A 125998-nucleotide genomic window follows, 5' to 3' on the forward strand; every position below is an offset into this window, starting at 1 on the left:
TACCTGAATTTTTGAGAGCGCGCTACATCTGCATGGAGACGAAGAGACGTGGGAAAAACGCAGAAGTTGAGGAAGTAGTTAGCAGCTCACTGACTGACTGGAAATGTATTGGATTGAATAGTAAGTAATAGGAGATTTTAATAATTTAGCTATAAAGTAACTTGTTAAAATGTTAACAAAATTGTAGGGCATTTGCTTAAGCATCTGCCATCACGATTGGACCGTTCCACCTGTCGTGTCTACCTACTGACGAGCATTTTGGTGATGAACACGCCAACGAGCAACCATTTTATGAGAATTTGTAAGATTCTTGTTTGCATAAAATAGACGGAGACCAGTCTTATCAATAATAGGTAACAGAATTTATTCTCGGAGCGCGCTGCCACGTTACCACGAGCAACAGTTTATATACAATAACATGACGTCATTTCATTGCTTCTAGAATGAATCTCCTCCTTCCGACCTAAAATTAAGTGAGTTTAAGAGTTCATTCCAACTCACTAACACACTCACAGGTCACACAACATAACTGAATTAACTCTTGACCCCTCACCATTATCGATCACCACTTAGCTGACAGCTCTAATTAACAGAAAAGGAACAAAGGAACTAAGGTCAGAACGTGACAGTACCACCCCCCCCCCCAAAGGTGCGGACTCCGGCCACAAAACCTGAACCTATAGGGGACGGTCTGGGTGGGCGTCTGTCCGCGGTGGCGGTTCTGGCGCGGGACGTGGACCCCACTCCACCATAGTCTTTGTCCGCCTCTCAACCCGCCTCCATTGCCTCTTTAAAGCGGCGATCCTTGCCGCCGACCTCGACTGGGGACCCTAGCAACGGGTCCCGAATGGACGGGCGATTCCATTTTCACCGGACAGGCGGGAGACTCCGGCAGCTCCGGAGTGAAGGGCGATTCCGGCAGCTCCGGAGTGAAGGGCGATTTCGGTAGCACCTGAGTAACGAACGGCTCTGGCAGCTCCTGACTGACAGGCGGCTCTGGCAGCTCCTGACTGACCGGCGGCTCTGGCAGCTCCTGACTGACCGGCGGCTCTGGCGGCTCCTGACTGACCGGCGGCTCTGGCGGCTCCTGACTGACTAGCGACTCTGACAGCTCAGGACAGACGGGCGACTCTGGCAGCTCAGGACAGACGGGCGACTCTGGCAGCTCAGGACAGACTAGAGACTGTGGCAGCTCAGGACAGACGGGAGCACCTGTAGGGAGGAGACGGAGAGACAGCCTGGTGTGGGGGGCTGCCACCGGAGTCCTGGTGTGTGGAGGAGGCACCGGATAGACCTGACCGTGGAGGTGCACTGGAGGTCTCGAGCACAGAGCCTGTACAACCCTACCTGAATGGATGCTCCCCGTAGCCAGGCCAGTGCGGCAAGGTGGAATAGACCGCACTGGGCTGTGCTGGCGAACCCGGGGACACCATGCGCAGGGCTGGTGCCATGTAGCCCGGCCTGAGGAGACACACTGGAGACCAGATGCGCTGAGCCGGCTTCATGGCAGAGCGTACAGGTCGCAGTGGTGGGTAGTATATGGGGCTTTGGTTACAAAACAAATGGCACTGTGATAGAGTGTTGGAGGCTATTTTGTAAATGACACTGCCGAAGTTGAGGATCGGTAGGATGGTCTGTTTTACGAGGGTATGTTTGGCGGCATGAGTGAAGGATGCTTTGTTGCGAAATAGGAAACCGATTCTAGATTTAATTTTGGATTGTAAATGTTTCATGTGAGTCTGACTTTGGGGTAGTAGCTGTTAAGAAATCTTTTGGACCTAGACTTGGCGCTCCGGTACCACTTGCTGTGCGGTAGCAGAGATAACAGTCCGTGACTAGGGTTGGAGTCTTTGGCAATTTTTAGGACCTTTCTCTGACACCGCCTGGTAAAGAGGTCCTGGATGGCAGGAAGCTTGGCCCCAGTGATGTACTGGATCGTGTGGTCGGAGGCCGAGCAGTTGCCATACCACGCTGTGATGCAACCAGTGCAACCATGCTCTCGATGGTGATGCTGTAGAACTTTTTGAGGATCTGAGGACACATGACACATTTTTTCAGTCTCCTGAGGGGAATAGGTTTTGTCATGGCCTCTTTATGACTGTCCTGGTGTGCTTGGACTATGATGTTGCCTGTAATCCATGGCTTCTGGTTGGGGTATGTACGTACAGTCATTTTTGGTACGATATCATCGATGCACTTATTGATGAAACCAGTGACTGATGTGGTGTACTCCTGGAAACCTGGATCATATTCCAGTCTGTGCTAGCAAAACAGTCCTGTAGCTTGGCATCTGCTTCATCTGACCACTTTTTTATTGACAGAGTCCCTGGTGCTTCCTGCTTTAGTTTTTGTTTGTGAACAGGAATCAGAAGGATATCATTATTTTGAGATTTGCCAAATGGAGGGTGAAGGAGAGCTTTGTCTGCGTCTCTGCGTGTGGAGTAAAGGTGGTCTAGAGTTTTTTCCCTCTCTGGTTGCACATTTAACATGCAGGTAGAAATAAGGTAAAACGGATTTGTTTCCCTACATTAAAGTTCCCGGCCATTAGGAGCGCCGCATCTGGATGAGCGTTTTCCTGTTTGGTTATGGCCGTATACAGCTCTTTGAGTGTCGTCTTTGTGCCAGCATCGGTTTGTGGTGGTAAATAGACAGCTACGAAGAATGTAGATGGAAAAACTCTCTTGGTAAATGGAGTCGTCTCCAGCTTATCATGAGATACTCTACCTCAGGCGAAGAAAACTTAGAGACTTCTTAGATATCGTGCACCAGCTGTTGTTTACAAATATACTTAGACCGCCGCCCCTTGTCTTACCATAGGCTACTGTTCTATCCTGCAGATACAGTGTATAACCCGCCAGATGTATGTTATTAATGTCGTCGTTCAGTCACGACTCTGTGAAACATAAGATATTACATATTTTAATGTCCCGTTGGTAGGATATACTGTACGTGCTTCTAGTTCGTCTTTTTTATTATTCAATGATTGTACGTACGTTGGCTAATAGGGCTGATGGTAAAGTCAAATTACCCACTCACCACCGGATCCTAACAAGGCACCCCGACCTTCGTCCTCGATATGTCCGTTTCTTTCTCCTGCGAATGACGGGGATGACGGGGATGAGGGCCTTGTCGGATGTCTGGAGTAAATCGCTCTCGTCCGACTCGTTAAAGTAAAACTCGTCTTTCAATTTGAAGTGAGCAATCGCTGTCCTGATTTCTAGAAGCTCTTTTCGGTCATAAGAGAAGGTGGAAGAAACATTATGTTCAAAATAAGTTACAGATAATGTGGAAAAACACACACAATAGCCCAATTGGTTAGGAGACTGTAAAACAGCAGCCATTCTCTCTGGCGCCATGTCTAACAGTACAAACGTAGTCTGTGCCTACGTTTGTGTTGCTTCACAGTCTCCGCTGTTCCATAAGATGTATTTTTATCTGTTTTCTAAATATAATTTTACTGCTTGCATGAGTTACTTGATGTGGAATAAAGTTCCATGTAGTCATGGTTCTATGTAGTACTGTGCGCCTCCCATAGTCTGTTCTGGACTTGGGGACTGTGAAGAGACCTCTGGTGTCTTGTGGGGTATGCATGAGTGTCCAAGCTGTGTGCCAGTAGTTAAAACAGACAGCCCGGTGCATTCAACATGTCAATACCTCTCACAAATACGAGTAGTGATGAAGTCAATCTCTCCTCCACTTTGAGCCAGGAGAAATTGACATACATATTATTAATGTTAGATCTCTGTGTACATCCAAGAGCCAGCCGTGCTGCCCTGTTCTGGGCCAATGACAATTTTCCCTTTCTGTGTGGTACCTGACCTAGAGCCTGTAGGACCTGCCTTGTTGATAGTGCTGTTAAGAATGCAGAGCAACGGTTTATTATGGACAGACTTCTCCCCATCCTAGCTACTGTTGTATGAATATGTTTTGACCATGACTTAATTTCCACATTATTCCTGTTTGGCCCTGTCCGGGGATATTGTCGGATGAGGCCACTGTGTCTCCCGACCCCTCCTGTCTCAGCCTCCAGTATTTATGCTGCAGTAGTTCATGTGTTGGGGGGCCATGGTCAGTCTGTTATATCTGGAGTATTTCTCTTGTCTTATCCGGTGTCCTGTGTGAATTTAAGTATTTCTCTCTCGCTCTCTCTCTCTCTCTCTATACACTCCTGAGGTGCTGACCTGTTGCACCCTCGACATCCATTGTGATTATTATTATTTGACCCTGCTGGTCACCTATGAACATTTGAAAATCTTGGCCATGTTCTGTTATAATATCCACTCGGCACAGCTAGAAGAGGACTGGCCACCCCTCATAGCCTGGTTTGTCTCTTGGTTTCTTCCCAGGTTCTGGCCTTTCTAGGGAGTTTTTTCTAGCAACTGTGTGTCTACACCAGCATTGTTTGGGGTTTTAGAGATATATTTTTGAGATATCAGCTGACGTAAGAAGGGTTTTATAAATACATTTGATTTGAATGCTGAGCTGGAGTCAATGAACAGCATTCTTACATGGGTCTTGTCCAGATGGGATAAAATTCTGACAAAAAAATAAAAATTCTGAAAACTCTGACAAAATTCTAGAACCGTTTTCCATGAAAGGCAGTACTTTATATTGCCCATGAGATGGGGTAATTGCAACACACACATACAGAAATCGCATTCGAAACAGGAACTTTTTTTGCGTCGAACCCGGAAACGTCGGAGGGACCTATTATAGTGTTGCAAAAGCAGACCAGTCCGTCCGGTCGTCGGAAAAATGTCTGACCAGAAACCAACGTTGGATCCTGAAGTCCCCTTTGCCAAGAGAATAGATCCAAACAAGGAGGATCTTACCAGGGACGAGTTCTACTTTATCAGACAAGTGGAGCTCGCGCAATGGAAGAAGAAATCGCAGCAACTGAGGGGCCGTAATATTGCAACAGGACTTGGTATCGGAGCCATTGTAATGGGAATTTGTATCCTTGCCAAACAGTCACACAAGGTGAACTAGCTAGTTACGTAAGAGATAACGTGCACTATCCGGCATGATATAACAAGCCATGGCAATGTTTTCCATAGTTTAGTCAACCGGACATTCATGTAGGACATTGAAGCTGCAAGTCATTGTAGAAATGTAATGACATGCACGTTGTAATGGTAAAGCGCAGCATGACGTGTTTGCATTGTACTGTAGCAAGCGAGTTAATTGGCCTTAAAACCAGAATTTGGGTTTACAGGAGACGTTGAATATAGCGATTGTCCTTTAAAATCGAATCGCCATATTCAGCGTCTCCTGAATGCCCAGTTTCTGGTTCACTAATTGGCTAACTAGCTACCTAAATAGCTCTGTCACTTTATTGTAGGCTGCTACAGTGAAAGCTGGTGATGAGTGTAAAACATGTCTGCCATAAATGTATGCTGATGTTGAAAACATTCATCTTTGTGCGTATGTACAGTAACTAAGGTCGACTGTAGATCGCTTTTCAGCCAGCACATCCCTTGCCTCAATCTGCACATTTGACTTGACTTCTCCTAGATGCCTACACGTTTTACTCAGTGAAACAGGAGAAGATCATGGATGAGCTGGATGAGGAGGCCAAGATAAGAGGGGCAAAGACAGGCGCCAACTGACATGGCAATCAGAAAACGTAGCTCAGATGGACTGTGTGGTGTGCCAGGTATCCTATCTACTTTACTGGAATGGACGAAGGGACTAATGCAGAAGCTACACCTTATTCCACTGCTAGCCATTGTCAACTTTCAAAGAGGCAGCATTGGACCTGTTTTGCCCAGGATCTGTAGGTTATGTAACTATGTTGCTGACTTAAGGGTCTTCATTGTGATTAAACATGTGTAACAGGGTTATATTGGTGATTCCCCTTGCCACTTTATTGTTAAGCCAATGGGTTTTGGTTTTAGTTTTGTCTTGCCTTCACCTACTCAACATGGCATCTTATTGGCTGGTTTGCGTAGCTTGCTTAAGAGGGGGGATGTTCCAGTTAGAATCGTCCCAGTGAACAACCACCAAACCAGCGGTAAGTTGTTGGTTGCAAAGCACTGCACGTCAAAAGTGATTTTTATACTCTCAAGTGATGATTTAAATGTACAATTTAAATACATTTGTTTGTAAATGTTATTGGAACATCACACATAAGATGCAGTGTTTTTTGTTGCATATTTGTTATGCATTTTGTTGTAGATAATTCCACCTAATACTAGCTAGCAACTTACTGTGTCTGGTGGGGGGGGTTCGTATATTTTGTACAGTGCGTCACGTGCAGAGTTGGATGGTGAGCTGTGCATTGCATGACGTGCAATTTTGTGCTGTTCCTATCAGAATACATCTCCCATGACTGGTGCTACAAGTTGGAGCTTGTGTCGATGATTGATTGTACACAACGCAAGAAGAGTACTGTTACACATGCTTGTCAATAGGAGGAAAGATGACACAAAAGGAAACTGAGACAAAGAAACACAATCAGTTTTAAATATATTTATGTTGATAAAGGACGGAGTTGTAAAAATTGTATTATGTCGTTTTTTTTACAAAACAAAGGACATCTTCATGTAAGGTCAGTGTAATGTTTCCTAGGCTAAATGCCAGACATACAGTTGAAGTCAGAAGTTTACATGCACCTTAGCCAAATACATTTAAACTCAGTTTTAAACTATTCCTGACATTTAATCCTAGTTTTAAACAATTCCTGACATTTAATCCTAGTAATAATTCCCTATTTTAGGTCCGTTAGGATAAATTTATTTTAAGAATGTGAAATGTCAATAATACTGATTTATTTCAGATTTGACTTCTTTCATCACATTCCCAGTGGGTCAGAAGTTTACATATACTCAATTAGTATTTGGGAGCATTGCCTTTAAATTGTTTAACTTCAGCATCTTCACAAGGTCCTTTGCTGTTGTTCTGGGATTGATTTTCACTTTTCGCACCAAAGTACGTTCATCTCTAGGAGACAGAACGTGTCTCCTTCCTGAGCGGTATAACGGCTGTGTGGTCCCATGGTGTTTATACTTGCATACTATTGTTTGTACAGTTGAACATGTTACCTTCAGACGCTTGGAAATTGCTCCCAAGGATGAACAAGACTTGTGGAGGGGCACAATTTTTTTCTGATTTCTTTTGATTTTCCAATGATGCCAAGCAAAGAGGAACTGAGTTTGAAGGTAGGCCTTGAAATACATCCACATGTACACCTCCAATTGACTCAAATGATGTCAATTAGCCTATCAGAAGCTTCTAAAGCCATGACATCATTTTCTGGAATTTTCCAAGCTGCACAGTCAACTTAGTGTATGTAAACTTCTGACTCACTGGAATTGTGATATCATGAATTATAAGTGAAATAATCTGTTTGTAAACAATTGTTGGAAAAATTACTTGTGTAATGCACAAAGTGGATGTCCTAACCCACTTGCCAAAACTATAGTTTGTTAACAAGAAATATGTAGAGTGGTTGAAAAATGAGTTTAAATGACTCCAACCTAAGTGTATGTAAACTTCCAACTTCAACTGTACATCAATAGTGCCACAATAGTACGGAAGCAGAGAGGAGCGCTATCATAATTCCAACTGTTTATTATGTCAAAATATGATTTACAGAGTATGCTGTAGCCACCAAACCTACAGAGTAAAAATATTAAATAAGACATTGCAAGGGGAAGGCACAGATTTGAGCATGGCAGGACAGCAGCTTTGCATATCAAAGCGATACAAACATACACATATATTAAAATATTAGCATTGTAATCACATTTTCTTTAAATATATACACACTTGTGGAAATCTTAGGTGAGTATTATCCTGAGTGGCGCAGCGGTCTAAGGCAGTGCATCTGGGCTAGAGGTGTCACTACAGACCCTGGTTCGATTCCAGACTGTATCACAACCGGACGTGATTGGGAGTCCCAATTGGCCCAGTGTCGTCCGGGTTAGGGTTTGGCCGGAGTAGGTCGTCATTGTATATAAGATTTTGTTCTTAACTGACTTGCCTAGTTAAATTAAATAAAAATAGAATTCAGTGTGCGTATTTAAGGCAATGGCTAAGGGCTCACAGTTCCATCCATTTGTTATGCAGTCATTCTCTCGCCTCCCTACCTGTGCATAGATATAAGTTACTTCATTTAACAAAAAGTGTGAAATTAGTGACTACTAAAATAGAAGTTACTAAAGTGCAGAGGGTGCCTTGTTTATTACACATTGCAGAAATGTTTTATCATTGTTCAATGTTGTGTACAAAACATTAGGAACACCTTTAGGACAGCCCATTTAGTCTACTGGTCAATTGTTTGTTCCATGTCTGATTTGCGCATGTCTCAGTGGACTAATTCATTGAGGAGGCCGTGGTCAAAGAAGGAGCGTGTGGCTAAGATGCAGAAGGCACATCTCTCATTTTTTCATAACTTCATTGTGTTAACTGTTTTCCCTTTGATTGTTGTCTATGATCAATTCCCTGTTACATACAATACCGGTAAAAAGTTTTAGAACACCTACTCATTCAAGGGTTACTCTTTTTACTATTTTCTACATTGTAGAAGACATCAAAACTATGGAATCATGTAGTAACCAAAAAAGTGTTAAACAAATCAAAATGTATCTTATATCTGAGATTCTTCAAAAGCCACCCTTTGCCTTGATGACAACTTTGCACACTCTTAGCGTTCTCTCAACCAGCTTCATGAGGTAATCACTGAATCATCATGCGTTTAAATGAACAGGTGTGCCTTGTTAAAAGTTAATTTGTGGAATGTCTTTCCTTCTTAATGCGTTTGAGCCAATCAGTTGTGTTGTGACAACGTAGGCGGGGTATACAGAAAATAGCCCTATTTGGTAAAAGACCAAGTCCATATTATTGCTAGAACAGCTCAAATAAGCAAAGAGAAACGACAGTCCATCATTACTTTAAGACATGAAGGTCAGTCAATACGGAACATTTCAAGAACTTTTGAAAGTTTCTTCAAGTGCAGTCGCAAAAACCATCAAGCGCTATGATGAAACTGTCTCTCATGAGGACCGCCACAGGACAGGAAGACCCAGAGCTACCTCTGCTGCAGAGGATAAGTTCATTAGAGTTACCAGCTTCAGAAATTGCAGTCCAAATAAATGCTTCACAGAGTTCAAGTAACAGACACAGCTCAACATTAACTGCTCAGAGGAGACTGTGTGAATCAGGCCTTCATGGTCGAATTGCTGCAAAGAAACCACTACTAAAGGACACCAATAATAAGAAGAGACTTGCTTGGGCCAAGAAACACAAGCAATGGACATTAGACCAGTGGAAATTTGTCCTTTGGTCTGGGGTCCAAATTGAATATTTTTGGTTCCAACCGCCGTGTCTTTGTGAGATGAAATGTGGGTGAACAGATGATATCAGCATACAGTGGGGCAAAAAAGTATTTAGTCAGCCACCAATTGTGCAAGTTCTCCCACTTAAAAAGATGAGAGGCCTGTAATTTTCATCATAGGTACACTTCAACTATGAGAGTCAAAATTAGATTTTTTTTCTCCAGAAGATCACATTGTAGGATTTTTAATTAATTTATTTGCAAATGATGATGGAAAATAAGTATTTGGTCAATAACAAACGTTTATCTCAATACTTTGTTATATACCCTTCGCTGGCAATGACAGAGGTCAAACGTTTTCTGTAAGTCTTCACAAGGTTTTGGGTTTGGACATCTTGCATGTCTTGTATGTCTTCCATTTTCTAATAATTGCTCCCACAGTTGATTTCTTCAAACCAAGCTGCTTACCTATTGCAGATTCAGTCTTCCCAGCCTGGTGCAGGTCTACAATTTTGTTTCTGGTGTCCTTAGACAGCTCTTTGGTCTTGGCCATAGTGGAGTTTTGAGTGTGACTGTTTGAGGTTGTGGACAGGTGTCTTTTATTCTGATAACAAGTTCAAACAGGTGCCATTAATACAGGTAACGAGTAACTTAAAGAAGAAGTTACAGGTCTGTGAGAGCCAGAAATCTTGCTTGTTTGTAGGTGACCAAATACTTATTTTCCACCATAATTTGCAAATGAATTCATAAAAAATCCTACAATGTGTTTTTCTGGATTTTTTCTCTCATTTTGTCTGTCATAGTTGAAGTGTACCTATGATGAAAATTACAGGCCTCTCTCATCTTTTTAAGTGGGAGAACTTGCACAATTGGTGGCTGACTAAATACTTTTTTGCCCCACTGTATGTATTTCCCACCGTAAAGCATAGAGAAGGGGGTGGTGTTATGTTGTGGGGTTGCTTTGCTGGTGACACTGTCTGTGATTTATTTAGAATTCAAGGCACACTTAACTAGCATGGCTACCACAGCATTATGCAGCAATTATGCCATCCCATCTGGTTTGAGCTTAGTGGGACTATAATTTTGTTTTTCAACAGGACAATGACCCAACACACCTCCTGGCTGTGTAAGGGCTATTTGACCAAGAAGGAGAGTGATGGAGTGCTGCATCAGATGACCTGGCCTCCACAATCCCCCGACCTCAACCAAATTGAGATGGTTTGAGATGAGTCGGACCGCAGAGTGAAGGAAAAGCAGCCAACAAGTACTCAGCATATGTGGGAACTCCTTCAAGACTGTTGGATAAGCATTCCAGGTGAAGCTGGTTGAGAGAATGCCGAGAGTGTGCAAATCTGTCATCAAGGCAAAGGGTGGCTATTTTGATGTTGAACACTTTTTTGGTTAATACATTATTCCATATGTGTTATTTCATAGTTTTGCCGTCGTCACTATTATTCTACAATGTAGAAAATAGTACAAAATAAATAAAAACCCTTGAATGAGTAGGTGTTCTAAAACTTTTGACCGGTAGTGTATATCACCAGTAATAGGCTACATTTACCATTAATCCCCATCATTTCTAATCTACAATGTTTGTTTGGTTAGGGTCATTTCTGTTAATGCAGTTATTATATTATTACACCAGTATTTTGCGGTTCTAATTGTCGGAGTGGACATGTTGTTTGCAGAGCTCACAACTTATGCTACACTTGTGAGGAACAAGTTTTGGTTAATTTCAATCAATTTATGAGTTTTGTCAATGTATTAATTGTCTTTTCTTTGGAGCGCTCCTGTCAATGTTGAGTAAGGACGTGCACCTAATTACGTATATAGGCCTAGAAGTATATATAGGCTACCTGGCCTGCGTGCAAATGCAGGCCTATAAATGTGCCCATTTGGGGGATGTATGTTCTTGATACACACAGGAAACTGTTGAGTGTGTGCACGCCCAATTTTTCAGTTTTTGATTTGTTAAAAAAGTTTGAAATATCCAATAAATGTCGTTCCACTTCATGATTGTGTCCCACTTGTTGTTGATTCTTCACAAAAAAATACAGTTTTATATCTTTATGTTTGAAGCCTGAAATGTGGCAAAAGGTCGCAAAGTTCAAGGGGGCCAAATACTTTCGCAAGGCACTGTATGTTGGATTATTTTTGTAGAAAATATAATCTCAGTGAAAAGGTCAGGAGAGATTCGTAACAATCATCAACCATAAGTATATATATTTTTTTATCAATGTGGCTGATTTGGCAATACTTTCACTGGATTTGTTTTTTTAAAAGAAGTAGCTGGTTAGTTTGTCTTGGGTATTCCTCATGTATAGAGCTGTATTGTGCCTAGCTTCCTGGAAAGACTGACACCGCAATGATCTCAGTGTTATAGTTCTACCACTAGGTTGTATTCAGCAATAGAAAACTACTGGTCTATAGTGTTGTATTGTATTGATAAATGCTCACTATCATGTATATAAGATACTGCCTAACGTTAGACAACAATGTTCACATCCTTCTACATGTCGACAACAGTTCTCCTTCATAATTCTGTTGAATTAATCAGAAATATTGCTTCACTATTGCACATTGGAAAATCAGCAAAGTACAACAACATATCTGGATTTTCATAGTCCCTCTAGAGGGCAGTAGTGAGTTTACAGTCAGCATCAACATCAACAGATTGCAAACAGACAGTCAAATGTGCAAATTAAAATGTGAATAATCTGAAACAGTCCCAATAAAAACTGTCTGCGACAGTCAGATAAGCAGGATAATATTGATCAACTGCCCCGGACTTGATCCCATGATCCCAATATTGTCGAACAACCCTTATTAATGCTTTGTGGCTTCAAGGCAGGATTATAGCAGATCACTAAGGCTCTACTGTATGTACAACTATCACACATGTTCAACATAGCATACATAGTATGAGGAATGATGGTACACTACCTGGGCTGGTACTGTTGTGAGCCTTTTACACCCATTTTAAACTCACACTGTTCTGGTGGCATCCTACTGAACCATTGTAGTGGCAGGGCTTCTCTCTGGGGTGACTGACAACAGATGACAGAGGTTCCGTTGTCCCTTCATAGCAGAGGGCTCAGTGACCTATGATGAACCCTGTGATCTCTGATGAACCTGTGACCTTTGATTAAACCTGTGACCATTAGCTCAGCAGGGGAGCTTCCTGGTTTCTGGGGGGCCTAGGTTACTCTCTCCTCCAGTGGGGGGCCAGATAAAGGGTTTAGATGTGATGTCACTTCCTTCCTCCAGCAAGATGGACATATGAGGTAGTCCGGACTTATTCTACTGCAAGCATGGCTCAAGATTCTTACTGGTGAGAGAGGAGACAAGGAGATGCAATGATTAGATGTGTAGAGTATTCAGATATAGTGGAGAATCATTCACCTCCTGTCTTCTAGATAAACCTAGATTTTGGACAGCAGGATGAATACAACACATATCCAATACAGTAGCCGTGTCTGAAATCTGGCTTACCTACTACTTACTAAAACTGCAAAATGTATACTAATCACACACTATGTAGAATGTACTATTTAATAAAAATATATTCAGTAAGCAACAAATGTCAACATACTAGACTCACCCATACCGAGAGTGTGTCAGCTAATGCGCAATTGCGTTGTTTCCCGCCATTTGTTCATTTTGGTATAGTCCCTTTATCTGATTATCAGCTGTCGTCAAACACGTTGGTCTGAAAGATGATTCTATTCCTCAGTAGCAGGCAGCGAATTTGTTGTAGATGAAATGAGCCGAAATGAGTATGACATCCTGGCATTTAAAGCATACAATTTTTTTCCCACACACTATAAAACATATTTTTGCATTCCCAATCATCCTACTATTTAGAACGCAAGTAGAAGTATTCGGACCCTGTAAGGACAATGTGTAAACCCACCATTCTACTGATGTCAGATGCAAAAGTCACCCCTTTAGAGGGCTTCTCCAGAGAGCTGCTACTGCTGCTGCCACCCAGAGAGTTCCTCCTAATGATACCTTGGAGGGGGAGCATGTCCAGGCGCTGCAGACTGTTTCTGCGGGAGGAGGAGAGGTAACTCCTTTCCTTAGAGAGGCGGCGCTGGCGACTTGACAGCATGGCGGCAGGACAGACTATCCCCGCAGGGGGAACCTTCCCCATCCTCTCATACAGCTCTTCAATCTCCCTCTTCTGGGTGGCCTGGAGACTCTGCACCTCTGCCAAGTGTCTGACATGAGGGAGAGAGAGAATGAGAGAGCGGGATAAAGATAAACAGTTTAGGACTCTGAGGAGGATTTGTTTAAGTGCTTTGGAATAGTTGACAGTCAAGTTGAGTTCAAAGTAATCAAACTTCGATTAAAACCCAAAATGGGTGAATGACTGAAGAGATGCTGAAGGTGAAACACTCACTTCTCCCTCATCTCCAGTAGCTCCTCCCACATGTCCTCACTCTCTGAGTCGTCACTGCTCAGGTATGTAAAGTTACGGCTGTAGCTCAGCCACATGTGGTTTAGAGCGGAGGTGTAGGTGGGGCTCCCTGCCCCTCCATCCCATAGGCCACGCCCCTCTGATTCCACCGCTATAACGGACAAGCCGCTGTCTGCAGACATACCCATCAGACTGAGGCTGCACATTCTCTTCCTCCTCCTCCTCCTCACTGTCTGCTGCTCTTCCTTTTCCTCCTGCTCCTCCTCATCTTCTTCCTTCTCCTCCTCCTGCTCCTCATCTTCTTCCTCCTCATCTTCTTCCCCCTCTTCCTTCTTCTGCTCCTCCTCATCTTCTTCACCCTGTTCTTCCTCCTCTTCTTGCTGTTGCTCCTTGGTCCCGGCCCACTCTACTTGGATGTCCCGGGCCTCCCCCATAGTGAGGTGTGGGGGGTGGGGAGTGAGGGTGGTGTTCAGGCTGGTCTCTGACTCCCACTGCTCCTGCTCCTCTGTACTGCTCTTAGAGGTGGTGGTGCTGCCCACTGACATGGGCCTGGCGGGGTTAGAGCCCTGTCCACCTGGTTCAGCAGTCACATGGATCTCCATGCTAGGGGAGACCTGAAAACGGCCCACTGTGACAACAGCAGGTGGAGGATCTGTGGGGAGATGGGGGTTTATGATCAATATCAATACAGTGATAATAATTCATTTTCACAATCTGCTGTTTGTGTTTACATTCTGTTCCAGTAGTTGATATTATATTCCACTGATATTGACTCATGTACACTCAAATGAATTACAATGCTTTAGGCCGGGATTCAATCCGATTGCCCCTTTTCGGCTATGCACCGTTTAAAGGCAATGTTTCCGGAGAATTCATGGTAAACTATATGTCAGCTCAATCTGAAATTTCCTTTAAACATCAAGCGTGCAGTTACGTGGCTCTACTGTTGATCAGATAGAACCCTGGTCTTAGTTTGATAACTTTCTGTCAGAAAACCAATCCAACTGCCATATCTACTGCCAACATCTGGCAGTGGTGTAAGAAGTGGGAAGGAATCAGAGTTAGCTGAGGTGTGGAACTAGGTGGCACTCTCCTGGCTTGGAAAAAGCTTTTCTCTGCTGAATACGGCCCTGGGACTTCTCAAACAGAGCCTGTTCTGTCTGTCTGTTGAGCGGGGTGGGTCTTGTTGGGTTGAGTCGCTCGGGGACCAGAGCAGGGCGGAGTGGCGGTGTAAACACAGACAGGTGGGGAGGAAATGGGAGGAGAGGCCTGTAACGAGTGCGGAAGCCTTATAATTGGTCAGTTCTGCTGGACAAATCTTCTAATAGGTCAATACTGGTAGGCAGGGCTATAATCACACCTACGTATTGGTCCCTTATTCAATGATCCCGAGGCACTTCTAGTGCTAATAGGTGATGCTGTTACCAAACACCGATGTGGGCAGGATAAAACAGAACAGGAAACAACGGGAAGGGCAAATTGGCCCAAACACGCTTATTTTTAGATTGCAGGGCAATTCTGAGAATGATTTACTCTGGTTCCTTGAAAGTTTTCCTGAAGGTTTTATTAACGCTCTGAGAATGGAAAATATAGGTTATTTAGAGTTTTTTGAAAAATAACTTCCTTCAAACTTTCACTGAATGTTTCAATATCACTTTTAATAATATTGCTAGCTTATTTTGGGTCAATGTTTTTGAACTCCAAGCACAGATAGGACACATGGAATTGAATTTTCTTAGTCATTAATCATGTGAACACATTTCTTTTTTATTGTGACACAGCATCAGTAGCTAGGTTTCCATCCAATTCGCAACAGATTTTCATGCGAATATTCTAAAATCTAAATGAATAAAATATGTTCATTTTCCCACCAGAGATGTTTTCCATCAAATTGACTGCGGATAAAAGTATGTGCATATGATAACGGAGTCCACATAATAACTTTTGAGGTTAAATTCCTATGTACCGAATACAAATTCCACTTAAATGGGATTCCATTGATTTTTCAACTCTACTGATGGTTTTGACACAAAAAAATGTTGCGTTATATAATATTGTCACGTGCGCTCTAGCCTACAGCTTGCAGATACATAGCCTACATGGCCAAAAGAGCGATAATATTTTAAATTTGTCAAACGGCAGGCAAGCATCGATCATCATGTAACCAGAATAAGACCCTAGATATTTATTGGAAAAAAAGCATCAAGCTCATCACATTGCACTTTCACCACTTTGTGATGTTAATCACAATTTATTTAATCTGTAACCTAATAAACATCATGGTTTTCTGAGTCATTGTGGGAGGACCACACACACCATATCATCACGTAGTTTACTTCGATATGATGGTTAATATCTAAATATTTGCACATAAAGGCGTTTCCACAGTCAACTCGCTCATAATAGATTTTACCGACACAAAAAAATCCCACCATATAGAACAAACTAATGATCTGTCTGCATTTATAAATGGTATGACTTTACTCAAATAAAAATTGTGATGATTCAAACATATAATCTTCTGTCCTCTATCAACCAGGATGGAGCTAGCCATGCCATGTTTTTTTACGCAAACAAAGCTGTTGATTTTAGTCTATTCAAACAGACCCCATTTCAAAGGAAACAAGCACTCATTAAGATCAGGCGTGGCCAATTAGTGGGAGCAGCCAAAATACCTGAACACACTTAAAAATATAGAGGATAGAGAAAGTTTTGTTGCTGCTGAGAACAGAATGTATATGTTTTTAAATAACATTCGTAGAATGTTCTCTAAACCAAGGTTATTATAGTTTTGTGTTTTTATATTTGTTTTTATTTCTATTTGTTTTTCCATTTTTATTTGAAATGTAGTTTAGTTTCAGTTATTTTTCGTTTTTATTCCGTTTTAGTTTGATAGAAACATTTATATTTCATTTTAATGTTATTTAGTTTCAGTTTTAGTGTCAAGGACAAAGTAGCCTATGCCTGGGAGGCTAGCAGCCATGTATGTTCTACTTCTTCTGTTACGTAGTGATAGACTAGTGTTAGCTAGTGATAGGCTGGTGTTAGCTAGTGATAGGCTGGTGTTAGCTAGTGATAGGCTGGTGTTAGCTAGTGATAGGCTAGTGTTAGTTTGTAATAGGCTAGTGTTAGCTAGTGTTAGCTTGTAATAGGATCGTGTTAGCTAGTGATAGGCTGGTGTTAGCTAGTGATAGGCTAGTGTTAGCTTGTAATTAGCTAGTGTTAGCTAGTGTTAGCTTGTAATAGGCTCGTGTTAGCTAGTGATAGGCTAATAATAAGCTAGTGCTAGCTTGTAATTAGCTAGTGATAGCTAGTAATAGGCTAGTGATAGCTAGTGTTAGGCTAGCTAGTAGTCTCTGAAATTACAGACCTAAAGGATTCTCTTGGACATTTAGAAGTGTGTTGCATGAACTTTACAAAAAATATACGTAATCAAAGACTGCAAGTTTCTGCATTTGCTCTTCACCAACTTCAGCCTACAGCCACCGCCTGCATTGTGGGTGGCTCTATTGTCAACCAAGCATTAAGATGTTTTTGTTTGCCTCACGCGAACATGACCAAATATGTGACTGAAACAGGAACCAAATTTGCGATTTTCATGTATACAGTGGACAAATTAATGTGAGGCTCTCAATAACCAATTGATTGTCCTATTTTTTTCATATTGTACTATTTATTTACAGTTTGAATGTGTGATAAATGTTTATTTCGACATTACAAAAAAACCTTGTATAAACGACAGCAACACTGCCATGTTGCACTGAGCCGTGCCTTTGGAAAACCACAACTTTTGGCTGTTGCAGATGCACCTCCCCCGACTTCACTCCTCAACTCACGTCTGCAGTCTATTGCTTTAGCTTTAACACTCAAGAGTCCATTCTTTATCTGAAGCAAGTAAGCAGACATCTCAGAGCATCAGGTAAATCCCTTGCAGTGGTTTTAGTGAACATACTGTAGATGATGCAAACTATCCACTTGTGAAATGCACTAATTAAAAATAACCTCTGCGTTCGTCATCTCGCTAGCTAGATAGCGAGATGCCTTCAGAAAGTATTCATATTTGTATTCCCTTTGTCTTATTCCATTTTTATGTGTTACAGCCTGAATTCAAAATTTATTATTTTCAGTTAACCATCTACACACAATACAATTTTCAGATCTTGCTGTAGATTTACAGTGGGGCAAAAAAGTATTTAGTCAGCCACTAATTGTGCAAGTTCTCCCACTTAAAAAGATGAGAGAGGCCTGTAATTTTCATCATAGGTACACTTCAACTATGACAGACAAAATGAGAAAAAAAATCCAGAAAATCACATTGTAGGATGTTTTATGAATTTATTTGCAAATTATGGTGGAAAATAAGTATTTGGTCAATAACAAATGTTTATCTCAATACTTTGTTATATACCCTTTGTTGGCAATGACAGAGGTTAAACGTTTTCTGTAAGTCTTCACAAGGTTTTCACACACTGTTGCTGGTATTTTGGCCCATTCCTCCATGCAGATCTTCTCTAGAGCAGTGATGTTTTGGGGCTGTTGCTGGGCAACACAGACATTCAACTCCCTCCAAAGATTGTCTATGGGGTTGAGATCTGGAGACTGGCTAGGCCACTCCAAGACCTTGAAATGCTTCTTACGAAGCCACTCCTTCGTTGCCCGGGCGGTGTGTTTGGGATCATTGTCATGCTGAAAGACCCAGCCACGTTTCATTTTCAATGCCCTTGCTGATGGAAGGAGGTTTTCACTCAAAATCTCACAATACATGGCCCCATTCATTCTTTCCTTTACACGGATCAGTCGTCCTGGTCCCTTTGCAGAAAAACAGCCCCAAAGCATGATGTTTCTACCCCCATGCTTCACAGTAGGTATGGTGTATGGTGTTCTTTGGATGCAACTCAGCATTCTTTGTCCTCCAAACACGACAAGTTGAGTTTTTACCAAAAAGTTATATTTTGGTTTAATCTGACCATATGGCATTCTCCCAATCTACTTCTGGATCATCCAAATGCTCTCTAGCAAACTTCAGACGGGCCTGGACATGTACTGGCTTGAGCAGGGGAAACACGTCTGGCACTGCAGGATTTGAGTCCCTGGCGGCGTAGTGTGTTACTGATGATAGGCTTTTTTACTTTGGTCCCAGCTCTCTGCAGGTCATTCACTAGGTCCCCCCGTGTGGTTCTGGGTTCTTGTGTTCATTTTGACCCCACGGGGTGAGATCTTGCGTGGAGCCCCAGATCGAGAGAAATTATCAGTGGTCTTGTATGTCTTCCATTTCCTAATAATTGCTCCCACAGTTGATTTCTTCAAACCAAGCTGCTTACCTATTGCAGATTCAGTCTTCCCAGCCTGGTGCAGGTCTACAATTTTGTTTCTGGTGTCCTTAGACAGCTCATTGGTCTTGGCCATAGTGGAGTTTGGAGTGTGACTGTTTGAGGTTGTGGACAGGTGTCTTTTATACTGATAACAAGTTCAAACAGGTGCCATTAATACAGGTAATGAGTGGAGGACAGAGGAGCCTCTTAAAGAAGAAGTTACAGGTCTGTGAGAGCCAGAAATCTTGCTTGTTTGTAGGTGACCAAATACTTATTTTCCAGCATAATTTGCAAATAAATTCATTAAAAATCCTACTATGTGATTTTCTTGATTTTTTTTCTCATTTTGTCTGTCATAGTTGAAGTGTACCTATGATGAAAATTACAGGCCTCTCTTATCTTTTTAAGTGGGAGAACTTGCACAATTGGTGGTTGACTAAATACTTTTTTGCCCCACTGTATGTAAAAACTTTAACTTGGCCACTCAGGAACAGTCACTTTCTTCTTGGTAAGCAACTCCAGTGTAGATTTGGCCTTGTGTTTTAGGTTATTGTCCTGCTTAAGGATGAATTAATCTCCCAGTGTCTGGTGGAAAGCAGACTGAACCAGATTTTCCTCTGGGATTTTGCCTGTGCTTAGCTACATTCCATAGATTTTTTTACCATGAAAAACTCCCCAGTCCCTTAACGATTACAAGCATACCCATAACATGGTGCAGCCACCATTATGCTTCAAAATATGGAGAGTGGTACTCAGTAATGTGTTGTATTGTACTTGCCCCAAGTATAACACTTCGTGTTCAAGACTAAAAGTGAATCACTTTGCCACGTCTTTTGCAGTATTCATTTAGTGCCTTGTTGTAAACAGGATGCATGTTATTTTTTTTGTACAGGCTTCCTTCTTTTCAGTCCATCATTTAGGTTAATATTGTGGAGTAACTACTATTTTGTTGAGGCATCCTCAGTTTTCTCCTATCACAGCTGTTAAACTCTGTAACTGTTTTAAAGTCACCATTGGCCTCATGGTGAAATCTCTGAGTGGTTTTCTTCCTCTCCGGCAACTAAATTAGGAAGGAGGCCTGTATCTTTGTAGTGACTGGGTGTATTGATACAGCATCCAAAGTGTAATTAATAACCACACTATGCTCAAAGATACATTCAATGTCTGCTTTTTTTTTTTTTACCCATCCACCAATAGGTGGTGCTCTTTGCGAGGCAATTGAAAACATCCCTGGTTTTGTGGTTGAAATTTACTGCTCGACTGAGGGACCTTACAATTATCTGTATGTGTGGGGTACAGAGATGAGGTAGTCATTCAAAAAACATGTTAAACACTATTATTGCACACAGAGTCCATGCAACTTATTATGTGGCTTGCTAAGCACATTTTTACTCTTAAAATTATTTAGGCTTGCCATAACAAAAATACTTATTGACTCAAGACATTTCAGTTTTCATATTTTATTCATCTGTAAAAATTTAGAAAAACATAATTCCACTTTGACATTATGGAGTATTGTGTGTAGGCCAGTGCCCAAAAAATATAAATTCAATCAATTTAAAATTATGACTGTAACACAATAAAATGTGGAAAAGTCTGAAGGCACTGTATGTCTGGCGGGGATGTTGACACTAGGGCAACAAACAGACAGGGCCGTGGTGTCACTGGATAAGGTAGCGATGTGCTTCCCTGTTTCCCGAAGAGATCATTAGAGATAATTTAAAATGGCTTCCACCATTTTAAAGTAGTCAACTGGGTGGGGATTCCGGAGTAATCAGCCAATGATCAGAGTATTGTCTTCTTCTTCAAATTGGATTGCCTATAGTTAGTAAATGGCTTTGAGCTATATTACCGACATCTAGTGACCACACTAAATGATTTGGTTTAAGACTCCAGCACTGCAGGTGGCAGGTAAATCACCAATGTTAGCTTTACACTTTTTTCAAACATCAGACAGCCTCAAAGGCACTGCCCATGCTGTCACAGACAAGGTACTTGTACGGACGAGATGTGTATGCTGGAACAATGAGGAAGTTTGACTAAGTGCAGTGGGCCAGGCTATGGATCGCAATGCTAGAGGCATCACTGATGAGATGGCCGCCTCGCTTCGCGTTCCGAGGAAACTATGCAGTATTTTGTTTTTTTTACGTGTTATTTCTTACATTGTTACCCCAGGAAATCTTAGGTTTTATTACATACAGTCGGGAGGAACTACTGGATATAAGAGCAACATCAACTCACCAACATTACGACCAGGAATACGACTTTCCCGAAGCGGATCCTCTGTTTGGCCCTCCACCCAGGACAATGGATCGGATCCCAGCCGGCGGCCCAAAACAACGGCGCCGCAGAAGGGGCAGACAGAGCGGTCTTCTGGTCAGGCGCTGTAGACGGTCACATCGCGCAACGCTCCCGAGCATACTACTCGCCAATGTCCAGTCTCTTGACAACAAGGTAGACGAAATCCGAGCAAGGGTTGCCTTCCAGAGAGACATCAGAGACTGTAGCGTTCTTTGTTTCACGGAAACATGGCTCACTCGAGACGCGCTATCGTGTCTCGGTACAGCCACCTGGTTTCTTCATGCATCGCGCCGACAGAAACAAGCATCTCTCAGGTAAGAAGAAGGGCGGGGGTGTATGCCTTATGATTAACGAGACGTGGTGTGATCATAAAAACATACAGGAACTCAAGTACTTTTGTTCACCTGACTTAGAATTCCTCACAATCAAATGCCGACCTCATTATCTACCAAGAGAATTCTCTTCGATCGTAATCACAGTCGTGTATATTCCCCCCCAAGCAGACACATCGACGGCCCTGAATGAACTTCATTTGGCTCTATGTAAACTGGAAACCACATATCCTGAGGCTGCATTTATTGTACCTGGGGATTTTAACAAGGCTAATCTGAAAACAAGGCTCCCTAAATTTTATCAGCATATCAATTGCGCAACCCAGGCTGGCAAAACCCTGGACCATTGTTATTCTAAATTCCGCTGAAAGCACGAACCACTGCTTTTAATCAGGGCAAGGTGACCGGAAACATAATCGAATACAAACAGTGTAGCTATTCCCTCCGCAAGGCAATCAAACAAGCTAAGCGTCAGTATAGTGACAAAGTAGAGTCGCAATTCAACGGCTCAAACACAAGAGGTATGTGGCAGGGTCTACAGTCAATCATGGACTACGAAAGAAAAACCAGTCCCGTCGCGGACCACAATGTCTTGTTCCCAGATAAACTAAACAACTTCTTTGCTCGCTTTGAGGACAATACAGTGCCACTGACATGGCCCGCTACCAAAACCTGCGGGCTCTCCTTCACTGCAGCCAACGTGAGTAAAACATTTAAACGTGTCAACCCTCGCAGGGCTGCAGGCCCAGACGGCATCCCTAGCCGCGTCCTCAGAGCATGCGCATACCAGCCGGCTGATGTGTTTACGGACATATTCAATCAATCCTTATCCCAGTCTGCTGTTCCCACATGCTTCAAGAGGGCCACCATTGTTCCTGTTCCCAAGAAAGCTAAGGTAACTGAGCTAAATGACTACCGCCCCGTAGCACTCACTTCCGTCATCATGAAGTGCTTTGAGAGACTAGTTAAGGACCAATTTTCTTACCGCCCCAATAGGTCCACAGACGACGCAATCGCAATCCCACTGCACACTGCCCTAACCCATCTGGACAAGAGGAATACCTATGTAAGAATGCTGTTCATCGACTACAGCTCAGCATTTAACACCATAGTACCCTCCAAACCCGTCATTAAGCTCGAGACCCTGGGTCTCGCCCCGCCCTGTGCAACTGGGTCCTGGACTTCCTGACTGACCTGCCCCCAGCTGGTGAGGGTAGGTAACAACATCTCCACCCCACTGATCCTCAACACTGGGGCCCCACAAGGGTGCGTTCTCAGCCCTCTCCTGTACTCCCTGTTCACCCATGACTGCGTGGCCATGCACGCCTCCAATTCAATCATCAAGTTTGCAGATGACACTACAGTGGTATGCTTGATTACCAACAACGACGAGACGGCCTACAGGGAGGAGGTGAGGGCCCCCGGAGTGTGGTGTCAGGAAAATAACCTCACACTCAATGTCAACAAAACAAAGGAGATGATCATGGACTTCAGGAAACAGCAGAGGGAGCAGCCCCTTATCCACATCGACAGGACAATATTGGAGAGGGTGGAAAGTTTTAAGTTCCTCAGCGTACACATCACGGAAAACTGAAATGGTCCACCCACACAGACAGCATGGTGAAGAACCTCAGGAGGCTGAAGAAATTCGGCTTGTCACCAAAAACACTCACAAACGTTTACTGATGCTCAATCGAGCATCCTGTCGGACTGTATCATCACCTGGTACGGCAACTGCTCCGCCCACAACCGTAAGGCTCTCCAGAGGATAGTGAGGTCTGCACAACGCATCACCGGGGGCAAACTACCTGCCAACCAGGACATCTACACCACCCGATGTCACAGGAAGGACAAAAATATCATCAAGGACAACAACCACCCGAGCCACTGCCTGATCACCCCGCTATCATCCAGAAGACGAGGTCAGTACAGGTGCATCAAAGCGGGGACCAAGAGACTGAAAAACAGCTTCTATCTCAAGGCCGTCAGACTGTTAACCAGCCATCACTAACATTGAGTGGCTGCTGCCAACATACTGACTCAACTCCAGCCACTTTAATAATGTAAAATTTGATGTAATAAATGGATCACTAGCCACTTTAAACAAGGCCACTTTATATAATGTTTACATAGTGTTACGGTGCGTGAATGAGGACCCAAAAGCGAATTAACGTAAACAGAGCTTCTTTAATAACAAAACAAAACGTAGGCTCGGATGGACCGGCAGGTTCCGACAGGACAAGGTTGCAGCAAACATGACGATAGTCTGGTTCAGGCATGAACAACACAAACAAGAATCCGACAAAGACAGGAGCAGAAACAGAGAGAGATATAGAGGACTAATCAGAGGGAAAAAGGGAACAGGTGGGAAAAGGGGTGACGAGGTAGTTAGGAGGAGACAAGGCACAGCTGGGGAAAAGAGGGGGAGAAAAGGTAACCTAACAACGACCAGCAGAGGGAGACAGGGTGAAGGGAAAGGACAGAAACAAGACACAACATGACAGTACATGACAGTACCCCCCCACTCACCGAGCGCCTCCTGGCGCACTCGAGGAGGAAACCTGGCGGCAACGGAGGAAATCATCGATCAGCGCACGGTCCAGCACGTCCCGAGAGGGAACCCAACTCCTCTCCTCAGGACCGTACCCCTCCCAATCTACTAGGTACTGATGACCACGGCCCCGAGGACGCATGTCCAAAATCCTACGGACCCTGTAGATGGGTGCGCCCTCGACAAGGATGGGGGGGGGGGGGGGGGAAGACGAGCGGGGGCGCGAAGAACGGGCTTGATACAGGAGACATGGAAGACCGGGTGGACGCGACGAAGGTATCGCGGAAGAAGAAGTCGAACTGCGACAGGATTAATGACCTGAGAAATACGGAACGGACCAATGAACCGCGGGGTCAACTTGCGAGAAGTGGTCTTAAGGGGAAGGTTCTGAGTGGAGAGCCAAACTCTCTGACCGCGACAATATCTAGGACTCTTAGTTCTACGCTTATTAGCAGCCCTCACAGTCTGCGCCCTATAACGGCAAAGTGCAGACCTGACCCTCTTCCAGGTGCGCTCGCAACGTTGGACAAAAGCCTGAGCGGAGGGGACGCTGGACTCGGCGAACTGAGATGAGAACAGCGGAGGCTGGTACCCGAGGCTACTCTGAAAAGGAGATAGCCCGGTCGCAGACGAAGGAAGCGAGTTGTGGGCGTATTCTGCCCAGGGGAGCTGTTCTGACCAAGACGCAGGGTTGCGAAAAGAAAGACTGCGTAAGATGCGACCAATAGTCTGATTGGCCCGTTCTGCTTGACCGTTAGACTGGGGGTGAAAGCCGGAAGAGAGACTGACGGAAGCCCCAATCAAACGGCAAAACTCCCTCCAAAATTGAGACGTGAATTGCGGACCTCTGTCCGAAACGACGTCTGACGGAAGGCCATGAATTCTGAAAACATTCTCGATGATGATTTGTGCCGTCTCTTTAGCAGAAGGAAGCTTAGCAAGGGGAATAAAATGAGCCGCCTTAGAGAACCTGTCGACAACCGTAAGAATAACAGTCTTCCCCGCTGACGAAGGCAGTCCGGTGACAAAATCTAAGGCGATGTGAGACCACGGTCGAGAGGGAATGGGAAGCGGCCTGAGACGGCCGGCAGGAGGAGAGTTACCGGACTTAGTCTGCGCGCAGACCGAACAAGCAGCCACGAAGCGACGCGTGTCATGCTCCCGGGTGGGCCACCAAAAGCGCTGGCGAATGGAAGCAAGCGTACCCCGAACGCCAGGGTGGCCGGCTAACTTGGCAGAGTGAGCCCACTGAAGAACGGCCAGACGAGTAGGAACGGGAACGAAAAGAAGGTTCCTGGGACAAGCGCGCGGCGACGGAGTTTGAGTGAGTGCTTGCTTTACCTGCCTCTCAATTCCCCAGACAGTCAACCCGACAACACGCCCCTCAGGGAGAATCCCCTCGGGGTCAGTGGAGGCTACTGAAGAACTGAAGAGACGAGATAAAGCATCAGGCTTGGTGTTCTTAGAGCCCGGACGATAAGAAATCACGAACTCGAAACGAGCGAAAAACAGCGCCCAGCGCGCCTGACGCGCATTAAGTCGTTTGGCAGAACGGATGTACTCAAGGTTCCTATGGTCAGTCCAAACGACAAAAGGAACGGTCGCCCCCTCCAACCACTGTCGCCATTCGCCTAGGGCTAAGCGGATGGCGAGCAGTTCGCGGTTTCCCACATCATAGTTACGTTCCGACGGCGACAGGCGATGAGAAAAATACGCGCAAGGGTGGACCTTGTCGTCAGAGAAGGAGCGCTGAGAAAGAATGGCTCCCACGCCCACCTCTGACGCGTCAACCTCGACAATGAACTGTCTAGAGACGTCAGGTGTAACAAGGATAGGTGCGGATGTAAAACGATTCTTGAGGAGATCAAAAGCTCCCTGGGCGGAAACGGACCACTTAAAGCACGTCTTGACAGAAGTAAGGGCTGTGAGAGGGGCTGCCACCTGACCGAAATTACGGATGAAACGACGATAGAAGTTCGCGAAGCCGAGAAAGCGCTGCAACTCGACGCGTGACTTAGGGACGGGCCAATCAATGACAGCTTGGACCTTAGCGGGATCCATCTTAATGCCTTCAGCGGAAATAACAGAACCGAGAAATGTGACGGAGGAGGCATGAAAAGAGCACTTCTCAGCCTTCACAAAAAGACAATTCTCTAAAAGGCGCTGGAGGACACGTCGAACGTGCTGAACATGAATCTGGAGTGACGGTGAAAAAATCAGGATATCGTCAAGGTAAACGAAAACAAAGATGTTCAGCATGTCTCTCAGGACATCATTGACTAATGCCTGAAAGACAGCTGGAGCGTTAGCGAGGCCGAAAGGAAGAACCCGGTATTCAAAGTGCCCTAACGGAGTGTTAAACGCCGTCTTCCACTCGTCCCCCTCCCTGATGCGCACGAGATGGTAAGCGTTACGAAGGTCCAACTTAGTGAAAAACCTGGCTCCCTGCAGGATCTCGAAGGCTGAAGACATAAGAGGAAGCGGATAACGATTCTTCACTGTTATGTCATTCAGCCCTCGATAATCTATGCAGGGGCGCAGGGACCCGTCCTTCTTCTTAACAAAAAAAAACCCCGCTCCGGCGGGAGAGGAGGAGGGGACTATGGTACCGGCGGCAAGAGCTACAGACAAATAATCTTCGAGAGCCTTACGTTCGGGAGCCGACAGAGAGTATAGTCTACCCCGGGGGGGAGTGGTTCCCGGAAGGAGATCAATACTACAATCATACGACCGGTGTGGAGGAAGAGAGGTGGCCCTGGACCGACTGAACACCGTGCGCAGATCGTGATATTCCTCCGGCACCCCTGTCAAATCACCAGGCTCCTCCTGTGAAGAAGAGACAGAGGAAACAGGAGGGATAGCAGACATTAAACATTTCACATGACAAGAGACGTTCCAGGAAAGGATAGAATTACTAGACCAATTAATGGAAGGATTATGACAAACTAGCCAGGGATGGCCCAAAACAACAGGTGTAAAAGGTGAACGAAAAATTAAAAAAGAAATGGTTTCGCTATGATTACCAGAAACAGTGAGGGTTAAAGGTAGCGTCTCACGCTGAATCCTGGGGAGAGGACTACCATCCAGGGCGAACAAGGCCGTGGACTCCCTTAACTGTCTGAGAGGAATGTCATGTTCCCGAGCCCAGGTCTCGTCCATAAAACAGCCCTCCGCCCCAGAGTCTATTAAGGCACTGCAGGAAGCTGACGAACCGGTCCAGCGTAGATGGACCGACAAGGTAGTGCAGGATCTTGAAGGAGAGACAGGAGTAGTAGCGCTCACCAGTAGCCCTCCGCTTACTGATGAGCTCTGGCTTTTACTGGACATGAAGTGACAAAATGACCAGCAGAACCGCAATAGAGACAGAGGCGGTTGGTGATTCTCCGTTCCCTCTCCTTAGTCGAGATGCGGATACCTCCCAGCTGCATAGGCTCAGCACCCGAGCCGGCAGAGGAAGATGGTAGTGATGCGGAGAGGGGGGCAACGGAGAACGCGAGCTCCTTTCCACGAGCTCGGTGACGAAGATCAACCCGTCGCTCAATGCGAATAGCGAGTTCAATCAAGGAATCCACGCTGGAAGGAACCTCCCGGGAGAGGATCTCATCCTTTACCTCTGCGCGGAGACCCTCCAGAAAACGAGCGAGCAAAGCCGGCTCGTTCCAGCCACTGGAGGCAGCAAGAGTGCGAAACTCAATAGAGTAGTCTGTTATGGATCGATTACCCTGACATAGGGAAGACAGGGCCCTGGAAGCCTCCTCCCCAAAAACAGATCGATCAAAAACCCGTATCATCTCCTCCTTAAAGTCCTGATACTGGTTAGTACACTCAGCCCTTGCCTCCCAGATTGCCGTGCCCCACTCACGAGCCCGTCCAGTAAGGAGAGATATGACGTAGGCGACACGAGCAGTGCTCCTGGAGTAAGTGTTGGGCTGGAGAGAAAACACAATATCACACTGGGTGAGGAACGAGCGGCATTCAGTGGGCTCCCCAGAGTAACACGGCGGGTTATTGATTCTGGGCTCCGGAGATTCGAAAGCCCTGGAAGTGGCCGGTGGATCGAGGCGGAGATGGTGAACCTGTTCTGTGAGGTTGGAGACTTGGGTGGCCAGGGTCTCAACGGCATGCCGAGCAGCAGACAATTCCTGCTTGTGTCTGCCTAGCATCGCTCCCTGGATCTCGACGGCTGAGTGGAGAGGATCCGAAGTCGCTGGGTCCATTCTTGGTCGGATTCTTCTGTTACGGTGCGTGAATGAGGACCCAAAAGCGAATTAACGTAAACAGAGCTTCTTTAATAACAAAACAAAACGTAGGCTCGGATGGACCGGCAGGTTCCGACAGGACAAGGTTGCAGCAAACATGACGATAGTCTGGTTCAGGCATGAACAACACAAACAAGAATCCGACAAAGACAGGAGCAGAAACAGAGAGAGATATAGAGGACTAATCAGAGGGAAAAAGGGAACAGGTGGGAAAAGGGGTGACGAGGTAGTTAGGAGGAGACAAGGCACAGCTGGGGAAAAGAGGGGGAGAAAAGGTAACCTAACAACGACCAGCAGAGGGAGACAGGGTGAAGGGAAAGGACAGAAACAAGACACAACATGACAGTACATGACACATAGCCTAAATTACTCATCTCAAATGCATACACTGTGCTCTATACCATCTACTGCATCTTGCCATCTTGATGTAATAAATGTATCACTAGCCACTTTAAACAATGGCACTATATAATGTTTACATACCCTACATTACTCATCTCTATACCATCTACTGCATCTTGCCTATGCCGTTCGGCCATCACTCATTCATATATTTTTATGTACATATTCTTATTCATTCCTTTACACTTGTGTGTGTATAAGGTATTTGTTGTGAAATTATTAGGTTAGATTACTTGTTAGATATTACTGCACGGTCGGAACTAGAAGCACAAGCATTTTGCTACACTCGCAATAACATCTGCTAACCATGTGTATGTGACAAATAACATTTGATTTGATTTGTTTCTTAATGTTTTCTGAACTATTTGAGAACTTTCCAAATATCAAACCAGTTGGAGAACATTCCTACATTACCAACTGTTTTATTAAATGTAACCATGTTTGAACTTTTAGGAAATGTTCTGTTAAAGTAATGAAATACCAAGAAAATTATGTTTTTTTGTCAAGTTCCTTAAATGTACTGAAAATGTTCCAAAGCCAAGCAACTATCCTGCACCATTCCCAGAATGTTGTGGGAAGTTTATGCAAAATAACCATAGGACAACCATGCTCTCACCAAGCTCTAAGAAATATATGGTTCTCAGAACGTTATGTGCTAGCTGGGTAGGCCTTATTTAGAGAGAATAAAACATAAAACACACTTGCATAATAGAGAAATGGCCTCGTTGAGTGTCTGGAGTGTGTGTGTGTGTGTGTGTATGTGTGTGTGTGTGTGTGTGTGTGTGTGTGTGTGTGTGTGTGTGTGTGTGTGTGTGTGTCTGGAATGTTTACTCTGCATTTGTTTAGTGTGCTAACAAGGTCTGCCAGCATCCTCCCCGACCCGTCTCCTACCATCAACAGATCAACAGTAAGCTTAGGTAAGGGCCAGTACAGTAGAACCCAGCTAGAGTAGAGGTAGCGAGGGGAAGTCACTGTGAATTCTACCTGTGTAACTGGGAGATACTCTGGGCTTGGGAGCACTGGCATTCATCTCAGGCACCATTGGTCTGGACATTGGTGTGGTTGAGCTGAATGATGATAACTTGGGAAAAGAGGAAGGAAACATGTAATCAATATTATTAAGAAAATGATTAAGAGAAAGTTACCTATCCCCCCATACATTAGGTCTTTCTCTTTATCATTTTCTTAATCAAATCAAATTTTCTTTGTCACATGCGCCGAATACAACAGGTCAACCTTACAGTGAAATGCTTACTTTACAAGCCCTTAACCGACAATGCAGTTTTAAGAAAAATACCTTAAAAAAATAAAAATAAATAAAAGTAACAAATAACAATGTTGATTACTTTTTTCCAGTGACCAAAAATATTCAGCAAGAATGACATTACTTGTCACTGTCAGACAGTCATGTAAGGTCTAGTTGGTAACTTACTGTGCTCTCCGGGCTGTCTGGGGCCGAGGGGGACAGGTCAGACCCCGACGCAGAGCTGGACACATCAGACTGGTCCTGAGGAACCATGTAGGATCCTTGGGAACTATTCTGTAAATGGCTTAGGCGTTTGGAAGACACTGTTTGCAGTGACATCCCCTGTGTGTTCCTTGGAAGGGTGTTGTAGCCCATCATAGAGGGAGATATGGGGTTATTCTGCCAGCTGGGGTGTCTGTTTTGAGAGTACACAGACCCAGACCCATCCCTCTGCATCTGTGGTGGAGTGTCTGCGCCCTGGTAGACACTGTGCTGTTTTCCTTGACCAGGCATCCCACCCTGAGGATGGGGGACCTCCACTGGAGCTGTCTGGTAGTGGGGGGAGTAGATGGATGGGTAGCCAGACTGGGGGTGGGTTAGCTGGGGGTGGAAGCCTGCTATGGAGGGCATCCCTTGGTTAGCCAGGCTGTTGGCAGGGATGAAGGAGTGGGCCATGCTCATCGCCATGGAGATCACATTGGCCAGGGAGAAGAGGGGCTGTGTGTGGGAAGGCCACATGTCAGAGTGCTGGGGGTGAGCAGAGGGAGACAGAGGATTCTCCTCCCCGCTGTACTCTAAGGGGCTCGGGGCATCAGAGTGGTGGCCCCCGGAGAAGGCTGGGGAGTAAACGGAGGGGAACATGGGGTTGCTGGCAACCCGTGTGAGGGGAGAATGGGCTGGTTTTGGGGAGCCGGGGTTCACTGGATAAGGGAAAGGGAATTGTGTGTGGCCCATGAAGGGGGGCATGTGGTAGTGCTGCTTGGGATGGGGGTGCTGCTGCTTAGGAAGGGAATGGAGGTGCTCTGGGGAGAACATGGAGGCTGGGTGGTGCTGCTGTGGGTGGGGGTGCTGCTGCTGGGGGTGCTCTGGGGAGAACATTGAGGCTGGGTGGTGCTGCTGGGGGTGGGGGTGCTGCTGCTGGGGGCACTCTTGGAAGAACATTGAGGCTGGGTGGTGCTGCTGTGGGTGGGGGTGCTGCTGCTGGGGGTGCTCTGGGGAGAACATGGAGGCTGGGTGGTGCTGCTGGGGGTGGGGGTGCTGCTGCTGGGGCTGGGGGCACTCTTTGGAGAACATTGAGGCTGGGTGGTGCTGCTGGTAGTGAGGAGAACCTGGAAGATAGAAACAGAACAGAACAATTTCTGTTAGTGATTATCAAATTCAACTAACTTTTATTTACTGAGAGGGAACGTTATGTGTGGTGACAGATTGGTAGACACAAAACAACATAACATTACCTAACTCAGAAATACCACAATACCACCAACTCTTGTGCCAACGCCTAGAGAACACCTTAGGTTGTAAAAGAGTGGGATACTGACTGAACGAACACAGAGACTAGTGAATTATATTATTCTTGCTCCATCTCACCCAGATTTTGGATTGTTCCTTCTGCCCTACTGCCAAGTGACATCAGGCATTTGGAACATAAATCCCTCATGTGCGGTGGTTTCCATGGCAAATGGCAGGGTTTTGTCTTAACAAAATCACAGTTTAAGAGAGAGCTTTGATGAGATTGTCATTGCATAACAGGAGCTGATAGCCAGAGTGGTTGGGGCATGTGCAGTTATGTATGCATCCCAAATGGCACCCAAAAGTAGTGCATTGGTCAAAAGTGGTGCATAATGTAGGGAATAGAATGCCATTTGGGACGCAGGCAGATTTATTTTGGATTAGAAATTTAATGCAGCAAGGAAAGACTAGTTTTGACATTTTATGAAAGTCTGAAATTGAAAACATCCCACTGGGCACAGACGTCAATTCAATGTCTATTCCACAGTCCTTAGGGATTAGTGTGGACGCCATTACACTACCCCATCCATTGATTTTAAATTGTATTCAACAATGGCTCTACAGTTATGAACCAACAGGTCTCCTGTCACTGAGGTAATCCAGCCACTAACATGCCAGTCACTGAGTTAATCCAGCCACTAACACGCCAGTCACTGAGGTAATCCAGACATTAACATGTCAGTTACTGAGGTAATCCAGCCACTAACACGCCAGTCACTGAGGTAATCCAGCCACTAACACGCCAGTCACTGAGGTAATCCAGACATTAACATGTCAGTTACTGAGGTAATCCAGCCACTAACACGCCAGTCACTGAGGTAATCCAGCCACTAACACGCCAGTCACTGAGGTAATCCAGCCACTAGCACGCCAGTCACTGAGGTAATCCAGCCACTAACACGCCAGTCACTGAGGTAATCCAGTCACTAACATGCCAGTCACTGAGGTAATCCAGCCACTAACACGCCAGTCACTGAGGTAATCCAGCCACTAACACGCCAGTCACTGAGGTAATCCAGCCACTAACACGCCAGTCACTGAGGTAATCCAGCCACTAACACGCCAGTCACTGAGGTAATCCAGTCACTAACATGCCAGTCACTGAGGTAATCCAGCCACTAACACGCCAGTCACTGAGGTAATCCAGTCACTAACATGCCAGTCACTGAGGTAATCCAGCCACTAACGTAAATTCAGATAGAAATATAGTTTGGGCAACACAGTTCCAGCAGGCATTGTGAAACTAGACTATGCTGTGGTTGTGTCCAGCAGAGTACAGAGAGACAACAGGGGAAGGAGGAAGGGGGGATATACTTCAGATGGCCTCCAAATCTTGTGCGGCGGAAGAGGACGTTGTGTGTTCTTTAATTGACTTTAAATACTTCCATCTCCTCCAGTGGGGGGGGGGATTTCTTGGAAAGAGGGGGAGTGGGATTGTTTGTGTGAGTGTGTATGTATGTGTATGCGTACGTTTGTGTGTGCATGTGTGCTAGAAAACAGAAAACAGGCTGGGAAAGCTTATGCTTCACAGTGACTGCATTCACCTCTCGAAAAGAGGCAACAAGCTTCCTTCAGATGAGGTAATTACCTAAGAGGCCCTGGGACAAGGCTGGCACGGCACCACTGAGGCACAAAACTGGGCTTTGAGGTGCAGGGAAAGTTAGTCGGGACCATTCAAATGTCCTGACAATACTAAGAACGGGGTCTGAGGAGGGAGGGGTTTTACGACGGTGTCGGGCCTGGTTCGTGTTCCACTGCCAAGATGAGGATGCATCCCAAATGGCATGCTATTCCTTTAATAGTGCACTACTTTTGACCATGCCCTATAAGTCATTTAGTCTGCAACAGTCCTCTCTCTGTGGTGAACAGTAAACAATGCTAAGTCTCTTCACATGGGCCTGAGGGGAGGAGGAAGAGAGCTAGGCTGTTACAGTACAGTACCTGGGGCGTTGTGGAAAGACTGGGAGCGTAATAGAGGTCTCCATGTAGGTAAAGTCACGTCTGCTGGGCTGAAGAAGTCTCCTCCATCAGTGGGACGTAAGGGAGAACCATGCACGCCTACACTGGGGTCAGCCATGCTGAAGCCTGGGAGAACAGACAGATACAGACAGTCAGTCTCAGTCATTGAGATGGACTTGCACATTGGCAAGAAAATGCATGTCTATTTACCATACAAACCCTAGTGAACATACAGAAGGTGTAAGGAGGTTGAATATGAATAGAGACCAAGCAGCACAAGATGATACTGAGAAGAACTGAGGTTTCGTTTTCTTACCTGGTAGAGAGGAGGCAGAGTGTGTCCGCTCCACAATGTGACTGTGAAGATTAGGCTGGAAGAGAGGACACAGATATACACAGTGAGTTAGAGATTGTCTGGTAACTATTTTAATACTTTTTAGCCAGTAGTTCTGAAAGTAGCGCTCACGTGCCAAAAGTGGTCCCTGAAAATTGCGTACTACATCACACATGAGCAGATATGTGCACCACATAATTTCTCTCTCTCTCACTCTGCTGTGTGTGCATATTGCTAGGTGTCACTCAAATGGCGAGGGGCTGAAGCTCATTGGCTAGAACTTACATTACTAGGGGACTGGCCCAAGTGGGGGAAAATGTAACGAAAATGGTGCAGCACAGCTTTCAAACGAATTGAGGTAAAACAGTAATTCTGCTCATAGATTATGCATGTATGAACTACACATTGACACATGCAGCCCAAAGCGAGAGGTTTAAAAAATATTTAGTAGTCGCCAAAGTTCCAGAACATTTCTTTAATAAACATAGGACATAAACCCAGTGGGTTTGTTGTGAGAAGTCAGTTGCATTAAGGCAGGGTCATTTTAATGATGAGGCTCATTTGAATAACGACCCAGTAATACAATCATTAACAACTATGTGGTGTTCCCATTACTTTGCTTTGGTTTAAATCTTTTAACCACCATAATCTGAACTAATAACTAACTTTAAACCATCCTAAAAAGGAAACAAACTAACGGTTCCACTAACGGTCTGTAATGTAGGCAAACGTAGCTGCTGCTCATTTTGGTATCTGTACTGATGGCGCAAAAGCCATGACAGGGAGACATAGTGGAGTGGTAACGTGCGTGCAAGCAGTTAATCGCCATTTGGGTACACTGCAGCATCCACCAAGAGGCTCTTGCTGCCAAGGGAATGCCTGACAGCTTGAAAGACATTTTGGACACTACAGTGAAAATGGTTAACTTTGTTAAAGCAAGGCCCTTGAACTCTCGTGTATTTTCTGCACTATGCAATGATATGGGCAGCGACCATGTAACGCTTTTACAACATACAGAAGTGACCTGGTTATCAAGGGGCAAAGTATTGACACGTTGTTTTGAATTGAGAGACAAGCTTAAATTTTCTTTACTGACTATAATTTTCACTTGTCTGACCGCTTACATGATGACGAGTTTCTCACACAACTGGTCTATCTGGGTGATGTTTTTTCTCGCCTGAATGATCTGAATCTAGTATTAAAGGGACTCTCCGCAACTATATTCAATGTGCGGGACAAAATTGAGGCTAAGATTAAGAAGTTGGAGCTCTTCTCTGTCTGCATTAACAAGGACTACACACAGGTCTTTCCATCATTGTATGATTTTTTGTGTGCAAATGAACTCAAGCTTACGGACAATGTCAAATGTGATATAGCGAAGCACATGGGTGAATTTGGTGCACAATTACACAGGTACTTTCCCAAAATCGATGACACAAACAACTGGATTCGTTATTCCTTTCATGCCCTGCCTCCAGTCCACTTACCAATATCTGAACAAGTGAGACTCATCGAAATTGCAACAAGCGGTTCTGTGAAAATTACATTTAATCAGAAGCCACTTCCAGATTTCTGTATTGGGCTGCGCTCAGAGTATCTTGCCTTGGCAAATCGCGCTGTGAAGACACTGATGCCCTTTGCAACCACATACCTATGTGAGAGTGGATTCTCGGCCCTCACTAGCATAACAACTAAATACAAGCAAAGACTGTGTGGAAAATTATTTAAGACAGACTCTCTCCAATACAATCCAACATTGCAGAGTCATGTGCATCCTTTCAAGCACACCCTTCTCATTAAAATAGCCTCCAAAACTCTACTCAGCAAACTGGATGTAGTCTATCACAGTGCCATCCGTTTTGTCACCAAAGCCCCATATACTACCCACCACTGCGACCTGTATGCTCTCGTTGGCTGGCCCTCGCTACATATTCGTCGGCAAACCCACTAGCTCCAGGTCATCTATAAGTCTTTGCTAGGTAAAGCCCCGCCTTATCTCAGCTCACTGTTCACCATAGCAACACCCACCCATAGCATGCGCTCCAGCAGGTATATTTCACTGGCCATACCCAAAGCCAACACCTTCTTTGGCTGCCTTTCCTTCCAGTTCTCTGCTGCCAATGACTGGAACGAATTGCAAAAATCACTGAAGCTGGAGACTTATATCTCCCTCTCTAACTTTAAGCATCAGCTGTCAGAGCAGCTTACCGATCACTGTACCTGTACTGTACCTGTATACAGCCAATCTGTAAATAGCACACCCAACTACCTCATCCCCATATTGTCATTTATCTTCTTGCTCTTTTGCACCCTAGTATCTCTACTCGCATCATCATCTGCACATCTATCACTCCAGTGTTAATGCTAAATTTGAATTATTTTGCCTCCATGGCCTATTTATTTCCTTACCTCCCTAATCTTCTACATTTGCACACACTGTACATAGGTTTTTCTATTGTGTTATTGACTGTACATTTGTTCATGTGTAACTCTGTGTTGTTGTTTTTGTCGCACTGCTTTGCTTTATCTTGGCCAGGTCGCAGTTGCAAATGAGAACTTGATCTCAACTAGCCTACCTGGTTAATTAAACAAAGGTGAAATAATTTTTTAAAATACATTATTAACCTGTGGGGAGTTATTCACAATTTTTGATGAACAAATAAGGTTTTATATGTAAGATGGTTAAATAAAGAACAAAATGATTGATTATTATTATATTATTATTTGTGGCCTGGTCCTATAAGAGCTATTTGTCACAATTTTTTCAATATTTAGGGCTAACTTATTCCTTGCCACCAATTCTGCAGCTCTTTGTTAAGTGGTGCATTCATTTCAGTCGCTGTGGTAGCTGACGTGTCTAGTGTTGAGTCATCCGTATACATACACACTGGCTTTACTCATAGCCAGTGGCATTTCATTAGTAAAAAATGATAGAAGTAATGGGCCTAGAACAGTTACCCTGGCAAATTCCTGATTCTACCTGTATTATGTTGTAGAGGCTTACATTAAAGAACACCCTCTGTGTTCTATTAGACAGGTAACTCATTATCCACAATATAGCAGGGTGTGTAAAGCCATAACACATACATTTTTCCAGCAGCAGACTGATTGATAATGTCAAAAGCCACACTGAAGTCTAACAAAACAGCCCCCACAATCTTTTTATCATCAATTTCTCTCAGCCAATCATCAGTCATTTGTGTAAGTGCTGTGCTTCTGGAATGTCCTTCCCTATAAGCGTGCTGAAAGTCTGTTGTCAATTTGTTTACTGTAAAGCGTTGGTCGGCTAGTTGAGCCAGTAAAGGGGGCTTTACTATTCTTAGATAGGGGAATTACTTTTGCTTCCCTCCAGGCCTGAGGGCACACACTTTCTAGTGGGCTTAAATTGAAAATGTGACAATATCGTCCGCTATTATCCTCATTAATTTTCCATCCAAGTTGTCAGACCCCGGTGGCTTGTCATCGTTGGTAGACCACAATAATTTTTTCACCTCTTCCACACTCTATGTAATTCAAAATGAACGCTTGTCTTTCATAATTTGGTCAGATACACTTGGATATGTAGTGTTAGTGTTTGTTGCTGGCATGTCATGCCTAAATTTGCTAATCTTGCCAGTGAAAAAAGTTATTCAAGTAGTTGGTAATATTAGTGGATTTTGTGATGAATGAGCCATCTGATTCAATAAATGATGGAGCTGAGTTTTTTGCCAAATATTTCATTTATGCCCTTTATCTTTGTTTCATTGTGTAGTTTCTTCTTCTTTTTAATTCAGTTTAGTCAAATGATTTCTCAATTTGCAGTATGTTTGCCAATCGGTTGTGAAGCCAGACTTATATGCCATTCCTTTTGCCTCATCCCTCTCAAACATACATTCTGCTTTTACAGTCGCTTTCTTAATGGGTGCCTGCTTATTATTAACTGGGATAAGCAATTTCATGAATGTGTCAAGTGCAGCGTCTGGTTGCTCCTCATTACACACCACGGACCAACAAATATTTTTTAGGAATCACTACAAAACTTATATACAATATTAGGCCTAAAGCTTGGGACTTTGGTTTTCCTAGATATGGCTACTACATTGTGATCACTACATCCAATGGATTGGGATACCGTTTAAAGCAAATTTCCGCAGCATTAGTAAAGATGTGATCCATATACAGTATGTTGTTGATTTCATTCCTATGCTTGTGTTTGGAACTCCCCGGCTGATAACCTGAACCAGGTTTGAAGCTTTCTCTTGAGTGGGCAGCCTGATGAAAGCCAGTCAATATTTAAATCACCCAGAAAATATACCTCTGTTGATATCACATACATTATCAAGAATTTCACACGTTATCCAGATACTGGCTGTTAGCACTTGGTCTATAGCTGCTTCCCACCATAATGGGCTTTAAGTGAAGCAGATGAATCTGTAACCATATTACTTCAACAGTTTTTAACATGAGATCCTCTCTAAGCTTTACAGGAATGTCGTTCTGAATATAAACGGCAACACCTCCCTCGTTGGCATTTCTGTCTTTTCTGTAGATGTTATAACCATGTATAGCTACCACTGTATCATTAAAGGTATTATCTAAGTGAGTGTCAAAGATTGTCAGAATATGAATGCCATCTGTTACTAGCAAATTATTGATTTCATGAACCTTGTTTCTTAAGCTACATATGTTAACCTGGGCTAATTTAAAAACCTTTCTGGAATACTTGATTGTTTTCATTGCTTTACTGGGAAGCTTAGCAGAGGTAGACATGCCATGTTATTGATGTTAGTGCAGGGTGAGCTCCACACAGTGGACTTCCTACTAGTGCTAACAGTACAACTCTGGTTCATAGGCACATGATTACTGCATAAAATAGCTGTGGGATCAGCAGAGGCATTAAGGGGCAGTAAGAGGGACATAAATTAGGTTACTGACATTGTGTCTTCCAATGCCCCTGAGATAATGTACATTTTCTGAAGCATATGACAACTGCAACAAAATGGTATGGATTAACACCCACAGAGTTGCAATAGTCTCGTAGCCAGTTATGGAGGGCTAAAAGTCTGCTGAACCATTTAATGCCACGATTTAGGGAGGGCAGGGGGACAGATATATTGTGGGGCATTTGTTAGGGGTCAAGTAGTGACACAAACAGTTCTTTACAATCCATCTTCAGCTGTTCTGAGCTGCCCTTCATAATGTCATTGAATCCCACATGAACTATGATAGACTCAATTTCCTGATGCTGGTTTAAAGTGTTTGGGAGCAGCTTATTCATGTCCTGTACCCATGCTGAGACATTTCTCACCATTGAACTCCCCAATACATCAGCCGGAGAAGGGAATGGAGAAATCCACCCATTCTTACCCATCACACAATTCGTTGAACCTTTCACGGGCCCATGAGATGCAGGATAGCGTACGCCCACTGCTCACATTGATAGGTCCAGACATCCCACTGCAAGCAGTGCCCCATCAGATCCATCGAGGGGAAAGGAGCCGAACTCGATGACGAAGCTGCTGCTGGAGTCAACATAATGGAGTCAGCACCACTGTCGCAGACACAGGCAATCCCAGTGATGAGGGCGCCGGTAGATCAGGCACCAATGCAGAGAAGCTATTCCATATGTCAATCTGCTACGAACCTCTCACAGTTACTCCCATCCACTAAGCATCATGCCGCAGCCTTCGGTTTCCACGAATTATGACAGGGAACCAGCTCTTTTTGGAACATCATTCTTTCTGTTCTCCGTCTACTTCACTACAGGATGGAGGAGGATAAGCAGAAAGGGGCGACTTCCTTTGCAGGCATGTTCCAGGAAGCACCTTCCATTCAGATAGGGACAGATGACAAGGCGGGGAAACATCCATCAGACCCGAGCGGTGTCCAGCCATAGGAGTTGAGAACAAGAAAGTTCCAGTTTGTGTTCTCCCTATAAGTTTGCGTAGAATTTAGATTTGTTTGCTAAGCATAGCCAAGTCATTCCTGTAATCCTCCGCTAGCAAACAATTGCTGCATTGGAACTCCGAATTGTCAATATTGTCGTGGACAAGAGAGCAATAAACACAGCTCTACAGAGCTGGGAACATTCATTAGCTACTTCAGGCGAAGCAGGTTCCATTGCAACCTAGCTAGCTAGCTGGCTAGTTGATTGCAGGTGTTGACATAGGTGTCAGAGTTTGTGAGCTGAGTCGGTGACCGCCGACAGCAGCGTGCCTGTAGCTCCACCACGGTGTTAATAATTCCTCAATATGTAACGTTAGCCTTGATTTTTATCCGATTGAGCATCTACCTATGGATGTCATCTCTCGCAACAGACAGGTTCAGTAACACCACAGCAAAAGCAGACAGTGACGTCTGACGCCTCCCCGGGGGGAAACAAATTGTCCAAATAGTCTAGAAACGTATAAGGCCATATGGGGTCTCAGTTAAAGATGTGGTATGGTCAGCAGCCTGTTTTCAATCAGGTCCTGGTCCAGAGCCAGGAAGGTGAGATTTCCAGGACTGCCTGAGGTAATTATGTACCCAGGGGTTAGTATGTGTAGGAAAAGGAGTTACCGGTCCTCCCGACCCACATGAAACAGCACATTGTTCTCCACTATGGACATCCTTAGATCTGTTTACTGGAAGGCACAGCACAGCATACATGTTGTTCTCTGGAGATAAGAACATGTCCTGGCATTACAGAGTATCCTCTCCTGGCTGCCCCTATCTACTTCTGAAATGGCTCCCTATTCCCTATATAGTGCACTACTTTAGACCAGAGCCCTAAACTCAAAGGTAGTGCACTATAAAGGGAATAGGGTGCCATGTGGGATGGAGACCCTTTCTCAGTGAACCACTCTGAACCTAAATAATGGTCTAGTTACTGTATATTATTAGAGCTGGAATGTAATGTACACAAGACAGTGGAGAGGAAAGAGGGAGGCCTCTAGGACATCATAGGATTTATATGAAGGTTCAAGAGCTTTTTAGTACCACCATGTTCTGATTACAGTGTTACTCATATTGCTTTCTCCATAACTCCTAAACCCAGGAATCTTCTTAACTATTAGCTAATGCATTTGAGCCAATCAGTTGTGTTGTGACAAGGTAGGGGACCATACAGAAGATAAAAGACCAAGTCCATATTATGGCAAGAACAGCTCAAATAAGCAAAGAGAAACGACAGTCCATAATTATTTTAAGACATGAAGGTCAGTCAATCTGGAACATTTCAAGAACATTCAACGTTTCTTCAAGTGCAGTCGCAAAAACCATCAAGCGCTATGATGAAAATGGCTCTCATGAGAATGGAAGACCAAGAGTTACCTCTGCTGCAGAAGATAAGTTCATTAGAGTCACCAGTCTTAGAAATTGCAGCCGAAAAAAATGCTTTACAGAGTTCAAGTAACAGGCACATCTCAACATCAACTGTTCAGAGGAGACTGTGTGAATCAGGCCTTCATGGTCGAATTGCTGCAAAGAAATCACAACTAAAGGACACCAATAATAAGAAGAGACTTGCTTGGGCCAAGAAAAATGAGCAATGGACATTAGACCAGTGGAAATTTGTCCTTTGGTCTGAAGTCTAAATTGGAGATTTTTGGTTCCAACCGCCGTGTCTTTGTGAGACGCGGTGTGGGTGAACGGATGATCTCCACTTGTGTATTTCCCACCGTAAAGCATGGAGGAGGAGGAGGAGAAGGTGTTATGGTATGGGTGTGCTTTGCTGGTGACACTGTCTGTGATTTATTTAGAATTCAAGGCACACTTAACCAGCATGGCTACCACAGCATTCTTCAGTGATACGCCATCCCATCTGGTTTGGGCTTAGTGGGACTATCAATTTTTTTTCAACATTACAATGACCCAACACACCCCCAGGAAGTGTAAAAGCTATTTTTACCAAGAAGGAGAGTGATGAAGTGCTGCATCAGATGACCTGGCCTCCACAATCCCCCGACCTCAACCAAATTGAGATGATTTGGGATGAGTCAGACCACAGAGTGAAGGAAAAGCAGCCAACAAGTGCTCAGCATATGTGGGAACTCCTTCAAAACTGTTGGAAAAGCAGTCCAGGTCAAGCTGGTTGAGAGAATGCCAAGAGTGTGCAAAGCTGTCATCAAGGCAAAGGGTGGCTATTTGAAGAATCTCAAATATAAAATATATTTTGATTTGTTTAACACATTGTTGTCTTTGGTTTAGGTGATTTTTGTATTTAGGCAATTCAGTTAAGAACAAATTCTTATTTACAATGACGGCCTACCAAAAGGCAAAAGGCCTCCTGCGGGGACAGGAGCGGGGAATATAAAATTAAAATAAAAGTACAAAACACACACCGGCTCTGATGCTCGTCGGATGTGGCAGGGCTTGAAAACTATTACAGACTACAAAGGGAAACCCATATGCGAGCTGCCCAGTGACACGAGCCAACCAGCCAAGCTTTTATGCTCGCTTCGAGGCAAGCAACACTGAGGCATGCACAAGAGCACCAGCTGTTCTGGATTACTGTGTGATAACGCTCCCGGTAGCGTTACATGTGATGTGAACAAAACCTTTCAACAGGTCAACATTCACAAAGCCGCTGGGCCAAACGGACTACCAGGATGTGTACTCAAAGCATGCGTGGACCAACTGTCAAGTGTCTTCACTGACATTTCAACCTCTCTCTAACCGAGTCTGTAATACCTACATGTTTCAAGCAGACCACCATAGTCTATGGTCCCAAGGAAGCGAAGATAACCCCCCTAAATGATTACCACCTCATAGCACTCACATCGGTAGCCATGAAGTGCTTTGAAAGGCTGGTCATGGCTCACATCAACAGCATCCTCCCGGACACTCTAGACCCACTCCAATTCGCATACCGAATAAACACCTCCCTCTGCAACTGGATCCTGGACTTCCTGACGGGATGCCCCCAGGTGCTAAGAGTAGACAACAACACGTCTGCCACACTGATCCTTAACACTGGGGCCCCTTAGGGGTGTGTACTTAGTCCCCCCCTGTATTCCCTGTTCACCCACGACTGCATGGCCAAACACGACTCCAACACTATCATTACGTCTGCTGACAACACAACAGTGGTAGGCTTGATCACCGACGACGGTGAGACGGCTTATAGAGAGGAGGTCAGAGAACTGTCAGTGGTGCCAGGACAACAACCTCTCCCTCAATGTGAGTGAGCAAAACGAAGGAGCTGATTGTGGACTACAGGAAAAGGCGGGCTGAACAGTGGAGTGGGTCGAGAGTTTCAAGAGAGCATCCTCACCAGTTGCATCACCGCCTGGTATGACAACTTCTCGGCATCTGACCGTAAGGTGCTACAGAGGGTAGTGCGAACGGCCCAGTACATCACTGGGGCCAAGCTTCCTGCCATTCAGGACATATATAATAGGCGGTGTCAGAGGAAAGCCCAGAAAAATGTCAGAGACTCCAGTCACCCAGGTTATGGACTGTTTTCTGCTGCCATCCTGAGCTGGTACTGACCTGTGACGCAGACAATGAGTTGACCCTGTTGTGGAATTGTGGGCATGGCGCTTCATGGCTGCCGTCCACGTGGACCATGTGCTCCTTCATCAGAGTCTCCGCCCTCTTGATGATGTCACCCATGCAGTGGATGAAACCCTCCTTCTCCGATGGCAGAATGAACTCATTGTGTACCTGGAAAATACACACGCCATGAATAAATTAATAACACGTCTGCCTGTTTGCCTGCCTGCCTGCATGCCTGTCTGTGTATGTACACTACCGTTCAAAAGTTTTGGGTCACTTACAAATGTCCTTGTGTTTGTCCATTAAAAGAACATCAAATTGATCAGAAATACAGTGTAGACATTGTTAATGTTGTAAATGACTACTGTAGCTGGAAACGGCAGGTTTCTTTATGGAATATCTACATAGGCGTACAGAGGACCATTCGTTTTATTACTTCTTTAATCAGGACAACAGAGTTCAGCTGTGCTAACATAATTGCAAAAGGGTTTTCTAATGATCAATTAGCCTTTTTAAATGATAAACTTGGATTAGCTAACACAATGTGCTATTGGAACACGGGAGTGATGGTTGCTGATAATGGGCCTCTGTACGCCTATGTAGATATTCCATTAAAAAAACCTGCAGTTTCCAGCTACAATCGTCATTTACAACGTTAACCACGTCTACACTATATTTCTGATACATTTGATGTTATTTTAATGGATGAAAAAATTGCTTTTCTTTCAAAAACAAAGACATTTCTAATTGACCACAAACTTTTGAACGGTAGTGTATGTCTGTCTGCCCTCATTGTCATAACCTCCACACACAGTTTGTTGGAGCAGTCTAGAGCAGCAGTTCCCAACCTTTCCGTTCTGGGGACCACCAAATCACGTCAAAAGCTCAAGGACAACCATTAGTTGCAGATTTGTTTTTTTTACATAAAATATTTGGTCAATTTTAGCAGTGAATGTAACAAATGAAAGGCCTTTTATTATTATTCTATTAAAACAATTTGCATTGTGAACATTTATGTAAAATTGCAAACAATAACATTAATACTCCCAACTGTCATAATTTTTTTTTTTAAACAAAACAATTAAAATAAATAATCACAATAAAAAATTGGACCACCTGCAGTACCCCCGTGGACCACAGATTAAAAACCACTGGTCTAGAGCAGGATTAAGGAGGTTTGCATAATTCTGTGAATTGTGGTTTGATTGGATGGTTGGGTGTGGTGAATGGGCTGGCTCTCCTGCCAGCATGTCTTAATTCAGCTCTTGTAGTGCTGGTGTACTGCACTAATAACCACAGGGGCTTTAATAAGACCTGACTAACTCTGTGCCAAGACTCGACTAAACAAAAGCGCACTGTGTTTCATACAGAGTCAGAATAAACAGAATAATCAGTCAACACAAAGTTCTAGAATGTACCACCAACAGAAGTAGAAAATACCACTACCTCATCTTCGCTACGTGCTTTGTGTATACCTACGCCAGAACCCCCCCAAGTTCGTAATCAAACCTAAATGAGACGTGTGTAAACTAAAATGGCACGGGTGTAAACTGCATGCCTCACATCCCCCTAACTGAGATACATCTATATGACATAGAAACACAGAGAAACGTGTTTAAACTGGAAGTGGGACATAGAGCCTGTGCTGCTGTGTGAGATAGGGGAAGATAGTAGAATCTGCTATTAAGATAAGCTGGTAGTGCTTCATTTCTCTGGAGATTATACTACCCTATAGTGTGTAGTTCTATTATTTGGAGATCAGTGAAGGGCCAATGGTCGAATGAGTAGACTAGGTTTGCGTCCCAAATGGTGTACCCTATTTCCTATTTAGGGCCCTGGTCAAAAGTAGTGAACTACATAGGGAATAGGGAACCCTAGAGGTGACCACTAACCATGACAGCTGCAATGTCCTCTGGGTTGTCTCCATCCAGGTCGAATTTGAAGGTAACCATCTTGTCATTGTGAGTTTGCAGCTGACACTCCACCACCCGGTCGTCTTTGTCAGAGAGCTGCATAGAGACACCATCCATCAGGGTAACTTTGTTTATGTTCTGTAGACTAAAGAAACACTGGGGAAGCAGCAGAACGTCTGTATGTAGAACGTGTGTATGCAGGACGTGTGTATGCAGGATGTACAGTGCCTTGCGAAAGTATTCGGCCCCCTTGAACTTTGCGACCTTTTGCCACATTTCAGGCTTCAAACATAAAGATATAAAACTGTATTTTTTTGTGAAGAATCAACAACAAGTGGGACACAATCATGAAGTGGAACGACATTTATTGGATATTTCAAACTTTTTTAACAAATCAAAAACTGAAAAATTGGGCGTGCAAAATTATTCAGCCCCCTTAAGTTAATACTTTGTAGCGCCACCTTTTGCTGCGATTACAGCTGTAAGTCGCTTAGGGTATGTCTCTATCAGTTTTGCACATCGAGAGACTGACATTTTTTCCCATTCCTCCTTGCAAAACAGCTCGAGCTCAGTGAGGTTGGATGGAGAGCATTTGTGAACAGAAGTTTTCAGTTCTTGGCCATTCTAACACCTGGATATGTTTATTTTTTAACCATTCCATTGTAGATTTTGCTTTATGTTTTTATGTCTTGTTGGAAGACAAATCTCCGTCCCAGTCTCAGGTCTTTTGCAGACTCCATCAGGTTTTCTTCCAGAATGGTCCTGTATTTGGCTCCATCCATCTTCCCATCAATTTTAACCATCTTCCCTGTCCCTGCTGAAGAAAAGCAGGCCCAAACCATGATGCTGCCACCACCATGTTTGACAGTGGGGATGGTGTATTCAGGGTGATGAGATGTGTTGCTTTTACGCCAAACATAACGTTTTGCATTGTTGCCAAAAAGTTCAATTTTGGTTTCATCTGACCAGAGCACCTTCTTCCACATGTTTGGTGTGTCTCCCAGGTGGCTTGTGGCAAACTTTAAACGACACTTTTTATGGATATCTTTAAGAAATGGCTTTCTTCTTACCACTCTTCCATAAAGGCCAGATTTGTGCAATATACGACTGATTGTTGTCCTATGGACAGAGTCTCCCACCTCAGCTGTAGATCTCTGCAGTTCATCCAGAGTGATCATGGGCCTCTTGGCTGCATCTCTGATCAGTCTTCTCCTTGTATGAGCTGAAAGTTTAGAGGGACGGCCAGGTCTTGGTAGATTTGCAGTGGTCTGATACTCCTTCCATTTCAATATTATCGCTTGCACAGTGCTCCTTGGGATGTTTAAAGCTTGGGAAATATTTTTGTATCCAAATCCGGCTTTAAACTTCTTCACAACAGTATCTCGGACCTGCCTGGTGTGTTCCTTGTTCTTCATGATGCTCTCTGCGCTTTTGACGGACCTCTGAGACTATCACAGTGCAGGTGCATTTATACAGAGACTTGATTACACACAGGTGGATTGTATTTATCATCATTAGTCATTTAGGTCAACATTGGATCATTCAGAGATCCTCACTGAACTTCTGGAGAGAGTTTGCTGCACTGAAAGTAAAGGGGCTGAATAATTTTGCACGCCCAATTTTTCAGTTTTTGATTTGTTAAAAAAGTTTGAAATATCCAATAAATGTCGTTCCACTTCATGATTGTGTCCCACTTGTTGTTGATTCTTCACAAAAAATACAGTTTTATATCTTTATGTTTGAAGCCTGAAATGTGGCAAAAGGTCGCAAAGTTTAAGGGGGCCGAATACTTTCGCAAGGCACTGTAGTCATAGTTATAGTTTTGATGTCTTAACTATTATTCTACAATGTAGAAAATAGTAAAAATAAAGAAAAACCCTTGAATGAGTCGGTGTGTCCGAAATTTGGACTGGTACTGTATATATATAAAAAGTGCTGCTGCTAAATTAATATAGGGGAAACTGCAAAGTAGGCATCCCAAATGGTACCCCATTAGCATTATATTCACCCACTCTATAGGGAATGGGTGCTCTTGGGACAGGCCCTAATTGTGGGCTTGACAATCAGTTGTATAGAATAGTCTTGATTGATTAATTCATTTGTTTTACCCCAGTGATGCGCAGTCTTGAACGGGCTCTCCTCTGGAACAGCTTGCCAGCCGTGCGCCTGGCAGCAGTCTTGCCACTCCTCTCTGATAGGCCCTCGTAGCCATCACTCAAACCTGAGGTCACGTCGGAGGCGTAGCTGTGAAGATGATTGGCGTGTTAGTACATTTTCATTACCGCTGTAAAACCACGGGTGCATTTTATGTTGCAGTTATTTATGAGTTAATAACCATGCAATGAGGATGAAATAGAAATAACCACACGTCAAAATAGGAAACAGAGCTAGACCGTTAAACATGCCAAATATACACTCACCGGACAATTTGTAGGTACACCCCCCGTTCACGAAAGTTAATGAATGAATGAATCAATCAAATGTATTTATAAAGCCCTTTTTACATCCGCTGATGTCACAAATCGCTCCTACAAACAGTGAGTCATGTGGTCGTGGCTTGCTATATAAAGCAGGCAGACAGGCATCGAGGCATTTAGTTACTGTTGGATTGAACGTTAGAATGGGCAAAACGAGTGACTAAAGCGACTTTGAGTTAGCTATGATTGTCAGTGCCAGGCACGCCAGATCCAGTATCTCAGAAACAGCCTCCCTCCTGGGCTTTTCAAGCACTACTGTGTGTAGGGTTTACCGAGAATGGTGCTGTCACATCTACTCCCCCTCCTCCCCTCCGGCGTTCGACGTCGCCTGTATACTAACCACCGGTCCTGGGATCCATCGTTACACACACCTGGCATCCATCATTACGCGCACCTGCAGATCATTATGATACTCACTTGGACTCCATTACCGTCCTGATTATCTCCCCTTTATCTGTCACTCCCTTGGGTTCCTTCCGCAGTCGGTATTGCTCCTGTGTTCATGCATTGTCGCCACTGTTATGTTGTCTCGTTTCATGTTTGTTTTTTTCTTAAACGTTTTACCTGCACCTACTTCTCGACTCACAGCATCTCTGTTACAGGTACAACAAAAAACATCCAGTCAGTGGCAGTCCTGTGGGTGAAAACAGCTCATTGATGAGAGAGGTGGAAGGAGAATGGCAAGAATTGTGGAAGCGGGTCACAAACAGGCGGGTCACAAACAGACAAATAACGGCACAGTACGATAGTATCGTGCAGAATGGCATCTTGGAATGCACAACACGTTGATTCTTGTCACAGAATGGATATTGCGGCAGATGACCACACCGGGTTTCACTCCAATAAGCTAAAAAGAAGAAGAAGTGGTTCCAGCAGGCACGTAATCACCAACACTAGACAGTTGAGGAGTGGAAAAACATTTTTTGGAACATGACAGCGAGTTTCCTTGAGTGGCCTGCGCAGTCCCCAGACCTCAACCCAATAGAGCTTCTTTGGGATGAGATGGAACGGGCTGTTCGCAGCATGAATGTACTGCCGCCTAATATGCAGCAACTGCTTGATGCCATCATGTCAGCATGGACCAACATCCCTGTGGAACATTTCTGACACATTGTAGAATGTTCTGGAGTCAAATGGGGGACCGACCCAGTGCTAGATGGGTGTACCTAATAAACTGGCCGGTGAGTGTATATGCCAAATAAAGCCTAATGTGAGGATTATAGTAAACGTTAGTGTGCTGTAATATTGGACACATCTCCGAAAGAAAACAATACAGTCGTAAGAAAGGAACAACAAATCCATGTGTTCTATTCAGCAGTGGAGCATTTATGTAATGAAAACGTGTTACACAGCCTGGGAGAACATGCAGTAAAAAGCTTCATGGTTAGCTAATTGAGTCCCCTGGGTCTCTTAGAACCGTGGTCCCTGATTTATCCCTCCAGCCATCCACTACTCCTCTGAGGCCAGCAAACATTTACAGACAGACGCTCTACTGGTTAGAAGATTCCACTGTGCTTTCTAACCATTCTCTAAAATTTGAATAACTTTTGGGTAACTTCAGTTCACAGCGGATAAAACTTGAACAAGGTATTGCCTAGACAGAATGGGCACCAGATGACAACACACATGTAAAGGACCTCACAATACTTGCTTAGCGAGTACCAGTTCCTCCTGATTTGGTCACACCAAGGATCGAACCCAGGACCTCTGCCTTGCTAGCACACGTGACCTCCTTCCGGAAGTGTCTTACCAGTCGCACAACGCAAAAAGCTTGCTAATCAGCGGTGCAAGTGGGGACACTTCAAGCTGAGGAGTAAGTTTCACACATCCCCATGTGCTACACATGCAGGACCATAGAAACACCCGCACACACACACAGACCAGCCCCACCCCATTCAAGGCTCCCCTACAGAGAAGAAAGCTGTTCTCCTCACATACTGCTTCATGAAAACACAGTTACCAGAAACATCTGATATGAAAGTAAAACAGAAACATCAGAGTCCATTGTGCTTCAATAAATAGACTACAGAGAGGCTGTTGATTCCCTCAGCTGGAGAGAGAGAGGCTGTTGATTCCCTCAGCTGGAGAGAGAGAGGCTGTTGATTCCCTCAGCTGGAGAGAGAGGCTGTTGATTCCCTCAGCTGGAGAGAGAGGCTGTTGATTCCCTCAGCTGGAGAGAGAGAGGCTGTTGATTCCCTCAGCTGGAGAGAGAGAGGCTGTTGATTCCCTCAGCTGGAGAGAGAGAGGCTGTTGATTCCCTCAGCTGGAGAGAGAGGCTGTTGTTTCTATCAGCTGGAGACAGAGAGAGCGAGAGAGGTTGTTGTGTCCCTCCGCGGGAGAGAGGGGTTGTTGTTTCCCTCAGCTGGAGAGAGAGGGGCGTTTGTTTCCCTCAGCTGGAGAGAGAGGGGCTGTCGTTTCCCTCAGCTGGAGAGAGAGGGGCGGTCATTTCCCTCAGCTGGAGAGAGCGGGGCATTCGTTTCCTTCAGCTGAAGAAAGGGGATGGTAGTTTCCCTCAGGTGGAGAGGGGGGGGGGGTCATTTCCCTCCGCTGGAGAGAGCGGGACGTTCGTTTCCTTCAGCCGAAGAAAGAGGGGTGGTCGTTTCCGTCAACTGGAGAGAGGACGGCGGTCGTTTCCCTCAGCTGGAGAAAGAGTGGCTGTCGTTTCCCTCAGCTGGAGAAAGAGGGGCTGTCGTTTCCCTCAGCTGGAGAGAGAGGGGCTGTCGTTTCCCTCAGCTGGAGAAAGAGGGGCTGTCGTTTCCCTCAGCTCGAGAGAGGGGCTGGAGAGAGGATGTCGTTTCCCTCAGCTGGAGAGAGAGAGGCGGTCGTTTCCCTCACCTGGAGAAAGAGGGGCAGTCGTTTCCCTCGGCTGGAGAGAGAGGGGCGGTCGTTTCCCTCGGCTGGAGAGAGAGGGGCGGTTGTTTCCCTCGGCTGGAGAGAGAGGGGCGTTCTTTTCCGTCAACTGGAGAGAGAGGGGCTGTCGTATCCCTCAGCTGGAGAGAGGGGGGCGGTCGGTTCCCTCAGCTGGAGAGAGGGGGGCGTTCGTTTCCTTCAGCTGGAGAGAGAGGGGTGGTCGTTTACCTCAGCTGGAGAGAGACAGAATGTGGTGTCCCTCAGCTGGAGAGAGACAGAATGTTGTTTCCCTCAGATGTGGTGGTCGTTTCCCCCAGATGGAGAGAGAGGAGCGGTTGTTTCCCTCTGCTGGAGAGAGAGGAGCTTTCGTTTCCCTCAGCTGAAGAGAGAGGGGCTGTCGTTTCTCTCAGTTAGAGAGAGACGGGCTGTTGTTTCTATCAGCTGGAGAGAGAGAGCGAGAGAGGGTGTTTTGTCTCTCAGCGGGAGAGAGGTGCTGTTGTTTCCCTCAGCTGGAGAGAGGGGCTGTTGATTCCCTCAGCTAGGGAGAGAGGGGCTTCATTTCCCTCAGCTGGAAAGAGACAGAATTACGTTTCCCTCAGCTGGAGAGAGACAGAATGTTGTTTCCCTCAGCTGGAGCTGGAGAGGGACAGGGTGTTGTTTCCCAGAGCTGGAGAGAGACAGAATGTTGTTTCCCATAGCTGGAGAGAGGGGCTGTCGGATTCCCTCAGCTGGAGAAAGACAGAATGTTGTTTCCCATAGCTGGACACAGGGGCTGTCATTTCCCTCAGCTGGAGAGAGACAGAATGTTGTTTCCCATAGCTGGAGAGAGGGGCTGTCGATTCCCTTAGCTCAAGAGAGAGGCTGGAGAGAGGCTAACGTTTCCCTCAGCTAGAGAGATGTATTGTCGTTTCCCTCAGCTGGAGAGAGAGAGGCGGTCGTTTCCCTCACCTGGAGAGAGGGGCAGTCGTTTCCCTCGGAAGGAGAGAGGGGGCGGTCGTTTCCCTCAGCTGGAGAGAGGGGGGCTGTCGTTTCCCTCAGCTGGAGAGAGACAGGCAGTTGTTTATATCAGTTGGAGAGAGAGAGAGTGAGAGAGAGTGTTGTGTCCCTCAGCGGGAGAGAGGGGTTGCTGTTTCCCTCAGCTGGAGAGAGAGTTGCGTTCGTTTCCCTCAGCTGGAGAGAAAGGCATTCGTTTCCCTCAGCTGGAGAGAGAGGGGCTGTCGTTTCCCTCAGATGGAAAGAGGACGGCGGTAGTTTCCCGACAGCTGGAGAGACAGGGGCTGTTGTTTTCCCTCAGCTGGAGAGAGATAGAATGTGGTGTCCCTCAGCTGGAGAGAGACAGAAGGTCGTTTCCCTCACCTGGAAAGAGGGGTGGTCGTTTCCCTCAGATGGAGAGAGAGGAGCGGTCGTCTCCCTCTGCTGGAGAGAGAGGAGCTTTCGTTTCCCTCAGCTGGAGAGAGACGGGGTGTTGTTTCTATCAGCTGGAGAGAGAGAGCGAGAGAGGGTGCTGTTTCCCTCAGCTGGAGAGAGGGGCTCCATTCCCCTTAGCTGGAGAGAGGGGCTGTCGTTTCTCTCAGATAGAAAGAGACGGACTGTTGTTTCTATTAGCTGGAGAGAGAGTGAGAGAGAGAGGGTGCTGTTTCCCTCAGCTGGAGAGAGGGGCTGTTGTTTCCCTCAGCTAGAGAGAGAGGGTGCTGTTTCCCTCAGCTGGAGAAAGAGGGGCTGTTGTTTCCCTCAGCTGGAGAGAGAGGAGCTGTCGTTTCCCTCAGCTGAAAAGAGAGGTGCTGTCATCTCCCTCAGCTGGAGAGAGAGGGGCTGTTGTTTCCCTCAGCTAGAGAGAAGGGCTGTCGTTTCCCTCAGCTGGGAGAAAGAGGGGCTGTCGTTTCCCTCAGCTAGAGAGAAGGGCTGTCGTTTCCCTCAGCTGGGAGAGAGAGGGGCTGTCGTTTCCCTCAGCTGGGAGAGAGAGGGGCTGTCGTTTCCCTCAGGTGGGAGAGAGAGGGGCTGTCGTTTCCCTCAGGTGGGAGAGAGAGGGGCTGTCGTTTCCCTCAGGTGGGAGAGAGAGGGGCTGTCGTTTCCCTCAGCTAGAGAGAGGGGCTGTTAAGAACCTCAGGTCAGTCTGCTGTTTGGACACAGATGTGTACGGAGGCGTATGAAGCGTAGAGGTTAGATGGTCCAGTAGGAACTTGACAACTGTTGGTCTGTTTATCTCGGGTTCCACTGCTGTTGGAAGCAGATCAGCATTGACTGACCCTGTGCCTCTCAATGTGTGTGTATGCGTGCATGTACGTGCGTGCGCATTTGTGTGTGTGTGTGTGTTGGTATTTGTGTGTCTGGTGGTGATGGGAAAGGCAAGACATGAATTTCTCTTTCTAGCAAAAAATGGACAATAAAGTATCTATTCTAGGGAAGAGGCTGAGGAATGTACCTGTCCACAGGTGAGTTGAAGTCGCTGGTAGAGTGTCCTCCAGAAGGGCCATGCTCCATATTACCCAATACTTCAATACTCTACAAACAGGACAAGGGAGAGGGAACAGTCAGGAAGAGGGAACAGACACATAGTGTATTATGGTAATTCAAAAACACAATTGTATTAATGTACAGTTCAGGTAGAGTTACTCGTCATCATCATAGCTAGCTAGCTATTTGTCCCATGTACACACCGAGGGGAAGCGGAGGGCTGGGATGGAGTGGTGCTGAGGGTGTCTGTTGAGGGCGGTAGTCCCAGTCCCAGTGTTTTGGGTCAGGGTGGGAGGGGTCAGGGTTGACCAGTTGAGGCTGACAGCTATCTCCAGGGGATCCTGGAGGCCAGAGGAGCTGAGATAGCCGTCTGTCTCGCAGTCAGCTGTTACAACAAACACATCTGACATCAGCCATGAGCATGTGACTGACCAGGCATGAGACTGACCAGGCATGAGACATCACACACACGCACACGTGCACACACACGCGCACACGCACACACACACACACACACACACACACACACACACACACACACACACACACACACACACACACACACACACACAAACTGGTGAGGTACACTGTAAGACCATCAGGGACTGAATAATTAAGTTATCCTTCTTTCTTTCAGGGTCTCCCACATGTACATCTAGTCAGGGCCATTCAGCACTACAACAGTTATGAAACCAACAGTTATGAAAGCAATGAGCCCTGGTTAAAAGTAGTGCACTATATAGGGACTAGGGTGCCTTTCGGGACAGAGCCACAGCCTAAATTGGCTAAAGGTTAAGTTAAGTGTTCTCACAGTTGGCCGAGGAGCAGCTGGTGTGGTGGACCTGGAAGTGCTGGTGCTGGTCTGCCTCTGGTTCCTCAGGTTCATGGATGAAGCTGGCGTTGATGCCCGAGTCCAGAGAGCTGTTGACGGGGGACACGGTGGGGGTCAGCGGGTTCGGGGAGGGGTGATCCTGGCTCTGGGCCGGGGTGGGGGCATGGACGCCTATGGGGCTCTGATGGGGCTTTGATGGAGACCTGTTGATTTTCAGGGAGGGTGGCTGCAGTACAGGCTTGGGCTCCTCCTCTTCCTGCTTCTTCTTCTCTGCGAGGCGGCGCAGTTTGTCACGCTGGCGCTTGATGACGTTGATGCGGTCCCGAATGGCCTTGGCCACAAGCTTGAAGTCGGCCTCGCACACGAAGCCCAGCACTACCTGGGAGAAGGTATGTAAGCAGAGTCAGGACTTAATACTGATACAAACAGGGAACACATCACGGTCCATGAACTACCACTGTCTGTGTAAATAATAATGCATAGAGGTCTGATGTACTTCCTGACTGTGCTGTTCTGTACTGTACAGATGTAGGATCTTAATTTGAGCCAGTTTGCTACAGCAGGAAAATAATCCTACAGCAACAGGAAATGTGAATGATTATGTGGATTATAATTCATTTACATATTTGTAGTGGTTGATAAATTTTTGGTAAGGGAAAATCAAGTCTGACATTTCAAAGTGGAAATTACAAACTTCAGAAAGCTTTTTAAGCCTCAAATACACTACAAGTTTGCATTGTCTGCTGCACAGGAAAACTCTCTATGACAACATTGATCAAATTAAGATAGTGCACCTGTACACCCCCGTGGACAGGACGCTAGTCTTGTCATTTGCTGTGTAGATAATCAATATGTATTGAGTGGATGCTGTTTATGTGTGGAGGGGCTGATCTAAGGCCCTATGATATTCTTCAAGAATTAATGTGAAAGATACTGCTGTAAATCATAAAGTGGGCCTTTAAAGGATGGTGTAACATCAAAACCTGTCCCATTCTGAACACAGTGTTCCAGTCTCAGACTGGGTGGGAGGAAAAGGTCTACGTCTCAAATTGCACCCTATTTCTTCTATAGCGCACTACTTTGACCAGGGCCCATAGGGAAAGCCCATAGGGCTCTGGTCAAAGGTACTGTAGGGCACTATATAAGGAATAAGGTAACTTGGGATGTACACAAAGTTGGTGGTTTGCCTCCCTCCTCTCTCTAACCCTACTCTCAACATCTCGTCAGATTACGCTGTTAGATTCCCATAACCCAGACTAAATGTCCTGGATGATAATACATGGGAACTTGATGAAAAGGAAGCAGGCAGGAGGAAGAGGTATGGAATTGTGGCTGGTGGCCAGGCCGGGTCCTTCTCATTAAAAGTGACCTCTGCTAAGAGGGCTGGAGGACACAAAGTCCTACCTCCCAAATGGCAGACTAGTGTGTGGGCCCTGGTCAAAAGTAGTGCACTATAAAGGGAAAAGGGTACAATTTGGGACAACATTTGGGACAACCTAGGAAAGGCTGTTTCATATGGCCTCCTGTTCGTGAGAGCGAGAGACATTATATTATTAAAGCCCTGACCTCTGCTTTCTTATTTTTGCTCTCCTCTCACATTTCTACCACTGATGATTAAACACTGAGCTGTCCCCTTGACATACTGTCTGCAGGCAGGTCCACTTCACTTTATGGGCTAAAGATATGGCAGTGTGTGTCCATGATTGTAATCAAATCGTAGACTATGTGATCTTGGGGTATTCGTTTCTGTGTTTCCTGGTCTGTTGCAAAAGGGATATCTAGATATCCTCAGATCCTCAAAAGGTTCTACAGCTGCACCATCACTGCCTGGTATGGCAACTGCTCGGCCTTCGACCTCAAGGCACTACAGTAGTGCGTACGGCCCAGTATATCACTGGGGCCAAGCTTCCTTCCATCCAGGACCTCTATATCAGGCAGTGTCAGAGGACGGTCCTAAAATTGGCAAAGCCTCCAGCCACTCTAGTCATAGACTGTTCTCTCTGCTAACGCACGGTAAGCAGTACCAGAGCGCCAAGTCGAGGTCCAAAAGGCTTCTTAACAGCTTCTACCCTCAAGCCATAAGACTCCTGAACAGCTAATCAAAGGGCTTCCCATAGACAGGACTGGCAAAAAGTGCTCTTCACTGACGAGTCATGGTTTTGTCTCACCAGGGGTGATGGCCGGATTCGCGTTTATCGTCGAAGGAATGAGTGTTACACCGAGGCCTGTACTCTAGAGTGGGATCGATTTGGAGGTGAAGGGTCCGTCATGGTCTGGGGCGGTGTGTCACAGCGTCATCAGACTGAGCTTGTTGTCATTACAGGCAATCTCAACGCTGTGCATTACAGGGAAGACATCCTCTCCCTCATGTGGTACCCTTCCTGCAGGCTCATCCTGACATGACCCTCCAGCATGACAATGCCACCAGCCATACTGCTCGTTCTGTGCGTGATTTCCTACAAGACAGGAATGTCAGTGTTCTGCCATTGCCAGCCAAGAGCACGGATCTCAATCCCATTGAGCACGTCTGGGACCTGTTGGATCGGAAGGTGAGGGCTTAGGCCATTCCCCCCAGAAATGTCTGGGAACTTGCAGGTGCCTTGGTGGAAGAGTGAGGTAACATCTCACAGCAAGAACTGGCAAATCTGGTGCAGTCCATGAGGAGGAGATGCACTGCCGATACTGACTGTTACTTTTGATTTTGACACCCCCCTCCTCCCTTTGTTCAGGGACACATTATTCCATATATGTTATTCACGTGTCTGGGGAACTTGTTCAGTTTATGTCTCAGTTGTTGAATCTTGTTATGTTCATACAAATATTTACACATGTTATGTTTGCTGAAAATAAACGCAGTTGACAGTGAGAGGACGTTTCTTTTTTTGCTGAGTTTATATATCTATATACTACCGTTCAAAAGTTTGGGGTCACTTAGAAATGTCCTTGTTTTCGAGCCAGTTTGTGCTGTTCTGTGAAGGGAGTAGTACACAGCGTTGTACGAGATCTTCAGTTTCTTGGAAATTTCTCGCATGGAATAGCCTTCATTTCTCAGGACAAGAATAGACTGACGAGTTTCAGAAGAAAGTTATTTGTTTCTGGCCATTTTGAGCCAATAATCGAACCCACAAATGCTTATGCTCCAGATACTCAACTCGTCTAAAGAAGGCCAGTTTTATTGCTTCTTTAATCAGGACAACAGAGTTCAGCTGTGCTAACATAATTGCAAAAGGGTTTTCTAATGATCAATTAGCCTTTTAAAAGTATCAACTTGGATTAGCTAACACAACGTGCCATTGGAACACAGGAGTGATGGTTGCTGATAATGGATCTCTGTACGCCTATGTAGATATTCTATAAAAAATCTGCTGTTTCCAGCAACAATAGTCATTTACAACATTAACAATGTCTACACTGTATTTCTGATCAATTTTATTTTATTTTAATGGACAAAAAATATGCTTTTCTTTCAAAAGCAAGGACATTTCTAAGTGACCACAAACTTTTGAGTGGTAGTATATATATATATATATGTATATATATATATATATATATATAAATATATATATATATATATATATATATATATATATATATATATACACACTTACGTATCCAGAGACACTGTATGTATAACTTATTTTGTTTGTCTCTAAAAATAAGAATGGCTGTGTTTTCACCTGGTGCAACAGTGACACTCCAACAATGTGTAAGCTGAGTCTACTACCTACCTGCATTATAGCTATAGTAATACACCTAGCTGTCTCCACTGGTCTTCAGCTTGACAGCCACAACAGGAAACCTTTCTTATCATTAATGCTACAACTAGAGGACATAAAGATTAAAGAGGACATGATGCAAGGCAAGTGCAAAGGTCAAGACAAGTGTTGTGGAAAGATACCCAGCCTCGGGGGTAGGCCATATGGCTCTCTCACACAGCCTATTACAGTAACAGTTGTTACCACATGAGTATTACCAAAGGGAGTGGATACAGTAAACCAACTAAACTTATACAAATGTCAACTTGACCATTTCATGGCTTTCTTACTGTTTCCAGCTCTGCTGAGAGCTCTGCTCTGAGTAAGATTTTACATACAGTATGGCAAATAAACCTGTAACCTGAAATGTGAGCTGCTTACCATCTCCTGCGCCACCTCCTCTGGCACATCCTTGTAGAGTTCAAACAGGAACTCAATGGCGTTGTTGTCCTTGTACTTCCCATGGAGTTTCTTGGTGTCGTCCATGCGGAGCCACAGCTTCAGGCCTGACTTCACCGTGTTGTCCTCCTCAGCCAACTCAACATGGACGCCGTTGTTCTCCTGGAAGAATGTGTGCTCCAGCAGGTCCTGGATGGTGTACCTGAGGTAAAGGAATATTATACAGTTGAAGTCAGAAGTTTACATACACTTAGGTTGGAGTCATTTAAACTAGTTTTTCAACCACTCCACAAATGTCTTGTTCACAAACTATAGTTTTGGCAAGTTGGTTAGGACATCTACTTTGTGCATGACACAAGTCATTTTTCAAACTATTTCCAAATGCCTGAAGGTACCATGTTCATCTTTACAAACACTAGTACACAAGTATAAACACCATGGGACCACACAGCCGTCATACCGCTCAGGTAGGAGACTAGTTCTGTCTCCTAGAGATGAACGTACTTTGGTGCTAAAAGTGCAAATCAATCCCAGAACAACAGCAAAGGACCTTGTGAAGATCCTGGAGGAAACATGTACAAAAGTATCTATATCCACAGTAAAATGAGTCATATATTGACATAACCTAAAAGGCCGCTCAGCAAGGAAGAAGCCACAGCTCCAAAACGACCATAAAAAAGCCAGACTACGGTTTGTAACTGCACATCGGGACAAAGATCGTACTTTTTGGAGAAATGTCCTCTGGTCTGATGAAACAAAAATAGAACTGTTTGGCCATAATGACCATCGTTATGTTTGGAGGAAAACGAGAGGCTTGCAAGCCGAAGAACACCATCCCAATCATGAAGCATGGGGGTGACAGCATCATGTTGTGGGGGTGCTTTGCTGCAGGAGGGACTGGTGCACTTCACAAAATAAATGGCATCATGAGGAAGGGAAATGATGTGGATATATTGAAGCAACATCTCAAGACATCAGTCAGGAAGTTAAAAGCTTGGTCGCAAATGGATCTTCCAAATGGACATTGACCCCAAGCATACTTCCAAAGTTGTGGGAAAATGGCTTTAGGACAACAAAGTCAAGGTATTAGAGTGGCAATCACAAAACCTTGATCACCTTCAGGTGTGCTTCAACACCTGCATTGCTTGCTGTTTGGGGTTTTAGGCTCGGTTTCTGTACAGCACTTTGAGATATCAGCTGATGTACGAAGGGCTATATAAATAAATTTGATTTGATCTCAATCCTATAGAAAATTTGTGGGCAGAACTGAAGTGTTTGTGAGCAAGGAGGCCAACAAACCAGTAACACCAGCTCTGTCAGGATGAATGAGCCAACATTCACCCAACTTAGAGGTGGGAAGCTTGTGGAAGGCTTTCCAAAACATTTGACCCAAGTTAAACCATTTAAAGGCAATGCTACCAAATACTAATTGAGTGTATGTAAACTTCTGACCCACTGGGAATGTGATGAAAGAAATTAAAGCTGAAATAAATAATTCTCTCTACTACTATCCTGACATTTCACATTCTTAAAATAAAGTGGTGATCCTAACTGACCCAAGACAGGGAATTTTTACTAGGATTAAATGTCAGGAATTGTGAAAAACTGAGTTTAAATGTATTTGGCTAAGGTGTATGTAAACTTCCAACATCAACTGTAGCTATTCAATTCAATCAACTCCTTTTAATTGGACACCTTAATTAAACGCCAAAGGATTTGATATATAATTTACTTAGCATAATGTCTGGAATGTTCATTTCACCCTATGTGTAATATCTCATATGTTTTATGTAATGTAAGAATATTATGAGAAGCCCAATACCTTTCATCTTTGTCCATCCGGATACATCCTTCGATGATCTCTTTGAGCTCTGGGACCTTGACTTTGTAGAAACTGTCTGGCTTCATCCCCTGTAAGGAGAAGTATTCTGGTTAGCATTGCTTATTTACATGCTTGGTTCAAAATAGAAGGCAATGGTAACCTAAGGGAACATAGTAGTACCACAGGGGAATGTACAAATACAAAGAAAAAAGGAATGTCCGCAACTCTGGTACCATGGCCTGACGAAGAAACGTTTTCTCATTTGATGTGTCTGATTAAATCACCATGGAAACAGAATTGTGGACAATACCTTTTTCTTTGATACATTTTTCTGAAGTTGGGTGTGCATATCTTTCTCTTTTTCTGCAGATACAGTCACAGTATGTGCTTCCTCAGATGTTGCCTGAGAAACTTTTTGGGCTCAGACTTTCCTCCCTCCTGATGAGTGTACCTACAGTACTGAACCCACAACAGTCCCTTTCCAGTAGCTGAACCCACAACAGTCCTTTCCAGGAGCTGGATAACCCCCTGAGGCCATGATGTCTGCCACCATGTAGCCTGCCTGCCAGTCTGCCTGCATGGCACTGTGCTCTGCCTTCAGGTAAACACAGAGGGAGGGAGGGGACACTTGGAAACAGAAAAGACCAAAGAGACTGTCTATCTGTTCATGTTAGTGTTGTTGTTTAAAAGGGCAGACCAAAGAGACTGTCTATCTGTTCATGTTAGTGTTGTTGTTTAAAAGGGCAGACCAAAGAGACTGTCTATCTGTTCATGTTAGTGTTGTTGTTTAAAATGGCAGACCAAAGAGACTGTCTATCTGTTCATGTTAGTGTTGTTGTTTAAAAGGGCAGACCAAAGAGACTGTCTATCTGTTCATGTTAGTGTTGTTGTTTAAAAGGGCAGACCAAAGAGACTGTCTATCTGTTCATGTTAGTGTTGTTGTTTAAAAGGGCAGACCAAAGAGACTGTCTATCTGTTCATGTTAGTGTTGTTGTTTAAAGGACAGCATGGCTACAGAAAGAATGCAGACCTCTCTCATCACCCACGCCGGTGCAACTCGGTGAGCAGTGCATTATGGGTTTGCAACTGTTTCAATAATAGAACAGAACAAATCCCCACATGTTTTAAACAGCTAACGTGAACATCACAGCTGTCCTAAACTTACCCCATGTTTATTCAGACATTAAAATAAAAAGGTTTGGTAAATCAAGGTTGTTTGGTTGGTTGGTTGGTTGGTTAACTGGTTTACATTGTTGTAATTGTGCAACAATGTTGACTTGTCATGTTTGGCTTCTGAGTTTAATATTTGCCAAGGGCCAGACACCTGCCTATGTTTCCTTGATAACCTATTTATTCTGAGACAGAGAATCGAACTGTGAGACTATGGATGGCAAGAATGGAGTGTATCTAAGGGTGTGATATTCTAATTTCACACCTTGAAGTATTAACAACATGTCAATGGGTTCTCTGTGTAAATGCATCAGCTACTGTAACACAGTTATTACATTGGAACAGCGTGACAGTGTGTTACATAACGCCAATGCTCTGAATTTCAGTATAATCTGGAGATCATTGTGATTGTAAAGGACTCTTTTTCCACATCCCTTCAACTTCCAAATACTTGATAACAAGTAAGGAACACAAGGGATAGTGCTCTTCAATTGGCCTCCACTAGCATTACAATAACCCTATGGCTTATCTATTTAACAACGGAACAAGCAAGCAAACCAATTGAGTATTCTCTTTCGATCCGACTCTGTTATAATGCACTCTATACTTTCACAGTGGACATGATATCTCTGCCTGTGAATTGAACAGTTTATTATGTTAAAACGTGACATTATATTAAAAACGTGTTCAGACTAGCAGTGGTAATCTGACAGGTAATTGCCCCAGACTCCCCCGAGTAGGTCCTCTTAGTTGTTTATGGAACATTGACTTTATGGATGGTGAGTGGCGACCGATCAGCGACACCTACAGTAACCTGCACTTAGAAAGAGAGAGACGATGTTTGTGCAGAAGGCAGACGTCATTTTCAAAACACATCATTCTACCATCACCTGACCAAACCCACTGTGGCGTCACCACCCTGTATGCTCAAGCCCAAAGCCCAAGAACACAGCTCTCAATGTGGAGGGTCCCTTCATTACTGACTCCCTCTCTGTTTCACGCCTGCTCCCGCTCTTCCCCCCTGGCACTCAAGGGCGCCAGGCTCCCCAGCATTGCGCACTCCTGCCATCATCATTACGCAAACCTGCCTTCCCCCCGTCACACGAATCAGCGATTATTGGACTCACCTGGACTCAATCACCTCTGTCATTACCTTCCCTACATCTGTCTGGTTCCCCACTCTGTTTCCTGCTTCTGCATTGATTGTCATATGTCCTTGTTAACCCATGTGCTGAAGCTGTTCCTGTCCTGTTACCTGTCTGTTCCTCATTAAATGTTCAACTCAAAATCTGGACCCCTACAAATCAGCCGGGCTAGATAATCTGGAACCTCTCTTTCTTTCAAAAATTATCAGCCGAAATTGTTGCAACCCCTATTACTAGCCTGTTCAACCGCTCTGTCGTACCGTCTGAGATCCCCAAAGATTGGAAAGCTGCCGCGGTCATCCCCCTTTTCAAAGGGGGAGACACTCTAGACCCAAACTGCTACAGACCTATATCTATCCTACCCTGCCTTTCTAAGGTCTTCGAAAGCCAAGTTAACAAACAAATCACCGACCATTTTGAATCCCACAGTACCTTCTCTGCTATGCAATCTGTTTTCCGAGCTGGTGCACCTTAACCACGCTCAAGGTCCTAAACGATATCGTAACCTCCATCGATAAGAGACAATACTGTGCAAATGTATTAATTGACCTAGCCTGACCGGGCCGACTGTTTTTCTCTGTATACATCAATGATGTCGCTCTTGCTGCTGGTGATTCTCTGATCAACCTCTATGCAGACAACACCATTCTGTATGCTTCTGGCCCTTTTTTGGAATCTTTGTTAACTAACCTCCAGACGAGCTTAAATGCCATACAACTCTCCTTCCGTGGCCTCCAACTGCTCTTAAATGCAAGTAAAACTAATTGCATGCTCTTCAACCGATCACTGCCCGCACCTGCTCGCCCGTCCAGCATCACTACTCTGGACGGTTCTGACCTAGAATATGTGGACTACAAATACCTAGGTGTCTGGTTAGACTGTAAACTCTCCTTCCAGACTCACATTAAGCATCTCCAATCCAAAATTAAATCTAGAATCGGCTTCCTACTTCGCAACAAAGCATCCTTCACTCATGCTGCCAAACATACCCTCGTAAAACTGACTATCGTACCGATCCTTGACTTCTGTCACGTTCTGACCATAGTTATTTTGTGTTTTCCTTGTTTTAGTGTTGGTCAGGACGTGAGCTGGGTGGGCATTCAATGTTTTGTGTGTCTAGGTGTTTTTTCTGTCTTCGGCCTAGTATGGTTCTCAATCAGAGGCAGGTGTCGTTAGTTGTCTCTGATTGAGAATCATACTTAGGAAGCCTGGGTTTCACTGTGTTTTTGTGGGTGATTATTTTCTGTCTTTGTGTCTATGCATCAGATAGGAATGTTTTTCGGTTTTCACATTTGTTGTTTTGTAATTTGAAGTGTTCAATTTGGGTTTATTATTAAATAAGATGAACACTCACCACTCTGCGCTTTGGTCCTCTCCTTCCCAGGAAGAAAGCCATTACAACTTCGGCGATGTCATTTACAAATTAGTCTCCAACACTCTACTCAGCAAATTGGATGCAGTCTATCACAGTGCCATCCGTTTTGTCACCAAAGCCCCATATACTACCCACCACTGCCACATGTATGCTCTCGTTGGCTGGCCATCGCTTCATATTTGTCGTCAAACCAACTGGCTCCAGGTCATCTATAAGTCTTTGCTAGGTAAAGCCCTGCTTTATCTCAGCTCACTGAGATAAGGCTGAACTCTGAACTCTTTCCCGATGACCTACATACAATGCCTTAAGAAAGTATTAACACCCCTTGACATTTTCCACATTTGGGATTAAAATTAATGTCATTGTCTTTTTCTAACGATCTACACAAAATAGTCTGTAATGTCAAAGTGGAAGACAAAAAGTAGATTTAAGTCGAAACTGTAAGTAGACCTCTCAGGGACATTCAATGTTGTCTTGGTAAGCAACTCCTGTGGAGATTTGTCCTTGTGTTTTAGGTTATTGTCCTTCTGAAAGGTTAATTTGTCTCCCAGTACTTAATTCTATAGCTAGAGGACTCCTGATATCTCCAGCAGTGATAAATATCACTTTTGACTTCTGTTGTTGTCTAATACTGTCTTGCTGCTAACTAGTGCAACCTGTCTTCCCAGGAGCCTACTTGGTGTGTGAACTGCTGACTGCTATTAACTTGCAAATGATTGTTGACACATCAACCAAGATTAAGGGGCAAGGCAATTTGTGACTGTTGTTGTTTTCGTAAACAGTGGCTGTATTAGAGGGGGAGTGTCACTTGTCCACTCAAGCTTAACATTGTTGTCATATATTGCCCACTAGGTTCTCTTAGAGTTTCTCAATGAGCTTGAACCTTGATAAGCTAATTTCCTGATAATGGCTCACCGCTATACGTACTTGACGACTTCACCCTCCCGATGCTTGCCTTCAATTAATTTCTTTCCAACTCTCTCTTTCCCCTCCTTGCCTTTCTTGACCTTACCCTTTCCCAGTCCCCTCCCACTCACAAGGCAGGCAATACGTGTGACCTCATCTTTACTAGAGGCTGTTTGCCTACTAATCTCACTGCAACCCCCTCCAGGTCTCTGATCACTACTTTGTTTTCTGTCTCCCTTTCCTCCAACCCTAACCACTCAGATAGGCATGCACCATCACAACCTTGTCTCTCTCTCTCCCACTACTCTTTCCCTTCTGCTAAATCCTTCTCCCTCCTGTCTCCTGATTCTGCCTCTTCAACACTACTCTCCTCTCTTTTCACATCCTACAACTCCCACTGTCCCCTTTCTTCCCGGCCACCTCGGCCCTCCCCTCCTGCTCCTTGGCTGAGTGACTCATTGCGAGCTTACAGAACAAGGCTGCTGGCAGCAGAGTGAAAATGGAGTAAAACTAAACTTCTGAAGGACCTATCATCTTTCCACTCCCTCCTCTCTAAATCGTGCGACTAGTGAGGTCTGGCCGCCCGACATCCTTCCCGCTTGACCCCATTCCCTCCTCCCTTCTCCAGACCATCTCTGGAGACCTTCTCCCATTCCTCACTTCCCTCATCAACACATCCCTGACCACTGGCTGCGCCCCCCCCCCCCCCCCCCCCCGACTTAAAAATGGCCCGAATCACTCCCCTCCTCAAGAAACCAACTCTCTACTCCTCTGACATCAAACTAAAGACCAGTATCCCCTCTTTATTTTCTTTCCAAAACACTTGAGCGTGCTGTCTCTGACAAACTCTATCACTATCTCTCACAGAACTTTCTTCTTGACCCTTAAAGGATATGTGCTGTTCATGTATTCTCACTACTGGTGTCCCCCAGGGCTCAGTTCTTTGCCCTCTCCTCTACTGTAAATCCACAAAGTCACTCAGCTCCGTCATATCCTTACATGGTCTCTCCTATCATTGCTTTGCAGATGACACTTAACTACTCCCAGTTGACAACTCCAGTGTCCCCCTCCCAAAGTGCAAAGAACCTTTACGTGACCCTGGACAACACCCTGTCATTCTCTGCAAACATCAAAGCAGTGACTCACTCCTGCAGGTTTATGCTCTACAACATCCGTAGAGTACGACCCTACCTCACACAGGAAGCTGTGTTGGTCCTAATCCATCTTCCTTCTGGACTACTGCAACTCGCTGTTGGCTGGCCTCCCCGCTTTTGGCATCAAACCCCTAAAACTTATCCAGAATGCTGCAGCCCACCTGGTGTTCAGACTTCCCAAGTTCTCCCATGTCACCCCACTCCTCCGCACACAATCCACTGGCTTCCAGTCGAAGCTCGCATCCACTACAAGACCCTGGTACTTGCCTACAAAGCAGCAAGAGAAACTACCCCTCCCTACCTAAAGGCTATGCTCAAACCCTCCACCACAACCCAAGCCACCTCTGGTCTCTTGGCCGTCCCACCCCTAAGGGAGGGCAGCTCCCGCTCAGCACAGTCCAAGATTTTCTCTGTCCTGGCACCCCAATGGTGGAAGCAGCTTCCCCCAGAAGCTAGGACAGCAGAGTCCATGTCCATCTTTTTCTGAAAACATCTGAAACCCTACCTCTTCAGAGTATATTCAATAATCCCACAGAATGTCCCCCTCCCCCCAGAAACAAGGAACACGAAAGCCTGTGGTGAAATAATACTTCCACCCCTTTCTAGCTCTGACTTTGATGATAGCTACTTTATTGAGGAACATTTTACTTACTGTGATATGTGGTTGTCCAACCTAGCTATCTTAAAATGAATGCACTAATGGTAGGTAGCTCTGGAAAGAGCATCTGCTAAATTACTCAAATGTTGGAAAGAAGACTGAACCCGTTTTTTTAATTGGGATTTTGCCTGTGCTTAGCTGTATTCCATTTCTTATCATAAACTCCCTAGTCCTTGCCGATGACAAGCATACCCATAACATGGTTACATTTACCGCCATGCTTGAAAATATGAAGAGTGGTACTCAGTGATGTGTTGGATTTGCCCCAAACAAAACACTTTGTATTCAGGACAAAGAGTTCATTTTTTGCAGTGCCTTAAACAGGATGCATGTTTTGGAAAAATGTTATTCTGTACAGGCTTCCTTCTTTTTACTAGCCTTAATGACAGTTTGTGGAGTAACTACAATGTTGCTGGTCCATCCTCAGTTTTTTCAAATCACAACCATTGAGCTCTAACTGCTTTAAAGCTTAATAAATAGCTTCACCATGCTCACATCTACCAATCAGTGCCCTTCTTTATGAGGCATTGAAAAACATCCCTGGTCTTTGTGGTTTAATCTGTGCTTGAAATTCACTACTCGATTGACAGACCTTATAATTATCTGTATGTGTGGGGTACAGAGATGGGGTAGTCATCTCTGAAAAATCCTGTTAAACACAATTATTGAACACAGAATGCAACTTGTTATGTGATTTGTTAAGCACATGTTTACTCCTGAACCTATTTAGGCATCCCTTAACAAAGGGGTTGAATACTTGACTCAAGACATTACAGCTTTTCATGTCCTATTTATTTTAAATATTGTATTATTGTGTGCAGATCAGTGACACAACATCTGAATTTAATCCATTTTAAATTCAGGCTGTAACAGAACAAAATTTAGAAAAGTAAAGGGGTGTGACTGCTTTCTAAAGGCACCATTAGCTGCATCTCTCTGGTAGAAGGGAGAGGTCTTTAAGTACTATTGTATGTTTCATCTGCTATAAAATTACTGATAATATGTTGGAATCAGAGTCAGTTAGAAATGTCTTGACTATGAGCTGCTCTGAAAAGGTAATCTCTCTCACCATGGTAACCAGCAACATGTCATCTGTCTCCCTGGTAACCAGCACCATGTCATCTGTCTCCCTGGTAACCAGCACCATGTCATCTGTCTCCCTGGTAACCAGCACCATGTCATCTGTCTCCCTGGTAACCAGCACCATGTCATCTGTCTCCCTGGTATCCAGCACCATGTCATCTGTCTCCCGGGTAACCAGCACCATGTCATCTGTCTCCCTGGTAACTAGCACCATGTCATCTGTCTCCCTGGTAACCAGCACCATGTCATCTGTCTCCCTGGTAACTAGCACCATGTCATCTGTCTCCCTGGTAACTAGCACCATGTCATCATGGTCTGTAGGAAATGGTATCTTCTAATAAAGCTCATGTTGAGTGTGAGCATCCAGTCAGATCTTTGGAAAGGTAGAAGCGTAGAACGAGCTCAGAATCACTGAGTTAAATATCAGATATTATGAGTCAAAATTGCAGATGAGAATAGAGATGGTGGTAAGGCTACAACATGATAATGCACACAACTTTAAATTAATAAAGCATTTTAAAAATGGTGCTTTCATAAATTGGTGTATGAGGAGAAGTATGATGCAGCTGTGGCCATAGGGGTATGTATCCTGGAGATGGCCACCTCAGTTCCATCTGGAGAGTGGAGTCTAACATCAAGACTTCTTCCAGGGTTAGTGCAATCCAGAATCCTTGGGACGTCCTTACCTTAACGTTAACCCCAACCCTTACCTAACCTTTACCTTAACTTTTAAATATCAACTTCAATGGGGTGACATCAAAGTTGGGACATCCCAAGGAAACCCGTGTAGACTTTTCCCTTTCTCCAGACATCTAGGACATTCATATAGTTATTTTCTCTCTTCCATGGTGCAAGAGGAAGAGAGTGAACAGGTGTGCACAATTACGTTATTGACTAACCCTGCATGGAGAGAGGAGAGTCCCCGTCTATGTAGGACCATGGTCCTGTGTTGCAGGATTGTAGAGCATGGCATTTGCAACACCAGGGTTTTGAGTTTGAGTCCCACTGGGGCCACCCATACCATAAATGTACACTCTTAGGAAAAAAAGGATTGGTTCTACCTGGAACCAAAAACGGTTCTCCTATGGGGAAACCTGAAGAACCCTTTTGGAATCCTTTTTCGGAGAGTATATGCGAAAGTCGCTTTGGATAAAAGGGTCTGCCTAATGGAATATATATTTCCACTCACACTGGTGACTTTGCGGTAGATCTGGGCTGCGTTCTGACACTCGGAGTAGGGGTACTCTGAGGTGGCCATCTCCAGGATACACATCCCAAAGGCATAGACATCCACAGCTTCATCATACTTCTCCTCGTACATCTCTGGAGCCATGAACTCTGGGGTACCTGGAGGAGAGGAGAGAGACAAGTCAACACCAGTCACAAGAAGACACACACACGCACACACACACAGATGTACACACACATCTTCTCTAGGAAAGATACATTTGATTGCACAGGACATGCCTCATAGGGTTGTAATCTGTGGCACAGTGATCTAATAATGATTATATAGTTCGAGCAAAGGCCCTAAACTAGAAAAACCCAAAACATGAAATTAATCCATAAAAATAGATGACTGCAGTTAGTTAATAAACTCTTATACACTCACCAATGACACTTTTAGCAAAGGAGGCACTTTTGAGTGTGGCCAGGCCCAGGTCTCCTATCTTGACGGAGCCGGTGGGGCCGGTGATGAAGATGTTGTCACACTTGAGGTCCCTGTGGATAATGGGAGGGGTGCGGGTATGGAGGAAGTGGAGCCCCTTCAGGATCTGCCGACTCCAACGCTGCAGCAGCTTCAGCTTCATCTCCTTGAACCTCTTCAGGTACCTGCAGTAAACACATGTTATCAGGATGCATTACCAAAAGAGTACAGGCCAGACCAGTACATTCCAAACCAGAGAGGACTGTCAGAAGTTCAGATAGAAAACAAGGATGGATAAAAATTGTTTTCTATCAAGATTCTATAATCACGATAAAATATAGAAAATAATATAGAAAATATTGAAATGGTATTTGTAGAGGAAATAAAACAAATGGGACAAAACAGGCACAACAGTCTCCTCTACTACAACGATGATTGAGGCCAGGTTGGGGCAGGAAAGACAAACTCACGTTTTGAGGGTGCCTGATGTCATGAGCTCGGTTACCAGCAGGATGCACTTGAGGCCCTTGGAGTTGTCCTTCCAGGAGTCGTAGAAGCGGACGATGTTAGGGTGCTGCAGACCCTTCAGCATCTCCACCTCCTCGCTGAACCTCTGCCGCTCTAACTTGGTCAGCTTACGCGTCTGCACATAGCACAACATAGATATATTCTAGAATTATTACATACGACACAGTCAGAACCATCCTAGAATTCCATTTCTATGGGCAGAGCATATTGCCAGGGAACACCCCCCCCCACCCCTCAGGCCTGATTTTATGACTATTGTTTATTATCACACAATACAGAATAAATAAGCTTATCAAGATGTGTGAAAAATATGAAAATGTGTGTGTCCTACAGGGAGAGAACAGACAGAACCACTGACGGAGATGTTTTACTGTACTAATTTGTTTTTTTGTGTGAATAACCACAAGTTGGTTGTCCATCTTGTCACAGTATAATCACAGTGGGTAGGTGGGTCACAGTATAATCACAGTGGGTAGGTGGGTCACAGAATAATCACAGTGGGTAGGTGGGTCACAATCACAGTACAGTGGGTCACAGAATAATCACAGTGGGTAGGTGGGTCACAGAATAATCACAGTGGGTAGGTGGGTCACAGAATAATCACAGTGGGTAGGTGGGTCACAGAATAATCACAGTGGTAGGTGGGTCACAGTATAATCACAGTGGGTAGATGGGTCACAGTATAATCACAGTGGGTAGGTGGGTCACAGTATAATCACAGTGGGTAGGTGGGTCACAGAATAATCACAGGTTGGTTGTCCATCTTGAGAACCACATTCCAGTGTTACATAATCATATTTTTCTTAAAACTTGAACAGTGACTTCTAGACATTTGGAGAGGAGGTTTACGATAGCTGTGAGAAATTTAACCAAATACAGTATAATCACAGTGGGTAGGTGGGTCACAGTATAATCACAGTGGGTAGGTGGGTCACAGTATAATCACATTGGGTAGGTGGGTCACAGTATAATCACAGTGGATAGGTGGGTCACAGTATAATCACAGTGGGTAGGTGGGTGAACAAATCAATTTTTGTGCAGAGGGAGGTATGAATGGCTTGATTCAGTCTCGGGTCTCTGAGTAAAGCTGCCAGGAGGCTGCAGTGGGTGCCTAGCTGGCGGACAACTCTGGAGAGACCTCTAGACTTCTACAACCATGAATCCTGCATTCAGGCGGTTCTGGGAAAAACTTGGAGGGTATGTTTATGTTTACAATTACTTGACCACTATACCTTCCTCCCCTTTAGAGAAGGGGGCTGACACTCACGTTACCAGGCCCTACACCCTATTCCCTTTATAGTGCACTAGTTTTGGTAATTCCCTGGTCAAATGTAGTGCACTAGGGAATAGGGTACCATTTGGGACTTCAAGCCCTATCAAGCATGGGAGGGCCTGTCTCAGGATCTGGACTATCTTAGAAAGCAAGGTACATGAGGGGAGCCCCAACGTCCATCAACTGCCAAACACTAATTAAATAAGAATAAAATAACTTTTGACCAAGGAGTTTGTATGTATACTGTATGTGGAGAATTAGTGTAACAGAGACAGGAGCATGATGTAACTACAGGCGATGCATTCTAGGACTCGTATGTTAAGATTACAGTATTGATGGGAGACTGAGCTTCAGTGTCCTTGAAGGTAAATTCTGAGTAAACATCTAACAATCTAAAAAATATCCCTCTCTGATCTGATTGGGTGCTTCCACTGCCTCTGTTTTCTGACTGACGACCTGACTCACGGTCTGATTGACCTGACTGACGACCTGACTCACGGTCTGATTGACCTGACTGACAACCTGACTGACCTGTTTAACTTGAAGGTCCTCTACAGTACAGCTCAATGTGGTGTGTACGTGCATTTAGCCTCATGGTCAACCAGCCTGCCCTGGAAACCTTGACAGCTCCCTAAACCATTGAGTTTACGAGAGAGCTCACTCACTGTACCACATGACAAGCACAACACATTCAAATACAGAATAAGGAGATTTTGGCAACTTCAGAAGCGTTCCTGGAATATCCCATGTCTTATTCAGGCATTCCTGAACTAAAACAAGAGTAAGCGTAACATTTTCTGCTAGCCTCCAAAGAGGCTCTGTAACATGTGTCTGATTAGGGACTGATTATTATTATTATGTTGACTCATCCAAAACCTGTTTCCTGTAACGGAATTCGTCCTCCTCTGACGAGGAGTATGAGAGATCGGACCAAAAAGCAGCGTGGTAAGTGTCCATAATATATTTTAATGAAATATAACTAGACACAGAAAACAAAAGGAACAAGAGAAATAAATGAAAACCGACACAGTCCAGTGTGGACCAAACACTGACACGGAAAAATAATCACCCACAAAACACAGGTGGGAAAGGCTACCTAAGTATGATTCTCAATCAGAGACAACGAACGACACCTGCCTCTGATTGAGAACCATACTAGGCCAAACACGTAGAAAATAATAACCTAGACAAAAGAACATAGACAACCCACCCCAACTCACGCCCTGACCAACCGAACACAAAGACATAAAAAAAAGAAATAAAGACCTATTGTTCAATTTTGGATTGCATCTGCTTTCCAGATGACATAAACTAAATGGTTGAATTTAACACTGATACAACACAAGTGGCAGACTTAACTTGGTCTGAACATAAAGAGAAACCAACAATAAGTGCTCACACATGAAAGCTGCCAGAGCATAATGTATTACATCCGCTATGACAGGCTCATTGTCCACCCTCCCTCCCAAAAGCCTGGAAGGGGTGAGAGAGCAAAGCCTATGGGTTCATAGTGCCAACCTCGCAGCACACACACACTTACACACACCAACTGATTAATGGACTGCTGAATTTTTATTTTTTTTATGATCTTGTTTTTGTTGGCTATTTTCCATATTATGTATGTCTTTCTCTGATAATCTTCCCAGGAAAGGGCTGAAAATATCCCATTTTAATATTCTGTATGTAGCCTTAGAAATTATTTTGGTGAAATCAATAACTTGCTAACATCAGATAACATTAATATATAATATATAGCTATTTCTGAGACTCACTAAGATAATTAATTTGATGATACAGCAGTAGCAATACAAGGATATAACATCTATAGAAGAAACAGGAATGGTTATGGGGGGGCTATTCAGAACCATATCCTTGTACTGCTTAAAGAAGATATCATTTGAAGTGTTATTCAGGTGTTATGGTTGCAGGTTTACCTGGCACATCTAAAGGCTTTTCCTTTTGGATCTTGCTATAGGCCAACAAGTGCTAACAGTCAGAATCTAAAAAATATCTGTGAAATGCTTGATAGTGTATGTGATGTAAACAGAAAGGTCTACTTTCGTGGGGACCTGAATATTGACTGGTTTTCATCAAGCTGTCCGCTTGAGAGGAAGTTTCTCACTGTAACCAGTGCCTGTAATCTGGTTCAGGTTATTAATCAACCTATCAGGGTGTTTACAAACACTACAGGAACAAGATCATCCACATGTATTGATCACATTTTTACTAATTGTAACATTTACATTGGAAGTCAGGAAGCAAGGTTAGGGAGTGACTTTTAATAGTAAATAACACAAGGACAAAACAGGAAACACAAGTAGCGTACAGACATGAAACAACGGAACAGAAACAATAATGCCTAGAGAAAGAACCAAAGGGAGTGACATATATAGGGAAGGTACTCAGGAAGGTGAAGGTGTCCAGGTGAGTCTGATGAGGCGCTGATGCAAGGAACGATGGTGACAGGTGTGCGTAATAATGAGCAGCCTGATGACCTCGAGTGCCAGAGGGGGAGTACCCCTTCCCTGGCGAGCGGCTCCACCCGCAGGACGCCGGCCAGAAGGACGATCCCAGGGACCAGGAGCAGGCCGATCACTTCTGCTGAGGAGTGGGAACCTGATGAACCGGTTGAAGCACCTTGACGAGCCGGCTGAAGCACGGGGACCTGACGAGCTGGCTGAGGCGCGGGGGCCTGACAAGCCGGCTGAAGAGCAGGGGCCTGGCGAGCCGGCTGAGGTACGGAGAGCCTGAGGAACCAGCTGAGGCATTGGGAGCCTGATGAACCGGCTGAGGCATGGGAGCCTGACGAGCTAGCTGAGGTGTCCTCGGTAGACACGGCAACGGACACTTTACAGGGCAACCGGGTGTTGTAAACCTGACGACCTGGCTGAGACATTGTGTTACATCTGCTCCTGCCACACCCTCTACTTCTCATCCTGTGTCTCCCTAACCTGCCGCCTCTCCTCCAGTGCTCACTCCCTCTTCCTCTCTGTGTGGGTGTGTGTGATTGTGTGGGAGGAGACAGGTGTGCTGGAGGCAGAGCAGATGCCCACCAGCTGCAACCTGTTCCATAATCAAGACCTCAACAAATACTCAGCCCTGCCACTTCCACGCTGCCAGGTCCCTGCTCAGTCAGTCTGCGGTTTTTAGTTGTTTGGTCCTGCTTAGATCCTGTTTTCGTGTTATTCCTGTTTTCCCTTGCTTGACGCTGTTTTCCTCTCCACTACAGTTCTGCCCACTTTGACTTTGGCCCCAGTCCCACGTCTCGTCAGTGGACCCCCCACTCCACTGCGTCCTTAGATTCCTCTCCGGACCTGCTTACCCAGTCCCCAACTCCCCTCGCTCCAGCCTCAGCCTCCGCACCTGGCTTCCTGCATTCCGCCCAAGCTTCACTTGGCCTGCATCCCATCTTCCCCCTGTTTTTCAATTAATACCTTGATTACCTCATCCCAGTCTCCTCGTCTGAGTCTGCTCTTATGTTCACCTGTTCCACTCCGCATGACACGTGGAAACCTGACGAGCCAGCTGAGGCATCCCAGTTGCTCCGGTAGCGACACCCGGATGCTACAGTAACAAAAAACACGCCCTGATGCTCCCATTTGGTGAGGCGTTATTCTGTAAAGTGTACGCTGGGAGTCGGGAAGCAAGTTCAGGGAGTGACTTTTAATAATAAATAACACAAGGACAAAACAAGAGTAGTGTACGGACATGAAACAACGTAACAGAAACAATGACGCCTAGGGAAAGAACCAAAGGGAGTGACATATATAGGGAAGATAATCAGGAAGGTGTCCAGGTGAGTCTGATGAGTCTGATGAGGCGCACGATGTTGACAGGTGTGCGTAATAATGAGCAGCCTGACAACCTCGAGCGCGGGTGGGGGAGTATACATGACTAATACTGTAGAACTTTGTTCTAAAACTGTATCCGTACCCATTGGATGCAATGATCACAATATAGTGGCTACATCCAGAAAAACTGGGCCTAAAATAGTGTATAAGGCATCATACAAAAGATTTTGCTGTGACTGTGGATGTGGTAAAACATATTTGTTGGTCTGATGGAATTAATAAGGAGCATCCAGATGCTGCACTTGATGAATTTATGAAATTGATTCTTCCAATTATTGATGAACATGCACTTGTTAAGAAACTGACTGTTAGAATTGTTAAGGCTTCATGGATTGATGAGGAATTAGCATTAACTGCTTAAATGGAAAGCTACTGAGGATGGTAGTTGACTTTATAGCCCCTCCTATCTGTCATATCTTTAATCTGAGCCGAGAGGAAAGTCTTTGTCCTCAGGCCTGGAGTGAACCCAAAGTCATTCCGCTACCCAAGAGCGGTAAAGCAGCCTTTACTGGTTCTAACAGCAGACCTATCAGCTTGCTGCCAGCTCTTAGCAAACTGTTGGAAAAAATGTGTTTGACCAAATACGATGCTATTTCTCAGTAAACAAATTGACAACAAACTTTCAGCATGCTTATATAAAACAGCACTCAACATGTACTGCACTGACAAAAATGACTGATGATTGGTTAAAATACATTGATAATAAGACGATTGTGGGAGCTGTACTGTTAGATTTCAATGCAGCCTTCAAAATTATTGATCATAACCTGTTGTTGAGAAAACGTATGTTTTATGGCTTTTCAACATCTGCCATATTGTGGATTGAGAGCCATCTATCTAATAGAACTCAAAGGGTTTACCTTAATGGAAGCCTCTCTAATGTCAAACATGTAGGGTGTGGTGTACCGGCAGCTCTTTAGTCCCTCTTGTCTTTTCTATTTTAACCAATGACCTGGCACTGGCATTAAACAAAGCCTGTGTGTCCATGTATGATGATGATTCAACCATATATGTGTTAGCAACCACAGCTAATGAAGTCACTGAAACCCTTAACATGGAGTTGCAGTCTGTTTTGGAATGGGTGGTCAGTAATAAACTGGTCCTGAACATCTCTAAAACTAAGAGCATTGTATTTGGTACAAATCATTCCCTAAGGTCTAGACCTCAGCTGAATCTGGTAATGAATGGTGTGGCTGTTGAACAAGTTGAGGAGACTAAATTAATTGGTGTTACCTTAGATTGCAAACGTTCATGATCAAAACATATAGATTCAATGGTTGTAAAGATGGGGAGAGGTCTGTCCATAATAAAGATATGCTCTGCTCTCACTCCAAAAAGCAAGTCCTGCAGGCTCTAGTTTTCTCTTATCTTGATTATTGTCCAGTCATATTGTCAAGTGCACCGATCTTGACAAACCATTTCTGCATGGACCTTGCACGGGGGGCATTGTCATGCTGAAACAGGAAAGTAACTTCCCCAAACTGTTGCCACAAAGTTGGAAGCACAGAGTCGTCTAGAATGCCATTGTATGCTGTAGCGTTAAGATTTCCCTTCACTGGAAATATTCCTCCTCAACCAAACTTTACAGTTGATACTATGCATTGGGGTAGGCAGCGTGTTCCTGGCATCCGCCAAACCCAGATGGTGAAGCGTGATTCTTCACTCCAGAGAAAGCGTTTCACTGCTCCGGTGATCTTATGATTGTATGCGGCTGCTCGGCCATAGAAACCTATTTCATGAAGCTCAACGAACAGTTATTGTGCTGACGTTGCTTCCAGTGGCAGTTTGGAACTCGGTAGTGAGTGTTGCAACCGAGAACAGAAGATTTTAACATGCTACGCACTTCAGTTCTTGGTGGTCCCGCTCTGTGAGTTTGTGTGGCCTACCACTTCGCAGCTGAGCCGTTGTTGCTTCTAGACGTTTCAACTTTACAAGAACAGCACTGAATCTGCATGGAAAGGCTGCGGGAACTATTATGACCCTGTGCCAACTCCCTCCACAGTTACATAAGTAGTGTTGATGGTTGGACCATTGGTATTAAGAACCTCTTGGTTATCAGCAGCACCCCTATATGACAACTGGGAAATGGATGGACAGCCAACCCAGCACTAAAGGAGGCGTAGACTTTACTTTACAGGTCAGGAACATAACACTGTCCTCATATAACATCCAAAATGCAAGCAGTGATATGTGTGTAAGTGCAGTATATGGAAGACTAGGTTGGGATCGAGAGAGAGAGAGACAGAGAGAGAGAGATGTAAAAATAGAGAGAGAGACAGAGAGAGAGAACATCAGCGCCACAGGTAACTTCCACAAAGCTGTGAACGATCTGAGAGACAAGGCAAGAAGGGCCTTCTATGCCATCAAAAGGAACATAAAATTCAACATACCAATTAGGATCTGGCTAAAAATACTTGAATCAGTTATAGAGCCCATTGCCCTTTATGGTTGTGAGGTCTGGGGTCCGCTCACCAATCAAGATTTCACAAAATGGGACAAACACCAAATTGAGACTCTGCATGCAGAATTCTGGAAAAATATCCTCTGTGTACAATGTAGAACACCAAATAATGCATGCCGATACCCACTAATTATCAAGATCCAGAAAAGAGCCGTTAAATTCTACAACCACCTAAAAGGAAGCGATTCCCAAACCTTCCATAACAAAGCCATCACCTACAGAGAGATAAACCTGGAGAAGAGTCCGCTAAGCAAGCTGGTCCTGGGGCTCTGTTCACAAACACAAACACACCCCACAGAGCCCCAGGACTGCAACACAATTAGACCCAAGCAAATCATGAGAAAACAAAAAGATAATTACTTGACACATTGGAAAGAATTAACAAAAAAACAGAGCAAACTAGAATGCTATTTGGCCCTAAACAGAGAGTACACAGTGGCAGAATACCTGACCACTGTGACTGACCCAGACTTAAGGAAAGCTTTGACTATGTACACACTCAGTAAGCAAAGCCTTGCTATTGAGAATGGCACCGTAGGCAGACATGGCTCTCAAGAGAAGACAGGCTATGTGCACACTGCTCACAAAATGAGGTGGAAACTGAGCTGCACTTTCTAAACTTCTGCCAGCTGTATGACCATATTAGAGACACAAATTTCCCTCAGATTACACAGATCCACAAAGAATGTGAAAACAAATCACATTTTGATAAAACTCCAATATCTATTGGGTGAAATAGCACAATGTGTCATCACAGCAGCAAGATTTGTGACATGTTGCCACGAGAAAAGGTCAACCAGTGAAGAACAAACACCATTGTAAATACAACCTATATTTATTTTCCCTTTTGTACTTCAACTATTTGCACATCATTATGACACTGTATATAGACATAATATAACACCTGAAATGTCTCTATTCCTTTGGAACTTTTGTGAGTGTAATGTTTACTGTTCACTTGTGTTGTTTATTTCACTTTTGTTTATGATCAATTTCACTTGCTTTGACAATGTAAACATATGTTTCCCATGCCAATAAAGCTCTTTGAATTGAATTGAGCGGGGTGGGGGAGACATCATGGCATGTTTGGTCTAGAATGAATGTAGTAGCAGTGCTGTGGCTAACTTAAGCAGTTAAAGCGGTTATCTTGTTTCTCTCCTTCTGTATGTGTCTTTAACCCATCACTACAAGGAGGTCCCACATGCTCTCCAGAGGCTCCTTCAGATAGAGATCTGTGGCACACACATACACTGAGAAACAGACAGACAGTGCATTGTGAGGAACTGAGGTACCAGTGTATACTTTCCAAGGAAAACCTGAGCTGTTCTATGAATGTAGAGGGGGAGAGGGGAGATTCAGCCCACCCTCTCTCTCACCGGGGCTAGCAGTCCGAAAACCTGGCTCCCGCTTTAGTGGCGCCTAAAGCAATTAACTACACAAGCAAAAGACTACCTGGACACAGATTCAAGATTTCTGTCTTCCTGTGCATCCTATTTCACACAAGCCTACTATCTAGCAAAACCTCCAACCAGGCCAAACTTCCAGGTCAATGGCAGCCTAAATAGTTCCGCAAATTTGCGTCCCAAATGGCACCCTATTCCCGATATAGTGAACTAATTTTGACCAGTGCCCAGTGCATCCCAAATGGCACCCCATTCCCTATATATGGTGTCAAAGTTAGTGCACTAAATAGGGAAACGGGTGCCATTTGGGGCGCAGATTTTGCAGAACTATTTAGGCTGCAGTTGACCTGGAAGTTTGGCCTGGTTGGAGGTTTTGCTAGATAGTAGGCTTGTGTGAAATGAAGAACTGCATTTGTGACTGACTGGCCTTGGAACTGAAATAATTGTGTCATAAAACATTGTATCATCTTTTAAAGTCATTCATTTCTCAAAACAATGTCAGCAACTCTTCCCAATCTTCATTTGTGGGGCAAGAGTTGATAAGATGTTTGTCTCATGTAACGCATGCTTCCAAAAAATAGTAAGCACGATTTATTGAACAGGAGTTAGTCATGTCCATCCTGGAACAAGTCAGGATTCTCAGAGATGTGAAAATCATGTACAGGTATCAAGTGTGCGAAGGAACTCTCAAGTCTTCTGTCTCTATATCCTCCTGGGTTAGTTTATAGTAGGGCTGATGTGTCTATATCCTCCTGGATTAGTTTAGAGTGGGGCTGATGTCTCTATATCCTCCTGGGTTAGTTTATAGTAGGGCTGATGTGTCTATATCCTCCTGGATTAGTTTAGATGGGCTGATGTCTCTATATCCTCCTGGGTTAGTTTATAGTAGGGCTGATGTGTCTATATCCTCCTGGATTCGTTTAGAGTGGGGCTGATGTCTCTATATCCTCCTGGGTTAGTTTATAGTAGGGCTGATGTGTCTATATCCTGCTGGATTAGTTTAGACTGAGGCTGATGTCTCTATATCCTCCTGGGTTAGTTTATAGTAGGGCTGATGTGTCTATATCCTCCTGGATTAGTTTAGAGTGGGGCTGATGTGTCTATATCCTCCTGGGTTAGTTTATAGTAGGGCTGATGTGTCTATATCCTCCTGGATTAGCTTATAGCAGGGCTGATGTGTCTATATCCTCCTGGGTTAGTTTAGAGTGGGGCTGATGTGTCTATATCCTCCTGGATTAGTTTATAGTAGGGCTGATGTGTCTATATCCTCCTGGGTTAGTTTAGAGTGGGGCTGATGTGTCTATATCCTCCTGGATTAGTTTAGAGTGGGGCTGATGTCTCTATATCCTCCTGGGTTAGTTTATAGTAGGGCTGATGTGTCTATATCCTTCTGGATTAGTTTAGAGTGGGGCTGATGACTCTATATCCTCCTGGGTTAGTTTATAGTAGGGCTGATGTGTCTATATCCTCCTGGATTAGTTTAGAGTGGGGCTGATGTCTCTATATCCTCCTGGGTTAGTTTATAGTAGGGCTGATGTGTCTATATCCTCCTGGATTAGTTTAGAGTGGGGCTGATGTCTCTATATCCTCCTGGGTTAGTTTATAGTAGGGCTGATGTGTCTATATCCTCCTGGATTAGTTTAGAGTGGGGCTGATGTCTCTATATCCTCCTGGGTTAGTTTAGATTGGGGCTGATGCTGCCCTGATGACCACTCTGACCTGTGAGGTAACTGGGTCTGCGTTACAAATCAAATCAAAAATCTAATCAAATCTAATTTTATTGGTCACACACAAATTTAGAAGATGTTACTGCGGGTGTGTGAATTGCTCGTGTTCCTAGTTCCTACAGTGCTGTAGTAGCTAACAATTCACAACAATACACAAATCTAAAATAATAATGGAATTAAGAAATATATAAATATTAGGACAAGCAATGTCAGAGTGGCTTTTACTAAATGCAGTAGAATAGAATACAGTATATACATATGAGATGAGTAAAGCAGTATGTAAACATTATCTTCTTGCCCCTGCCCGGTAGTTTCTAAGTGCCGTGTTTCCCACTCGCCTAGCGTAGTACTACTGAACAGCTCCCTGACTCACCTATTGCTGTTCTTTGGACCCTATGAACACTCGGCTACACAGCTGATGCCCCCTGGACTGTTTCAATAACACGGTACCTCATTTACCTGTCAGCCCCAGCCTCGAACTCAGGTCCTGCATGTACCTAACTGACCCTCTCTGCCCATTCATCACCATTTACCCGTTGTTTTCTTAGCTCTCCGATCAACACCTGTGACTGCTTTATGCCTCTCTCTAATGTCAATATGCATTGTCTGCTGCTGTCTGGGCTAGTCCTTATTGTTTTATTTCACTGTAGAGCCCTCAGTCCTGCTCACCTTGCATTAGGTAGCTTGTTTGTCCCACACCCCACATATGTGGAGACCTCACCTGGCTTAACGGGTCCCACCAGAGGTGAAACCTCTCTCATCGTCACTCAAGGCCTAGGTTTATCTCAACTGTACTCACATGCCCTTGTCTGTACATTACGCCATGAATCTATTCTACCATGCCCAGAATTCTGCTCCTTTTATTCTCTGTTCCCAACGTACTAGACAACCAGTTCTTATAGCCTTTAGCCATACCCTTATCCTACTCCTCCTCTGTTCTTCTGGTGATGTAGTTAACCCAGGCCCTGTAGACATCAGTACCACACCTATTCCCCAGGAGCTATCATTTGTTGACTTCTGTAACCGTAAAAGCGGGAGGCATCAACTGTGTAGCCGAGTGATCACTGAGGAGGCCGGGTGGTGGGCCTGACTCATAGCTAGCTTTGGGGCTGGGCCACTCGGTGGCAGCTAGCTAGCTGTGATGATCTTTGCTTTATCTTGGCCAGGTCACAGTTGTAAATGAGAACTTGTTCTCAACTAGCCTACCTGGTTAAATAAAAGTGAAATACAATAAACAATAACGACCACCGCTTTGTCTCCAGCCATATCCTTCCCTCCACAGTACACCACACAAACTTATGAAATCTGAAATGAGCCCATACTTGGCAAACACAGGAGGAAAATGTTAGCAAAACATTTTTTTTGACTATTCTTCAAAACACTGTGTATGTGTGCAAGCTAATGTTAGTAACCTATTTCCACTGGCTTGAGAGACCAAATTTCATGAGGCTCCTGTGTCAGAATTCAATAAACAAGTTATGTGTTACGTGAGGTTTCTTACACCTCTGGAGCTACTGCAGGTAAGAAACACAGGTTTAGCTGTTTTTTCAGTGTTTTGGTACATAAATAATAATATTCTGTGTTTTGTGTACTGGAGCAGAAAACGTAACAGGCTGTGATGTTCCTTCACGGTTACATCTTACACCACTCGTTAAGGGCCGGAGAGGAACACAGAGTTCTAAAACTGGAATTTAAGGAGTCTCCTGCATGGTATTGGCCAGGTAACAGTGGGCCTGTCCCAAATGGCACCCTATTCCCTATACAGGGCACTACTATTGACCACAGCCCCATAGGCTCTAAAAGTACTGCACCATGTAGGGAATAGGGTGCCATTTGTGGTGCAGCCTCAGTCTCCTGCATGACACTGCCCAGGTGACTGTGTTTGCCAACAACACTGAGCCATTACTTCCCCAAGTAGTGAGTCCATGTTGTTTTGTCTGGTATAATGAATCCATGCTCTGTTCACATATAATGTGAGCGAGGTACAGTGCATTTGGAAAGTGTTCAAACCACTTGACTTTTTCCACATTTTGTTACATAACAGCCTTATTCTAAAATTGATAAAATATTTGTTTCCCTCATCAATCTACTACACACAATACCCCATAATGACAAGGCAAAAAAAACGTTTTTTTAATTTTTGGCAAATGTATTAAATAGGAAAAACTGAAATATCACATTTACATAATTATTCAGACCCTTTTCTCAGTATTTTGTTAAAGCACCTTTGGCAGCGATTACAGCCTTGAGTCTTCTAGGGTATGACTCTACAAGCTTGGCACACCTGTATTTAGGGAGTTTCTATCATTCTTCTCTGCAGATCCTCTCAAGCTCTGTCAAGTTGGATGGGGAGCGTCAATGCACAGCTATTTCCACAAAATGTGGAAAAAACCAAGAGGTCAGAATACTTCCCAAATGCACTGTATATCCCAGTGATTACAGAGGGCAATAACAGACGCATGAATCCATGCTTTGTTCATATATAATGTGAGCTAGGTATACCCCAGTGTTTACAGTGGGCTGAATAATAGACACATGATACAGCATAGCCCACAAATCAGGCCACTCAGTTGCTTTTCCACGAAACAGTGTGTTGTCTAATGCCCATTAGTAGTTCCCATTAGATTAGCAAGAGGCAATGACATTTCTGTTATAGCAAAACATGAAAGCACACTGTGTGTACACACAGGTGCCCTACTAAGCATGAATGCAATCAGGTTTACATCAAGTAGTACCCTGTAATCAAATCAGAGGAAGCTGGAGGGGGGAGCTATAGGAGGACAGGCTCATTGTAATGGCTGGAATGGAACAGAACAAAGTCAAACATGTGGTTTCCATAAGTTAGATCTGTTTGGTACCATTCCATTTATTCCATTCCTGCAATTACAATGAGCCTCCTATAGCTCCACCCGCCAGCCTCCTCTGAATCAAATATTAGATCAAGCTTTTTCCTGGAATGATCTACTAGGCACTTTCTAAGAACAAGGATGTACAGTGCATTCAGAAAGTATTCAGACCTCTTGATCTTTTCAAAATGTTCTTACGTTGCAGCCTTATTCTAACATGAATTAAATAGTTTTTCCCCTCATTAATCTACACACAATACCCCATAATGAAAAGCAAAAACAGGTTTTTTGATTTTTTTTATCAAATGTATTACAAACGGAAATATTGAATTTACATTCAGTTTAAGTCAGAAGTTTACATACACCTTAGCCAAATACATTTAAACTCGGTTTTTCACAATTCCTAACATTTAATCCAAGTAAAAATTCCCTGTTTTAGTTCAGTTAGGATCACCACTTTTTTTTTAAGAATGTGAAATGTCCGAATAATAGTTGAGAGAGTGATTTATTTCAGCTTTTATTTCTTTCATCACATTCCCAGTGGGTCAGAAGTTTACATACACTCAATTTGTATTTGGTAGCATTGCCTTTAAATTGTTTAACTTGGGTCAAACGTTTCAGGTAGCCTTCCACAAGCTTTCCACAATAAGTTGGGTGAATTTTGGCCCATTCCTCCTGACAGAGCTGGTGTAACTGATTCAGGTTTGTAGGCCTCCTTGCTCGCACGTGCTTTATCAGTTCTGCCCACAAATGTTCTTTAGGATTGAGGTCAGGGCTTTGTGATGGCCACTCCAATACCTTTGCTGTTGTTCTGGGATTGATTTGCACTTTCGCATCAAAGTACGCTCATCTGTAGGAGACAGAACGCGTCTCCTTCCTGAGCGGTATGACGGCTGCGTGGTCCCATGGTGTTTCTCCTTGCGTAATATTGTTTGTACAGGTGAACATGGTACCTTCAGGCGTTTAGAAATTGCTCCCAAGGATGAACCAGACTTGTGGAGGTCTACACATTTGTTTCTGAGGTCTTGGCTGATTTCTTTTGATTTTCCCATGATTTCAAGCAAAGATGCACTGAGTTTTAAGATAGGCCTTGAAATACATCCACAGGTAAACCTCCAATTGACTCAAATGATGTCAATTAGCCTATCAGAAGCTTCTAAAGCCATGACATCATTTTCTGGAATTTTCCAAGCTGTTTAAAGGCACAGTCAACTTTGTGTATGTAAACTTCTGACCCACTGGAATTGTGATACAGTGAATTATAAGTGAAATAATCTGTCTGTAAACAATTGTTGGAAAAATGACTTGTGTCATTCATGAAGTAGATGTCCTAACCGACTTGCCAGAACTATAGTTTGTTAACAATAAATTTGTGGAGTGGTTGAAAAACAAGTTTTAATGACTCCAACCTAAGTGTATGTAAACTTCTGACTTCAACTGTAAGTATTAGGACCCAAAGTTGTTGAAACAACTACAGCGATTACAGCCTTGAGTCTTCTTGGATATGTCTTGCTTGGCACACTTGTATTCGGGGAGTTTATCACGTTCTTCACTCTAGATTCTCTCATGCTCTGTCAGGTTGGATGGGAAGAGTTGCTGACAATGAATGGGCAATATAAACCAAATAATGAACTGATAATTGTGTACGACTTCAAATGAAACAAGCAGAGAGCTATTTTAAGGTCTCTCCAGAGATGTTCGATCGGGTTCAAGTCAGGGCTCTGGCTGGGCCACTCAAGGACATTCAGAGACTTGTCCCAAAGCGACTCCTGCATTGTCTTCCCTGTGTGCTTATGGTCATTGTCCTGTTGGAAGTGAACCTTCGCCCCAGTCTAAGGTCCTGAGAGCTCAGTCCCTGTCACTGATAAACATCCCCATAGCATAATTCTTCCACCACCATGCTTCAGGTGCCAGGTTTCCTCCAGACATGACGCTTGGCATTCAAGACACAGAGTTCAATCTTGGTTTCATCAGACCAGAGAGTCTTGTTTCTCATGGTCTGAGAGTCTTTAGGTGCCTTTTGCTGAGAAGTGGCTTCAATCTGGTCAATCTACCATAAAGGCCTGATTGCTCAGTTTGGCCAGTCTTGGTTGTTCCAAGCCTCTTTCATTTAAGAATGATGGAGGCCACTGTGTTATTGGGGACCTTCAATGATGCAGCAATTTTTTTTATGTAAATATGGTTTTCCTGTTTTACTTTTCTTATAAATGTGCAAAAAACTAAAAACCTGTTTTCACTTCGTCATTATGGGGTATTGTGTGTAGATTGCTAATTTGTTTTATTTAATCAATTTTAGAATAAGGCTGTAACGTAACAAAACGTGGAAAAAGTCGAGGGGTCTGAGTACTTTCCGAAGGCACTGTATGTATGTACAATATTTGTGGGGAGGGACTGAAAAATAGTCAGATTAAGAACAATGGTGTCTGGCATTCTTTAGTGCAGGCAATTCACCTTACTACATGTGGAAATGTCCATATTCCACTGTCAATGAGATGTATTTTTAATTTGTAGAAGTAGAATTTAAACTTCAGAAGCCTTTTAAACCTCAAATACACTACAAGTTTAAAATGTCCTTAATTGAAGGAAAGTTCTCCTGCAAGAAGGTGATCAAACAAAGATCCTACATCTGTGTTTGCATCCCAAATGGCACCCTATTCCCTACATAGTGCACTACTTTTGACCGAGTCCCTTAAAAGTAGTGCACTATCTAGGGAATAGGGTGCCATTTGGAATAAAAACCTATGTGTTCTGTTTACAGAGAGAGGACAACACTGTATTGTGCGGTGCCAACCATGACTACCAGATATACAATAGTTAACGACGTGATAGTATGCAAGAGGTGAGGAGAGCTCTTTATAGTGCCCTTCAAAGCCAAAGGGGATTCAACTCTATCCAATTATGTGTCCAACCAATGAGATAGTGGAAATAACTACCAGCATTGTGTCAGTATCATAATCTCATACTCAGCTAAAGTAAAATTTGACCCTATCCCTTACAAGGCAAAGAAGAAAATAAAACTTTGGAACTTAAGCAGGAAAAATATATTTCACTTCTGAAGAGAACCAACATCTACAGGTTAAACTCAAATAAAGCATACTACTTAATGGCAAATAAACCTGGTAAATATCTCTCAGCTCTCACAAAATGAATGAATGCTAAACCAGTTATCATTTTTAAAGATAAAGATACAAAAGTGGTCATTAGGAACAACAATGAGATTAATTACAATTTTAAAAGCTTCTATGAAAATGTATATGAATCAGAATTAAACAACAGTGGCCCTGATCCCACAGCCTTCTTAGACTCAACAACTCTGAAGCAATTATCAGAAGACAAAAAAGATTCACTAAAAACAGATATTATCTAATATTAGATACTGTTAAAACATTCACATGGAGAAAAGCACCTGGAATGGATGGCTTTCCCATAGAATTCTATTCAACATCTTGGGACAAAGTAGTCCCCCTATTCACTCAATTCAGTACTTTCCAATTCCATGTATAAAATAGTTATATTTCAGTTATATTAAAACCAGGAAAATCTGTAGAGTCCCCTGCTGATTATCGCCCCTTAAGTTTAATACAATGTGATAAAATAATAACAAAGCTTATAAGCAAGAGAATGGCAAAAGTCTTACCAGACCTGATACATATCAATCAAACAGGGTTTATAAAAAATAGACACAAACAATTACAAGAACATGTTTCAGTTTAATGCAATATGCAAAAAAGAATACATACTGTATATAGAGATCAATAATGGCTGTTGACGACAAAAAGGATTTTGACCGTCTTGAATAGCCTTTTCTACTCAAGACTTTGGAAGCATTTAACTTTCCAGGTGAAATAATACATTTAATAAGAATAATGTATAAATGGTCTAAGGCACTGCATTGCAGTGCTAGCTGTGCCACTAGAGATCCTGGTTTGAGTACAGGCTCTGTTGCAGGCGGCCACGACCGGAATACACAGGGGCGGCGCACAATTGGTACAGTTTCGCGAGGTTAGGGGAGGGTTTATCAGGCAGTGATGTTCTTGTCGCATCGCGCTCTAGCGACTCCTGTGGCGGGCCGGGCACAATGCACTCTGACATGGTCGCCTCTTTAGAATGGAATGGCTCCCAAAGTTTTTGTCTTTATTTATTTTCGGTAATACCAATTACTCCATCAAAGACATTCTTTAAAAAAGTATACTCGGTCATCAAATCAAATCAAACTTTTTTGCCACATGCACCGAATACAACAAGTGTAGACTTTACCATGAAATGCTTACTTACAATGTAAATTCTCCGGTGCCGATTTTTATGAATTGTTCAGTAGTCTAATGGCTTGGGGGTAGAAGCTGTTGAGGAGCCTTTGAGTCCTGGACTTGGCGCTCCGGTACCGCTTGCCGTGCAGTAGCAGAGAAAACAGTCTATGACCTGGGTGACTGGAGTCTCTGACAATTTTATGGGCTTTCCTCTGACACCGCCTATTATATACGTCTTGGATTGCAGGATGCTTGGCCCGAGTGATGTATTGGGCCATTCGCACTACCCGCTGTAGCGCCTTGCGGTCAGATGCCGAGCAGTTGCCATACCAAGCGGTGATGCAACTCGTCAGGTTTGCTCTTGATGGTGCAGCTGTAGAACTTTTTGAGGATCTGGGGTCCCATGTCAAATCTTTTCAGTCTCCTGGGGAGGAAAAGGTTTTGTCGTGCCCTCTTCATGACTGTCTTGGTATGTTTGGACCATGATAGTTCGTTGGTGATGTGGACACCAAGGAACTTGAAACTATCGACCCGCTCCACTACAGCCCCGTCGATGTTAATGGGGGCCTGTTCGGCCCGCCTTTTGCTGTAGTCCACGATCAGCTCCTTTGTCTTGCTCACATTGAGGGAGAGGTTGTTGTCCAGGCACCACACTGCCAGTTCTCTGACCTCCTCCCTATAGGCCGTCTCATCGTTGTCGGTGATCAGGCCTACCACTGTTGTGTCATCAGCAAACTTAACGATGGTGTTGAAGTCGTGTTTGGCCATGCAGTTGTGGGTGACCAGGGAATACAGGAGGGGACTAAGTACACACCCCTGTGGGGCCCCAGTGTTAAGGATCAGCGTGGCAGACGTGTTGTTGCCTACTATTGCCACCTGGGGCGGCCTTGTCAGGAAGTCCAGAATCCAGTTGCAGAGGGAGGTGTTTAGTCTCAGAGTCCTTAGCATAGTGATGAGCTTCGTGAGCACTATGGTGTTGAATGCTGAGCTGTAGTCAATGGTGTTCCTAACTGATTTTATATGGGCTCATAGAATTCCTATAATAAAAAGGAAAGTTTTACATCTTCCTAAATGTGAGGGTGGTTTTAACTTTCCAGACTTGAAATTGTATCAACTCACAACCCAAAGCTTTTAACCTCACTACCCCATACAGTTAAATGCACTAAAGAGGAACAAGTAACCGAAAGTTTGCAAGTTCATATCCCCGAGCTGACAAGGTACAAATCTCTCGTTCTGCCCCTGAACAGGCAGTTAACCCACTGTTCCTAGGCCGTCATTGAAAATAAGAATTTGTTCTTAACTGACTTGCCTAGTTAAATAAAGGTTACATTTGAAAAAAATAAAAATAAAAATCCCCAGAATCTTTTGCGTGTCTATTTTCAAAGGGTAAAGCTAAGAACATGAACAACTTCCTACAGTAGTTAAACAGCATGATCATTACACAGGTGTACCATGTGCTGGGGACAATAAAAGGTCACTCTAAAATGTGCAGTTTTGCTACACAACACAATGCCATAGATGTCTCAAATTTTGAGGGAGCGTGCAATTGGCATGCTGACTGCAGGAATGTCTACCAGAGCTGTTGCCAGAGAATTGAATGTTAATTTCTCTACCATAAGCCACGTCCAGTGTAGTTTTTAGGAATTTGGCAGTAAGTCCAACCTGCCTAACAACCGCAGACCACGTGTAACCATGACCACGTGTAACCAGCCCAGGAACTCCACATCTGGCTTCTTCACCTGCTGGATTGTCTGAGACCAGCCACCCGGACAGCTGATGAACCTGAGGAGTATTTCTGTCTGTAATAAAGCCCTTTGTAGGGAAAAATTCCTTCTGATTGGCTGGGCCTGGCTACCCAGTGAGTAAACATGGCTTCCAAGTGGTTGGGCCTATGCCCTCCCAGGCCCACTAATGGCTGTGCCCCTGCTAAGTCATGTGACATCCATAGATTAAGGGCCTAATTAATTAATTTCTTTATATGATCTGTAACTCAGTAAAATTGTTAAAATTGTGGCATGTTGCGTTCATATTTTTGTACAGTACAGTATACATTTATTTCCATGACAGAATTGAAAAGTAATATTGGACTCACCAATGTAGATAGTTTCATACAAGCAACATAAGAGTTACATATCATGAAATTTCTATTTGAAATTCTTTTGGACATCAGAGCAACTTTGAGGGAATCTTATTTGAGTCAGAAAAGGATTGGAAATCAATTAATCTGACCATCATTGACACAATGGATAACTCAAATGATATATTACTGAAATATTGAAATAGCATTGGTGACTGAGAAAAACAAATTGGTACAATTTAAGGCCATGTGGCAAACAATAATGCAAGCAATAAGGATGTGAGTGTGAGCATGTGGGTCTCGGCAGAGGAGATGTAGTCAGTGTTTTTATGTTTGTAACTTGGTGTAAAAAAAAGTGAGAAGGAAATGACAAACAATTCATATTTAAAAAATAAAGTATGGGCATGATATATTTGACTTTTGTTTAGCTGTCCAGTTGGCCACCCTTCCACACTCTAAAACAGGCTGGGTTGTTTGGAAGACCCAGCTGCTGGGTTGCAGGCATTTGTTTCCTTTAAAAAGAGCACGGTTGGGTTGTTGATGCTGGGTTATTGAGATATGACCAAGCGGGTCAGATCAGAAGACTGGAGACGTGGCTTAGTAGAGGCGTGGCTTTCAGATAGTTACTTTTGTCCACTCGTGTGAGTAAATGTGATTCTGTTTAATCCGTTCTGTTGTATTGTTATCACGTGTTAAGGCTGAACACTGACGCTTTTATTAGTGTATGAGTGTGTGAGTTCCTCAAGAGTCTATTCATATCCCAATGTTTGGATAGTCACCACGTTGTTATAATATGGAGAAAATAATGTTATTAATTTGATATAAAATATTTAATGTGCAAAAAAATACAAGGACAATTAACATTTGTGGTGTACAAACTTCACATGATGAACAGAAATGACTCTCAAGGGTGGCCACTAAAGCCACGCCCCTAACAAACCACGCCTCCTAAAAATAAGATGAGGATTGCATTAAAAAGGCCCAGCTGCTGGGCAAACCCGGCATGAAAGTGATTAAAAACCCAACGGATTGTTAAATTAACCCATGTTTGGTAATCCAAACAACTCAATTTATTGGGTCAAAATAACCCAGCTGTGTTTTGTCCAATAGCACCGTGTTACCAAATAACCTCAATTGGGTTGTTTTTAACCCATCTTTTTTTAGAGTGCATTTTGAGCAGGGGGGGCTTTAGTAACCCTAAAGGGGTGTCTTGCTCTATTAAAGTACATACTATAAGCTGTTGACTGAGAAAACACGTTTGAATGTTTGTTGTTCTGTTTGACCATGTGGTGTGAGGTGCTGATCCCAAATAGGTTATAGCCATTAGTGTGTCCAACACTCGTTACGCCATTAACCCATTTATCACTGTAGTCGCAACATTGACAGAGGATTAACTGTGTGGTGCAGTGGTGGTTATTTAACGAGGCAAGTCAGTTAAGAACAAATTATTATTTACAATGACGACATACCCTGGCCAAACCCCGACGACGCTGGGCCAATTGTGCGTCGCCCTATGGGACTCTCAAACACGGTCGGATGTGATACAGCCTGGATTCGAACCAGGTACTATAGTGATGCCTCTTGCACTGACATGCAGTGCCTTAGACCGCTGTGCCAATCTAGACCTCCAAGCCCCACACTCCTCCTGAGTGACCACACATGACCACATGTTTTCCCCCAAAACAGACCATGGTACACTGTCAATACCATGCAGCTGTGGTGTGATATTGTTTTTTCCTAGAGTTTAAACCAGTTTCTCTACTGATGTGGATCTACAGCACCATGCTAACATGTTACAGCACCATGCTATCATACCACAGCAGCATTCTACAGCGCCATTCTACAGCAGCATTCTACAGCAGCATACTATAGCACCAATCTACCATGCTACAGCGCCATGCTACAATGCTACAGCACCATTCTACAGCACCATGCTACAACACAGTTCTACAGCACCATTTGACCATGCTACAGCAACATGCTACAGCCCCATGGTACCATGTTACAGCACCATGTTAAAACACCATGCTACAGCACCATACGACCATGTCACCACACCATTCTACAGCACCATGCTACCATTATACAGCACCATTCTATAGCACCATGCTACCATGCAACAGCACCATGCTACCATGCTACTGCAACAAGCTACCATTCTACAGCACCATGCTACAGCACAGTACTACAGCACCTTTCAACAGTGCTACAGCAACATGCTACAGCCCCATGCTACCATGTTACAGCACCATTCTACCATGCTAAAGTACCATTCTAAAGCACCATGCTACAGCACATACTACCATGTTACAGCACCATGCTACCATGCTACCATTCTACAGCACCATGCTACCATGATACAGCACCATGCTACCATTCTACAGCACCATTCTACCATTCTACAGCACCATGCTACCATTCTACAGCACCATTCTACAGCACCATTCTACAATTCTACAGCACCATGCTACCATGCTACAGCACAATGCCACCATTCTACAGCACCATGCTACAGCACCATAGCACCATGCCACCATGCTACATCACCATTCTGCAGGACCATACTACAGCACCATGCCACCATACTACAGCACCATGACACCATGCTGCAGTGCCATGCTACAGCACCATGCTACAGCATCATTCTACAGCACAATTCTACAGTACCATGCTACCATGCTACAGCAACATGCTACAGCAACATTCTACAGCACCATTGCAGATGGAAAGAAAACGAAAGACAGATCAAAATAATGAGCACCGTAAGTGGTGGGAGCAGGAAGAGGGGGCAGCCAATCAAAAAACAGCATTATGCCTACTGTTTATGCCTACTATTAAACCTAATCTCTCAGAGATTGGGTAATACGCAAGGAACAAACCATCCAATCAGATTCATTTTAAACAAAGATAGCTAATCATCCAATGAAATGTGGGTCACCAAACCATTTTTATTCACATATTTTTATAGGCTGGAAAAGTTAATGATATGGATTCTGGCCCATTGTTGAGTCCAAAAAGAATATGAGTCCCACTGAAGTATTAATACAGAGAGTGTCTCCTGTAATGATAATGGCATGTGTCATGTGCAAAGAAGCAGTAAGAACAATAGCTCAATCATTTCTATGGCACAGGGAGATATGATTTTGGTCTGTTATGTTCCACTGAGTGTTCTATGAGCGGTCTCTCTGGTCTCCCATTGGTCAGAGCCAGGTTCTACCTCCAGGAGAGAGGCTAGGCAGCAACACGGGGTAGAAAATGTAGCTAACACTCAGCACAGTCATCAACACGTTCTCTCCATTCGCTCATTCTCATCAACTGAAGCGGAACAATGGCATATTATGATGACTGAGGGAAACTTTTTGTAATCATTTTAGATTATTATTTTTTTTCAATGGAATAGAAATGAATTAGGTTAGGGATGTAAAATGAACTGAAGAGGAAGGGCATCAACCATAGAAATGGATCAGAATAGGGATGTAAAATGAACTGAAGAGGAAGGGCATCGACCATAGAAATGGATCAGAATAGGGATGTAAAATGAACTGAAGAGGAAGGGCATCGACCATAGAAATGGATCAGAATAGGGATGTAAAATGAACTGAAGAGGAAGGGCATCGACCATAGAAATGGATCAGAATAGGGATGTAAAATGAACTGAAGAGGAAGGGCATTGACCATAGAAATGGATCAGAATAGGGATGTAAAATGAACTGAAGAGGAAGGGCATCGACCATTGAAATGGATCAGAATAGGGATGTAAAATGAACTGAAGAGGAAGGGCATCGACCATAGAAATGGATCAGAATAGGGATGTAAAATGAACTGAAGAGGAAGGGCATCGACCATAGAAATGGATCAGAATAAGGATGTAAAATGAACTGAAGAGGAAGGGCATCGACCATAGAAATGGATCAGAATAGGGATGTAAAATGAACTGAAGAGGAAGGGCATCGACCATAGAAATGGATCAGAATAGGGATGTAAAATGAACTGAAGAGGAAGGGCATCGACCATAGAAATGGATCAGAATAGGGATGTAAAATGAACTGAAGAGGAAGGGCATCGACCATAGAAATGGATTAGAATAGGGATGTAAAATGAACTGAAGAGGAAGGGCATCGACCATAGAAATGGATCAGAATAGGGATGTAAAATGAACTGAAGAGGAAGGGCATCGACCATAGAAATGGATCAGAATAGGGATGTAAAATGAACTGAAGAGGAAGGGCATCGACCATAGAAATGGATCAGAAGGCTCCTCTGTCCTCCACTTGTTACCTGTATAATGGCACCTGTTTGAACTTGTTATCAGTATAAAAGACACCTGTCCACAACCTCAAACAGTCACACTCCAAACTCCACTATGGCCAAGACCAAAGAGCTGTCTAAGGACACCAGAAACAAAATTGTAGACCTGCACCAGGCTGGGAAGACTGAACCTGCAATAGGTAAGCAGCTTGGTTTGAAGAAATCAACTGTGGGAGCAATTATTAGGAAATGGAAGACATACAAGACCAATGATAATCTCCCTCGGTCTGGGGCTTCACGCAAGATGTCCAGGCCCATCTGAAGTTTGCTAGAGAGCATTTGGATGATCCAGAAGAAGATTGGGAGAATGTCATATGGTCAGATGAAAAAAAAATATATAACTTTTTGGTAAAAACTCAACTCGTCGTGTTTGGAGGACAAAGAATGCTGAGTTGCATCCGAAGAACACCATACCTACTGTGAAGCATGGGGGTGGAAACATCATGCTTTGGGGCTGTTTTTCTGCAAAGGGACCAGGACGACTGATTCACGTAAAGGAAAGAATTAATGGCGCCATATATCGTGAGATTTTGAGTGAAAACCTTCTTCCATCAGCAAGGGCATTGAAGATGAAACGTGGCTAGGTCTTTCAGCATGACAATGATCCCGAACACACCGCCCGGGCAACGACGGAGTGGCTTCGTAAGAAGCATTTCAAGGTCCTGGAGTGGCCTAGCCAGTCTCCAGATCTCAACCCCATAGAAAATCTTTGGAGGGAGTTGAAAGTCTGTGTTGCCCATCAACAGCCCCAAAACATCACTGCTCTAGAGGATATCTGCATGGAGGAATGGGCCAAAATACCAGCAACAGTGTGTGAAAACCTTGTGAAGACTTACAGAAAACGTTTGACCTCTGTCATTGCCAACAAAGGGTATATAACAAAGTATTGAGATCAACTTTTGTTATTGACCAAATACTTATTTTCCACCATATTTTGCAAATAAATTGATTAAAAATCCTACAATGTGATTTTCTGGATTTTTTTCTCCTTTTGTCTGTCATAGTTGAAGTGTACCTATGATGAAAATTACAGGCCTCTCTCATATTTTTAAGTGGGAGAACTTGCACAATTGGTGGCTGACTAAATACTTTTTTGCCTCATTGTATATACAATACAAAATGTATAATACCAACCTACAACAATATTACACCACTACATATATACAGTACAACATGTATAATACCACCATACAACAATATTATACCATTACATATCTACAACAGAAAATGTATAATACCACCATACAACAATATTACACCACTACAATACAACATGTATAATACCACCATACAACAATATTACACCATTGCATATCTATAATACAAATGTATAATACCATCATACAACAATATTACACCACTACATATCTACAATACAAATGTATAATACCATCATACAACAATATTATACCACTACATATAGACAATACAACATACAACAATATTACACCACTACAATACAACATGTATAATACCACCATACAACAATATTACACCACTACATATCTACAATACAACATGTATAATACCACCATACAACAATATTACACCATTACATATCTACAATACAACATGTATAATACCACCATACAACAATATTACACCACTACATATATACAATACAACATGTATAATACCATCATACAACAATATTACACCATTACATATCTACAATACAACATGTATAATACCACCATACAACAATATTACACCACTACAATACAACATGTATAATACCACCATACAACAATATTACACCACTACATATCTACAATACAACATCTATAATACCACCATACAACAATATTACACCACTACAATACAACATGTATAATACCACCATACAACAATATTACACCACTACATATATACAATACAACATGTAGAATACCACCATACAACAATATTACACCACTACATATATACAATACAACATGTATAATGCCACCAGACAACAATATTACACCACTACAATACAACATGTATAATACCACCATACAACAATATTACACCACTACATATATACAATAGAAAATGTATAATACCACCATACAACAATATTACACCACTACAATACAACATGTATAATACCACCATACAACAATATTACACCATTCCATATCTATAATACAAATGTATAATACCATCATACAACAATATTACACCACTACATATCTACAATACAAATGTATAATACCATCATACAACAATATTATACCACTACATATATACAATACAACATGTATAATACCACCATACAACAATATTACACCACTACATATATACAATAGAAAATGTATAATACCACCATACAACAATATTACACCACTACAATACAACATGTATAATACCACCATACAACAATATTACACCATTCCATATCTATAATACAAATGTATAATACCATCATACAACAATATTACACCACTACATATCTACAATACAAATGTATAATACCATCATACAACAATATTATACCACTACATATATACAATACAACATGTATAATACCACCATACAACAATATTACACCACTACAATACAACATGTATAATACCACCATACAACAATATTACACCACTACATATCTACAATACAAAATGTATAATACCACCATACAACAATATTACACCACTACATATATACAATACAAATGTATAATACCACCATACAACAATATTACACCACTACATATCTACAATACAACATACAACAATATTACACCACTACAATACAACATGTATAATACCATCATACAACAATATTACACCACTACATATATACAATACAACATACAACAATATTACACCACTACAATACAACATGTATAATACCACCATACAACAATATTACACCACTACATATCTACAATACAACATGTATAATACCACCATACAACAATATTACACCACTACTTATATACAATACAACATGTATAATACCACCATACAACAATATTACACCACTACATATATACAATACAACATACAACAATATTACACCACTACATATCTACAATACAACATGTATAATACCATCATACAACAATATTACACCACTACAATACAACATGTATAATACCACCATACAACAATATTACACTACATATCTACAATACAACATCTATAATACCACCATACAACAATATTACACCACTACAATACAACATGTATAATACCACCATACAACAATATTACACCACTACATATATACAATACAACATCTATAATACCACCATACAACAATATTACACCACTACAATACAACATGTATAATACCACCATACAACAATATTACGCCACTACATATATACAATACAACATGTATAATGCCACCAGACAACAATATTACACCACTACAATACAACATGTATAATACCACCATACAACAATATTACACCACTACATATATACAATAGAAAATGTATAATACCACCATACAACAATATTACACCACTACAATACAACATGTATAATACCACCATACAACAATATTACACCACTACAATACAACATGTATAATACCACCATACAACAATATTACACCATTCCATATCTATAATACAAATGTATAATACCATCATACAACAATATTACACCACTACATATCTACAATACAAATGTATAATACCATCATACAACAATATTATACCACTACATATATACAATACAACATGTATAATACCACCATACAACAATATTACACCACTACAATACAACATGTATAATACCACCATACAACAATATTACACCATTACATATATACAATACAACATGTAGAATACCACCATACAACAATATTACACCACTACATATATACAATAGAAAATGTATAATACCACCATACAACAATATTACACCACTACATATCTACAATACAAAATGTATAATACCACCATACAACAATATTACACCACTACATATATACAATACAAATGTATAATACCACCATACAACAATATTACACCATTACATATATACAATACAAATGTATAATACCACCATACAACAATATTACACCATTACATATCTACAATACAACATGTATAATACCACCATACAACAATATTACACCACTACATATCTACAATACAACATGTATAATACCATCATACAACAATATTACACCACTACATATATACAATACAACATACAACAATATTACACCACTACAATACAACATGTATAATACCACCATACAACAATATTACACCACTACATATATACAATACAACATGTATAATACCACCATACAACAATATTACACCACTACATATATACAATACAACATACAACAATATTACACCACTACATATCTACAATACAACATGTATAATACCATCATACAACAATATTACACCACTACATATATACAATACAGCATACAACAATATTACACCACTACATATCTACAATACAACATGTATAATACCACCATACAACAATATTACACCACTACATATCTACAATACAACATCTATAATACCACCATACAACAATATTACACCACTACATATCTACAATACAACATGTATAATACCACCATACAACAATATTACACCACTACAATACAACATGTATAATACCACCATAAAACAATATTACACCACTACATATCTACAATACAACATCTATAATACCACCATACAACAATATTACACCACTACAATACAACATGTATAATACCACCATACAACAATATTACACCACTACATATCTACAATACAACATGTATAATACCACCATACAACAATATTACACCACTACATATCTACAATACAACATCTATAATACCACCATACAACAATATTACACCACTAAATATCTACAATACAACATGTATAATACCACCATACAACAATATTACACCACTACAATACAACATGTATAATACCACCATAAAACAATATTACACCACTACATATCTACAATACAACATCTATAATACCACCATACAACAATATTACACCACTACAATACGACATGTATAATACCACCATACAACAATATTACACCACTACATATATACAATACAACATGTAGAATACCACCATACAACAATATTACACCACTACATATATACAATACAACATGTATAATACCATCATACAACAACATTACACCACTACATATATACAATACAACATACAACAATATTACACCACTACAATACAACATGTATAATACCACCATACAACAATATTACACCACTACATATATACAATACAACATGTATAATACCACCATACAACAATATTACACCATTACATATATACAATACAACATGTATAATACCACCATACAACAATATTACACCACTACATATATACAATACAACATGTATAATACCACCATACAACAATATTACACCACTACATATATACAATACAACATCTATAATACCACCATACAACAATATTACACCACTACAATACAACATGTATAATACCACCATACAACAATATTACACCAATACATATATACAATACAACATGTATAATACCACCATACAACAATATTACACCACTACATATATACAATACAACATGTATAATACCACCATACAACAATATTACACCACTACATATCTACAATACAACATGTATAATGCCACCAGACAACAATATTACACCACTACATATATACAATACAACATGTATAATACCACCATACAACAATATTACACCACTACATATATACAATACAACATGTATAATACCACCATACAACAATATTACACCACTACATATATACAATACAACATACAACAATATTACACCACTACATATCTACAATACAACATGTATAATACCATCATACAACAATATTACACCACTACATATATACAATACAGCATACAACAATATTACACCACTACAATACAACATGTATAATACCACCATACAACAATATTACACCACTACATATCTACAATACAACATGTATAATACCACCATACAACAATATTACACCACTACATATCTACAATACAACATCTATAATACCACCATACAACAATATTACACCACTACATATCTACAATACAACATGTATAATACCACCATACAACAATATTACACCACTACAATACAACATGTATAATACCACCATACAACAATATTACACCACTACAATACAACATGTATAATACCACCATACAACAATATTACACCACTACATGTATACAATACAACATGTATAATACCACCATACAACAATATTATACCACTACATATCTACAATACAACATGTATAATACCACCATACAACAATATTACACCACTACATATCTACAATACCACCATACAATATTACACCACTACATATCTACAATACAACATGTATAATACCACCATACAACAATATTACACCACTACATATCTACAATACAACATGTATAATACCACCATACAACAATATTACACCACTACAATACAACATGTATAATACCACCATACAACAATATTACACCACTACATATCTACAATTCAAATGTATAATAACACCATACAACAATATTACACCACTACATATCTACAATACAACATGTGTAATACCACCATACAACAATATTACACCACTACATATCTACAATACCACCATACAATATTACACCACTACATATCTACAATACGACGTCACCGGCTTTCTAGCCATCGCCGCTCCATTTCTCAGATTCCATTTGGTTTTGTCTTGTTCCATTACACACCTGGTTTTCATTCCATGATTACTGCATTATTTAGTCCTCTGTTTCCCCTCCATGTCTTTGTGTGTAATTGTTTGTTTGTGCTGTGGATTCTTGTCGGGCTCTTTACTTTTGTCATGTTCCGTGTTTTTGGCACGTTATTGTTTTTACACGCTGTATTTTGTGGAACGGAATTAAAGTGCGCCTGTTCACTACACTCTGCTCTCCTACACCTGACTTCGCCTCCCGTACACACCCTTGACAAATACAAAATGTATAATACCACCACACAACAATATTACAATGTACGTGTGTGTAGAGTGCGTGTGCTTGTGTGTGTACCTTTGTGTGTCTCTTGACAGTCCCGGCTGTTCCATAAGTTGTATTTTTACCTGTTTTTTTTAATCTGATAATACTGCTTGAATCTGCTGTGGAATAGAGTTCCATGTAGTCATAGCTCTATGTAGTACTGTGAGCCTCCCATAGTCAGTTCTAGACTTGGGGACAGTGAAGATGCCTCTGGTGGCATGTCTTGTGGGGTATGCATCGGTGTCTGAGCTGTGTGCTAGTCGTTTAAACAGACAGCTCGGTGCAATATCTCTCACAAACACAAGTAGTGATGAAGTCAATCTCTCCTCCACTTTGATCCAGGAGAGATTGACATGCATATTATTAATGTTAGATCTCTGTGTACATTTAAGGGCCAGCCATGCTGCCCTGTTCTGAGCCAATTGTAATTTTCTGAGGTCTTTCTTTGTGGCACCTGACCACGCGACTGAACAGTAGTCCAGGAGCGAGGTCCTTCTTTGTGGTACGTGACCACATGACTGAACAGTAGTCCAGGAGCGAGGTCCTTCTTTGTGGTACCTGACCACATGACTGAACGGTAGTCTAGGAGCGAGGTCCTTCTTTGTGGCACGTGACCACATGACTGAACAGTAGTCCAGGTGCGAGGTCCTTCTTTATGGTACCTGACCACACGACTGAACAGTAGTCCAGGAGCAAGGTCCTTCTTTGTGGCACCTGACCACACGACTGAACAGTAGTCCAGGAGCAAGGTCCTTCTTTGTGGTACCTGACCACATGACTGAACAGTAGTCCAGGTGCGAGGTCCTTCTTTATGGTACCTGACCACACGACTGAACAGTAGTCCAGGAGCGAGGTCCTTCTTTGTGGCACCTGACCACATGACTGAACAGTAGTCCAGGAGCAAGGTCCTTCTTTGTGGTACGTGACCACATGACTGAACAGTAGTCCAGGAGCGAGGTCCTTCTTTGTGGTACCTGACCACACGACTGAACAGTAGTCCAGGAGCGAGGTCCTTCTTTGTGGTACCTGACCACACGACTGAACAGTAGTCCAGGAGCGAGGTCCTTCTTTATGGTACCTGACCACACGACTGAACAGTAGTCCAGGAGCGAGGTCCTTCTTTGTGGCACCTGACCACACAACTGAACAGTAGTCCAGGAGCGAGGTCCTTCTTTGTGGTACCTGACCACATGACTGAACAGTAGTCCAGGTGCGAGGTCTTTCTTTGTGGTACCTGACCACATGACTGAACAGTAGTCCAGGAGCGAGGTCCTTATTTGTGGTACCTGACCACACGACTGAACAGTAGTCCAGGAGCGAGGTCCTTCTTTGTGGTACCTGACCACATGACTGAACAGTAGTCCAGGAGCGAGGTCCTCCTTTGTGGTACCTGACCACACGACTGAACAGTAGTCCAGGAGCGAGGTCCTTCTTTGTGGTACCTGACCACACGACTGAACAGTAGTCCAGGAGCGAGGTCCTTCTTTGTGGTACCTGACCACATGACTGAACAGTAGTCCAGGAGCGAGGTCCTTCTTTGTGGTACCTGACCACACGACTGAACAGTAGTCCAGGAGCGAGGTCCTTCTTTGTGGTACCTGACCACACGACTGAACAGTAGTCCAGGAGCGAGGTCCTTCTTTGTGGTACCTGACCACACAACTGAACAGTAGTCCAGGAGCGAGGTCCTTCTTTGTGGTACCTGACCACATGACTGAACAGTAGTCCAGGTGCGACAAAGATACTGATAAAACCAAAGCAGTACTAAGAGGCGGAGCAATTAAAGAAGCTTCCCCCTGAGGTCAGAATAATCTAATCAAAATCAAACTTTGTCACAAGCGCCGAATACAACAAGTGTAGACTTTACCGGAAAATGCTTACTTATACAATCCCTTAACAAACAGTGCAGTTCAAGAGTAAAGAAAATATTAACCAAATAAACTAAAGTAAAAAATTATCAAAAGTAACACAATAACAAGGTTATATACAGGGGTTACCGGTACCGAGTCAGTGTGCAGGGGTACAGGTTAGAGGTCATTTGTACATGTAGGTAGGGGTGAAGTGACTATGCATAGATAATAAACAGCGAGTAGCAGCAGTGTACAAAACAAATGGAGGGGGGGGGGGGTGGTAATGTAATAGTCCTGTAGCCATTTGATGAATTGTTCAGGAGTCTTATGGCTTGGGGGCAGAAGCTGTTAAGGAGCCTTTTGGTCCTACACTTGGCACTCCGGAACCGTTTGTTGTGTGGTAGCAGAGAAAACAGTCCACGACCTGGGTGACTGGAGCATCAGACAATTTTATGGGATTTCTTCTGACAACGCCTATTTTATATGTCCTGAATGGCAGGAAGCTTGGCCCCAGTGATGTACTGGAACGTACACACTAACCTCTGTAGAGCCTTACCGTCAGATGCCGAGCAGTTTCCATACCAGGCGGTGATGCAACCGGTCAGGATGCTCTCGATGGTGCAGCTGTAGAACTTTTTGAGGATCTGGGGACCCATGCCAAATCTTTTCAGTCTCCTGAGGGGGAAAAGGTTTTGTTGTGCCCTCTTCGCGACGGTCTCGGTGTGTTTGGACCATGACAGATCGATGGTGATGTGGACACCAAGGAACTTGAAACTCTCAACCCGCTCCACTACAGCCCCATCGATGTTAATGGGGGCCTTTTCGGCCCGCCTTTTCCTGTAGTCCACAATCACCTCCTTTGTCTTGCTCACATTGAGAGGGAGGTTGTTGTCCAGGCACTACACTGACAGTTCTCTGACCTCCTCCCTATCTCATTGTTGTTGGTGATCAGGCCTACCACTGTTGTGTCATCAGAAAACTTGATGATGGTGTTGGAGTCATGTTTGGCCACGCAGTGGTGGGTGTACAGTGAGTACTGGAGGGGACTAAGTACACACCACTGACTGGCCCCAGTGTTGAGGATCAGGGGCCCCAGTGTTGAAGTCTAGGATCCAGTTGCAGATGGATGTGTTTAGTCCCAGGGTCCGTAGCTTAGTGATAAGCTTTGTTGGCACTATGGTGTTGAACGCTGAGTTGTAGTCAATGAACAGCATTCTCACATAGGTGTTCCTTTTGTCCAGGTGGGAAAGGGCAGTGTGGAGTGCGATTGAGATTGCGTCATCTGTGGATCTGTTGGGGCGGTATGCGAATTGGAGTAGGTCTAGGGTATCCGGGAGGATGCTGTTGATGTGAGCCATGACCAGCCTTTCAAAGCACTTCATGGCTACCGATGTGAGTGCTATGGGGCATTAATCATTTAGGCGGGTTACCTTCGCTTCCTTGGGCACAGGGACTATGGTGGTCTGCTTGAAACATGTAGGTATTACAGACTCAGTCAGGGAGAGGTTGAAAATGTCAGTGAAGACACTTGCCAGTTGGTCTGTGCATGCTTTGAGTACATGGCCTGGTAATCCATCTGCCCCCGCGGCTTTGTGAATGTTGACCTGTTTAAAGGTCTTGCTCACATCGGCTACCGAGAGTGTTATCACACAGTCATCCAGAACAGAACAGAATAATATAGTGGTAACTACACCAACAACGGCCACCTTAAAGCTCATTAGAGGTGATTAGGGGCCTTAACCCAGCTAAAGCCTCGTTGTCATATAGAGAGAGAGAGAGGAGAAACCAAACCACCATGAACAACTGAACATGGCAGCTAGCTAGAGTAATGCAGGTAACCAACTGGCCTCTAAACCAAACTAAACTATATTCTGACAGATGTAGGTGAAGAAAGGGGAATAAGAATCAGGTCAAATTCCCTTGTCTACATCCCAAATGCCACCTTTTCCCTTTATAGTGGACTAAATAGGGAATAGGGTGTCATTTGGGATACACACCTTGTCTCTCAGCTCCTTGAAGGAGATCCAACTGTGTCCTGGCTGCTGCTGTCCAGGCCTGGGCCTCTGTTGCTCAGTAGCCTCCACCCTCCTCAGTGGGAGATTATTTTTATGGAATGTGTTTCAAACAGAAACAACACTTGGGATTTCTATACAAACAATGTTTTCAAAGATTTGATTTACCACAATACACAGGAGTGGTCCCAAGATGAAGCGGCAGCCCTTCTCTATCTCTTAATGTAAAATAAAGGAACATTCATCACAACTTCTCCCTATAAGAAGTCTTCCCTGACCCACCTCCGCTCAACATACGGTTAGAGGAGGTGCCACACTTGGATTGGTAAAAAAAAGTTAGATAAAAAAAGATATAGTATATATACAGTGGGGCAAAAAAGTATTTAGTCAGCCACCAATTGTGCAAGTTCTCCCACTTAAAGAAATGAGAGAAGCCTGTAATTTTCATCATAGGTACACTTCAACTATGACAGACAAAATGAGAAAAAAAATCCAGAAAAACACATTGTAGGATTTTTTATGAATTTATTTGCAAATGATGGTGGAAAATAAGTATTTGGTCAATAACAAAAGTTTATCTCAATACTTTGTTATATACCCTTTGTTGGCAATGACAGAGATCAAACGTTTTCTGTAAGTCTTCACAAGGTTTTCACACACTGTTGCTGGTATTTTGGCCCATTCCTCCATGCAGATCTCCTCTAGAGCAGTGATGTTTTGGGGCTGTTGCTGGGCAACACAGACTTTCAACTCCCTCCAAAGATTTTCTATGGGGTTGAGATCTGGAGACTGGCTAGGCCACTCCAAGACCTTGAAATGCTTCTTACGAAGCCACTCCTTCGTTGCCCGGGCGGTGTGTTTGGGATCATTGTCATGCTGAAAGACCCAGCCACGTTTCATCTTCAATGCCCTTGCTGATGGAAGGAGGTTTTCACTCAAAATCTCACGATACATGGCCCCATTCATTCTTTCCTTTACACGGATCAGTCGTCCTGGTCCCTTTGCAGAAAAAGCCCCAAAGCATGATGTTTCCACCCCCATGCTTCACAGTAGGTATGGTGTTCTTTGGATGCAACTCAGCATTCCTTGTCCTCCAAACACGACGAGTTGAGTTTTTACCAAAAAGTTATATTTTGGTTTCATCTGATCATATGACATTCTCCCAATCTTCTTCTGGATCATCCAAATGCTCTCTAGCAAACTTCAGACGGGCCTGGACATGTACTGGCTTAAGCAGGGGGACACGTCTGGCACTGCAGGATTTGAGTCCCTGGCGGCGTAGTGTGTTACTGATGGTAGGCTTTGTTACTTTGGTCCCAGCTCTCTGCAGGTCATTCACTCGGTCCCCCCGTGTGGTTCTGGGATTTTTGCTCACCGTTCTTGTGAACATTTTGACCCCACGGGGTGCGATCTTGCGTGAAGCCCCAGATCGAGGGAGATTATCAGTGGTATTGTATGTCTTCCATTTCCTAATAATTACTCCCACAGTTGATTTATTTAAACCAATTTGCTTACCTATTGCAGATTCAGTCTTTCCCAGCCTGGTGCAGGTCTACAATTTTGTTTCTGGTGTCTTTTGACAGCTCTTTGGTCTTGGCCATAGTGGAGTTTTGAGTGTGACTGTTTGAGGTTGTGGACAGGTGTCTTTTATACTGATAACAAGTTCAAACAGGTGCCATTAATACAGGTAACGAGTGGAGGACAGAGGAGCCTCTTAAAGAAGAAGTTACAGGTCTGTGAGAGCCAGAAATCTTGCTTGTTTGTAGGTGACCAAATACTTATTTTCCACCATAATTTGCAAATAAATTAATTTAAAATCCTACAATGTGATTTTCTGGATTTTTTTTCTCATTTTGTCTGTCATAGTTGAAGTGTACCTATGATGAAAATTACAGGCCTCTCTCATCTTTTTAAGTGGGAGAACTTGCACAATTGGTAGCTGATTAAATACTTTTTTCCCCCACTGTATATATTATAAAATTCACGGATTATATTTTAAATGCTCATAAAAGTGTACTGTGTACATTTTCCTGTTTCAAAAATATATTGTTCAAAACAAGCTGTTCAGTTACTTACTACTCTGCCCCTCAGTGATTCTGCCAGCAGCAGCTCCGTGGGCACATAGGCGTGCTAACATTGCTTGGATTGTTTTCAACCTAATCTCAGAGCATTTCGTATTATACTGTATGTAAATCTAAGACACACCATTTAGTATGATATGGTACGTTTAAAAAAGGAAGGTATTAATCTGTGGATGTCTATCACCCATTTCGTATGATACGTTATGAATTACAATTTGTATTATAAGTTTAAATTTGCAAAATGTGCAATATGATACCAATTCGCTAAACGTATGAAATGCTACGAATTCTAGCTAGTTGGCTAACGTTAGTTAGCTGGAATTCGTTTTCTAGGCTAGGGATTAGGGTGAGAGGTAGGAGAAGTGTTAGCTAAAAGGATTAAGGTTAGGGTTGGGGGAAGGGTTAGCTAGAATGCTAAGTAGTTGCAAAGTAGCTAAAAAGTTGAAAAGTTGCTAATTAGCTAAAATGCTGTCTGTGATGAGATTCGAACTCGCAACCTTTGAGTTGCTAGACATTCACGTTGTACACCCACCAACCCATCCACCTCGACCAACCACCCTACTTTTGTTTTTGACTTAAGTAACCATCTGTTTTACGTAACCATACCAAACGTAACATATCATACTAATTTGAGTGTCCCAGATGTACAATTACTTTGTTATGTCTAGTCTATGAGACCAGGCTGTTTTTTCCCCAGCTATTTGCTATGAGGAGGGACTGCCCCAATCAAATCGCAGGATTTCATAGCATAAATTATAACAGCACATAGTAAATGGACCATCCTGTGCCACTTAAATGTGCATTCAGTCAGAACTTCTTTATCTGCTCTAGTCTCCCTCCCAGTCTCTCGTGCCAGACGACTTACTTCTGGAAGCGAGACTAGATCTGCTCTATCAGGTGGTGCTAAAGCTAATTGTAATTAACTTGTAAATAACAGTCATGGAAGCCTGGGACCTGATAAACCGGACATCTACATCCAACAAGAGTTGAAGGAAAGAGAGATACACTAGCTAGAACCTTCTCATCGGGTATCTGGTAGGACAAAAAAAGCGTAACTGTGGCTGGCCAATTTGATTGTTTCCCCCCATGTTCATCAGGTTCTACTATAGGTGATAGGGCGACTAAAACAGCATGCTCCCCATGACCATTTCAAGATGATCTAAACTAATATCTGACTAATTCGGAAATATGAAGTTATTTCAGAATGAAAGTTAACTGGCTAGTGAGCCATACTTTGTGACATTGTGTTAGCTATCCCTAGTTAGATAATGTATTTTCAAAGGTAGATAACTGGTTCATTTGACCAATGAATCATCCCAAATATTTCTCAAAATTGCAATTCAATGAGCGTGTGGGGAGGGGTTCAGACAGACACCATAAAATAACCCTCAATACAAATGATTCATACATAACAGTGAGTGAATAATCTAATAGCACAGTCAGTCAGTCAATAGGCTTCTCTTGTGGGATTGAGAATTTGTAGTTGAGTGATGGAAGAATTAAAATCATCTGCGACTTTGGCAGTTCCTAGTTTACATGTGAGCAAGGCTGAGAGAGAGAGAGAGGCAGGGAGCTGGTGTTACTGGTTGGTACTGAGAACACAGCTTAGAGGGGATCACGGCAGGCAGGCTGGCCGGCCAGGCAGAATGGCTCAGTTGGAGCAGCAGACCGTTGACAGGTTAACCTCCTGGCATGCAAGAGCCACAGGAGCCAGCTCAATGTCACAGAGAATATGGATTACCAACCAATGTCACAGATTGCTCTGAAAGTTTCACCACAGGGAGACCCATGAGGTTGTTGGGGTTTTGTACTGAGAGTGTAGGCCTATGAAGTATGAATTAGGCCTATTCTAAGGTGAAGGTGAAAAGTATGGGCCTAGGACTCTGAGGTGTCTATGTCCCACCTGGTCCACTGTCACTACATAACCTACTACTGGCACTAGGACAGGAGCAGTTGGTAGTGTCATAGCAGTGTCACCAAGCATCAGGCTAATTATCCCCATAGACTACATCACATGCACAAAAATAAAGAAGGATAACTTCTATGGTGCCAATAGATTTAAATTAACTATGTTTATCATATTAGCAATTCAGCACAAAAAAAAGGTCTGATGACATCATGATCACCATTGTTTCATGATAATAATGTAAAATTATGTCTATCACTCACCTGCAGCTCGCACCATGCCACTTCCACAGTAGTCTCTGTGTCCAGTCCTTTATAAACGGTCTTAAACGAACCCCTCCCAATCTCAATGTTGAATTTCAGGTATCTTCCATCAGGTGAGGTGGCCACAGCTTTGGTCTCAATGTCCTCCCTCTCCTCCTGTTCCCATTTGCTTTCATACGGACTGCGTGACAACACGTTGTGAACAAGCTCATTGTCTGAGTCCGAGCTGGCATCTTGTCTGTTGGGGCTCTGGATCGAGCTCCAGTTGTTCACCAGAGGGGTGACCGGGTCCTTGACTTGGGTACAGGGGGACTTGCTGCCGGTGATGCTCGCGCCCGGGATGGAGACCGGAGATGGAGACGCCGGTGGAGTCTCCGTTTTGTCGTCCTCCTCAACTCTGGCCTCCGTCAAAGTTAAAATATTCTCCGCGGACCCGGAAAGAGCCTTTGAAAGCGTCCCACCATAGAGTTGTGGGTCGATGTCCATGTTAATTTTGTGAAGTCCATAAGAGTTTCTCCTGGCACCCAAGTTGTTCCTCAGTGGCATCGACGGGACCCGGCCAGATAAGCAGTCATCTTTCAGTTCGACCGAAAGGCGTGGGAAGCCGAGTCCAGCTACCTCAAACTCAGTGTGTGACATTGTAACGGTTCGTATTCTGATTTCCGAGACTTAAAAAAAAGAAATAAGAAAATTAAACTCGGCCGTTACCTTAATAAAACAGCATGCTATTTTACATATATCTTTCAGCAATTGATGCTACTTTCCATTGTAGCCTAGTTATACATTTTACACATTAGTTTAGTTGTGGAACATAGGGTAAATTGTAGCCTTGTACAAGACAATTAACTTAGGTCAATATAGACTGACAAAACCAAGTATTCTCAATTTTGCAATTGAATTGAAATAGCTTACCTGAAAAGGTGTTCAAATTCGGAAAAAAATCACATAATGCATGTCAGATAATCCGAGTCGACCGGACCGTTCATTGCTCTTGTATGTGTGAGTCGTCAACTCAGCTGTAACCTCTAGTGAAGAAATGAAAGCCTGTCTATATCGACCGAGACCCACGGGCGCTCTCAACTCCGCCCCCATAAACAGTCTCCTGTAGTTTACCTGGGCAATGTGACGCAGCATGCAGCGCTTGATTCACAAACAAGAGCCTCTTCTCAAATGACTGACTTCATGAGGTATATGTCCATTCGTGTGTATATTCCTTATTTTCTTTGGAATCGTTGATAACATGATTTTCCTGTTCTGAGTTAGGTTATGTGGATAAAAAAGCATTTACATTACAATACAATCTCTGTCTGTGTGCATGTGTTAAACAACAACCCCAAACACAGAGCTCCTATGAATCAGTTATGTAATTTTGTTTTGCTGCTTTTTGTTTTATGTTGCTCTGTCTGTATGCTATGTCTTGCTTGTTCTATGCTGCTATTGTCTATATTGTAATTTTTTTTAATAACCTGCCCAGGGACTACGGTTGAAAATTAGCCGGCTGGCTAAAACCAGCACTTTTACTGAAACGTTGATTAATGTGCACTGTCCCTGTAAAAATAAAAAATAAACTCAAACTCAATTATATTACCAAATACCATAGAACCAAGTAAATGGTTCACCTCATGGTGAGGTGAATCAGAGCAGCATGGGATTAACCTCATTGCCTAGTGGAGGTCAGTAATGTCACAGGGGCATGTCTCCCTTTCTTGTATCCCAAATTGCACCCTATTCCATATAAAGGGCTCTCTCTAGCTGCTACTTTTACACTGAACAAAAATATAAACACAACATGCAACAATTTGTAAAGATTTTACTGAGTTACAGTTCATATAAAGAAATTAGTAAATTGAAATAAATTAATTAGGCCCTAATCTATGGATTTCATAACTGGGAATACAGATATGCATCTGTTGGTCACAGTTACCTTTAAAAAAGGTAGGGGAGTGAATCAGAAAACCAGTCAGTATCTAGTGTGACCACCAATTGCCTCATGCAGCACGACACATCTCCTTCCCATAGAGTTGATCAGGCTGTTGATTGTGGCCTGTGGAATGCTGTCCCACTGGAGACTTATATCTCCCTCACTAACTTTAAGCGTCAGCTGTCAGAGCAGCTTACCGATCGCTGCAGCTGTACACAACCCATCTGCATCCCCATATTTGTTTTTCTGCTCTTTTGCACACCAGTATTTCTACTTGCACATCCTCATCTGCACATATATCACTCCAGTGTAAATTGCTAAATTGTAATTACTTCACCACTATGGCCTATTTATTGCCTTACCTCCTCACTTCATTTGCACACACTGTATACAGATTTTTCTGTGTTATTGACTGTACGATTGTTTACCCCATGTGTAACTGTGTTGTTTTTGTCACACTGCTTAGCTTTATCTTGGCCAGGTTGCAGTTGTAAATGAGAACTTGTTCTCAACTAGCCTACCTGATTAAATAAAGGTGAAATATATATATATATATAAACTCCTCTTCAATGGCTGTGCGATGTTGCTCGATATTGGCGGGGACTGGAACACGCTGTTGTACTTGTCGATCCAGAGCATCCCAAACTTGCTCAATGGGTGACATGTCTGGCGAGTATGCAGGCCATGGAAGAACTGGGACATTTTCACGTTCCAGGAATTGTGTACAGATCCTTGCGACATGGGGCTGTCCATGCATTATCATGCTGAAACATGAGGTGATGGTGGCGGATGAATGGCACAACAATGGGCCTCAGGATCTCGTCACGGTATCTCTGTGCATTCAAATTGCCATCGATAAAATGCAATTGTGTTCATTGTCCATAGCTTATGCCTGCCCATACCACAACCCCACCGCCACCATGGGGCACTCTGTTGACAACAGCAAACCGCTCGCCCACACACCGGTACAATTGAAACCGGGATTCATCCCTGAAGAGCACACTTCTCCCGCGTGCCAACGGTGGAGACCCTGGTGAGGACAACAAGCAGATGAGCTTTCCTGAGACAGGTTTTGACCATTTGTGCAGAAATTCTTTGGTCCCAGTTTCATCAGCTGTCCGGGTGGATGGTATCAGACGATCCCGCAGGTGAAGATGCCGGATGTGGAGGTCCTGGGCTGGCAGGGTTACACTTGGTCTTCGGTTTTGAGACGTACTGCCAAATTCTCTAAAATGGCATTGGTAGAGAAATTAATATTAAATTCTTCGGCAACAGCTCTGGTGAACATTCTAGCAGTCAGCAGGCCAATTGCACGCTCCCTCAAAACTTGCACATTTTAGAGTTGCCTTTTATTGTACCCAGCACAAGGTCCAGCTGTGTAATGATCATGCGTTTTAATCAGCTTCTTGATATGTCACACCTCTCAGGTGGATGGATTATCTTGGCGAAGGAGAAATGCTCACTAACAGGGATGTAAACAAATTTGTGCACAAAATCTGAGAGAAATAAGCTTTTTGTGCATATGGACAATTTCTGGGATCATTAATTTCAGCTCATGAAACATCGGACCAACACTTTACATGTTGAGTTTATATTTTTGTTTGGTGTATTTACTGTAGCTCTGTACAGGAAGCATGGATTGTCTGGATTCTTCACATGCCCTCACAGGCTTCCAGTCCACCACATTGGCATAGACAGGGTGTACTGGGCAAGTTCCAAGATGCGGTGTTCTGTTAATAAGGTTGTTTTGGATCAAACTGATAGCTCATATGACCAATTATGTGTTCATAAAATATGCTTCAATTCTCTTCTAATAAGGAATGCTTGACTATGAGGGCACAACATGGTTCTGGCAATTAATTCTTCCCTCATGCAGTTGTCCTTCTTGGTCTCATCATAAACAGTGAAAGAAAGGCAGAGTGAGAGCCATGGGGTGTGTCCTAAACAGCAGTCCCTGTAGTGCACTACGTTTTACCAGAATCCCACTATATAGAGAATACGGAGCCAATATAGACGCAGATGAAACACTGAGCCATGATGATAGTAGATTGGGAGACAGAGCTTCTCTCCCATAGGTTGAAACAAGACACATCACCAAGGCCACAGTCAGCCACACCTGTCACACTACAGTGAGTTATCAGCAAACACGCACAAGAGTCAGCTCAGCTGGACCAGGGACCAAGCCTATGGAGACATTCCACATTGTCAGCTAATTTGCAAGGTCCTCCTCCAAGCCCAGCTGGTGATTGTAATAAGTGCATTCAGAAAGTATTCAGACAAGGGGTCTTTTTCCACATGTTGTTACTGTACAGCCTTATTCTAAAATGGATTAAAATCTACACATAGTATCCTACAATGACGAGGCAAAAACAGGTTTAGACATTTTTGCAAAAATATTAAAAATAAACTAAAACATCACATTTACATAAGTATTCAGACCCTTTACTCATTACTTTGTTGAAGTACCTTTGGCAGCGATTACAGCCCCGAGTCTTCTTTAGTATGACGCTACAAGCTTGGCACACTTGTATTTGTGGAGTTTCTCCCATTCTTCTCTGCAGATCCTCTCAAGCTCTGTCAGGTTGGATGGGGAGCGTCTCTACACAGCTATTTTCAGGTCTCTCCAGAGATGTTCAATCGGGTTAAATTCCAGGCTCTAGCTGGGCCACTCAAGGACATTCAGAAACTTGTCCCGAAGCCACTCCTGCATTGTCTTGGCTGTGTGCTTAGGGTCATTGTCCTGTTAGAAGGTGAACCTTCGGCCTAGTCTGTCCTGAGTGCTCTGGAGAAGGTTTTCATCAAGGATCTCTCCGTTCATCTTTCCCTTGATCCTGACTAGTCTCCCAGTCCCTGCCACTGAAAAACATCCCCACTGCATGTTGCTGCCACCACCATGCTTCACCGTAGGGATGATGCCAGGTTTCCTCCAGATGTGACGCTTGTCATTCAGGACAAAGAGATCAATCTGGGTTTCATCAGACCAGATAATCTTGTTTCTCATATTCTGAGAGACTTTAGGTGCCTTTTGGCAAACTACAGGTGGCCTTTCATGTGCCTTTTACTGAGGAGTGGCTTCCACCTGACCACTCTACCACAAAGGCCTGATTGGTAGAGTGCTGCAGAGATGGTTGTCATTCTGAAAGGTTCTCCCATCTCAACAGAGGAACTCTGGAGCTCTGTCATAGTGACCATCGGGTTCTTGGTCACCTCCCTGACCAAGGACCTTTTCCACCGATTGCTCAGTTTGACCAGGCAGCCAGCTCTAGGAGGAGTATTGGTGGTCCCAAACTTCTTCCATTTAAGAATGATGGAGGCCACTGTGTTCTAGGGGACTGTCAATGCTGCAACAAAAAAATTGGTGCGCTTCCCCTGATCTGTGCCTCGACACAATCTTGTCTCGGAGCTCTACGGTCAATTCCTTCTTCGACCTCATGGCTTGGTTTTTGCTCTGACCTGCACTATCAAGTTTGGGACCTTACATAGACAGGTGTGTGCCTTTCCAAATCATGTCCAATTAATTAAATTTACCACAGGTGGACTTCAATCAAGTTGTAGAAACATCTCAAGGATGATCAGTGGAAATAGGATGCATCTGAGCTCAATTTCTAGTCTTATTGAAAAGGGTCTGAATACTTATGTAAATAAGTTGTTTTTTTATTTGTAATACATTGGCAAAAAATTCTAGAAATCTGTTTTCGCGTTGTCATTATGGGGTATTGTGTGTAGGTTGATGAGGGAAAAAATGTATTTAATACATTTTAGAATAAGGCTGTAACGTAACAAAATGTGAAAAAAGGTAAAGGGGTCTGAATACTTTACAAATGAACTGTAGGTAAACACAGTAACATCCCAGTCAGTCTGTCTAGTGATCCCTAGGAAGTTACTACCAACATGGTTGTGTTTGGCAGGCTATATATTTCTTAGTTAGGTAGAGTCTCTGGGCTTGATCAACATTGCAGACGACTGCCAACTAACTGATCTACAAATCACTGCATAAACACTCATCATTAGTAGATGAGTCAGTCAGAATTGTCCCACAAAACATCAATGACTTGATGCTCTCAAACAACCTTTAGTATTACTTTAACTAAATAATGTTCTTCCCTATATAAGCCTGGTGCCCATTCATAAAGTCGTATTAAAACTGTAATACAGAAACTGCATTTATCTTTTGACACTAGGGGGCACTATAATACAGCAAATTCATCCAAGCTCCCCTGAGCAAGGATATGGTATGTTGCCACCATAGACATTCATATATATAAAATTGATTGGCGCTCAAATCCTTGACTCAATATCTATTCAATTTATTTCTTACAGTATTCCACTAGTAAAAAAAAAAAATAAAAAAAAAGAGGTTCAATAGAACACAGAGACAGTGTCATAGGTTCTGTACTAAGGGTTTACAGCAGTTAGTCTGTGCATGAGACATCCAGCACCATTATAACAGCTGAACTAAACCAAGATTCTGTTTCCTCTTCCTGGGGTTTTCAAACTCCCCAAATGTATCTAGGGTGTCATGACTGGAATTTCTGGTAAAGAAGAACAGCAATAAAACAGGTGGGCAGAAGTCCCCAGCTCTGCCGCACCACCACCACATCGCTGCAAGTATATTTGTTATTAACCAGGAAGGTGAGAATAAAAATGAGTTCTAAATACAAAACAGAAGAAAACAGTAAGGGGAAGATAGGTTGTGGGGAAAGTTTCTCTCCAAGAATACCTAAACATGTATAGGACTGGCTCCCCTGAATTATTTGACACATGTCTGTCAGAACACCTGCCCACATCAAAAGTCCCAGGTGACTACCACAGTAGTCAAACTAAAGTCATCTCCTAAACTGCTCCTGCAAATGGATAATAGTGTCTGCTAAATTACTAAAATGTACATTTACTATCTAGATTGGTTCTCTTCCAATAAGAAAATGCTTTAAATTTATGAGGAACCAAAAATGGACTATTATTCTCATCAAGCAGGTGGATTGGGTGCAGAGGTGCAAATAATAGCCTTTTAAACAGCAGTATCCCTAATAACATGGTCCCAGATCTGTTTGCACTGTCTTGTCACATCCTGTGTCACACCAATGACCACATGAGTTAGCAGGACAACACAAACAGATTTGGGAACAGGCTAGCAGAACCCTCACAGTCTATAAGGATTAAAGGTTCCCAATCTGAGTTGAGACCTTGATCAATCCCACAATGCAATGCTACTTCAGAAGAACTTGACCCCCTTCCCGTCATCCATGGTGATGACCTCTGCCTTGCCGTCCGTCTGCAGGGCCTGCAGCGAGCGAATCAGCATCCACTCCTCCAGCCCATGGAATTCTGGGGGAAATGTGTTACAGCTATTTACTTATGCTGTACAGCTCAGATGGTATAAAACAGTACAAATGTTTTGTGGTAGGGATAAATAGCAAGAAATACAGTACATTCGGAAAGTAGTCACACCCCTTGACTTTTTCCACATTGTTACGTTACTGCCTTATTCTAAAATTGATTAAATTGCTTTTTTTATCAATCTACACACAATACCCCATAATGACAAAGCAAAAACTGTTGATCACATGACAAAGTAAAACACAAAATATCACATTTACATAAGTATTCAGACCAGTTCACCGGACGTGCTACCTTGTCCTAGACCTGCTGTTTTCAACTTTCTCTCTAGCGCACCTGCTGTCTCTAACTCTATAGTCAGGATCTGAATGCTCGGCTATGAAAAGCCATTTATTATTATTATTAGACCCTGCTGTTCATCTATGAACGTTTGAACATGTTGGACATGTACTGTTATAACTTCCACCCGGCACAGCCAGAAGAGTGGCCCCCCTCAGAGCCTGGTTCCTCTCTAGGCTTCTTCCTAGGGAGTCTTTCCTAGCCACCATACTTCTACATCTGCATTGCTTGCTGTTTGGGGTTTTAGGCTGGGTTTCTGTATAGCAATTTGTGACATCGGATGATGTAAAAACAGCTTAATAAATACATTTGATTACTCAGTACTTTGTTGAAGTGCCTTTGGCAGCGATTACAGCCTCAGGTCTTCTTGGGTATGACGCTAAAACATTGGCACACCTATATTTGGGGAGTTTCTCCCATTCGTCTTTGCAGATCCTCTCAAGCTCTGTCAGGTCGGATGGGTAGTATCGCTGCACAGCTATTTTCAGGTCTCTCCTGAGATGTTTGATCGGGTTCAAGTCCAGGCTCTGGCTGGGCCTCTCAAGGACGTTCAAATCAAAATGTATTTGTCACGTGCCGAATACAACAAGTGAGGACCTTACAGTGAAACGCTTACTTGCAAGCCCTTAACAAACAGTGCAGTTACCAAATAAACTAAAGTAAAAAATTATCAAAAGTAACACAATAACGAGGCCATATACAGGGGGCACCGGTACCGAGTCAGTGTGCAAGGGTACAGGTTAGAGGTCATTTGTACATGTAGGTAGGGGGGGGGTCAATGTAATAGACCGGTAGCCATTTGATTCATTGTTCAGCAGTCGAATGGCTTGGGGGTAGAAGCTGTTCAGGAGCATTTTAGTCCTAGACTTGGAGCTCGGGTACCGTTTGTCGTGTGGTAGCAGAGAAAACAGTCCATAACCTGGGTGACTGGAGTCTCAGACAATTTTATGGGCTTTCCTCTGACAACGCCTATTATATATGTCCTGAATGGCAGGAAGCTTGGCCCCAGTGATGTACTGGGCCGTACGCACTACCCTCTGTAGTGCCTTACAGTCAGATGCCGAGCAGTTGCCATACCGGGCAGTGATGCAACCGGTCAGGATGCTCTCGATGGTGCAGCTGTAGAACTTTTTGAGGATCTGGGGACCCATGCCAAATCTTTTCAGTCTCCTGAGGGGTAAAAGGTTTTTGTTGTGCCCTCTTCGCGACGGTCTTGGTGTGTTTGGACCATGACAGATCGTTGGTGATGTGGACACCAAGGAACTTGAAACTATTGACCCACTCCACTACAGCCTCGTCGATGTTAATGGGAGACAGTTTGGCCCTGAGGTTGTTGTCTCTGACCGCCTCCCTATAGGCTGTCTCATCGTTGTCGGTGATCAGGCCTACCACTGTTGTGTCATCAGCAAACTTGGTGGTGTTGGAGTCGTGTTTGCCCACGCAGTCGTGGGTGAACAGGGCGTACAGGAGGGGACTAAGTACACACCCCTGAGAAGCCCCAGTGTTGAGGATCAGTGTGGCAGATGTGTTGTTGCCTACCCTTACCACCTGGGGCAGCCCGTCAGGAAGTCCAGGATCCAGTTGCAGAGGGAGGTGTTTAGTCCTCGGGTCCTTAGCTTAGTGATGAGCTTTGTGGGCACTGTGGTGTTGAACGCTAAGCTGTAGTCAATGAACATCATTCTCACATAGGTGTTCCTTTTGTCCAGGTGGGAAAGGGCAGTGTGGAGTGCGATTGAGATTGCGTCATCTGTGGATCTGTTAGGGCGGTGTGCGAATTGGAGTGGGTCTCGAGTACCCGGGAGGATGCTGTTGATGTGAGCCATGACCAGCCTTTCAAAGCACTTCATGGCTACCGACATGAGTGCTATGGGGCGGTAATCATTTAGGCGGGTTACCTTCGCATCCTTGGGCACAGGGACCATGGTGGTCTGCTTGAAACATGTAGGTATTACAGACTCGGTCAGGGACAGGTCGAAAATGTCAGTGAACACACTTGCCAGTTGGTCCGCGCATGCTTCGAGTAGGCATCCTGGTAATCCATCTGGCCCCACGACTTTGTGAATGTTGACCTGTTTAAAGGTTTTGCTCACATCGGCTACTGAGAGCGTTATCACACAGTCATTCAGAATAGCTGGTGCTCTCGTGCATGCTTCAGTGTTGCCTGCCTTGAAGCAAGCATAAAAGGTATTTAGCTAGGCTCGCGTGACTGGGCAGCTCGCCTCTGGGTTTCACTTTGTAGTCCGTAATATTTTTAAATCCTTGCCACATCCGACGAGTGTCAGAGCCGGTGTAGTAGGATTCAATCTTAATCCTGTTTTGACACTTTGCTTGTTTGATGGTTCGTATGAGGGCATAGCCGGATTTCTTAGCACCCGGATTAGTGTTCCACTCCTTGAAAGCGGCAGCTCTAGCCTTTAGTTCGATGCGCATGTTGCCTGTTATCCATGACTTCTGGTTGGGATATGTACGTACGGTCACTGTGGGGACGACGTCGTCAATGCACTTTTTCAAGAAGCCAATGACTGAGGTGGTATACTCCTCAACGACATTGGATGAAACCCGGAACATATACCAGTCTGTGCTAGCAAAACAGTCCTGTAGCATAGCATCCGTGTCATCTGACCACTTCCGTATTGGGCGAGACTTGTCCCGAAGCCACTCCTGAGTTGTCTTGGCTGTGTGCTTAGGGTTGTTGTCCTGTTGGAAGGTGAACCTTCGCCCAAGTCTGAGGTCCTGAGCACTCTGCAGCAGGTTTTCATCAAGGATCTAACCGTTCATCATTCCCTCGATCCTGACTTGTCTCCCAGTCCCTGCCGCTGAAAAACATGCCCACAGCATGATGCTGCCTCCACCATGCTTCACCGTAGGGATGGTGCCAGGTTTCCTCCAGACGTGACACTTTGGCAATCAGGCCAAAGAGTTCAATCTTGGTTTCAACAGACCAGAGAATATTGTTTATCATGGTCAGAGTCCTTTAGGTGCCTTTTGACAAACTCCAAGCGTGCTATGTGCATTTTACTGAGTGGCGGCTTCTGTCTGGCCACTCTACCATAAAGGCCTGATTGGTGGAGTGCTGCAGAGATGGTTGTCCTTCTGGAAAGGGTCTGAATACCTATGTAAAAAGGTATTTCAGTTCTTATTTTTAATAGAATTGCAAAAATGTCAAAAAACCTGTTTTCGCTTTGTCATTATGGGGTATTGCGTGTAGATTGAAGAAGCAAAAAAACGATTTCATAATTAAGCAGTAACGGGGGAAAGAAATGTGGAAAAAGTCAAGGTGTCGAATACTTTCCGAATGCACTGTACGTCAAAAATGCACATTTCTGTTGTTGTACCTTCGCTTTCTGTGTCGTCACCGTTGGCGAGCTCGTAGAGTGTAAACACCGTATTGACCATACCGTTTTTAGAGACCTGAAATGATAGGGAGAGGAAACACAAACTTCATAAAGAAGTATCAATAACAGCATACTGAGGTCACCAGGATTTAGACTATTACTAGTAAATCTAGTAGAGCTCGACCGATTAATCGGAATGGCCGATTAATTAGGGACGATTTCAAGTTTTCATAACAATCGGAAATCGGTATTTTTGGACAATGATTTGGACGATTATTATTTTATTTTTTAAAACACGTTTATTTAACTACGCAAGTCAGTTAAGAACATTCTTAATTTCAATGACAGTCTAGGAACGGTGGGTTAACTGCCTTGTTGGCAGAACGACAGATTTTTACCTTGTCAGCTCGGGGATTCAATCTTGCAACCTTACGGTTAACTAGTCCAACACTCTAACCCCCTGCTTTACATTGCACTCCACGAGGAGACTGCCTGTCACGCGAATACAGTAAGAAGCCAAGGTAAGTTGCTAGCTAGCATTAAACTTATCTTATAAAAAACTATCAATAAATCATAATCACTAGTTAACTACACATGGTTGATGATATTACTAGTTTATCTAGCGTGTCCTGCGTTGCATATAATCGATGCGGTGCGCATTCGTGAAAAAGCACTGTCGTTGCTCCAACGTGTACCTAAACATAAACATCAGTGCCTTTCTTAAAATCAATACACAAGTATATATTTTTAAACCTGCATATTTAGTTAATATTGCCTGCTAACATGAATTTATTTTAACTAGGGAAAAGGTGTCACTTCTCTTGCAACAGAGTCAGAGTATATGCAGCCGTTTGGGCCGCCTGGCTCGTTGCGAACTGTGTGAAGACTATTTCTCCCTAACAAAGGGTGCCAACTTCGCCAAACGGGGGATGATTTAACAAAAACGCACAATCGTTGCACGACTGTACCTAACCATAAACATCAATGCCTTTCTTAAAATCAATACACCGAAGTATATATTTTTCAACCTGCATATTTAGCTAAAAATAAATCCAGGTTAGCAGGCAATATTAACCAGGTGAAATTGTGTCACTTGCGTTCATTGCACGCAGAGTCAGGGTATATGCAACAGTTTGGGCCGCCTAATTTGCCAGAATTTTACGTAATTATGACGTAACATTGAACGTTGTGCAATGTAACAGGAATATTTAGACTTATGGATGCCACCCGTTAGATAAAATACGGAACAGTTCCGTATTTCACTGAAAGAATAAACTTTGTTTTCGAGATGATAGTTTCCGGATTCGACCATATTAATGACCTACGGCTCGTAATTCTGTATGTTATTATGTTATAATTAAGTCTATGATTTGATAGAGCAGTCTGACAGAGCGATGGTAGGCACCAGCAGGCTCGTAAGCATTCATTCAAACAGCACTATTGTCCGTTTTGCCAGCAGCTCTTCGTTGTGCTTCAAGCATTGCGCTGTTTATGACTTCAAGCCTATCAACTCCCAAGATTAGGATGGTGTAACCGATGTGAAATGGCTAGCTAGTTAGCGGGGTGCGCGCTAATAGCGTTTCAAACGCCACTCGCTCTGAGACTCTGAGTCGTTGTTCCCCTTGCTCTGCAAGGGCCGCGGCTTTTGTAGAACGATGTGTAACGCTGCTTTGAGGGTGGCTGTTGTCGATGTGTTCCTGGTTCGAGCCCAGGTAGGGGCGAGGAGAAGCTATACTGTTACACTGGCAATACTGAAGTGCCTATAAGAACATCCAATAGTCAAAGGTATATGAAATACAAATCGTATAGAGAGAAATAGTCCTATAATTCCTATAATAACTACAACCTAAAACTTCTTACCTGGGAATATTGAAGACTCATGCCAAAAGGAACCTCCAGCTTTCATATGTTCTGAGCAAGGAACTTAAACGTTAGCTTTCTTACATGGCACATATTGCACTTTTATTTTCTTCTCCAACACTTTGTTTTTGCATTATTTAAACCAAATTGAACATGTTTCATTATTTATTTGAGGCTAAATTGATTTTATATTTAGTTAAAATAAGTGTTCATTCAGTATTATTGTAATTATTATTATTACAAATAAATATATACATTTTTTTCTCGGCCAATTAATCTGTATCGGCTTTTTTGGGTCCTCCAATAATCGGTATCGGCGTTGAAAAATCATAGTCGGTCGACCTCTAAAATCTACTAGACCACTGCACATCTTCTATAATGATAATATATTACAGTATTCTTCCAACAATGTAAATGGTGATCTAGGCTACGTCCAGAGAAGCACCCTACTCCCTATATAGTGTATTCCTTTAGACCAGGACCCATAGCAGACCTACTCACCCACTGGTAAATTAGTTTGCCCCATTCCTCTGGCCTCCTCCACATGACTAGACACTGTGTCTTGTTCTTGTCTAACCATTCCAGGTTCCCTGCAAGCAATATCCAGTTAAATTATTGTTAGTGTCATAATAAGAATCAAAATACATCTTTCAATGAAAGCAGCCCTGTTACCTTTTTTCCTCAATTCCTCAAAAACAATTAGTATGGCCTCCGTTGATAGTTTTCCTGCAAGATCAGTTAAGGTTTCTAGCAGATATGAGGGGAAATGTTCAGGGGGTATAATTTCAAAGAACATAAGTATAAAGTTTCTAAGTTATTACCTTTCCATAGCTTCAAAGTCACTATCCAACAACAAATAACAGGACAGTAGATCCAGAGATGGCCTCTTGTGTTTTTTTCGGGTTGGTTAAATTTATGACATATGTCAGTAAGTGAAACTTAGAACACGGTGAATAAAAGGATACTATCAATATTCTTGTGGTTGAACACAGGGCACTCTTGGACTTCCATGATGTCCAAAGTGTAGAGCTTGTGATGGCGGCAGTAGGAGAGAGCAAGGGAGCACCATGCTGCAAGCTGTTTCTGTCTGGTGTCAACATTGGGTTGTAACCTGTCAAAAATCAAAAGTAACCATTGCATCAACTTATACTGGCAAGTAGCTAAGTTAAGAGACAGAAGTACCTAGATAAACACTCACTAACGGCTAAGTAAGTTTGATTAAGTTGGAGAGGTGAATAATAATCATAAACGTTAGCTGGGAACAACCACATCATACATTATTTGTTGCAAATTTGAAAATTGAATGCAATGCATCTAGACAATTGACCATCCTAGTTAACAAGCTTTACGAGCCAGCTAGCTAATATATCATAGGTAGCTAACGTTAACTCTATTTATAAACGAAGTAGTTATAACGTCAAGAAGAATAGCTATCTAGCTAGCTACATATCGAGCAAAGCACTACAATCATTCATTGCATCGAAACCTTGAATCGAACCTAAAATATGTTTGCCTTGGATGGCTAAAGCTAACTTCCCTGGCTAGCTTCAGCTAGCATTATTGTAAAGCAGGAAAACAATTTTATTCGAAAACACAATACTTCTTTATACCTGGAATCGCAGTTTAGTTGTGAAAAGTGTTAACTTACGTAAAAAACGGAGGGAAATTATACTGCCAAGGCCACTCAAAACTCATTGCAAAATAATTTACGCACAGCTGACACCCGGAAGTAAGTGAAACCTATACATCTTCTTCTTCAATGCGACAACGGCGGTTGGCATCCAATAAATGTTCCATTGCCGCCACCTACTACATTGGAGTACAACTTCGTTATACTTTGCTTGAAAAATCTATAAATAAATAAACAAATACACTACCATCGAACACTACACTTACCAAAATAAAAATAACAAATATTAATAAAATATAACACCACCCTACTCCACTATTCATATATTTGGTCCTACCTCAGACCAACAACCTGAAAAGATGGGACACCAACACTTAACACACTCAGTAAGTCTTCTGATGTCAAGTCTCGCAAAGTCAAATACTTTAACTGCAGCTTCCACCACAACCTCAATTTTCTGCGACGTACGTTCCATCGCTACAGTACAGTTGATAACCATTACTATAAATGCTTATAAACCCAATCTCACTGAAACATATCACTTGTTGGCCTATCCCTCTGTACTGGTACAGATCTACTTACACCACTCCTGTCAGGATCCCTCCCCCTTGACCCATCTTCCTCTACTTTCTTCACTGCCTCAGCATATGACAACTTCTGCACTACTCCAAATCAAATGTATTTATGTAGCCCTTCTTACATCAGCTGATATATCAAAGTGCTGTACAGAAACCCAGCCTAAAACCCCAAACAGCAAGCAATGCAGATGTAGAAGCACGGTGACTAGGAAAAACTCCCTAGAAAGGCCAAAACCTAGGAAGAAACCAGGCTATGAGGGGTGGCCAGTCCTCTTCTGGCTGTGCCGGGTGGAGATTATAACAGAACATGACCAAGATGTTCAAATGTTCATAAATGACAAGCATGGTAAAATAATAATAATCACAGTAGTTGTCGAGGGTGCAACAAGTCAGCACCTCAGAAGTAAATGTCAGTTGGCTTTTCATAGCCGATCATTGAGAGTATCTCTACCGCTCCTGCTGTCTCTAGAGAGTTGAAAACAGCAGGTCTGGGACAGGTAGCACGTCCGGTGAACAGGTCAGGGTTCCATAGCCACAGGCAGAACAGTTGAAACTGGAGCAGCAGCACGGCCAGGTGGACTGGGGACAGCAAGGAGTCATCATGCCAGGTAGTCCTGAGGCATGGTCCTAGGGCTCAGGTCCCCCGAGAGAGAGAAAGAAAGAAAGAAAGAAAGAAAGAGGGAAAGAGAGAATTAGAGAGAGCATACTTAAATTCACACAGGACACCAGATAAGACAGGAGAAATACTCCAGATATAACAGACTGACCCTAGCCCCCCCGACACAAACTACTGCAGCATAAATACTCTAACCCTGGAAACCTCAACCTGACTCTCTTGCATGGGACATTTCTGATCCCCAGCCCCATGGGCACCCCTACAATTAACACATACCACTACTTTCCCCGATGCTACACATTCCTTTGTCTCATGCCCTTCTGCACACTTCTCACACTTCTCCCATAAGCTTGACACCTGTAACAACATAATGTATTTGGCACAAAAGTTCATACAGGATATATTATACATCCTAACATCACTTTGTCGAGCAAAGACTCAACATCAAAACAGCAGCACCCACCCGTAGCACGTGCTCCCAGCAGGTAAATTTCACTGGTCATCCCCAAAGCCAACTCCTCCTTTGGCTGCTTTTCCTTCCAGTTCTCTGCTGCCAATGACTGGAACGAATTGCAAAAATCACTGAAGCTGGAGACTCATATCTCCCTCACTAACTTTAAGCACCAGCTGTCAGAGCAGCTTACAGATCATTGCACCTGCACATAGCCCATCTGTAAATACCCTACCCAACTACCTCATCCCCATATTGTTATTTTTTTTGCACCCAAGTATCTCTACTTGCACATTCATCTTCTGCACATCTATCACTCCAGTGTTTATTATTATTATTTCGCCACTATGGCCTGTTTATTGCCTTACCTCCCTAATCTTACTTCATTTGCACACACTGTGTATAGACTTTTTCAGTTGTGTTATTGACTGTACGTTTGTTTATTCCATGTGTAACTCTGTGTTGTTTGTGTTGCACTGCTTTGCTTTATCTTGGCCAGGTCGCAGTTGTAAATGAGAACTTGTTCTCAACTGGCCTACCTGGTTAAATAAAGGTGAAATACATATTTTTTTAAATAAAAAACTCAAAAGAACAATGACACTTCTGTTTCACCCCTCATGCCACCCTGTCTGTGTCGCACCAAACAACAAGCATCACAAACACTGGGAATCTTCCCCTTCAGTTGGTCAACTTTTACATTTAATGCTACCCCAGAAATCAGTCCTTTCAATGGAGCCTTTTTCTTGAGAGCAAAACAATTCACATTTCTTGCCCCCATTCGTTTAACGCGGAGTGCATTCTCCCTCTGACCATCAGAAACACAAACAATTATCACAAGGCCACTTCTGGTTACCTTCACCGATTCCACAGCAACCAACTCTGTTTTCACCCACCCTGAAACCACAAATGGATCTGCCAAAAGGCAAGGGTCCACATTTTCCAAAAACTTCACACCTACTGTCACAGACTCATCTTTATCCTGATCCTTGGTGCAAGCATCAGGCTCCGAGAACTTCACCACACCTACAACCTCCAATACTTCAACCTCATTCACTTATTTTTCTCCTCCTGTCTTCAGCTCATTCTGCTTACACTTTCTACCATTC

At 43.3% G+C, this 125998-nt stretch overlaps 3 protein-coding genes across 3 annotated transcripts; 1 reads left to right on the plus strand and 2 right to left on the minus strand.

The window, feature by feature from the left end:
- Window positions 1–4723: 4723 nt before the first annotated feature.
- On the plus strand, window positions 4724–5851 carry LOC139381405 (cytochrome c oxidase assembly factor 3 homolog, mitochondrial-like). Its single transcript, XM_071124906.1, has 2 exons — window positions 4724–4954; window positions 5515–5851. The coding sequence occupies exons 1-2, from the start codon at window positions 4756–4758 to the stop codon at window positions 5607–5609; spliced, it is 294 nt and encodes a 97-aa protein (XP_070981007.1). The 5' UTR covers window positions 4724–4755; the 3' UTR covers window positions 5610–5851.
- Window positions 5852–13133: 7282 nt separating this feature from the next.
- Window positions 13134–109464, minus strand: LOC139381294 (serine/threonine-protein kinase WNK4-like). The gene is made up of 20 exons (XM_071124751.1): window positions 108826–109464; window positions 69470–69642; window positions 68964–69184; window positions 68541–68698; window positions 59861–59949; window positions 58021–58240; window positions 53864–54263; window positions 53256–53437; window positions 53021–53100; window positions 47380–47515; window positions 45251–45367; window positions 43353–43526; window positions 33885–33939; window positions 33551–33694; window positions 31359–31428; window positions 30287–31082; window positions 29839–29935; window positions 13928–14349; window positions 13680–13834; window positions 13134–13497 (listed from the first exon to the last, which is right to left on the minus strand). Exons 1-20 carry the CDS (start codon window positions 109462–109464, stop codon window positions 13134–13136), a joined length of 4692 nt encoding a protein of 1563 aa, XP_070980852.1.
- Window positions 109465–110620: 1156 nt separating this feature from the next.
- LOC139381819 (vacuolar protein-sorting-associated protein 25-like) lies at window positions 110621–123378 on the minus strand. Its single transcript, XM_071125599.1, has 6 exons — window positions 123266–123378; window positions 122583–122728; window positions 122290–122343; window positions 122119–122207; window positions 119758–119833; window positions 110621–116071 (listed from the first exon to the last, which is right to left on the minus strand). Exons 1-6 carry the CDS (start codon window positions 123310–123312, stop codon window positions 115959–115961), a joined length of 525 nt encoding a protein of 174 aa, XP_070981700.1. The 5' UTR covers window positions 123313–123378; the 3' UTR covers window positions 110621–115958.
- Window positions 123379–125998: the final 2620 nt, after the last annotated feature.

This window comes from Oncorhynchus clarkii, chromosome 23 (genome assembly GCF_045791955.1).
Source record: "Oncorhynchus clarkii lewisi isolate Uvic-CL-2024 chromosome 23, UVic_Ocla_1.0, whole genome shotgun sequence".
Taxonomy (NCBI): domain Eukaryota; kingdom Metazoa; phylum Chordata; class Actinopteri; order Salmoniformes; family Salmonidae; genus Oncorhynchus; species Oncorhynchus clarkii.

What these genes read in the sequence shown, in the direction of transcription:
- LOC139381405 (XM_071124906.1), top strand. Translation starts at nt 4,756, where the DNA reads ATGTCTGACCAGAAACCAACGTTGGATCCTGAAGTCCCCTTTGCCAAG. An exon ending in AGCCATTGTAATGGGAATTT is followed by an intron (nt 4,955 to 5,514) that starts GTATCCTTGCCA and finishes GACTTCTCCTAG; the next exon opens with ATGCCTACACGTTTTACTCA.
- LOC139381294 (XM_071124751.1), bottom strand. Translation starts at nt 109,464, where the DNA reads ATGTCACACACTGAGTTTGAGGTAGCTGGACTCGGCTTCCCACGCCTT. An exon ending in ACATCAGGCACCCTCAAAAC is followed by an intron (nt 69,185 to 69,469) that starts GTGAGTTTGTCT and finishes TGTTTACTGCAG; the next exon opens with GTACCTGAAGAGGTTCAAGG. An exon ending in AAAAGGAAGAGCAGCAGACA is followed by an intron (nt 13,835 to 13,927) that starts GTGAGGAGGAGG and finishes GTGGAATCAGAG; the next exon opens with GGGCGTGGCCTATGGGATGG.
- LOC139381819 (XM_071125599.1), bottom strand. Translation starts at nt 123,312, where the DNA reads ATGAGTTTTGAGTGGCCTTGGCAGTATAATTTCCCTCCGTTTTTTAC. An exon ending in CAACCACAAGAATATTGATA is followed by an intron (nt 122,344 to 122,582) that starts GTATCCTTTTAT and finishes CTGATCTTGCAG; the next exon opens with GAAAACTATCAACGGAGGCC. An exon ending in TGAGGAATTGAGGAAAAAAG is followed by an intron (nt 122,208 to 122,289) that starts GTAACAGGGCTG and finishes TATTGCTTGCAG; the next exon opens with GGAACCTGGAATGGTTAGAC.